Below are 144,179 nucleotides of genomic sequence, written 5' to 3' on the forward strand. Positions count from 1 at the left end.
GCTTCTTATAGATTTGATTTTGTGCACAATGAGATGTTACAAACACACCTTGCATATACATGAAAAAAAGGCTTACAAACAGAGATAACATAGATGCATGGGTAAATATATATGTGTCAATAAAATGCTCGAGCCTCTGTCTGCCTACAGAAAAAGAACTTATGTCTCCTCGAGGGCATGGCTGCTTGCACTAATGAATCTGCAAGCGAATGTTTTCTGTAATTCCTATTTTTGATATGTAAATGCTTATGAGCATGCACTAACTGCTTGCATCAATTTCTCATTGGGATCAGCTGTCTAAAATTTAATTTTGAGTAATAATTGCAATAAATAACTCATTTCACCTGTCTTCTAATGACTAAAATGCTATGCTTCTACCTTGACAAACTTTTTATGAAATTGGTTTGATGAAGCCCAATATACAGGGCTTTCTAAATTGAAGGTATCAGTACCTATTAAAGACTATGATAACTTTGAAAATGCTGCTTCTGTATGGGGTTTGTTCATTCTGTCAAACAAAATCTTTACATCCAAGTGCAGTCAGTAAATTGAAAACGGCATGTCTGCAAGGGGAAGTCAGAAAATTGTATTTGAAGACAATTGCATCTTGTTTGATATTTCTCGAACACTTGTGCATCACTAATCAAGCACAGCTTCGCCCAATACTCAATCAGGCTTGAAGTTTTCTATGTCTGCTAATCGCTAAAACAGCGCCATATCTCACTCTGTGTCAAGGGGTGGCACATATTTGCTTAGGTCTAGGCAGATGCACGTCTTTCTTTCACATTGAAGTTCCCAATACTTTCTAGTATTACGTGAAAGTACACAGCTCAGTCCAATGCATGTATGGTATACGTACGGCTGCTTTGCTCTTTAAACCGAATCAATGAGAAGCAGCAACTTCCGCTTTTGCAAACCTTGCCCTATTTCCTAACCATTCCTTGATCAAAAGTGTATAAAATGAATCTTTGCTTGTTCTATTGTTTCACAGGTAGACATCGGTGACGGTGTATATGTTGAAAAGGACTTGCTGAAGAGGCTGCTCCTGGATGCTAACAACTCAGGCTTGCAGATCGTGGGAGGCCTCCTTAAAGCTCCTTTTTTTCAAAAGAAGAGGTTGAAGGGGCGACCGTCAAATGCCTTCCACAGAAGGATCCGTTTTATTCCAAGAAGGTCAGGGCCACACTCGGTACGTGTGTAACAAAGAAGCATCTTAATATTCTTTGTGCAGTTTTCTACAAAACTCTTTTCAAGGCAATTTCAGTGCTATCTTAAGGTAGTCCTTTCTTTCCTGCTTAAATAGCTATTAACCTGATTATAACAGCGTATTATAATGCAAGCTTCGCAACCATAACTAGAAAATGGTCATTACTGTTGGCATATGTATTTTTGTAATAGAGACCCTGGTCATATGAATGCACTGATAATGTAATATCCTGTCTTGTGGAAAGTTAACATGTTTAGTAACAAGCTTACTTTGCCAATGTCTGCCTGCACAGCAAAGGCGTTTTAAAATCTTGCTGTAGAACGTCCATAATGCCTGTTCAACTGCTTACATGCTGCTTGTATCATTTATTGGTTCTTAAGTGACACACATAAGTCAACTCGTCTATGTACCGGTGCCCAAGCAAAGCTGCAGCACAGTTCCGACTGGCACCTTGCCTTTCCTAAGATAATTCACACATGAAACTTCCATGTACTGGTCACGCTACGAATATCGAAGTTCATTAAACTGAAATTGATTTACAGCTTTTGTTTGTAGATGACAGTTAGTACGATGGAGCTTATGTGGCGTGCATCTGTTGATGTTTCGCACATCCATCACGCTCCCAGCTCTAATGCACTAATTCAGCCATTTCATGCACTTTAGGACTTTGCAAAAAGCAGGCGGAGATTTTTAGAGCTCACAGGGTTAAAAACTTGTCTTGTGCACTTCCTTTTTAAGACAGATGCATGGTGTGTTGCAATGTCACAGTAGCAAAACCAATATATTGCCTTTTTTTCTTCTCTTTTCTAGATTACACAACTCAACACTTCAGCGTACTTCGAGGGCAGCTGGAGAACTCGTCCTCATTACTAGCTCGCGAATAATAAATGGATGTGTTCAAGCACAAATTTAAACCTGTTTTCTTCTGTTGCATGCCACACCTAGCCACCTGGCAACCACTATTCACCACAGACAGATAGTTGGCAGGATGTTACTAGCAAGTTGTTAGGATGTATAAAGGTGGTTAATAAATAGTTGCTGCACAGTTCTTAGGAATTGCATAAAAATTTTATTCAGACATATTCAAATGTTATTTTTGCAATATATAATTGCAAAAGTAATTATGTCTGAATAAAATTTTTATGTACTTCCTAAGAACTGTGTAGAGACTATTTATTAACCACCTGTATACATCCTAACGACTTCCTACTAACATCCTGATAACTATCTGTCTGTGGTGAATAGTCGACTGGATGTTACTAGCAAGTTATTAAAATGTGTAAAGGTGGTTAATATATAGTCGCTTCGCAGTTGACACTTTTTACCGACATAAGATAATAAGCAGTCGGTAAGAATTCTATCGACATTTTATATGTATATTTTCAATTCAATATCGGTGTCCAATAGTCGGTAGGAGGTTACTAGGAAGTTGTTACGGTGTCTAAAGACGGTTTACAGAATGTCGATAGGTTCTAGTAACATTTGTCTATAGACGGCTTATTCAATGTTACTAAAATTTATTGTAAGGGACTGCAGAATCGGGAGTTCGGTCGCGCTGCCGGAACAGCGAAATTAATCACAAAATTCATGGTTACCGGTAGCTCCTATGTGCGCGACCTCGTCCACTCAGGCGGTGCGTCATTTGCCGTTGATGCAATTTGCTCAAGACGGACAAACACCGCGTTATTGCGATACACCGCTTAAACCAAGTGCTCCGGGCGCCTTGAAATTGCAAAATGAAGCTGAAACATAGGGTTTACAGAGCTCCCATGTTTAGAGGGCCGATAACCAATGGTAAGTTTAGGTGAAAGAGAGGTGTATGTATCTTTCGCACGTGGCCTCCGAGAGTGCGTGCGCTGGCAGGTTTTGCTGCGGCAGTCCCATACGAGACGCGCGCCCGGCTTCACCGAGCACAGAGTTTCATACAATTACTAGGCGGAACTTTGGCGCTAGTGTCGACGGTAACTGCAAGCAAGGCACTTCCGCGAGCATGGGAATGATGGGGAACACATTGCCTACGATTCGGCCTTCTCGCTTTAAATAGATTGTTTATTATTAAAATAGGATTCGAACAGCTTCTCTAGCACAGATGCCCGACATTAAAGCCATTACGCCACAAACGCATGAACAAGCGCAGCCACTGTAATTTGCGGCGATTATGCGTGTTTGAAGAGTCTTATTCCTTCGTGCATTGAAGGCGATGGGCAAAACGAGACTAAAGCCAAACCAGGAGCCAATGTTTCGAGAAGTATACTTATCTTCTTCAAGGCAACATATGAGTTATGCCTATCGAGAAGACAAATACACTTGTCGAAACGTTGACTCCTGCTTTCACCTTGGTCTCGTTTTGCTCATCGTCTTGAATTTCCATCTCTCGCCTTGTGCTTTCCCTGGCTTCTGAATTAAGAAAAAAATATAAATAATTTTTAAATTGAGGACTAATTAGGCCCCGATAAAGCGCAATAAACGAAGCCACAAGAACGTCTGACTCCCCAAGCGAGAAGGTCAGACAAATCCATGTACAAACCATGATTCCCATAGTGGCTCAAAGATCGATTACTAGAGCCCAAGGGTCTGCTCTAGTAACTGTAGGATACTCTATAGCCCCGAGAAGGCGCTGTTATCCAAGGGCTCCAGCGCCGACGGGGGCCCCCGTGTAAGCCGGGCCGCTCTTTTTACGTGTTGCGGAATATTTTCCCGGGATATATATAAGGTCACATTTCAGTTATGGCTCGTACTATCCGTCTCTAGAACGCTCTCGCTGATAACATGACCATCGCAGTGAAGTCAATACACCCTTCACGGTTGACTGCTCGACCATTTTGTCATTTGAAATGTCTTACCCTATTGTGCGTTTATTTTCACTTGTACTTTTCTATGTCCTGCACATTCATTTCGTAGTATATATTTCGATTTTGTAGAACCATCCATATTTTTTTTAAACGAATTAAATGTGACCTTCCAAACCATTCATTGCCTGTTAACGTTACGCATTCACCCTATAAAGACTTGCACTATTCTTTATAGTGAAACGTCATAAACTTGACACTTTGAAGTAGAGCCTTTGGAAGACACGGTGCCGCTCAGTGGAAGTCGCACCGTCTCTGAAACCTTGATGACACTTCGCTTCTGCATCCACGAGAGTGCAGATCACAGAAGAAGGAAGTGATCATTGACCCTTACAGAATTGATTTTCCAGGCGCCAGGAGTTTTAAAGCGCACGATATGAAGTCATGTCCGTGCAACACACATAATTCTAGCGGCTTCTTTTGGTTGGGCGAGCGCGGCACGCGTTAAGCATATACATCTCGTATGTGTAATTGACATATCCGCAGAAGCAGGGCTTCTGTTCTTTTCACGCCGCGCGACCCGCCGTACATTGAACAGTCGTTTATTTTCACGTTGGGTTTATCAGTTACGCGACCGGCTGCTTTCAGGGACAATTGCTCGACCCGCTTGAAATTCAAATGACTGCCCAACGTACGTCACCTTTTTTGTTTTTTTGTGTGTTTTTGCGTACGGCTGTTACGCGAAATCGGCGAAACTTCGCGAAATCGGCGGCATGCTGTTCGGGTTCAGTGAAGCGAGAGTGTTGCATTTGCGTTATCGACAAATAAATAAGCGCTCGCTCGCCACGCACTTGTCCGCGAGTGCTGCAGCAACAAGTGATCACCGCGCTGCTGCGCTTCACGTTTATAGCGCATGATAAAACTTTATCCATGGATTAAGGAAAAAGCTGAGAAGGGGCCCCGACGTCGCTCTTTGCGAAGCTCTGGGAAGACGGAAGTTCGCGTTGCTGCGCCATCATGTCACGCCAGTTCTCCTCTCTCGTTTACATTTCTCGCTTGACCATGGCGCGCTTCGCGCAACCGGGCTGCTTGGACGCGCGCGCTCCGCAGCAATACTAAACAATCGCGATGTCTCATTGCATCACCGTTGCCGAAGTCATGTTGAATGGAGTCCATCATGACCTTCGCCAATTGGACAGTGAGGCCCAATAGGCTGCTTTTACCGGCTTTTAAGAAAACAAACATGCTTTAACATTCCAGCCAACTGAACTGTTCTCATCAACCGCATGCTGGTACCGGCCGCTACCCAGTACTTCGCTGTTTTTTTTAAAAAATGTACCCTTTATCACTCTCTTCATGCTTTCTCTGCTTGGGGAGAGAGAGAGAAAGGCAAAGGAAAGACAGGGAGGTTAACCAGAGATAATCTCCGGTTGGCTACCCTGTACTGGGGGAGGGGTAAGGGGATGCGAAGGTGAAAGAGAGAGTGATAAAAAAATTTTAAAAAGTTTAAACCTACACACACGCATGCACGTACACACGAACTGTTTCCCTGGGCACTGTCACGCAACCCGCAAAGGCGTTCCTATAGGGTTACGCAGTGTCACCGTGAAATCGTACGTCACACAGTGCACAGTCACAATTTGTCAGACAGTCCCGTGTCTTTTAAGTACAGCAGCAGCGCCTTCATAGCGGATCGCGCTGATGTTCGCGTAGGCCATTTGCCAAGGATCTTGTTTTCTGTCATTGGCACTGTCCAGTTTGTCTAGGGTGGCTGAGAGGACTGCTCTTTGCTCGTTGAAATGAGAGCACTAACAAAGAAGGTGCGCGATTGTTTCATTGCACCCGCAGAAGTCACCAAATGGGCTGTTGGCCATTCCGATTAGAAAAGAGTACGCATTTGAAAATGCTACTCCAAACCATAGACGGACTAGAAGGGTGCAGTCACGTCGTGGAAGCTCGGGCGGAATACGGAGCTGTATAGTAGGGTCCAGGGTATGAAGGCGTGCACTTGTAAACTCAGACGAATTCCATTGAGCTAATGTCAAGTCACACGGAAAGTTTTTTTTTCTGCTGCGTCAGCTCTCGATAGAGGAATGGCAACGCAGTCGACACCGTCATGGGCAGATCGGGCAGCTGCGTCTGCTCGATCATTGCCATGTGTGCCACACTGACTAGGCAACCACTGATATTTTATATCGTGGCCCTCGTCAACTATGTGATGGTGGACTTCTCTGATCTCTGCGACGAGCTGCTCATGTGATCCATGGCGCAGTGCTGACAGTACACTCTGTAGGGCTGCCTTGGAATCGCAGAAGACTGACCATGCATGGGGTAGCTCCTCCTGAATGAAGTTAAGAGCCGCACGCAGGGCTGCCAGTTCAGCAGCTGTCGTTGATGATACATGTGACGTCTTTAGCTGTATTCCGATGGATGTTGTTGGTATCAGGACAGCAGCAGTTGAACTTGCAGATGAGACTGAGCCATCGATGTAAACGTGTACGCGGCCACTGTGCACGTCATGTAAAAGTTCTGATGTGGCCTGCTCCAGGCCAAGCGACGGCATGTTGGCTTTCTTCATGATTCCTGGGATGGTGAGGCGTATTTCACGTCTGTGCAGGCACCATAAAGGTGAGGATGGTCTTGCTACAGGCATGTAGTTTGATGGCAATGAGGTACGATTGGCAACAGCTATACGACTAAAAGTTGCGTGTGGCCTTTCTGCGGGTCGAGCGGCAAGATGGTGCGAAGGTAGTCGGGCAACGTGCCGAATATGCGTCCTGAGAGCGGCGGTTGCCAGGTACGCTGATATTCTGTGATCTCGAGCTATGAAAATTGTTGCCGCTGTAGACGCACACCTCGGAAGACCGAGACACGTCCTTAGGGCTTGAGCTTGTAATCCCTGGAGTACACGCAGGTTTGTTTTGCAGGTGTTATCAAGCACAGGGAGGCTGTATCTTGCGAAGCCGAGAAACCGGGTGTCATAAAGCTGTAGCATTGATCGCACCGATGTGCCCCATGACTTTTTTCCGAGAAATTTGACAGGATGCGTTATTGTCATTAACCTCTTCTTTAGGTATGAAACCTGGGCCTCCATGATAGGTCGCGGTCGATAATTACCCCTAAAAAGCTGTGTTTCCGTGCATTTTGAACTGCTTGCCCATTGACACTTACATAGTAACGCTTCATTTCCTTCCGAGTGAATGTAATGAGGCAGCATTTCTCTGAAGACAGTAAGTTCTGTTTTCCCAAGTACAGTGATGTTAACGTAGCTGCCTTTTGTAGCCGTGCGCGCACCTGCAGTCGTGTTACAGCAGACGCCCAAATGCAGATGTCGTCGGCATAGATTGATACTTGAACTGTGTTGGGCAAGCATCTGACTAGGCCAACGAACACTAGGTTGAATAGCGTCGGGCTCTCCCCTGCCCCCCCCAACACTCCGCCTTGCGATACTCCACGGAACGTTTGGTGTTGAGTCGTGGCGCCATCCTCGGTCATCACGGTATTTGCCTGTCGGTCAAATAGCTGCAGAGCCACTGAAAAGTGCGGCCACCAATTCCTGCTTCAATCAGAGCCTCTATAATGGCATAATGTGCTTTATTATCATAGGCACCTTTTATGTCAAGAAATAATGCTGCAGTGATTCGTTTCAGACGTTTTTGATGTTGAACAAACGTGACCAAATCGATGACATTATCTATGGATAAGGGCCCACGCCGGAAGCCAGCCATCGTACCTGGGTACACGATGTAGTTTTCCAATACAATTCCAGGCGCGTCAAAATCATTCTTTGTATTATTTTCCCTATGCAACTGGCCAGAGCGATGGGGCGGTACGAGGACAAATCTAACGGTGATTTACCATGTTCGAGAAGTGGAATTAACCGGCTGCATTTCCATTCACGTAGAACGAAACCGTTGCGCCAAGACTCGTTGTAATGGTTTAGCAGCATGAGTCGTGCTTTCTGCCCAAGATTGGTGAGCGCCGCATAGGTAACGCCGTGCGGCCCAGGTGACGAAGAGCGCTTGCAAGTCGCCAGTGCCGCTTCAAGCTTCTCCATCGAGAACATTACATCCATGCGGGAAGCCTGTGGCACAGGAGTGGCACACGGACTTGCGAGCTAGAGATCTGGCGATACGAAAAAAAATGTGCGGATTTTCACTGCACTACAAGGTTGCACTGTAGACACATACAACACACCGGCCCATTTACGATCCATCTGGAGCTTATGAGCACAAACACGGGTTATCGCTGTGGCGTCAGGAATCGTCGTGCGTTATTGAACAAATTTTGGGTGGCCGCGTATCACTACCCAACGCGTATCTACGGGGGAGCCAAGGGGAGCACTTCCCCCCCCCCCCCCCCCGTCGTAAGTGGGGGCGGCGAAGTATGTCATTTGCCCCCCTCCCCCCACACATTCTTGAAAGCAGGCACTTTCGGCTGCACTCTGAAAAGTCCAACACAACTGCAGCTGAAACTGAATGTTGCTGTGAGAGCGGCCACATAAGTAATGCTTTTCTTTACTGCGCATCCCCTGCTTGGAGAGCGAGGATAGTCTTTTGTGCCTTCTCGGTACGCCCTGTAGCGGATGACGCCCTGGATTCACCATACACGCTTGCGTTGCGGAGTATGCCTGGCGCTGGGCAGTTTCCGCCCCAACAAAGTGCCTACTTGCGCAACTTGCACCATGTTCATTTTTGGTACCGTTATATCGCTATTCGAAAAGAGAATCGGCTTGCTGGTTCTAACCTGCGGGCGAGGTGGAGGTCCAGATAAAGTATTATCATCAGCCGCGCCTGAAGACTGGTGTGCCTTACGGCATGAAATCGTTGGATTATCAAAAGCTGGAACTATTTAATCTCTGTCCAGGGATCGCCTACATAACGTTACAGTCTCAGTATCTTATCACCATAAAAAATCTGATCAAACATTTCACATGTATAACTGTCGAATTTTATTGCGTAATGTTGACTTATCACAGATGAGCTCGTGAACATGACTTTGTTCGAACGTGCAGAGCCATTTCAATACCATCGGAACACTGATTTGACTTTGTTCTAAAGGCATGTGTCACTTCTGTTTTTGACTATATCATTTTCAGGTGGTTTATAAATAAAAGCTACACTATCACTTGTTTCCCGGCAGGAGCAAAAACAGCAGGTATTTTGTATTGTGAATAATTGAGGGCCACTTTTTGACGACGTGTACCGAAAATTTACAATGTACGCTCTGACAAGTTACTGCATAGTCGCTTTCTCGCTATTTGAAGGCGAAAACATTAAAGTGGCTCACACCTCCGATGTTCTGGAGAACGCAACGTGCGGTACAGAACGTCAGGTGAGCTCGCCTCGCGCCGACACGCGCTCGTGCCTCAGCTCGCCCATTCATCGTCGTCTTCTTCCACAGCTGGCTCCGATGCTCCTCGCCATGCTGAAGAAAAGGTAAAGTCAATTAGGATAGTGTTAATTCGGGCCCTCCAACCCATGACCTTCGGTGACAGTCGAGCCCTCCATCTTGCGCGGAAGTGGAACCCACGGCCTTTGGTGTTAAGGCGAAGTTAAGACGCAGTTAGTTAATATTCAGTTAATCAAGGCACTCGAACCCACGAGCTTTGGTGAAAGAAAAGAAGTAATAAGAAGTAACACGCATTTGAATGATACTATCGAGTAATTTAATTGTCTCCTGAGCGCGCAACTTCCGCGGTCACCCTCTTTGGCGTATGTTAGTGACTGGTATTTCTTTTATGCGTTATACAGGGCATTTACTTGTTTCCCCCCGGTATCCTCGGTAGGACATGCGGGTCACGGCGTTTATGTTTATTGGAAGTACGAAGAAATGTTCTCAGTGACCAGCGATAAATGTTTATTCAGTGTAGGCTCATTGTAGCCCTTGTAGAAAGTTACTCATTGAAGCGTTGCAGGGCGCCTTACTGCCGCTAATCGACATGTTTCCCAGACTCCTAAAACAACCACACTAGATGCGGCTGAAATCCCGTGAATTTTAAATGGAATGGATTCCGAAACATTTACTTTCCTGCTTTAAATGCAAGCGTTGCAGATAATTACTCAACGGCGTTTAGTCATGTGTTTTCGTGCATCATACGAGATTCGTAGTTAAAAAACCATGGGGTTTTACGCGCAAAACCACGATCTGATAATGAGGCATGCCGTAGTGAGGGACCCCGGATATTTGAACCACCTGCAGTTCTTTAAAGCGCACTTATATCTAACAGCACAGGTGTTTACGCATTCCGCCTCCATCTAAATGCGTCTACCGCGGCCGAGATTCGATCCCGCGACCTCGTGCGCAGTCCAACATCATAACCCCGGTGTATATAGGTGAGGTAAACAAGGCATCGTGTTTATATCTGGGGACAATTAGGGGCATGGCATGGTCAATGTCTAGGCAAAGTTCTAAATGGCTGGGTAAAATGCGCATTTTACACTAGAATACGTATGCAAGTGGTCCATGGCGTTGTTAGTCTGTTTTATGAGCGGTGTAAAAGTTAGACGGTTGCGCTGACATAATTACAAATACAACTGAGGTTAAATTTTGCGAACATAAGGGGAACAATACGCCAAGTTTATGTGCGATGATAAATGCGTGTTGATCAAATACAGCGTTAAAAAATTGTAAGCAAGTATTCGGAAATATCACGCTGCTGCGTTTAGCTACATTTCCCAATGTCCCTAGATAACTCTGCGTTTCAGTTATTTTATATTTTGCAGGAATAGGCAGCATTTCAACTGCAATGTACCGTGTAGTTTTAACGTTTCTGGCTCGTTTACGGGTGTTACGAAAAAATTTTCAGCCTTCATCCTTTTTTGTCCTGTTTTCACTTTCACATGCGTGATATATTAGTTTCCCTTTATGTTCTCACGGAAATAAAGGAGGCGGCTTCCTTGTGTGTGGCGACTGTAAGGACAAGTTAATAAGTGATGTGTAGGTAAAGTTCAAAATAGATATGAAATTGGGGCTTTCGCACTAAATTACGTATACAAGCACTCTAATCTGTCACGAGCGTGTCTAACGGGCGGGAAGAATTGAGCCGCTGCGCTGACAGAATAGTCTCGATCAATTACTGGCGCTCTTAAATTTTACAACCATAAATGTTCCAATGCATTACATACGGGCAAACTTTCATACGGAAGAGCCATACATATACGGGCAAGTTTTTAAAGTATGCGATATAATTACAAGAAACTGAAACATTTAATGCTGTAAACTGGGTTGTAAGTCTCCAAGGTCGCTCACATATGCTGTCTTCTTTTCCTTGTGGAGATTGCAAGTAATCTTTAGCGCGTGTTGTATGCGTTTGTCCCCTAAACATGCTGGCGTTGTGGAGTGCGGCCGAGTTTGTTTACGCTCCGCTGCTGAATGCCCGCGCGGTGAGGCAGTGGGCACGGATTTGGTGATCGCTGTGTCTGAAGGGGCCAGGTTCTGACCGGTGTTGTATAAGTCGCGGGTCGCTTTTTTCGTCAATACGATAGATTGGATTTTTTTACAAGCACTGCTCCCGGAGGGCACATGTAACAGCAAACGGAGGCCTCAGAAGAGCACCTGAGGTTATAATAAAGCAGGCGGCGCATGATCTCCAGGGCACCCAAGGGATAGCGGGTGGATCAGAGCTCGAAGCAGGGCGGCCCGTGGGTTGGGGCTGCGGAGGACAAAGCGTGCCAGGGGGAGTTCGCACACAAAATTGGCTGTCCGCTATCACGGACAGCCGATCTTTCCCACCCCTGGCACTAAGGCGCTTTGCCTTCTATATTATCAATATATGCGGCCCGGGCCCGGGCCTACGGTCGCTACTGCTCCCATAGAAACAACATGTGATTGTCGTAAGGCGCGACAAAGTTATGATTCACTGATATAGCGCGACCGCCGCAGGTGCGAGACGGTCTGCCCGACAAAGCGGTCGCCAAATCGGGCGTCAGTGCCCGTTGCTTCAACTATTTTACCGCGCCGGCAGCCAGCGTCCGAGCGTAAACAAACTCGGCCCTACTCAACAATACTGGCACGCCTAGGGACAAACGCTTGCAACACGCGCTCATAAACCTCCTCCGTAGTGCCTAGGCAGAGTCATATACTCAAGGGGTAAAAGCCCCCAGATTCGCGCCTGCGCCAGTAAGAGCGGGCGCTGCACGAGCACTGCGCACACGGTGCTGAGTGTGCATAAAATAACGGCCAGACAGGGCGGCCTGCGGCCGTGGTAAATATTCGCCCGGTTCGCTGTGGCGGCATTGGATTCCTGCATGGTTTGTCGCCGCAGCTTTACCACGGTCTCGTCGTCGTTCGTGACAAATGCAGCATGCGGTTCCTGCTCGTTTCTGGCGCTGTGTCAGGAAGGATTTCTTTCGTCTACTTCGAAGCGTCCGATGCAGAGACGCGCGAAGAACCTTGATGATGCGCTACCAGAATTGATCGATAGAGAATATCGCCCGTGAATGCAACTTACTTTTGAACGTTACCTTTGGTTTTGGTGCGCGATCGCGGCCCATGGTACTTCTAGTCAAGTCGAGAAAGCGCTTGATCTTGATGGCCAAGCGACTTTGTTGCTGAAGTGCAGCTTTGTCAACTACATGCAGTTCACATGGTTTCTGCGCGTTGGCTGGTCCGCGTCGCGCCTGCCTGCCGCGCCGCGGTTCACGCTTGCGCTCGGATAACTGGGACAGGACAGAAATGTTCTGCCTTCGTCGGCTCAGCTTTGTGTGTGCAGCATAGCCATTGCTCGTGCTCGAGTGCGTGTTCGAGCACCCGAGGGCCACGTGATACGTCAGCGTTCTTGCAGCAGCTGAAATCACGAGTGGCAAAGGGTGAACGCACGCCGAGAGAAACGTCCGTTGATTTACAAACGACGAGTGAGCAATGCGCCTGGCTGGCTCAACATGGCGCAACTGAGAGATCAACAGTTGCGTGCGGTTCTTTAATATGCTCCCTATCCGCCTGGCTACCTCTTCGCCGCCGGGCGCGCGCGTCGTCTGCATAGGCGCTACTTAATAGCTGCTAATAATAAACAAGGCGATTACCAGTCCTGGGGCTTTGCGAAGATAACTTTGAGAGTATACGCTAGGCATATACAGGCAATTTAGCCCAACTGAACATTCGTTGCAGTTAGCCTTTGATTTGAACCACTGGTTTCTGTTTCTCTACTACGTGCCCAAGACCGTCTTCGTACTCTCTCTGCGGCAGGCCTCACCCCAAGATACACTCTCGACCAAGAACAATGAAGTCGTGGACGCAATTCTACCGTTCTCTATGAAACTCGCTGCACCAAACAAGTTTGCTTGTTTACGTGTGAACACTTCATGCGTCTAAAGTGTAGTTTTAGAACTGAAAAGAAATTACTGTCGTTGCTCGGCGTCATCTATCCAGCTGCCATCATGCTTTCATTCGTGTGATTAGCTCCTGCTCTCACTATCGAAAAGAGCCGAAAAACACGAAGTTTTACCATCGCGCTATTCAGAGCCTATCACATCAACGCTCTGTTGAAAGCATGTTCACGAGAACTCCTTCCCCCCCCCCCATTTCTTTTGTGGAACGAGCATCAAGTGGCACTCTCCTTTCTAGCACAGCACTTCCCGTTGACCTCCTGAGAAGACCTACGAGGAAAGTAAATATACATCAGAAAAAAACAGACAAAATAGTACAGCATAAAACTCATGGATTTCATTACATATATGAAATCAGCGCATAAGATTAGTTACAGTTTGAGTTAATGAAGTGTCTAGAATAATTACTGTTTAATAAAAATCAACGATTACCGCACATCAAAGCACAAAATCATAGGCTTTAGACGCCCACCACGCGAGCCCAACTTTGGCCGAATTCCCGGAAGTAGAAAGCGGATATAATGACGTCACTAATGGCGTCGCGCACAAGAAGGTGGCGTGATATTTAACCAGCTGAATAATGGAAAAATTTTTCCACCTAGTTGGGTTCGTGCGATGCGTTCATGTAAAGTTAACCTAAAGAACACAAACGGCGATATGACAGTGCCAAGAAGAGATACCTGAGTCAATTATGGTAGTCTCCTTTTTATTTTATTTGCTTTCTATGAGCCATAAGTACAGAAAAGCTACGCATGTAAGGAGTTGCGACCTAGCGACAAAACTACAGCCTTGAAATTGTAGGGTTGAAACCCTGAAACCAATGTCCTGGTAGGTAGGTCCTGAAAGCAAATGTTAACTTACTATATATATATATATATATATATGAGGAATTCATGGCTATAAGTTTTTGGCCACATAATTGCCTTCTTCACAATTTCAATATTCCCATTTCTTTACTAATCATTGTTTTTTCTTTAATGTAAGGGCGGTCATTTGACCTGTCTGTAACCACGCTATTGGAAAGCTTCAGCTCGGTACCGCCGATTTAAGCACATGGGAACAAGGAAATCGGTTTTCTCGGCATTCATGGCTCCAGGTACATGAGAATGCTTTATTTAAAAAACAGAAACCTGTGGTTGCTGATGGAAGCAAATCTATGATTCGGCAGTTGATTGTACTATAAGAATAGTTTAAAATTACACAATTTAAGAAAACGAGACTATGAGGTTCACAAATCTGTAATTCAGCAATAAAAGTGAGATCACAATTCTGACAACTGCACCTGATAGTAGAATTAAAAGTGTCAGAGCTTGTGTAATATTCACACCAGCGATATGTGAGTACAACTTTGGCAAACCTTGGTAAATATCGTGGCGAAATCATGTAAGATAGATATTATTATAAGAAATTCGTTCACTTTAAAGGGGCCTCGAATCACTTTTTATCGAAGTGGCGAAAGGCATTTGAAGTGAAAAGAGACTATTTCAGAAATAACTTGAAGTAAAATATACTTCAATGCGTCCAGCAGAAGCGGAGTTACTGGCAATCACAAACGGCCTCCGCGATGCTTTCCACTCCTTCTTCAAACCTGTGCGAAGCGAAGGCTACGGTGGAGCGGGGCGTTCCCACAGCGCTAAACCTTCTAGACGGCATCGTGGCGCGCACTTCAAATTTGGTTTTGGTAGCTTGGTCTTGGATGTTAACGAAGATCCCGCTTCCAATTTTGGCGTCTGCGACGCGCCAAACGCGACTGCCCTCAGCGACCAGGGGTGCGCTTAACCAGTGTACTCGTCGTGGCAAACCGCGGGGGCCGTGGTATCTACGCTACGAGGAGACCGCAGCTACATGCGACCGTACTGCGCATGCGCAGCGTTATAACTTCATGCCCGACAAGGCTTGAGTGCGAAATGCGAAAACACCCGTGTGCTTAGATTTAGGTGCACGTTAAAGAACCCCAGGTGGTCAAAATTTCCGGAGTCCTCCACTACGGCGTGCCTCATAATCAGAAAGTGGTTTTGGCACGTAAAACCCCAAATATTATTAAGGCTTGAGTGCGTGCGTGCCCTCATGTGCAGCCGTCAGACCCTGCTACGTGCTGCGGGCCCGCTTTGTCCTGCGCCAGCCTGGCCAGCAGACATTGGCAACATCCGACACGCGCATTTTTCGGAGTGCTATCATTTAGTCTGCCAGGGCATGTACCCGGAGCCGCGAGCAGTGAGTGCACGCTGGCAAGCGTGAGCACGGTACCACCTTAAGTTTCGCGTGGATCAAGGCTAGTTGAGCGCCATAAACTAGTCAGAATTAACGAGACGACCAGACGGCTACGACACTCATAAGTAGGGTGGTCAAGGTTTATTTCCTATGCGGGCGGCCCACACCGCCTGCGAGCCGACGATAGATAGCCGGCTTCTTCCGGAAGTACCTAATTATTATCGAAATCCGAAAGTACATTTTTCGCTTACTTCAGCCTGTTTATTAAAGTTCGTCACTAAATACACGGAGTAACAGTAAAAAGAAGCGCAGTAATCCAAGCACATTTCTTCACTGAAGTCAGCTGCTGGCCAGCAGCAGCCGAGCATAGGAATCCACTTTATTACAAAATAAAGCGTCCAGAAACGAGCGAGGAGCGGGCTTGTGTTCAAATTAGAGCATTTTAGGGAAAGGCGACTTCGCGCTCCGCTTGTGATCTCCACGCGCGACGCACGACTGCAAAACTTGGCCGAGGTATTCAGAGCACAAGCGTATGCCATCCACGGACCGTGGTTACTCACCAAGCCCGAGGTGTTGTTCAAGGACCTTTGAAATGCTCCAATGGATGCAATTTAAAGAATTGTGAAATCTCCTTTTGATGAAAAGGTAATGAATTGTACAGATCATGCTATTTTTTCTGAAGCTAAGCAACTTCGGGAATTTCCACTAAAAAAAAAGTTGGAGGCATGAATACAATTTCAATTTCCTACAGTCGCCAGAATTTGTTTTTGTCTCCCAAGATTAATAACTTTCTTTCAAATGTATGCCAAAGGTGCCCTTTAAAACCATGCCGCCGTTTTTGATGTATTTGAATAGGTGAGTGAAGTGGTTCCTTAAAATGTTATGGTAGAAATTATGGTATTGTAAATTGAATTGTTTCCTTAAAACATTAAGGTAAACTATATTGTGTGCTTTTTACAACATGTGTCACTGCTAGCGAAGAGGCCTAATAATGGCATCTTTTTACAACGGCAGCAAAATTTAACGCTATTTTGGGGCATCAATATGCATAATGGGGGGTCGACGGACAGATTTCTTATTGAATTCGAGTGAATTCGATTCTGAAGTATCTTACTGCAACACAGCTGAGCCAATAGAAAGTTAGCACTTGATGTAGCGTCCCAAGTATAAACAAAAATTTTTAAATTGCCTTTAGTTGTAAGAACGAGGGGAATCCATGAACTGGATTCTGGACTCGGTGGTTGTTACTTCCATGACAAATCCCAATGCGTAATGCACTAAAAAACTAAATTTTAGTAATAAAGCGTTTTAGCAACTACTTTATTGTATTGCACATATTGAAGTTTACGAATTGTACCCGGTAAAGTTGCACGGTGTACCGACTTGGAACAAAATCTAAGTGTGGGACCGATTTCGAGATATGCGTCATCACATTCGCGATAGTAATGCACTGCGTTTCGTTGTGAAAGAGAAATAAAAGCGTCATTTCATACCTTTAAGTTCAAACGTAACTGGAATGGCCATCGTTCTTTCTATAGGCGACCAGCGACCAGTTTCGATGGGCCGCGACAATCGCATTTCGGTGTGGACAAAAGACAAGAACGTTCATGTGCTTAGATTTAGGTGCACGTTGAACAAGCCAAGATGGATTAAAAATATTCGGAGTCTCTCAATAAGTCGCGCCTCATATTCGGATCTCGGTTATGATTTTATTTATTTATTTTTCGATTTATTTGAACGATGCAGGAAAAGAATGAGGTGACTACGTTGTTAAATACGACTGTAGTGGTCACTGCAGCGGGATCTGGGAGCCACCACGCATGCATTAACATAGCTGAATATAAATACAACCGTGGTAGCGAAAATAAACACAATTCATGCATAACACGCATATTTCATTGCACATTCGGAAATATGCAATGTATATGCAATGTATATGCAATGTAGCAGTCACCTTCTACATAATACGCAACGAAACTTAATTGCATACACTATGTTATGACAGATAAGTAAATCTATAGAGCACTTTCCAAAGGGATGTTGTTTTATCAACAATTGTACTTTCATGCATTTTCTAAGAAACCCTACATATGTAGATTCATTTCTTATTTCTATAATACAACTGCTTTATAGGCGCCTTAAATTTGTCATTTCAGTAGTTATTTACAAAAATGAGTTTGAATTACCGAATTCCGAAAATTCATGTGTCTCAATCGGAAACGTCATATTCTGTTGAATATAAAAGAAATGATTCTCCGTTGCTCTTAAATTGCGAAAATATTACCTTTGATAAGCCTAGGCTAAATCAAGCTGAAACAGACAAAATTTCGTGGCCCTGAAACAATTATGATGTATGGACATACCTTGACAGATTTTCAGAAACATAAAGCCTTTCTCTTGTTATACGCGTGCAATGTGGAAAGTTGGGCCGGTAGCTGATTGATCATCATACCTTGCTGGTGAAGCACCGCGCTTACACGGACACAGAGAAGAGCAGCGAGTGTCGTCTTGTGTGCCTTCTCTGTGTCCGTGTCAGTGCGTTGCTTCACCAGCAAGGTACTCATGCAATTTATGCAGCTGCAGATAATAGGCAGCTGATTAATAAACAAATTTTTCGATACGGAACAAATGACATTGAAATAAAATTGTCGTTCTTGATGCCTTGGCACCGACGTCCCATATCTGTTCAACAAACCAATGAATTGTACTATTTTGTACTATGACTAGAACGTAAATCCCTAAAATTTGGTTGTTTTTTTTTCACCCGCGAAGAAGGTGCCGCGTCAGTGCGTAACGAGGCCGTAGTCTTGTTAAAACAGGAAAAAGTCGCCAGCCATCGGAATGGACGAGATAGGCGTTGCCTGTAATAGCATGCGTATGCCGCTCTTGTTTACTCTGCAAGCAGCAGCAGCAGCGGTACTCTCCGTTCTTTTGTCGCTTGAAGCAACAGTGCTGGCAGAGAAGCGTAGTTGTATTGGTGTTCGCATCCTTCCTGCCCTTACGCAAGCACTTTAGAGATGTTTGATAATAAAAAAAAAGATCTCCGACTCTAGCTGTAATACTGCAGTTCCGTGTGTCGATAAGAAATAGACCCGTGAAGCTTTTGTTCTTGCTGTCTTCAACAAAACCCGTAAAATGCCGACACTTTACAATGCGAGATGCGTGTCTCGGTAACCAAGAAGCAATCAATACGTTGTCGTTTGCTCTCTGGACTAGAAGCCCTCTTTGTTGGACGTTAACTAAAATAAGGAAACATACTTCCGGCTTGATCGCCAGGAAAGATCAATGAAAACAGAAAGTAGAAAACGGGATTGAAGGTGTATAGTACTCAGAGTTTCTTGCGCTATCGCCTGAGCTGAAAGCATACGGTTGTTCTATTTAGAAAAGCTACAGGCATCCACTGTCAAGCCAGACATTTCCTGTCAGATTTAGGGCCTTTATGGTCTTCGAGGAAATTGCCGGACGACGATATGAAGAAAGGCTTAGAAAATTGTGCAGTATCACTTCGAGTGGGGATGATTTTAGGCGTTTGGCAAAGACAAAAAGGGTGCATACGTCAAACCGATGTGACCGCAGTCTTTCGGTGTCAACCTTATGGAGAGGGGAGCTGTGTGAGAACCCATATAAACGCTGCGTAAGCCACCGTACCGAATACAGGCAGCTCCTGAGTCGCTGGCGAGACCACCTACCACAACCATGAATCCTCTGGTAAAACTTATTTGCTAGCCAGCTCACTCAGGCATTGTATTCTGTTGGCTTATGCTGACTAACATAGCTGTTTAAGCACTAAAAATTTAATAGCCTTTCATTCTTCTCTAATTCTTAACGTGTTCCTGATAGACTCTAACGGATGATGTGTGTGCTGTGCTATGTGCTCTCTCTCTCTCTCTCTCCTTTCCCCACCTTTCATCCCGCCCGTCCCGCTCCCATGTGTAGGGTAGCAAACCGGTTAAGCTTATGTAGTTAACCTCCCTGCCTTTCCTCCTCCACTTTTTCCTTCCTTCCTTAACGTGTTCCCTTTTCATGTCGCCAATAGCAGTTTTTCAGGCCATGTAAACTTGGAAGCAAGTGTCCACACGTCTGTACATTTCAATGTAAATTTAACTTGACGAGCTTTACGTAGTTGGTCAGAACCTTTCACGTAAAACTTAAAAACGGTGTAGTCGAACCTAAGCTCGCGGGATCCATGTGTTATCTTACGAATGCACTCGTTTTTTCATGGAAGTGTGCGCAGCTTTGAGAATACAGTTGCTCTCCACATCAGTACCTCGCGGGAGGAACGCATATATGGTTCGTCGAATCAGCTTAGGAAGTGTTAAAAAAAAGCAACAATTCCGAACTGCAGGTTGGTTGCTCGTTTCAAACGAGTAAAATATCATCAGTGCTCGAGTATATTTGCAATAGAGATTTAACATATGAAGTGTTTTAATTAAGCATTTACAGACGAACTGCACGTTAACTTGACGACGTGTACATTTTAATGGAAACGTTATTTGTAAGAAAAATAACAATACATGCTCGTTAGAACAAAGCTTTCCTTTTGTGCCAGAAGTTCCCGTTTATAGAAGGCTATTGTGCGAACAAAGCTGCGCAAAACAAGTAAAAGAGACTTCGAAAGCAGTTCACGTCTTGGTAATGTAATGGAGCATACAAGAACGGAGGCAATGCCTAAAAGCTTCCATTTTCTACAGAACTCGCTTTTACGAGAGGTGAGCAATGAGAGTGCCATTTATGCACAACATAGAAAATCGAGTTTTACTGTCAGCTGATTGAGCTCTTAAAGTGCAGTAAAAATGGTCACCTTTCTTTTCCAGTACTTTGCCGTGTTCTTTTGCGCGGCGACAGCGATAGCTTCTGCAGGCCGTCAATATCGTGGGGTTGCCAACCGTGGATCAGGGGGTGATCGTGGAGGAAACTACGGGGGCTACGGTGGGGGAAACCGCGGAGGCTATCGCCGAGTATACAGTGGCGGAGATGGTGGACGCAACCGTGGCGGATACGATGGAGGCAATGGCGGTGGATACGGTAGTGGCTACGGCAGGGGCTCCGGCGACGGTAACGGCGGTGATAATGGTGGTGGCGACGCAGCTGGAAGCGGAGGTTACAGCGGAAGATACGGTGACGGCAATGATGGACCCATCGATGGAGGCAATGGCGAAGGCTACCGAGGCGGAAACGCTGTAGGCTACGGAGGCGGCTACGGAGGCGGCTACGGCGGTGGCTATGGTAGAGGCTACGGAGGCGGCTATGGCGGTGGTTATGGTGGAGGCAACGGCGGAGGCAACAGCGGAGGCTATGGTAGAGGCTACGGAGGCGGCTATGGCGGTGGTTATGGCGGAGGCAACGGCGGAGGCAACGGCGGAGGCTATGGCAGAAGCTACAGCAGAAGCTACGGCGGAGGCTACGGTGGAGGCTATGGTGCAGGGTATTTTCCGTTCTACGAGGATCGTGCTTGAATGGACTGAATGTCCATCGCTTCTGCGATAACAACGGCTCTTCAGTACTGCGGTTTTGAACACTGCTGACACAACCCGCATTCGCTTGCAATAAGTATGGTACATGAATACACGCTGGAATCAGCGACCAATTGCTACACCTTTGCTTGTTTAGGTTGTACATATGAGAGACAATAAAACCTTCAAATGTCGATAGTGTTGTTTACAGTTGTGGCTGTGTATACGAGGTATGTTTCTCACTTAACAATGATTACGAGCGCGCGTTTTAGGCACGTTTTAATTACGTTGAAGGAAGGTCGCTTCTTTAGTTCCAGACTGAATACTTTACTTGCGATTAGTGTAAATAGATATGCGCAGAAACGACAAGTTTAAGTTGTCTATGCGTGTGATGCCGACAGTGATACAGGGTACGTCTTATGACACTACAAGGCAATTTTAAGGGTATTGATAATACGGTGCTCGAAGTTAGATGTATGCGCGAACAGTAGGTATCACCTATTCGATAAACGCTGACAAGTTCTAGCGCACCTAATTTGCAATATTGTTTTAAATTTGCCAGTATATGTGAAAGGGGCTGCACCTTATTCCTCAGCATTCTGTCACCTTTGAGTATATTGATGAAATAAGCGATGACCATGCTGTGGAAACCTTGGTACATTAGTTACAGTTTCAGTTTAATATTCTTTATATTCAATGAATGTGGAAGAGACAATACACAGGCCAGGGTCCCAAAGTCAAAGACTGCAACGGCACCCTCGATTAATAATAACAATGGATAGATGTATTAAACATGAGCAAGCTAAGTGAGAAAAAACAAACACAATCGCAAAAAGTACAACATGGAAAACTTAAATTAACGAAAACAAATTGTTTGTATACAAGTTGTTTGTATTGTTTGTGTCTTCGAATAAGGACAAACTGTCAATACACGCAAATGGCAAATGTAGTGTAATGAATGACGTAAACTTAGTTATACATATGAAGAGCTGAAGGGCATAACTAAATGCATGAAAGGATGAAGATTTATTTGCGTTGGGTAAACCATTCCACAGTTTTATAGCAGCGAATGATGTCATTTTTCCACAGTTAGAATTAACCATAGGCAGTATAAAATTGGGGTTATGTACAAACCTGGTATTACTATTATTGATGAAGTACCTGGAATCAATGAATTGGTATGCAAGCTGTTTAGTAAGTAATTTATAAAACATAAATATGACATTATAGTTGAACAATAAAATTTTCACGAAGTAATAGAGCAGCACTGATGAAAAACCCGCTGTTAGTGATAATGCGTAATGCTTGATTTTGTAAGTGCTGGATAGACGAGATATGACATTGATATGTGTTTCCTGAGGAAACGATGTCGTAATTAAGTGACTGTGAATGAAGGCAAAGTATAATGCTAATAATGCGTCTTTGCGGAAGTATGTTCTTGATTTAATTAATGATCAAATACCGAAGGAACAGTTTTGCTTAATGAAGGCAATTTGTTTAAAAAAAACTTGAAGTTAGGATCTAATTTGATGCCCAAAAAGGATTCACAGTCGGAGACGGGAATGTGATATCCACCTAGAGTTATCTCAGGCATGCCAGGTAGTATTCTTTGGCTAGAATGAAAAATCATGAATTGAGTTTTTAAGGATTCATAATTAAATGATTGGAAGAATACCACGCAACAATACGGTGAAGCTCATTGTTTAGTTTAGGATTAAGGTTAAAGAATTGTCACGCAACGAGATAGTAGTATCGTCTGCGTATAGTACACAATGTGCCGATTTAAGACACGTAGGTAAATTATTATTATAAATGGAGAATAGTAAGGGACCTAGTATTGGGGGGGGGGGAGCCTTGTGGTACACATTGGATATCACTTTAGTATAAGAATAAGAAGTATAAGAATAAGCACCTCCAGAAAACGTTTGTTGTCTATCATGCAGGTCACTTTTTAGGAGTTTTAGTACTGGACCAGTAATTGCCATGGCTTCTAGCTTAGTAAAAAGTATGCTATGATTAATCGTATCAAAAGCTTTAGTGAAGTCCAAAAATACTAAACCAACCAAGTTACGGTCTGAATCGAATGACAAATGTAGTTGGTTAGGTATATTAAAGCTAAACTTGTCTAACTCCTAGCGCGAAAACCAAATTAAGAAGATGGCAACAAATTAAGTTTTGAATGTAAATATTTAGGTACTTACAGAATAACTTGTGAACAACTTTACTAATCGACGAGAGCATAGAAATTGGACGATATTTATACACCTCCGTTTGATCAACTTTCTTATGTACAGGAATAATCTTAGCCCTTTTAAGTGAAGTAGGAAAAATACCATATTGAAAATATTATTAATTCAAATATAAAGTACATCATAAATAGGTGGTGCACCAACTTTTAGATGAAATATGGAAATGTTATCTAAGCCAGAGCTAGTATTCTTTATAGCTAATACTATGGAACATGCCTGATCTGCAGTTGCGGGAAAGAGGAAAAAAGAATAACTGCAGCGATAAATAGGATAAGTAGTAGTCATATGACGACTGCTCTATATGTTATAGAAGTAGTCACTGAAACTATTTGCTATGCTAGAAGAAGCAGTATGAGTTTTATTGTAATTTATTTTATCAGCACTATCACCGGACTTAGGCAAGTTCATTTATTTATTTATTTAAACCTACTGTTAACCCTAATGTGAAGGTCATTACAGAGAGGGAATACATCACAAATACAAAACTGATATGGAAGGAACTTTGACGTATTATAAAACTTCAACAAAACATCGTCGAAAAATATCAAGATCATCGAACAAGTGGCATAGAATGATTGACAGGAATGCAGGACATCAAGAAAACATTGAAATAATTTCAAGGAACAAAAACTCTCAAGAAGAGTTTCAAACGCTTTTACATCAGTACATTCAGCAATATGTGCAGGTAGTCCATTCCATTTTTCAATGACATCAGGAAAGAACTAATAACGAAAGACGTTTGTGCGGCTGGCATAAGGACGGATGGTTGCACCATGATTCATTCTGTTGCTAAGTCTACCAGGTGCACGTATGTACCTGTTTTTATCAATCTTTACATGACCCTGGAGAATCTGAAATAATCTTATCCTGTTCCTCTGTCGCCTAATTCCTAATAATTTCAAATTACATGAACTTAGCATTTCGATAATCGAATCTGTTTTTTTGTACCTAGAACATATAAATCGGACTGCAAATCTTTGAATTCCTACCAGTTTAGAGTTTAGACCTTTCTGGTGGGGCTCCAAACTACGGCAGCGTACTCTAGAACAGGTAGAATAAAAGTTTTGTATGCCATTAGCTTGACGTCTTTGGTTGCGTTTCGTAGCTTTGCTCGAAGAAAACACAGCTTTTTGTACGATGCAGAGCACACATTTTCAATCTGGCTGTGCCAGTTTAGGTCATCTGCAATCAATACACCAAGATATCTGAAACTAGAAACATAATGTTTCTAGTTTCAGATAATGTTTCCAATGTGATACTGGAAGGAAACAACGTTTTTATTTCGGGTAATGTTCGCGAAGGTGGTTTTGGCATAATTTCCATGTCCCATTTACGGCACCAAGTATGAAGACCTTTGAGGCACTGATTAAGTTTTGCCTGATCGTTTTTACAGGTAACTGATGGATAAAGTAAGCAGTCATCTGCAAAAAGCTGAGTGCAATGAACGCATTATGAAGTTGCCACTGTTTTTCGCAATTGTTCTGGTGTTTTGCAAATTAATTTTCGTAATACTGTCATTTAGACTTCTTTAGCAAGTAATTCAGAATATCTTTTCATAGTGCAAGTAAGGTTTTGTGAGTCAGTGAATGTTTGTAAAGCATGGTTGTAGTTAAAAATACGGTACCTATACACGACAAATACCTAATATACTGAAGTACTAGATCTTAAAGGACCAAATACGTACTTCAAAACATTCGAGCTGTTACACTTCTCAATAAAACTAGGGGATCGCACAAGTTGAAGGTCGCGATCTCTGCAGGAACAATGACAGTAACCCAAAAGTACGTAGTTAACGATTGTCCCCATCCACGCAATTACTCGTCTTCTGGCGGTGACACCTGAGGTATTTGCCGTGTATGTAACTTTGTCACGACGGATGAATGACGGGTTCTTGCGAAGCACCGCTTGAGCTAGGTGCCTATGTGTGCCTTGAAATCGGTAAAGGAAAGTGAAACATATGGTTTCTGGATTTCCCACTTCTCAGGGTCGATCGCCAAGGGTGCGTTTAGGAGTCCTAGGAGTCGAGATAGGCGTATGTACCGTTAACAGCAGTTAGCTTGTGGAGCCTGAAAGCAATGGCGCTACTGGCCACATACGGAGTAATTACGATGCCTTCTGGGTGAGGCGAGTGCCGTCAGAATGCAGCCGAGTTGCGGCAATCACCGCCCTAAACGGGATGGCTTCATTGAATGTACAGCATAATGTAGTAAAATATAAAGCAAAGCTAGGCGTGGCACACAAGAAAAAGCATCCTCTGACACTATGCGACATAAGCATATAGTGCCAATAAGGGAAAATGCGAGTACAGTGCGAATACCAAGTTTTCTCTAATAGTTGAATCACTATGTTAAGTGAACGAGGGATAATTTATTAGAGAAACAGACAGGTCGGCCGGACTAGCATGATCTAGCCTTTTACATTGCACAGGGAAAAAGGAAAAACGGACAAAAAATAATGATGAAAGATGATGATGCGGATAGGGGGAAAGGAAGCCCATATACAACAACCTAGCAGATCTCTTGCCGTGTGTGATAGGTTTTGTAATCACGCGAGGGATGGATGTGTAGCACAAGAGAGCAGGCAGAGTTTGTGTTCGCTTTGTTTTACCATCAAACGTGCTGAAACTCCCCACCACCGAAGCTATTTAATGTGTGGCATTCGAGAAATAAACGCTTTTTTGCTCAGCTGTGGTTGCAGCTCACGTGTAAGTTTGTTAAATTGGCGACGAGACACATTCCAACGCATGCGTGGGCTAGTTTTTTTCAGAAACTCGGCCTTCAGGTTCGCATTAGAGAGTTCAAGCTTAATGAAAATCCGTCGTGGGTAGCGTATTTCGAGCGTGTTGAGTTATCTTGCACGGCTAACAACCTTACAACGGCTGAGGAAAAGCCAGCTGTGTTGCTCAGTTGCTGTGGGCCAGAAACGTACTCCCAAATGGCAACCCTCGTCAGGCCTCTGCGACCGCCGAATGTGGAGTACCAAGTCATCGTCAACGGAGTGAGGAAGCACATCAACCTGAAGCCGCAAGGCAATACGTGAGGCAAGTGTTTTCGAAGCGAGGCCGTGGAGGGTGTGGCTATGTCACCGTTTTGCGCAAGTTGTCCGAGAGCTGTGGATTAGATGGTACAAAGTTTCCACAAGAGGAAATGTTACGTGATAGTTTGTTTTTGAGAATTGTTTGTCAATGTTGTCCTACAACGATTGTTAGCTGAAAATAACCCAACGTTCGAGACATCATACGAGATGGCAGTCACAGTGGAAACGGCTACCAAGCAGCAATGTGTAATGAGGAGCAAGGTGCTGGATCACGAATTGTAACGAGAGTTGACCTCAAAAGTCAAGCCAGCAAGAAGCAAGCAGAAAGGCAGTGGCGTTGTTTTGCTGTCTGGGAACGCATGCAGCATGACAATGCCGATTCAGGGTTCTCTCTCTCGCTCTTTCACTCCCCATTCCCCTCCCCACGTGTAGGGTAGCAAACTGGACTCAGTCTGGTCAACCTCCCTGCCTTTCCGTCTTCCCTTCTCTCTCTCTCTCTCTCTCTCTCTCTATCTCTCTTATGTGCTTGAGCTACGGAGAAAAGGGGCACCTAGCCAAGGCATTCCAAAGAAAGCGAGCAGAATTGGAACATCAGCTAGGTGACATGACAAACCCTATGACGATGGCTTGTTCAGTATTACCCAAATATTAAGCGGGATTCCAAAGTACGTTATCGTTGTAGAGACTGGCGATGAAATCGTGCCTAAGGAAGATTCTGTAGCTGCCAGATTGATAATCAGTGTCGACTTTCAAAAACTGCATGTGGTGAAACGGTTCCAGCTAGTAGATAGCGACACGCAACTAGTGACCAGGAAAAGGAAATGTTTGGACGTGCTGCGAAAAGCATTCCTGTCCGCGAAGTTCAAAGGTAATCAATTTCAATTGCCACTACTTGTGTAGAAGAACGGTCGGAACGCTCTGCTGTGTTGGAATTGGTTCCAGCCGTTAGAGATTAGCATAACCGGTCTTCGTTGCGTCCATGTGACACCGCAAGCAATTTTGAAAATGTTTCCAGATGTGCTCGGCGAGACATTTCCAGGTGGTACCCTGTCACCTTTCCACATCGAACTAAAGATGCGCGCAACCAAGGTTCCCGAACATCCGCAGCGTCCCCTTTACCATGAAGGATGAAGTCATGCCTAAGGTAAATGAACTAGCAAAAATGGAAATCCGGCAACCCACGCAGCATTCGGACTGGGCAACGCCAATTGACGTGATGTGGAAAAAGGACGGCTACCTAAGGATATGCGATGATCACAGAAGCACTGTGAACCACTATATCAAGGGTGACGTATACCCGCTACCAAGAAATTAATACTTCTTTCCTAAATTGGCAAAGGGGCGTGTTTTCTCTAAGTTGGGTTTGACGCAGTCGTATGAGAAACTATTGGTCGATGAAGAAACCATGGAGTTGCTCAAGATAAAGTGCAACAGCTGTACAGGGTTTGTCTGTTACCGTTCGGTGTGTTTGTTACGGACAGACTATTTTGCAGAACCATGGATATGGTACGGGCCGGGATGCCGCAATTAGCTGTATACCTGGACGACATGTTGATTACGAAGAACTATGTCGAGGAACATTAATGGATGCTCGCTGAAGTCCTTACTTCGAATTGTGAGCCGAGGAAGGTTGAGATATTGCTGTCTTTCGCTTATACCGGCCTTGCCACGGTAGTTACACGAGGTGAAACATGCGGAGAGGTTTTCTGTCTTCTAATTCGTTGATTACAGTGATGTCGCCAGGATCGTATATAGATGACGCACAATTGGGGCAAACCTTAACTGCGCACAACTGTTTTTTTTAATGAAACTGGCCCTCAGAAAATAATTCTGCGTAAGTGCCCCAGCGGGCGGTTATGTTATGAAGTAATGCCCTCGAAATAAAGTTTCTATGACGAGTTACTAGTAATGTTATTACAGTGGAATCTCGGTAATTTGAAATCTCTCAAGTGAAATTGATGTTTAATTCGGACTCTATGTTGATCCCGACAAAGTCCTATGTGAATACAGAAATCGCACGGAAATTCGAGCTCCAAAATCCGAGCAAAGGCTGCTTCGAACAAAATTTTTTCCCATGGAACATTTTTTCCGCTAACAGGAGTAAAAGGATAATGTTTGGTGTGTCTGTGGTAACTGTAATGCAGACTTGTACGGAACAAATTACACGTAAGTAATTACTTGCAAGTAATCACGTGTTAGGTAATTGTTGGGAAAGTTTCTGCATACTTTGCTTACTTGGTAACGCTCATTGTAATTCAATTACGTTTTTCGCCACTAATTGACAGTCCGCGAAAACGCTTGAACACTGTGCATCATTCGACGCAGTTTGTTGCGGGGATCAAGCCGATACCGGATTTATATCGGTAGGTGCTTTTCTGGAACTTTTATACGACCTTGAACTTTTCGCCACGCCGGGCGGAGCTAACACTAACGGGTTAACGCCGGTTAACGCCAAGGCCTAGCCGGTACGGGCTAGGCCTTGGCCTAACTCCGGGATGGTGGGGCATCATGCCCGAAGTCGAGATGGTGGAGGGGGTAGAAATCACCCCCGAAGAAGCAAGGTGCCCCGGCTGGACCACGGCAACGGGCAAGACTAAGAAGGCAAGGCAAGAAACTTCCAAGTCGACGCCGAGCCCGGTAAAGCAGGGAGGCGGCAGGGGCGGCCGCCGCACGGCAGCCCAGCGAAACGCGCTGAAGAAGCTAGCCGCAGCCTGAAGGCTCCCGAGACTGCCACGGGACCATATTAGAGTCGTCGTTAGGCCAAGGGGTGGCCTCGACGTGAAAGAGATCAGCACTATTAGAGTGGCACAGGCGCTGGCTATGGTGGCGGCGCTTTCACTTGATGAGGTTGGCGAAGACATCGTCTGCCCAAATAACGTGTAAAACATCTACGTCGTCTCAACACCAGAAGAAAAGAACGCGCGTGCTTACGCGATGGTTCAACAGATACACCTGCGCGAAGGGGTCTTTGAAGTGGCCGCGTACATGGCCGCCTCGGACAATACATGCAAGGGTGTTGTGAGGGGAGTCGACATCGAGTTCATCGACGCTCAGCTCCGCGCAATGATCGTACACCGGCGGAACCCCACCGCGTTGGAGGTGAGTCGCATCAAGACCACCACTACGGTTATCGTCCTGTTCGACGGACTGAGGGAACTTTGTCATGTGTGGAGCAGGCATGCTGCCCTGCTCTCTATACAGAAAGCAAGTTTATGTGTGCTACGGTTGTGGGGAACTGGGCCACAGGGTCGATGTATGTCCGACCCCGAGTGTGAAGAAGTGCAGGGGATGCGGAGCCGCGTCCCCCACTGAAGGCCACCAGTGTGAGGCGAAATGTGGCATATGCGGAGGCCCTCACCCAACGGCTGATCGTAAGTGCGAGCAACGCTTCCAAACGCCGAAGCAGAGACGCCGAAGGCGCCGGCGGAAGAAAACTGGCGACGCCAAGAAGGGCGGCAACGCGGCACGCGAGATGAGCCAGGCACTGACGTCAGCGCTACGGAAGAGGAGCTCTTCGAGGAGACGCTCCTGCTCGCGCACTCTTTCCCGCTCTAGAACGCGCTCCCGCTCACAGGAGCGCTCCGTGCAACGAGGGCGCTCTCTATCTAGGGGCCGCTCCAAGTCCAACGTGCGCATCGCAGGAGGTCCCACCTGGGCCGACAAAGTGAAACAGACGAAGCAGACGGGCCGGACGCAACACGCCGCCGCACAGGAGAGCGAGCGGGCGCATGATCCCAGGATCGCACAGTTGATGAACGAAAACGCCAGTCTCAAGGAGGAAATCCGGAGAATGAAGGCCGACTTTGAGGCCTTCCGAAACGCCAGCGCCGTTCAAGCGGCCGCGCCAAGGCAAACGTCTACGGAAGAAGGGGCCACAGCAAGAGCGGTGAAGCGCAGAGCCACCTCCTGCCCGGGTGCTGTTGAGGACGTGAGCACGGCGGAGGCTGCCATGCAGAGGTCCTTGGACCGCATGCGAAAATTCTTTGACGAGCTGGTACGGAGTAACCAGGCACTTCTACTCAGAGTGCAACTGCTTGAGAACGAGCTTGCCAAGCGATGTGACGTACACTACGGCGACGCCGCCAGGCCGGAGGGGGTGTCCAGTGAAATGCTACAAGACAACCAGCAGTCGTGGGCTGACGAGCAAGATGGCATCTCAGCCCAGCTCTGGTCCAACATGCCCAACCATGGCCAGACCGGATAGTAAGCTGATCGTGTGGCAGTGGAACTGCGCCAGCTTTCGGAGGCGCAGGCCTCAACTGGTACATTTCATCAAGGCCCGGGAGCCGCAAGAGAGGCGCCACGTCATTTTGCTACAGGAAACGGGAATGGAAACGATTTCCCTCCAGGGGTACCGAGCTCTCTCCTCGTTGGCGGAGAACGGGCTCGGCATCGCGATACTTATTGCAAATAAGTGCGCCTTCCAGGAGCACGATCTCCGTCTTGGCAACACCAAGCTGGAAGCGTTGCTCGTTGAGATCATACCAAACAGTTGGCTCAAGAACAGCGTCTACGTTATCAATGTGTACTGCTCGCCTAGGGACAACCGGCAGACCTTCTACAGCCTAACAACCAAGGCATCGTCCAAGGCGAGGGAGGCGCCTCTCGTTATGGCTGGAGATTTCAACGCGCCGCACGAAGCCTGGGGCTACGTGAGAAACATTCCCAAAGGCTGCAGACTCCTGCAGGCAGCGACTGACAGCTCCCTAGAACTGATAACCGACCCCCATTACCCCACACGCATGGGAAACTCGGTCTCGAGAGACACCACCCCAGATCTGGCCTTCGTCAAGAACGCGCCGGGAGCGGAGTGGCACAACTTACAAGAGAACCTGTGAAGTGACCACTACATCGTGGAAATCTACCTACCGGTCAGCGCGGCCCCGCAAAGGGCCTTCGAAATAGTCGACTGGGACGCTTTCCGAAAGAGAAGGAAGGACGACCACGAAAAATACGAGTGGTTTACGGACCTCGTAGCGCAGCTCAAGAAGGATGTAGCTGCGGTCACCAGGACCGTCGAAACGGACCTCAAGCTCGATCGCATGGACGCTCGATTGGCGCACCTGCTCGAAGCCAAGAATTCCCTCACGGCCAGATGGAAGACGCAGAAGCTGAATCGCAACCTCCAGAGGAGGATTGCGGCCCTCAACCGCGAGATCGAATAGCACTGCAAGGAGCTCGGCCAGCAGCAATGGAACGAAGTATGCGTTTCCGTCGACGGCCAGATGCGTGCGGGAGGCAAGTGGAACCTCCTCAAGCAGTTATTGGACGACACCCAGTCTAAGAGAAATTACACTCTGGCTATCGATAGGCTGGTCCACACGCTTAATAGCGAAGGCGCATCTATCAACGAAGTGATGGACAAAGTCCCGCGTCGCTACCTCCCCATCGGGCAGTCCGGCCCAGAAGATTACCCGGCCTATGGCGGCAAGGCGGACGAGGAGCTCGACGCCCCCTTCTCCGTCTCGGAAGTCAGAGCGGCCCTTCAAGGCCTCAACGGAAGATCGGCGCCCGGGCCGAATGGAATCTCGAAGAGACTTTTTCGAAATTTAGACGAAGGCTCGATCGAACTGCTCACCAAAGAAATAAACGATGTCTGGGAGGCCGACATCGTACCGGATGCCTGGAAGGAAGCCTCGGTGATCGTAATTCCGAAGCCGGGCAAGACACCAGCCATAGACAGCCTGCGACCCATTTCTCTCACGTCTTGCGTGGGCAAGGTGGCGGAGCATGTCATCCACAACAGAATATCGAGGCATGTCGAGGAACGACACCTCCTCCCGCCGAATATGGTCGGCTTCAGACCCTCGCTGTCCACTGAAGAGGTCATGCTGCTGTTGAAGAGTCAGATAGTCGACGCGGTCACGAGAGACGTCCGAGGCATCTTGGCGCTGGACATCGCCAAGGCCTTCGACACGGTCAAGCACAAGCACGTCCTCGACTCTGTGACGAGATTGAACCTCGGCGAACGCTTTCACGCGTACGTGAGCTCTTTCCTAAGGGATCGCAAGGCCACGATCAAATTGGGCCAGATCAAGTCGGACAGATACGCGCTGGGAGCCTGCGGCACGCCGCAGGGTGCGGGGTTATCTCCACTGCTCTTCAACATCTCCATGAGAGACCTATCAGTCCGACTCGACCGAATCGGGGCCGTCAATCTCAATCACACTATCTACGCGGACGACATCACCGTCTGGTGCGGCGGTGGGTCGGACGCAGCGGTGGAGCGGGCCCTGCAAGAGGCCTTGCAAGTCACGGAAGAATTCCTCGAGGCCACGGGACTGGTGCTCTCGCCGACTAAGTCGGAACTCTTGCTGTATCGACCCGACAGAAAAGGCCGCAAGTTCGACACGACGCTGGACCAAGTACCGATCGAACTCAGAACGAAGACGGGTCAGCGCATCCAGAGGGTGGATTCTCTCAGAGTGCTCGGACTGATCCTCAATGCAAAGGGCAGCAACGCGCAAACGATCGCGCGCCTGAGTGCGAAGACAGAGAACATGCTCAGACTGGTTTCGCGAGTGACGAGCAGGAGGGGGGGCATCAACGAAGCCAACCTCATAAGGATCTACCACGCCTTCCTTATGAGCCATATCAACTACGTGGCTTCTGCGCTAAACTGGTCACGTTCGGAGGAGAACAAGATCGACGCACTCATGAGGAAGAGTATTAAACGAGTCCTCGGCATCCCCATGACGGCCAGCACGGAGAAGTTGATACAACTCGGGGTCCACAACACCCTGAGCGAAGTCATCGAAGCGCAGAAAACGACACAGATCGTTCGCCTCTCTACCACCAAGGCCGGCCGCCGAATACACGAGATGGCGGGTCTGGCAGCCATGGCCGAGGAGTCGTGCGCCGTCCCGCTTTGCCAGAGCGAAAGGAAAACCTTTCGGGTCTCCCCCTTCCCGAGGAATGTTCATCCACAACACAACGAGGCCCGGCGCGCAGCCAGAGCCCGAGCACTCAAGACTGCCCTGCAAACCCCAGAGCTCGCGTCCTTTGTCGACGCGGCGCGGTATCCCGGATCAAACTCGTACGTGGACACGTTGGTTGACCCCCAGGGCAAGATCCCGAATGCGGCGTCTATACAACGCTCGACCGCGTCCGTTGCAGAGCAAGTCGCAGTGGCGCTGGCTCTGTGCGACCCTGGCCGCCCGCAGATCTTCACGGACTCCAGGTCGGCGGCGATGGCCTTTCTCGCCGGCTCGGTCTCGATCAAGGCTGCGGCGGTGCTGAGGACCAGCAAGACTGGCACGGCCCGTCATGTCATCACTTGGTTCCCGGCTCACATGGGCCGGAACGTCTCCGCCGGCTCGATCAACCCTAATGAGCTGGCCCACGACCAGGCGCGAGGTCTCATCAACCGCGCCAGTCCGAGGGGCCCGGCTTCGCAGGGGATCGATCGAACCACGGACCCGCTGTTTACTTTCAACGAGATCACTACTCATTACCAGCTGGGACGCAGACAGTATCTGGCTCCTCACCCGAAGCTGGGCACACCCCAGGCCTCGGTGCTGAGAATGCTGCAGACGGGCTCCTTTCCGTCTCGCTCGAGGCTAAGCCGCTACACTCCGGGTGTGGATCCCCGCTTCCCAGACTGCGGCGAGGAGCGGTCGACCTTGAACCACATGCTGTGGCAATGTTCTGCGTTGCGCCACTCGCCTTTAAACCGGCAAGAAGACTGGGATGAAGCCGTCAAGAGCAACGACCTTCAAGTCCAGCTTCGGGCTGTCCAAAGGGCCTGCGACAGGGCTGAAGATCATGGTCTTCCGCCCCCAGCGCAGGTGCGGCCCGCGACTACGACAACGTAGTCCCTTAGGACCAATTAAAGTTTCTTGTCTGTCTGTCTGTCTGTCGCCACTAATTATGTGTAACCATGCGACCTTCTGCACGAACTGGCTATACGAGGCGGCGCAGCTTTCAGCCCTTAAGGTTGACAGGAACTATCTTGTTCTAAGGGGTCAAAGCCTGTAGGTGAGCTACATCCCTATCGCAATCAATTCACTGCACCTACGTCTCGATCACCTGAGCACGGCAGGCTTGCAGATTTGCACACATCTCTTGAAGACCGGTTTCTCAGCTTTTATAATAAATTTCTCACGTTCTCTATCTTGGAAGTACTTGAAGGTGCCCTTCACAGGGGCTAATAGCTGCTGCCTAGTTCTTATTCGCTTAGCGCAGTTTATGACTTCTTGAAAACAGAGGTTTTTAGCAGTCAAACCCTTGTGTTGCTGTCTGTTTAATGTATCCTGACTCCTATACCACCTATTTTCGCGATTGTAACACACGTACAGAATTATTAGGGCTGAATAACATGCAGCTTTATATTTCTTTACATTGCAGATATGGTGACCTTTTCAAGAAAGGAAAAACTTTGCTGGCGTCCTCTACCTTTCATTGTTTAAGTCGAAGTGGCGCATGAATGAAAGGAGGCGGGTAGAGGTTCACGAGTTGTTAGTGGACAAATTCAAACAGAACTTATTGCCTCAACATCGACTGCCACTTTGCAAGTCGCCTCCAGCGAATCACATGTGGACGACATTTTCGTTTACCACTGGCCTCATCAGGAGCATTTACTCCTCGCTCCAGCAACAATAATGGGCTGCGATTCACGGATCAACCAGATTCGAGCTCCGCAGCGTTGAGTAGCCATGCGCAATCTTGTCAGTGAGGTGCTTGTACGTTACAACATAGCCCTTCTCTCTAGTGCATATACGGAGCGAGTTTCCGCTGTGGCTACGATATATGTTCAGAATAAAAGAAAGGAACATTATAAAAGAAAATTTAGAAAGGCAATCTCAGTGAAGATAAACAGCGTGGCAATTGCCGACAAGGACGCATTCAAAAAAGCAGGTCAGCTTGGTGCATTTCCTCTTTTTGTGCGAGGTTAATAATAGGATTGAGGAAGGTAATGTTCATGTAACCGATTAGTTTTAAGTATTTATTCAAATATTTTCTTGTGGCAATAATTCGGTCGTTACAGTAATCAATCCCATTCTTAAAGAAGTAATTGTAATCGTAGTTGTTAACTTTTGTTCTGTAACGTGTACAAGCTTGCTGTAATTCCGCATACCGTGCCATAAAAGTGACGAGGAAAGACGCGCAGGAAGCCGACACCGAACCCCAGCAAGCAGAGACCGAATGGGAGCAAGAAGAGTGGCGCGCGTCCTCCTTCCTCATCCACTTTAAGGTTGTTTCACATGGCGCGATTGGGGCGAGAAAAACAAATCGTTGTGCCGCGCACGTCGCAGAGCGATTTTCGCTGACAGCTTTCACATGCGTTTGCGGCAGTGCGATATCCGTCGCAGCTATGTGCAACGTTGCCTCCTGCTCGCGAAGTATCCATACCTCCATCGTTAAATAAAAACAACACGGAAACTAGTCAAACATTCGAATTTTAGCATTTTTATTCGATCATAGAATAGGTATACCATTTTTAACGTTCAATAGCGTTGAGACTTTACGACAGCTTACAGATACGGTGAGTGAGGAGCTGCACAACACTGCAAGTATGAGCGTGCTGATTGTGCGGCGTCAGTGGGGTGGTTCCGTTTGGTACACTCTAGGGCCGCTATCTTGTACACGTTCGAAAAGCCGACGTTCGATTTCGCCTCGCGCGATTGTCCAGGCTGCGCCGATATCGCGGCCTAGGCCAATCTAGTCCAATCGTGTGAGGCGAAATCTAACGTCGGCTTTTCGAACGTGTACAAGATAGCCGCCTAGGTTTCGTTGTTACTATGGAAGCTACAACTTTTTTCCTGGATGAGTATTTGCTTTTGCATAAGAACAAGTTACTATTGAGTGTGCATGTATAAGCAGCTGGCGCAATTTGTAGCGATGAAGAGGTTGACAACGGTGGCGACCTAGTGGATACGTGCCTTATGTTGAAGCGGCGTCCTTCTCCCGAGCTGGATAGAGTGCAGCTTCTCCTTTCAAACGAATTGTGCAAGTTGGAGAAAAGAAAAACGTTTACGAGGCTCCTAAGCCGCACACGCTGGTGGGTACGCCCTAAACAAAGCCAAAACTGGCGCGCGACAATGCTCCACAGAGCTACAGACGCGCGGTAAAACAGGATAACTCCTATTTTTACGGCGTTTTGTTTCGTCTCACACACATTGCCCCTCCCACATCGCGCCGATCGCTGCGGCTGAGTGACGGCGAGACCAACTTGTTTGAATTCAGTCGCAGAGAGCCCAAGGAGTCGTGGCGGTCGCTGAGCGACGGAGTTCGCTGTGTCGCTGACTGAAAATCGCGCCATGTGAAGCAGCCTTTAGGAGGACCAAGAAGGAGACCTTAGCTCTCGCCTTATCACGTCACCGTGCACGCTCTCCTGCTATCCCTCTCCCTCTCTCCTGATCACATTACTGCGAACTTGATCACACCATCTCGAACATTGGGCACGGGGGTCCATGGCGCCCATCATGCCACCATCCTTCACCGCTCACCCTCGCACGTTTACCCTCGCGCCAACAGAAAATGGCGCCCGAGGGGCAATCTTATTGCACTTAAGACTTTAGACGGGAACGTAGCTGTTTTCAGGCGGAAGTTGTCGTGCGCTAATGGTGGAAAAATTAATTCTCGATGCGAGCCCCATGACGGTTTTCTTTTAATGCGTTATACGGCACAATTTTTAGGTCACATATTTAAAGGGTATACCCTGAGTTGAGCTCCGTTTCATTCGAATAAATTTTCGGTGCCCTTTCAGACTTAATTAACGAAATTCTAATGTACCAATGCATAACTATAAAGAAACAGGTTCTAGAGTCGTTTCTATGAGCAAGTATTCTGTTCTTGATTATGAGGTGTGAGTAACACGCAGTGCCTCGTACTTTCAAATTCTAACTCCATTTTACATGTTTTGCACCACCTATCAAGGCTATTGGGATGAGGGGCCCTGTAATGTAAATGTATTCCCAAATGTTTTTATTCCAAATCTCCTAACATCAAAATTGCGTAACTACCGACACAAGCACCGCGCGGTGACCAACAACGTTGTTTGAACAGACCATTCGAACCCTATCCTAGATTATAGGACGTAATTTTTCTTTCTTTAAAAACGAATAACATTGCTTACATTAAGCGGTTTTTCTTATCTAATTGGCTGAGAAGAAGCGATAACCACGCTCAAATGAAGAGGCTTTCGATGGGACAGAGCCGGCGCAATGAAGATAGACAACCATATGAAGAGAGTGGTGCCGGTGTCGTGATTGGTCAGGTTCCCCATACCTAGCTTGTGGTGAGTGGTCAAAAATCGCGCCGGCGTGCAGCGGTTGACTAAAAATGCCACTGAAACGAATCATCGTCAAAGAAGAGTGGGCATAGTGACGTCGTTTATGTGTGCCGAAGAGGTTCGAGAACGTTACACGGCACGCAGGGAATCAAGTTTTAACCTTCTGGTTTTTTAGAGCGTTCCGCGTCGCCACTGCAACTAAGCCAAATTGACCACTCGTTCTTATCTTTAGCATAAATACACAAATACTATGCATGTAACCAGTGGCGACCACATAGTAAAACCATAGCCCTGAAATACTTCGCTTACAGTTACCGAACTTTTAAAACTTGAAAATAATTTATCAACACAACCATGGTGGTATTGCTTGGGGTGACCGAGGCCGTTTTACCGTCCCCGTGTGCGGTTACGACATCAAAAGCAACGCCTTTGCTTCAGATATTCTCAGGCTAAACCGCTCCGTTGGCCACTACATTACTCATTTGTTTGCTAGTAATTGTTGCTTAGAACATGACGATGGTTGCTGGACTGGTTTCTAACTTCTGTGTCATACATTTCTTGTAAAATTTATCGTGATCAAAGAGTCCTTGAGGATTAAAAATAAAATCATGGGGTTTTACGTTCCAATACTTTCTGATTATGAGGCACGCCGTAGGAGGACTACGGAAATTTCTACGACCTGGGGTTCTTTAACGTGCACCTAAACCTAAGTACACGGGTGTTTTCGCACTTCGCCTCCATCGAAATGCGGTCGCCGTGGCTGGCATTTGATCCCGCGACCTCGTGCTCAGCAGCCCAACACCACAGCCTCTGAGCAAACACATCGGGTGAGTCCTGGGAGAGCCATTCATGGGAGAATCACCTTTGATATGAGCCAACTATTATGTGATTATCTAAATTACATTGTCTACTTTATGCGACGCATATCGGTGCAATAGAAGAAGCCCGACAATGAGTTTTTGTTACAAAGGCAGCCAATCTTAACGCCATTTCTAGGTATGAATGTGCGAAACACAGCCCATCCGGACGACTCCTTTTTATATTCAGGTGATGTTAATCTTAAAGCGTGGGTTTCAATGCAGCTGCGCCACCGTATGAAACGAGAGGACATGAACACACGCTCTGCTATCGCATTGAGGGTGCGCTTTTTGGAATATACCCATATTTTTAAGTTCCCTATAGCAAGAACAACAATTCCAATCTAGGACCTGGATGATTGGAATCAGCGAACATCACTTCCACGAGTAATTAAAACACGTAATCAACTAGTCAGCAAAACTTTATCCTTTAGGTTTTTTACCAATTTCTTTTGAGGAGAGATTGCAATTTGTGAATTGGAACCGGTGACTTTGGCATATCGACTTGTAACGAATTCCGGAGATTGCATCGGTTTGGATATGCGAGCTAGGACAGTTCAGGTAAAAAATTCATTGTTGTCGTGCTTATGTCTTGACAAAAAATGATGTTTTAACGATTCAAGTACAAATGTGTACGCACTCTGTAGATTAATATCTCGAAACTGGTTGCAGCTTACGGGTATTTTAACTCGGGTGGAGTACAACAACGTTCGTGTACTTACATTTAGGTGAACGGTAAACAAGCCCAGGGAGTCCAATTTATTCTCCAATCTCGCACAAAGTCATGCCTTATAATGAGGTCGTTGTTTTGGTATGTAAAACTACAGAAATAACTTTTTCTCATTACACCCGTGCAAGGTGGCGCGACAGAGGCTAGTGAGACCATAATCTTGTCTCAATAGGAAACAGTCGACAGCAGTTGGAAAAGAGTACTTAGACAAGACTTGAAAGAGCATGCGTATACTGGTCTTGCTCAGTCTGTCAGAAGAAGCAACGGTACTCTTTGATCGTTTGAGCGAAAGTGTAGCGAAAGTCTTTGAGCGAAAGTGTAGGTGAGAGGCGAGGTTGGATTGTGTTGTTATTCTTCATTCACTTACGCAAGCACTTTAGACAAGTTGACAATAAACAGAACGAACATCTCCGTCCCTAGCTATAAGATTGCGTGTATTTTCAGTGGCAGTTCCGCGTATCGATAATAGGCACGTCACGCTGTTGCTCTTGCTGTGCCCGACTAAAAGCGTGCAATGCCGTTCCTTTTCAGCGGGGGACGTATTGTTCCTTAACCAAGAAGGCATCAGTACATTCTCGTTTGCTCTCTCCGACAGAGAGAGTATTTTGCCTGACAGCCTCTAAGTTAAAAAGGTAGATTTCCGGCTCGGTCGCCGGAAAATAGTGGAAGAAGCAAAAACAAGAGCGCGATCTCGAAGGCGGTATAAAGTAGCCAAAGTTATCGTGCTATCGTGTGCGCAGAGAGCATACGGTTGTCCATTCTAGACACAAAGAGTAGGCCTCCATTCTCAAACAAAAGTTTGTTTCACCTTTCTGGCTTTTATGGCTTTCGCAGGCATTCCCGGACTATCTCATGAATGACGAGGAAAGTAGTGCGATATCACTTCTAGTGAGGGTGGTTTGTGGCATTCTGCACAGCAAGAAAAATAAAGTAAGGCATAAGACAAACTGACATTACTACAGCCTTCCGTTCGTGGTTACTTAGGCGTATTGCCCCGAATCATCCTCATGGAAAGGGGAGCCATGCAAGCTGCTATATCAGCGATGTGTAAACTCCTTCAACGAAGACAGGCAGCTCCCGAGTCGCCAGCGCACCCACCTCCACAACCATGAACCCTCTGGTAAAGGTTTTCTGCATTGTCTGCCAAATCAGGCATCGTAATTGATCACGTTATGAGGACTAAGCTGGATGTTTTAGCACTAAAATATCATTAACGTATGAGTGCTTTCTATTACCACACGCGTCACCTTCTCATTTCGTCACTAGCAATTATTTTTTGCAGGCCAACCTGACATAATTGGAAATAAACGCCCGCACGTCGATACGGCAATATTGAAGTACAAATTAAACATGCTGACTTTTTTTATGGTGAGAAGCGCTAGCGTAACGCTTAGGTCGGGTGCAGTTGAACCCAAGCTCACCGCTTGTCTTTTTCGATCCTACGAATGTGCTGCATCTTAAAGAAAGGGTGTATACATAATATAAAATGAGCTTGCCTCCTGCATGGGCGCCTCGTGGTATGGACGCATGAAGGATTCCTCACTTAAGCTTAGGAATCGTTGAAAGGACAGGACTGTTTCAGAATTTGGGGTTAGGTGCACGTATCGAAACCATAACGAATGATTAGATCTCGGGCACCTTTGCAATAAAGTTGGAATTTGAAACTACGAACTTCTCATATGATTGCTTCAAAATATTCTTATGTATCTTATGTTCTTATTGGAGGTTTCACATACACAGCTTGTTTATTTCAAGTTTTACGAACAAACTGGACATTAACTGCTCAACATTTTTACTTTAAGACCTCGATGCGAATGCTTTCTGTAAATGAAAAAAAAATCCACAATTTTTCGCAAGGCCGAAGAGGGACAACGCATACAGTGTTATTGGTTTTAATGGCTTTCGAATTTGTTATTAGACAGTTTTAGAAAAGCGTTTGTCACTTTTCGTACGTGAAACGCAAGCACCTTTGTGGAACGTCCACAATGCGCTTACCTTCAAGACATTTAAGTTGACGTCCGGCAACACAAGTGTAAGAAGGACGTTAGAAGACAGAATGCCGTCTGGAGGCGTGTGCCAAGCGTATCGAAGCCGAGGCAATCCATTAGAAACCCTTCTGTTGTTGCTATGGCGACGAGTCCCCTTTAGGCATACAGCTGCCAGAATCGCTGAACGATCTCAGAAATGGGATGCGCTATGTACTGATAACAAACGTTTCAGGTCAGCTTAGAGGAAGCGAAAACTCATTTCAATACTTACTGGCGATCAACGACAGCGAGAGCCTAGCTATGACGGGAATTTCCATTCAGGCAGGAGAAATGGTTGCCGCCCATGTTGGACAACGGTATTTCTTAGCGCGGATAAATATTAGGAACGTTAAACTGGCAAAATAACGTAAGTTATCATACCGCACATAAACCACAGATACCCCGTAATCTTCAGACCAGGCACAGAGACAACAAAGCTATTGTTTTACGTACGTAATGCTTTTACGTTTGATTGCAAACACTGTTATAAAACTGTAGATTGTTACACAACGTCCAACAACGGAAAATATGCGTAAGAGCTTCGAATTTCTGCTAAACTCACTATTACGAGATGTTATCGATGAGTGCGTCATGTGTGTGCCATATAGAACAAAGAATCTTATTCTCCACTTTTTCATCTCTAAAATTTTGTGAAACTTGCCCTGTCTTTTCTTTTTGTAGGTCTTCGTTGTGTTCCTTTGCGCTGCAACAGCGATAGCGTCTGCTGGCCGTCGATATGGCGGTGGTGGAAATGCTGGAGGAGGGGGCGATCGCGGAGAAAACTATGGAGGCTACGGAGGAGGTCGGGGCACTGGTGGATACGGTGGAGGTAACAGCGGACGCTCTCGCCGAGGATACGGCGGTGGAGACGGTGGAGGCTACCGCGGCGGATACGGAGGAGGAAACGCCGGCCGATATGCCGGCGGATACGGCAGAAGCTACGGCGGTGGAAATGGTGGTGCCTATGGTGGAGGTTACGGTGGTGATGATGGTTATGGCGACGGAGGTGGAAATGGCGGACGGGATGGGGCAGGGAATAACAGAGGCTACGGTGGAAGATACGGTGGCAGCTACGCCAAAGACAATGGCGGTGGCTACGCTGATGGCTACGGCCGAGGCGACGGCGGAGGAGACGGCCGAGGTGACGGCCGAGGTGACGACGGAGGCAACGGCGGAGGCAACGGCAGAAGGTACAGAGGAGGCGATGGCGAAGGCAACGGTGGAAACTACGGGACACAGTATCCGCCATTATACAAGGATCGACGCTGAATGAACTGAGAACCCATCGGTCGTGCAATGACAGAGGCTCGTTCCTTTAACGAACATGTTGAACTGTCCTATAGTCTGTAATAAAGCCCCTTCTTTCAGAGTAAATACGGTAGGGTACGTGAACAGCCACCGGAATATAGCGACCTTTTTGCTGCACCCTTCCTTGCATAGCTTGAACATAGGAGAGGTAATAAAACCATGTAATCCAGAAATTGTCAGTTACAGTGGTGGCTGTGTCTACAACTAGGGACATACAATTTAAAACAAATTACGAGGTGAACAGTGGCAAATGTTTATTGCGATGGGGTAAGTTGCCTTCATCACATCGAGAACAATAGCCTAACCAGCAATTATTGGAAACCAAAGTGCGCTGGAATGACTACCTTAGCTTAGCTATATAAAGGATGCTTACAGTGATAAAGGAAAGAGTTAAGGCGGCTACCAGCCAATTCTAAGTGTGTTTCTATTTATTTGCTTGAAATCATAAGTCTAATAGCAAATCCTGGGTGCAAAGGCCTTGACAGACGCAAAATAATTCTACCAGGCGTCAATTGAAATTGCGTTCCTAAAATTCCAGTACACAAAGCATTTACAATTTGATCATATTAACGATTTCATTTGCACAATTATTGTAATATCGTACAATTTCGTGAGGGGAGTAAACACGCAATCCCAATATCAGCAAGTTACTGCCTCGAACAGGTGTTATTAAGATGACGCTTCGATGTAGTACCACTTTATTCTTCGTTGTTGTGTCCGCGTTTGAATACGTTTAAATAAACCATCACCGTATTCTATAAACCATTGTCTATTCCTTATATAGTAAGCGTACTGAAGGACAAACAATGAGTGTTTGCACAGCGAAGTCGCAAAGAGAAACCACAGAACTTGGGCGAAAAATATTGCGAGCACAAAAGTAAGAAACGTCAAATGCAGTTAATAATTTCGGGATAGTACATTCATCAACCAATTTCATTTACCGAAGAACCGGTATCCCACGAGCGCCGCAGGAACAATGAAAGTAATCACAAGGTACCTGGTTGCCCACAGGTCCTACCTGTCCAACTTCGCTTTTTCTGGCCGTGCCACGGGACGTATTTTCCATAGATGAAGTTTCCTCACGACGCATCAACGGTTAGTTGCTCCAAAGCACATTTGAACCAGGTGACGCCATACGGCTTAGCAATCACGGACCCAAATTGAAACCTAATGTTGCTAGAATTCCCACGAGATCAGGGCAGAAGGGCACGTGTGCATTTAGAAGTGGTGAGAGTCGAGAAAGGTGTACAAACGCGTTCTCATGCGTTTCAATATGTTAAGACGCCATTCCAATTGTTTCAGGACGCGATGTTTCTCCAATAAACCAGAACCGAAAGGCTCAGAACGGTCCTTGCGTTTCATGATGCCGCCTTTCAGTTGTTCGGAATAGTGCTGACGTGTTTAGCCTGCACTATTTTGTGTAATAAAATTAGGGATTGTGACGCGTTCCGGCGTTAGTGTACGTCGCTGAGTATTTGAATCGTTTCAAGGCAATAGGAATACCACGAAAGCTGCACCTTTATGAAAGGCCTTCAAGCCCTGATTTCGAGAAGCAGTTACAAATGTACCGCCTAGATAAAGCGCGAACTACGGCGCAGGATCGGACAAAGCGTACTTGAAGTCTAGAACACTACTCAGTTTACGTGAAGTGGCCAAAATGGTGATATGTGGCTACACGTTTGGCCTGAAGTTGGAAGGCTTGGCGCGACCATGTCGCGCGATGAAGTTTTCGTGGAACGGGCCGAGGTCAGCGGTTGACCTCGAAATAAAATTATCGGGAGAACCCACCTCGAAAATGAATGTCAATGTTAGCGAGATTAGAATTGAAGGAATGCATCGGCACACCGTATTGCAATCCCCGGTCATGTATAAGGCCTATATGCAGTCGGACTATTTTGTCGTGCGCCCCACCGGACACGCTGCATCAATTAGCAGCGCCGCAGCGAAGCCCCTGCATAGAGCGTGTGCGAATATATGTTCAAACAAGATTGCCTGAATATGTTCGATTCGGTTTCGACTCCAGCCAGCACAGGAGAAATTATTTGTTCATTTGTGAACTTAGAGCGGCACCTATGCAGTCACTATTATCCAGTGACCCAAGTCGCCGTAAAATACGTTCGTAGAAAAGTGGCACACTCCTTGTGGCAGATACCATGTTAACTAAATTCCTTCAAAGACTTTCAGTAAAGAAAGCACATGCCGATTTGCGCATATCCAGTGGCCCAAGTGCACATCAAAGTGGCAAAATATGAAGTGAGGTACATGGCCAGTTCTAGATACGCAGTGGCCAACGTTGGCACGATACGAGTCAATCGATGGTCTGGAAGTGCTCCAGTAACGCAGCGACACGAACTCGATTACTAAAGTTCGTCGGAAAGAAATTTATTAGAGAACGACGTGTACCTAATGTCACATACCAAGTTGCCCAACTTGGCTTCAGGCTCATTGAAGAAGAGCGCCAACCACATAGCCTACTAGTGCTCTAAATCGGCATCAAATAGTTTCATGGAACGGTGGCACATCTCCAGTGCCACGCATCAAGATACGTAAGTTGGCGGGAACATCTTAGCAACATAGATCCTCGTTTAGCCTGAAAATACAGGCAGTGCCGTGCGAATAATAATCGCATAAAACCCGGTTCTGTGATGATATGCTTTTACACGAAAGGAGCAGAGCCCTCTTATTCTACGCACTGATTTTCTCAGTGCGTACTTTGTAGGTAGTGCCTACATTTCTAAGGCTGACGTAGACACGCGTTTTCATACTTCAATAAACACAGAGAATTTCTCTGCGCAAGTATTTTCGTACCCAGAAGCTTACAGCAGTGTGTCGGGTAGCGAACTCATGAATGAACAGCAAACGACTGCATGAACTAGAAGGGAGTTAACCGAGGGGCCCGATTTTTATTAATCATATCATCAGAAGCCAACACTGACACCAACGACAACCTAGGGGAAATTACTTGTGCTTAATAAATGAAATAAAGAAATGATAAATTAGTGGAAGTCAAAATGCATGAAAAACACAGCTTGCCGCAGGTGGGGAACGATCCTACATCACGGCATTACCCATGCGATGCTCTAACCGATAGAGCTACCGCGGCGCCGTTTCTCCATCCACTTTCTTGGGTATTTGTTTTCTAGTAGAACCCTGGGAGCATTAGCCAGCTCACAAACCTTGGCGGGTGGATGTGCCACATCCACCCGCCAAGACTTTCGGCCGTAGGCGTCCCGGGAACCTGATCTTTTTGGGTGAGGGCATGTGGTCAATCAACCGACCCATGCTACCTGAAGACATCAATGTTGCCGTATTTGAGACCCTCGTTATGTGATAAACGAGAAGGGGGTGAACCGAGGGGCGCGATTTTTATTAATGACATCCTAAGAAGCCAACAAACACTGACACCAAGGATAACATTGGGGGAATTACTTGTGCTTAGCAAATTGAATAAAGAAATGATAAATTAATGGAAAGTGGATGGGGAAACGGCACCGCGGTCGCTCAATTGGTTAGAGCATCGCACGCGTAATATGCGAAGACGTGGGATCGTTCTCCACCTGCGGAAAGTAGTTTCTGAATCCACTTTCATTTCCATTAATTTATCGTTTCTTTATTTCATGTATTAGTTGTGGTCAATGTACAGTTGTCGTCATGCCACCATGCGCATGAGCAACGTTGGCAAGCGAGTGAAAAAGCAAAGTGGGACGGCACAGGAGTATGTCGCATACAGCAGAATCAACGAAAGTCTCAAAACGATCACTGCAGATAGCTAATAAATATTACTTCAGAAATACAGTGCGTCTCTGCATTGCTGGAATCCTACTCGCATTACCATGGACATCCACGTTGTGATTATGTGGCCTTTGAATGAACTTATTACTTAGGTGCAACCGCTGAATATGTCCGTGGTGGTGTTACCCTTAGTGATCATTGAAGTGAACTCGCACCGAAAATTCTTGCGTAAGTGCAGCAGGTGCATCACCCGCTCATATCGGAACTGGTTGTGCTGGTCATCTGATCTCGTTGCGCCCGGCACCTACGCCCATGTTGTAAGCGAGGAGCCTTAATTTACCATCCGTACATGACCCCTGGATTCAAACAAAACAGTAAATGGCGTCCCTGTCTTTTTCTTTCTCAGCGCCTTCGAATCGTGCACTTTCATTCCTAGATGCTTTTTCACCCCTGTGAATTACTCAGGTATAACTACAGGATGTCTTATTTTTCATGAGAAGCCGCTTCTCCGAGTAAAGTAATTACAGTTTTGAGTAAAGTGAAGCAAGATAACGTACAGCTAATATGCAGTAATCTTGTAAGGAAATATAGTGATATTTCATATAATATATATTCTACTATGCTTTGAAATCTTACAATTGGCGCCGGCCAACGTACTAATTTCCGCATTACTATGGTGTTCTATTTGAACGTTTAACAACCCTCACATAGCCAGAATGTTTGGTCTTGAATACAACATGAGCCGAATGACCAAATATTGAGTGCCCTGGGTATCTGCTTGAATGCCAGTCTCTCCTGTGTGATGCTTGCAACGTTAGAGTTTATAGATGAATCCTTTTCAAAAGCAGAATCTTAGAAAAGCGCTGTAGACATGGAATCTATATTGCAAACTACGTGGAAACTACATCGTGCATTAAATATTGCGGAACTTCCTACTTTTCTACTGTCCTACTTTTTTTCCCTTTTTCTACACCGCAGTAAAGCAGCGCCCCTTGTAAAAAACAGATAACGAACAACTTAGGAAGACTAGGAATAACCCATATTTTCAACTGGCCTGTCGGTCATCGCGTTCGGTAATGGACTCCATTCATCTAAACGGGTTATGTTTCTTTCAAACTCTTGCAAGATACATTTTGGAGTTGGGCATGCGAACCACTACGCTATCGCCTCCCCGGCATCCTCGATTGACTTGCTTCTCTGCCTCCCGATTTCCTCGCAGACGCAGGCAAAATGGACGGATATATGTAAGAAGCAAAGACAGTTTGAGCGGCTGGCTGACACGTGGTCATCGCTTACAAAACTACTTTCATTCGAACGAATGAAGGCTTGCGCTTGACTTTCGATTGTCGCCGTTAGCTGTTTCGTAAATGTTCTTTCACTGACTCTTTTGAAGCGAAGCTTGTATTGTCTCACTCCTCTCGGCATCGGTGTTGCTGTACGAAAAAACTCAAGCCGCGCAAAATAAATATTGCTTGTAGGGCTGCGAGACCACCGTGGTAACGGATCCAGCCACTGTCGCTTCATCGTAGGCGCACTTTAAAGCGGGGTTTTATATGCATGAAGCAGTAGACGCAGCGCAAGGCGCGAGCCCATCACAGGCATGCCTTCCCTCCGGAGGAGAGAAAGAGTGTGATCACGTGTTCGTTCGCCTCGCACCCGCCGTTTCCCCCCAGTTACGGCCCGGCAGTCAGATGGGGAGGCGGCGTTCGGTTCGTGCTCTCGAAGAGCAGGCCGCATTGAAGGGAGCGGGCCGCGCGTCGTGCGTTCGGCGCAAGAGCGGGCGGCGTTTGATGAACGCCGCCGAGAACTCGCCCGAGAAAGTGCTCGTCGTCAACGTGCAGACCTCGCCGTGAGGGAGCGCGATGCGGAGGATGGATGGATGGATAAAACTTTATTGGATCTATTTAAATGTGGTTGGGCCCCTAGACGTCCGGTAGCCCCCTGCCCGACATCTCTAGGCAAGCACGGTCCACTAGCCAGAGCTGGTCATCCGAGCAAGTGGCCCGAAGAGCGGCCTCCCACGAGGAAAAGGAAGGGATGGGAATAGGCTCTACCGCCGTGGGCGTGGGGCAGCTCCACAAACAGTGGGAAAGATCTGCCCGGGGCGCACGCCAGGTGGTACAATGTGGAATATGGAGACCAGGGTAAAATAAATGTGCAAGATAGGGAGAAATAAATACTTTGGTCTGGATCTGGCGCCAGATTGAACTCTGATGGGCGGTAAGGGAATGATGAGGGGGAGGTAAATCTCGTCTACCATCCCTGTAATACGTGGTAATCTGGTGGTAGGTGCAGATTCCCTCTCCTGGTTTTTTCATGGGTTCAGGTGAGTGGTCGTCCAGGGTCCGGAGGGAAAGACCTCGGACATGCGCATTAACGCACTCGTTAACTCCCGGTGACACACTCATGCCCTGGTACCCACGTGATAGTCAACTGGTGGGGAAGCGAAGGAATGTTTTGCAAAATGTGTGTGGCCGTCTTAGGTGCTACACCGTGAAGGAAATCACGGTATGCACTTTGGGAATCGGTGCAGATTTCTGTAATGGTAGAATCCGCAGCCGCAAGCGCCACTGCTAGGGCTAATGCGACCCCCTCAGCCACATCGGTGCGCACTGTTTTAATCGAGGCAAAGATGTTAATGCGTCCGTCCTCCGTCATGGCAGCGGCCGTGACCGTTCCTTTGAGCGGACCGACCGCGGCGTCGACATATAGGACATCTTCGCGATTTTGGTAACGTCGGGCGTAGTAATCAGCCTGCGCCTTACGTCGACCCGGATAGCGGTGCGAATTCATGTTTCGTGGCAGCGGTTTGAGTTGCATGTTAGCTGCGAGTCTTACAGGAATGGGGAACTACGGCTCTTCTATCGGGATCGTGCCGCTTGGCTCACACCCCAGAATTCGGAGAAGGCTTCGCCCAGCGGGTGTTCGGGTGAGGCGCAGAAGCTGATTACTCCTCTGTGCCTCTATGATTTCCTGGACGGTATTATAAAGACCAGTCTGTAGGAGACGGGTAGTGCTAGCGCGCATCGGCCGCCTCAGTGCGGTCTTAACCGCCCGCCTGATTAGACGATTAGCCTGATCCATTTGTTTTTGAGTGAGGTGATGGTACGGGAGGTGGTAGGCAAAGCGACTGACCACTAAAGATTCAATCATTTGCATGGCGTCCTTTTCAGACAGGCCGTGCTTGCATGACGCAATCCTGCGAACCAGTCCTGAGATTTGTTTTATTTGCTTATCGAGGAGGTTCAGTGTAAAACCCGCATCTAGGCTAGATTGGATGTGCAGATCCAGGATCCTGATTCTATGTACCTTAGGCACTTGTTGACCGTGTATTAACAGGTGTATGCCTGGGTCGCCTTCGTGGGGTTCGGACTTTTCTGGCGAGCAGACGAGCCCCATTATGCGAACATGCCGATTGGCAGCGTTCATAGCTGTTTATCGGACATCTTGGGCCGCCCCAATAGAGCCTTGTGACACCCGTAGAGTCATATCATCAGCATAGAATGCGTGGTGCAATTTAGTGATACCTGCGAGCTCTCTGGTAAGTGGGGCCATGGCTACGTGAAATAATAGTGGTGATAGGACTGATCCCTGGGATCTGCCCCTGTTTGCGAGGGTAAAAGCGGCCGATGTGAGGGGACCTAATCTAATCTCGGCGGTAGGATTTTCGAAAAAAGCTTTGACATAATGCGAGATCCTATGGCCGCAACCTGTGGTGGAAAGGGTCCTGAGGGTAAGGTCGTGTCCTACGTTGTCAAAGGCCTTTTCTATGTCTAATGCTAGGATGGCTCTGGTGCGGGCTGTCCGTCGTTTGGGATTTAATAAGGTATCTTCAACATGCAAGAGGACATCCTGCACAGATAGGTTGGGGCGGAAGTCGAACTGAGTGTTGCGGAAGAAATGCTCAGCTTCTATGTGCGTTTGTAGTCGCCGGACAATCACGTGCTCAAAACGTTTGCCTACACAACTCGTGAGCGATATAGGTCGTAAATTCTGATGCAGTAAAGATATACTCTGTTTCCTAGTAAGATTAATCTGGGCGTGTTTCCAATCGTCAGGCAGTATGTCCTTTCGCCAGTGTTCGTTAAAGAGATCCGAGAGCTCCTGCAAAGATTTGTCATCTAAGTTTCGGAAGACTTTGCACTTTATCCGGTCGCGCCCTGGTTCAGAGTCCCTGGTAACATAGCGAAGGGCCCGTTTCACCTCCGGCAGTGTGACATCTGCATCCAAATTTTCGTGTGGATCAGGGGGTGTTTAAGGGACTGCGTTCGTATGTGTCGGTATAGGCTGCGGATTATATAGATTTTTGACGTGTGCCATAATATTTGTGCCTTTTTGCTCCTCTAAGTAAATCAGCTTTTAGTACTAGTGTCCGCGTGGGTTTTCGTGGAAGTGGGATCGAGAAGAGCCCTCAAGAGGTTCCAAGTGCGTTTTGTGTCCAGCGTTCCTTTCAGAGTGCCGCAAAAGTTGGGCCAGTTTGTTTGAGCAAGCTGGGTGGCATATTGTGCAGACTCCTCCGAGACTGCAGCGATACGAAGGCGAAGTTTGCGGTTTAATCTCTGGCGCTTCCATCGTTTGGAAAGGCTTCGACTAGCCTCCCACAGATGGAGGAGGTGAGGGCCTACTTGGGGGGCAGTCTTGGTGTTCTTATTCTTTCTTCCAGATCTGTCGAGGACATGTTGTATCTTTTGAGTCCAAGACTCCAAGGTCTGCGGTGTGGTATCCTCCACGGCGACGTACGAGCTGAGTTTATCCCAGTCAACAAGGGTCTGAATTTCGGGCCGAAAAATTTTGGAATTTTGCATTAGGATTGTTTGTATCACGTGGTTATCGCTGCCTAATGTATCCGGCAGGACCTCGTGTGCTTTCACTATCAGATGTGTGCTTGTCATCGTGAATTCTGGCGTAGTGTCTCTTCCCGTACTGGTGCCCACTCTCGTTGGTATATTAGGATCTGTGATTAAAGTGCGTGGTGCATCATAGTGGTATGCATAAGGTTGCCCTTCGGCGTGTTATTCATATAACCCCATGCCGTATGGCCGGCGTTAAAGTCGCCCACTATGATTCGATATGTATAACGTGTTTGAGCAAGAATTTCTGGTATCCTTCTGCCCTTATCTTTAGGGGACTGTATATGTTGACAACCAACAGTCCTTTTCCCGATATGGGGTTGGACGGGATAATCTCGAGAGCGGTGTACTCGGTTCCTCCTTCTGAAGGACCTCCGGTAGGGGTTCGGTCTATGAAGGGGAGGGTTTTATTAATAAGAATAGCGTTATGCGATGTTACAGATGCCACATGATATCCCGGCAAGGATAGGGACCTGGACCCTGTTTCCTGCAGGGCCAGTACGTCTGGCGGCTTAGGGAAGTATTGAATGTATGCGGTCAATTGGGCGAGTTTCTTTTTGATGCTTCTACAATTCCATTGCCATATGATTAGGTCAGATAAAATTTGGTTTCCGGGTGGAGGAGTTCAGCCCGCTCTACCGGAATTCTGTCGCTTATTGGAGTTGGCCATGCTGAGTCGTTGCGGGGGTCGAAACCCCCATCTGTGGGCTGGTCACCTCCTCTATGGGCTGAGGGGAGTGAGCAGCGGCGGCAGGTTCGGGCTGTTTATGCTTACGGGTGGGTGATGATTGGGCATGGAAATCAAAGAGGTGATTAATTGCAGATTCTATTTTGTCGATGCGTTGATTAAACGCGGTCTCCACTCTTTGTAGTGCCTGCTCTTGTTTCTTAACCATTTGTGTTTTGACAACCTCGAGGCTGTCGCTTACAAATTTTAGAACTAGTGCCGTGAGGCCTTGTGTGAATTCTGGCGTTGTAGATATAGTGCACACGTATGTTGTCAGAGGACTGGTGAATAGGGCGGCGCTGGGTGGGGAGGTACTGGGGAGGCCTGCTCAGCGGGTGACTTACCAGTGTCGGCCAGGGGCTCGTGCCGTTGTTGCGGCGGTGGGTCTGGATCCAGGTGCCCTTCAGTTGCCAAACCAGATGAAATCTTCAGACCGCCTCTTGCCACCGAGCCAGGCGCATGGGTGGGCAATCGTTCAGGGAGTGCCGGCCACGTGGCGTCGCTTCTCGTGCCGCACTGCACGGGAGGGCGTGGCGGTTTGTTCGTGAGTGGTGTCGCAGGGGTCCGTATGGCAGGAGGTACTCGGGGTTGAACATGTGCTTGTTTTGTTTTCTTTTCGTGGTATGATATTTTCGGTTCCTTGGGTCGGGCGGTGCTGTGAGGTGTTTGGCTGCAGGCATTCTTAGGAATGTCGTCAGGTTGTTGGTTTTTCGTTGATACCTCGGTACTCCACCTCAGTGGCATCGTATCGGGTCCCTTTAGGTGCTTGCGCCGCTCTTTCACCCCTCGTGGCCCGAGTCTCCTCTGACGAGCCGGGCAACTCAAGTCGATGGTGGGATGTTCATCGGATCCGCAAGTAAGGCAGCGTGGAAGGCAACCTTCGTGGTGTTCATCTGGGTTAAGCAAGCCACAGTTCCCGCACCACCGTTCTTGTGGGTATGGGCAGATGTCATGTCTATGTCCGGTTAGGATGCAGCAGTAGCACACTTGGATAACTGGGCGGAACGGTCTGCATCGAAATTCTACGCCTTCAAAATACACGTAGCTGGGAACTCGCCTGCCCTCGAAGGTGTGGAGGCATGCTCCGTTCGTTCCGAAGGTTCTGGCTTGGATTATGTTGATAACATAGGGGTAGGTGACCGTATCGTTCATGAGGACTTCCTCGGTAGGTATAGGTAGGGCGCCTGTGATTATCCCCTTGCAGGAGTTGTCCGGGGAGCCACATACGCAGAGACTTTATATGATTTGTTGCCGAGGAGGAGCGTCTTAATGTGGCAAAGCTGTTCCGCCAGGTCAGGGTCCAGGGTGCTGACGAGTGCGATGTTCTGTTCCTTGCGTACTCCTATGCGCGCCGCCGGAGGCGTTTGTATCGCGTCTCGCAGCGGTAAGACCGCTTCTTGGTTTAGTGATATACCTCCTCTTATTCGGAGAAGTACCTTGTGGTCCCCTGCGGGGAGGCGCAGCAGTCGAGGCCAGACGGGTCCATGTCGACGTTTGCGTCAGTCGACTGGGGCGGGTGGAGTTTGAAGGACTCCTCGGCGACAACACTCCGTCGGCGAGAGTCGACCTCCCGGTACCATGGTGTGTGAGGCACGGGTGGCTGAGGATATGTATCATAGGACATGTCGCCTGCTCCGCTCCGGCCGGGGCGGTAGTCGCAATACTCGATGTCGCGCTCGGGCTCCAAGTCGTCTGCATGCATGCAGTCCAATTGGCCTGCCGGGACGGAATTGCTGGCGGACATCACCGCGGCTCGGGCCCCTACGGTGGGAGCCGCGTTGCTAGTTGCGTCGGATGCCGACGCGGCGTCCGCATCTGCCGTGCCGCTGACGCGATGGCGCGTTTAGGCTTAACGTGGTGACGGCTCCTTAGGGATTTTAAACGACCGTCTCGTGATAAGAAGAGTCCAGCCCGGAGATATTGGTGTCAAGTAAAAGCTGGTGACTTGCCGGTGACGATGGTTGTACGCTTTTGTGCCGATGGTGAAAGATTCCGGGTGGTATAGGTTGAGTTAGCAGAGCCAGCTGCAAGGCGATGTGCATCCGCCGGTGCCCTGGTAGAAAATCCACCGAAGCGGAGGCGTTACGACTACGAAGAGCCCTTGATCACAAGCTACACTTGCACGTCTCTTCACAGTAGTGGAAGGGAGGTAGTTTTATTCGTAAAACTGATTCTTCGGACAACAATGATAATAGCGTTTTATATTCAGTTTTTTTTTTCGTAGAACAACGACGCCCCACTTAAACTTTAAATTAACAACTGCGTCGTCAACGGCGTTCACCTTTCACTAAAAAATTTAATTGTGCCGTTTTACGTGCCAAAACCACTGTCTGATTATGAGGCACGCCGTAGTGCAGGACTCTCGAAATTTCGACCACATTTAACGTGCACCTAAATCTAAGTACACGGGTGTTTTCGCATTTCGCCCCAATCGAAATGCGGCCCCCGCGTCCGGGATTCGATCCCGCGACCTCGCGCTCAGCAACCCAACACCATAGCCACTGAGCAACCACGGCGGGTACCTGCACAACTAGTGAACGAAAATAAATGCCATGAACAACCTATCTTTCGAGGTCATCCTGCTGCCAATATGTGCAGAAGGTTACTGATTGATGAAAAGCGAATATAAGACAGTTCCACAGTTCTGGCAACTTATTGCACTCAACACAAGGCAACCGCACAATGACACAAACCATAGGCGCCGACTGGGGGGGGGGGGGGGGGGTGTCAGTGGGGTCCGAGCCCGTTCGGGATTTTCCGCAGCGGTAGAGCCGCCCACGCCCCGGCGATGCCGACGCATACCACAGACACCTAATGTAACATTACCGCAGTTTTGTCACCCACATCATTCGAGGTTTCTTTTGACTTGCCTCGAACTTCTCACTTCAAGTATTATTGTGGCTAATAGATGACTGAATCACTGGTGGCGCGTACGTGCATGACTTTTCATTCATACTTTCGCGTTATTTGTGCAAATCCTGACAATAGCAGGACAAGCGCATAGTAGGCAATAGCGGCGGCTGCCTTATCCGTAATTTCTCACTTTAACATTGGCTTAAAGTTTCACTGTATAGGCCATGCACATACAAAAGATCTTTAAATAAACAAACAGGACAAAGTTTATTATGGTTTTGAAAGAGAACGAGGTAGCCAATTAAATATTATTTCTCAATTCTGCAGGTCTTGTTATGATCGGCCTGCAGGGGTACTACTCGCTGCAGTTGTTACGATCGACCCGCGGGGCCGGCCTCCTTCAGAGAACCGATGACGACGACAGCGCTAACCGACCATGCCCTTCATTCGGAGAACTGGAGACCACGGTAGCGTTAATCCACCATGCGCCTCCTTCGGAGAGTCGGCGACGGCAGCAGGGCTGGCCACATTTGGTGGACCGTGTATTGTTCGTTGATTTGCCGTGGCCTTCATGGTCTATTTGCAGAAAGAAAGCTTCTCTAACAAAGGTTGTTCTGCGGTGCGTTTTCTCGGGCCCCAGGATTCGTCAGAGTCTGCTTACACTCGTGGCGGTTACCATAGAAGTCGGCTCTGGAATTAAGAGGCGCCGGCTGGGTTTAAGCGTGATAATCTGGCTACGAGGACCCGCTCAATTCGGGTTCTGGGAACCCATAGCTCGTATGTGAGGCTGTGAGCCCTCCCTCTCAAAGGCGGGTCGACTACGCCCCAACGACTGTGGACAGTCCGATTGGACGAAGGTAGGACAGCAGTTTTCCCTCCCATAGGGATCTTGGGAGGACAGAGTGTTTTTAAGGAGCAGTTTGTCGGCTGCTAGTGAACTTGAAGTGCTAGCAGCTAACGATGGCTTAGTGGCAACAAAGGCCGTCAAAGGTCGTAGTGAGAGCGACGAGGTGCTGAGCCAACAGAGCACTGTAGAGACAGCTAGGCCAACTGTGAATGAATTGGCACAGTCACCGCGCGTGCGCATCTAGTGTAAGGTTAACGAGGTCGTTAACGAAGCACAGAGTACTGCTGATCCGACAAAAACGAGCAACCATGTCGCAGTGAGCGCGCCAAGATGGCGCGCTCACTGCGACATCGCCCCCTCATCAGCACTCGGACACTGCGGAACTCGTCCAGGCTTCGTCTACTCCGGGTGCTCAGCGCAGACGACGCTCACGCTCCAGGGGCCGCTCGAGAGTCCGTTCCGTATCCAGGGGCCACTCCGCCTCCAGGGCACGTTCCGGCTCCCGCCGTGGGTCCAGAGGACGGGCCTGTTCACGGGGACTCTCCGGTTCTCGGCCTCGCTCCAGCTCCAGGCCGGGGCTCGACACGTCGAGGTGGACCAGGTCCCGCTCCCGCACGCCCACCAACCTTAGAAGCAAGTTCACGCTCTCCTGGGCCGACAAGGTTCGATGGGAACGTGAGGGTCCAAGAGGTGACGACCCGCCTCGCGATTCGCACCACGCACACGAGCTCGAGGAGTTGCGACGAGTGAACGAGCAGTTGAGGAAAGAAAACGCGCAGGTTAAACAAGAAATACGCAGGCTAGCTGCGGAGATGGCGGAGATTAGGGAGCTCGCGCTTTCACCCTCCTCGCCGCAACCCCCTTTGGCCCCGGTCGCCATGGATAGATCCGAGACATCCCACGCGGCGCGCGCACCCAAGCGTCGAGCGGTAGAGAACAGAGAGGAAGACGAGACTACGAAATTGCTCTCAGAACTCAAGAATGCCTTCGTCAGCATGCAGGCTAGCTTAGCAAAGGTCCAGGAAGCTATATCGCACCCAAAAATGGGCTTAGGTGCACTCAGTGAACGGATAAGCAAATTAGAGGAGGTCGATGCCAGGAGAGAACTCAGCCCCGCTCCTTCGCAGGTCGCAGCACGACGTCATGTACTAGCACCACCGACGGAGGGCGCGATTCTCAGGGCCCTTCAAGCCTCTTCTCAGCCTAGCCATGGATAGTGCGGACGAGAACTTTAGTATTTGGCAGTGGAACTGCGGTGGGGGGTTTCCTAACAAGAAGCCGATTCTGCGGCAATATTTAAGAACGCTAACGGTTAAGCCACAAATCATCGCTATTCAGGAAGTTGCAACTAGTACTCCTATCAAACTCGCAGGTTATCTGGTAGTAGCCTCACATTCAGCAGGTAGGGGAGTTGCTACCCTTGTCAACAAAAGGTACAATTGCCTCTCTCGCGACCTCGGCACAGTTGGTGATGGCATCGAGTACATCATGACTGAAATCCTCATGAACCCACCCAGAAAGGGCCTGAGAAGAAACAGCCTTTATATCCTCAACGTATACTGCAGCCCCAGCTACCGCAGGGCAAGGGCGAACTCTCTCCTCAAGAGGGCCGTCAGCCTGGCCGGTGGGCACCCCCTTGTCGTCGTCGTCGGGGATTTCAACGCTCCACATAGGGTGTGGGGGTACACCCATGACACGCCCAAGGGACGCGAACTGTGGCACACTGCGATGGAACTGGGCTTGACCCTTATCACCGATAAGGACTTCCCCACTAGGAGCGGCAGCGCCGCATGCCGGGACACTACCCAGACCTCTCTTTTGTCAAGAACGTAGGGGAGGTCAAGTGGGTCAACACGGCTCTAGACCTCGGAAGTGACCACTACGTCATCGAAGTCTCCCTCCCTATAGCCCGCTATAGGACGTGGAAATTCAAGCTGATCGACTGGGACGTTTTCCGCAAGATCAGAGCCGAGCGCGCACCGATGGCGGAGACAGATTTTGAAGGTTGGTGCAAAGGGATAAGGGATGACGCCGTGGCGGCAACCAAGGAGGTCGTCACTGAGCTCGACGTTGACAAGATGGATAGCAGATTGGCGCACCTGCTGGAAGCCAAGCAAGCCCTCCTCACGAGATGGAAGGGGCGGAAGCATAACAGGAGGCTGCGCAAGAAGGTTTCGGAAGTTAACAGAGAGATCGAACAGCACTGCAAGAACCTCTGTAAGCAACAATGGCATGAGCTCTGCGAATCTGTCGAGGGTCAGCTCAGATCAGGCAAGAGCTGGTGTCTGCTCAAACACCTTCTCGATGAGGGCAGCACCAGATCCAGCCAGAGACGATCCCTCGCGCGAGCCATCCACCTCGCTACGGACTCAATCCCGGACGAGTTGATTGTCGACAGGCTCACAGACAAGTACCTGCCGGTCGCGGATAACCCAGTTCCCGGACTACGCGGGGTGTGCGGTGCCGGAGTTGGACCAGGACTTTACCGCGGCCGAGATCCGAGATGTCCTCTTCTCACTCAACGTCAAATCTGCCCCTGGTCCAGATGGCGTTACTAACAGGATGCTGAGGAATCTTGATGATGAGTCGATCGACTTCGTCACTGAAAGGATTAATGAAGTCTGGCGCAGTGGACAGGTCCCCACACAGTGGAAGGCGGCCTGCACGGTGCTCATCCCCAAACCCGGTAAAGCACCAGGAATAGAGAATCTAAGACCAATTTCCCTGACGTCCTGTGTTGGTAAGGTTGCAGAGCATGCCCTGCTCAACCGGCTCAAGGTGCACATCGAGGCCAATGACATTTACACCCACAATATGATTAGTTTCAGAGCCGCCCTCTCGACACAGGACGCCATGAAGCTGATAAAGCATCAGATCATCGAGCGGAGCACGGGAGATACCAGAGCCATCCTTGGATTAGACCTGCAGAAGGCATTCCACAATATCTCACACGAGTTCATTCTCCCGTCTATTGCCGGCCTCGGCCTCGAGAAGAGGGCCTACGACTTCGTCCGACCCTTCCTTAGCCAGAGAACTGCCAAGCTCAAGATCGAAGGATACCTTTCGCAAGAGATCACCCTCGGTTCACACGGCACGCCTCAGGGCTCAGTCATCTCGCCAACATTATTTAACATCGCAATGATCGGGCTTTCTAAGGAGCTCGCGAAGATTCAAGGAATCAACCATACTATCTACGCAGATAACATCACCATCTGGTGCGTCGGCGGGAGCGACGGCCAAGTTGAAGCCGCCATGCAGAGCGCCATCGCTGCGACCAAGCGCTTCCTCCGCCCACTGGGCACAGATGTTCTCCATCAAAATCTGAGCTACTTCTCTAAAAGAAAACACCCAGAGGTGGCGGCCATCGTGATTGGAAACCGTCGTCCGAAAGCGAAATACGGCTTTTCACTGGTTACGGGTCTCCGGTGTCTAGAGTGGACTCGCTCCGAATATTGGGGATGTATATCGAGTCTAACGGTTCCAATGGAACCGCACCCAGAAAGATCACCGCCAAGACGGAGAGTGCTCTCGGCCTCATTCGGAGGATCGCCAACAGGCACCGGGGAATCAAGGAAGAGAATCTCATCCGCATTATACATGCTTTTGTTCTCTGCCAGCTTTCATACTCGGCGGCCATGCATAATTGGCATGTGGCTCAGAGGAACAAGCTCAATTCACTCATCAGAAAGGTTTTTAAGCTTGCCCTCGGCTTGCCTGCAAGCACCCACACTGAAAACCTGTTGAAGCTTGGAGTCCACAACACGCTCGAAGAGATTATAGAGGCACAAGAGCACTCACAGCTGCGCAGGCTCTGCGGCACCCCGATGGGCCGCAAGATACTCGACGATATGGGCCTCAATCCTGTCGACCAATGCCCTGACGCCGTGCGGATTCCCAGCGACATCAGGTCTCAACTGCACATCGCGCACCTGCCCCGCAATATGCACCCCGCAAACAACGTCGGCAGACGTCGGGCCAGGGGTAGAGCTCTACTCGAGCATGTCCGCAATAACCTCATTGAAGCAAGCTTCGTGGATGCCGCGGCATATGTCCAACAAGAGGCATTCGCCGTCTCCATCGTAGACTCCAATTCAAGGCTTACTTGCTGCGCTACGGTACGCACTTCGAGGCCCGTGGTTGCCGAACAGGTTGCAATCGCGCTGGCTGTGTTCGATGGTCGCAGAGAGACAATATGTAGTGATTCCAAGGCAGCCATTAAGGCCTACCAACGGGTATGGTCTCTCCCCAGGCCCTCCGCATTCCCCAAAGCGCCAAAAGTATCTCTCCGCATTCTCTATTTTGGTTTCCCGCTCACTTGGGGTCGATTGAGGGTTCTCCCTCTAACCCTAACGAGGGCGCACACAAGGCCGCGCGAGGACTCACTGACCGCGCCGCCTCAGCAGTCCCTCAGCCCCGCGGGGAACCCTTGCTTACGTTTAATGAGATCACCACGCACTACTATCTGTCAAGACGGGTCTTTCCCCTCCCGCACCCCGTCTTATGTAGGGCGCAGGCGGTTACCCTTCGACTTTTACAAGCCCGTGCGTACCCTAACCTCGCGCTTTTCATGCCATATGCCCCGAAAGATATCCCAGTGCGGTCTGCCCTGCCTGTGGACGAAGGGCAACGTTGGACCATGTGTTGTGGGAGTGTGAAGCCATCGGCTCCTCCTTCAGCGAGGATAGGTGGGCTGCGCTCTTGGGCAGCCCCGATTTCAATGACCAAACCCTGGCCGTCCTCACCCGCGATCGGGCCGTCAAGCTCGGCTTGGCGGTCCCTACGTGGGACTAGCCGGGTGGCGCGGGGTCTCCCCTGCGTCTTTTCTGGACCTAATAAAGTTATTACTTCACTCACTCACCCATGTCGAGTCAGATATGCGTGCCGAAGTGAAGTGCCAGCTGGACGATGCATGCATTTGAGGGCAGTTCACAGGATTGCGAGCTGCGGAGCTCAAGGCAAGACAACTGCGTTGTTCAAAGATCGGCGCAGCTGTCCGCCAGCCTAGGTAGCCAAGTTAGGGATGATTTAGTTGTCATACATTCCGACTGTGTGGGTGAGACAGCGATCAAGACAGACAAACTATGTGCCGATGCACAGCAGGAACTGGGCAGTGAGGTAGAGGGCACTTCGCAGGAGTGCGAGCTGCATAGCTCGCATAAAGACTGCTGCACTGTTCCAAAGTAGGTTGAGTTTTCCGCTAGTCGAGGCAAAGAGAGAGTTCATTTAAATGAAAATGACTCGCGCTGTGCGGGTAGGAAACCGATCCGGGCCGACGAGATGTGTACCGGCCAGCTTGAGGCGCGAGAAGGCGGCATGAAAGGGAATTCAAAAAGAAAGCGCCGAAGAAGCGCGGTGAAGGTCGGAAAGCGGTAAATAATGTAGTGCAGCCAAAGATGGCGACAGACGCAAAAAACCAGGGCGCAAGGAAAAGAAAGGCGCGGTCGTCGTTGGCGACGTTGGCGCATAAAGCACCTTCGAGCCACCGGTCAAAAAGAAACCGAGAAGCATGTTCTGCGCGGAAAGAGGGCACAGGGCAGTTATGATCCTCGTCGTTCCGTCGTTCTTTTCGGGGGGCACCATGTAGTGCGAGGAGCGCAAGGTGGCAAGACGAGACGAGGTGATCGGGAGTCGCGACGCGGTCGGTCGAGTTCGTGATGAAAGTCTGACACCAGGACGCAATTGGCCAGAAAATAACGTCTTGGGGGAGCTGATAGGGTATCGGTCCTATTGTTGTTCCTCGGTAGCCAGAATAGCTTTCCAACCGTTACCACCTCGAGTACGGCTCAAAAGTAAACGTTTGGAACGGGAGACGAAGACAACTTCCGCAGAAGTGAAAGGTTTTGTTTTATTTTTGAGCATTTGAAAATTTTCGCGATTTAAGGCTAAAGTTTCTTTTAATATGTGAGGTAAGAGCTCTATTTATGTTTTGTTTGAGAAGCTCCGATATTTAAAAGGTGCGTTTTACGTAAACATTTACTTTCGCGAGGTGTTAGTTATTCAGTAAATAGGCTTTTTTCTTGTGAGTAAGCTGAAGGTCAAGGTTATCGGTGAGAGGCGTATTGTAACGCGCGCGAGTTTTAGTTAACCTTCTTTATTTTTGGAAGAAATTTCGAAGTTTCTAAGTTGAAGCGCGTAGGTTTTCAGCAAGTGCATAATTTGCACTCAAAAGCGCTCTTAGTTCCATGAGCGTGTGTCGTGTGCGAACGGAAGGAAGCAGCATGTTTATGACTGGGTTGCTCGTGTGTGTTGAGGGCGGCCGCGTTCTGACTTCTCTAGTAAGCGTGCATGGAGATAGTCATTAGAAGACGCATTTGTTTAAGGGTTCGGCGGAGTGCGTAAGTTACGCAAGCTTAGTTGTTCGTTTAAGGTACGTGTCCTGTAGGGACTAGAGAAAGAAACGTGAGTAAGCGTGTTTAAACGTGCGTACGACGCAAGTACGCATTCTGAATAGGGAGAACAAACCTAGCGCGATTGCGATTACGTACCAGACTGTTCAGTGGCACCAGTACGTGCGATAAGTACGCCTCTGTGATAGGGTAAGAACAGGCTCTTCACGAAGTTAGGCTGCTTAAGTTATGTTCGGGTATTGGTGGTTGAGACCCTTCGGTTTAGTTCCGCGTAAACCTTTACTCTTGTGCAGCGCAATGGTGAGGTTTGGTTGAACACAGGGGAAATGTGAACGCCCACTTCGGCGGCACAAAATTTAGGGGCCCAAATTTGGGGATGCCAGTTGAGTGGCTAGCATTGAAATTTTGAGAGGAAGCCTGGTGGGTTAACAGCAGATTCCGGGCGTTTTCACGCTAAGTGGAATTGTGTTGCCGGAATCGACTCTTCTATGCCGGTTGTTGCGAGAGAGTTTAAGGCATTCTAAAGGCGCAGTTGTTGTGCAGAGCTAAGCCGTATTCTTGCTCGCCAGCATTCTCTTCCTGCCCAGCGGTTGTCAACACTGGCCAGTCGAGATTTTCCGGGCCATAGAGGAGCTGTTACGATCGGCCTGCAGGGGTACTTCTCTGCAAACATGTCTCAGCCCGCTGCAGTTGTTTCGATCTACCCTCGGGGGTGGCGTCCTTCAGAGAACTGGCAATGACGACAGCGCTAACCCACCTCGCACTTCCTTCGGAGAACTAGAGACCACGGCAGCGTTAATCCACCATGCGCCTCCTTCGGAGAGTTGGCGACGGCAGCAGCGCTGGCCACATTTGGCGGGCCGTGTATTGTTGGTTGATTTGCCGTGGCCTTCATGTTCTATTTGCAGCAAGAAAGCTTCTCTAACAAAGGGTGTTTTGCGGTGCGTTTTCTCGGGCCCCAGGATTCGTCACAGTCTGCTGACACTCGTGGCGGCTACCGGAGAGGTCGGCTCTGGAATTAAGAGGCGCCGGCTGGGGTCAAGCATGACAATCCGGATACGAGGATTCGCTAAACTCGGGTTCTTGGAATCCAAAGCGCGTATGTGAGGGTGTGAGCCCTCCTTCTCAAAGGCGGGACGACTACGCCCCAACGACTGTGGACGGTCGGATTGGACGAATGTTGGACAGCAGTTTTCCCTCCCCTAGGGATCTAGGGAGCACATAGTGTTTTTAAGGATCAGTTTGTCCTCTGCTAGTTGTGTGCTCGACAAGCGGTGTGCTTGGTGCTGGGAGTTCGTGTGCTTCGTCTTGCGTGTTCCATTTGGGAGTCATTCTAGACTGTTGAAATGTATCTGATGTTTTAATGTAAATATGTAAATAAATCCTGAACTCCTAGTTCCTGACGAAAAGCCAGGCCCTCCCTACAACCCCGACCACAACTCTGGCAACTGGATGCCAGCGGTGAGATCGTCCTACAACTCGGACAGCCTAGAGAAGGAATGTGTTGCTATATGTTCACGTCAGTTCAAATAGCTTGACGTGTTTTCTTGACCCTGGAAAAGAAACTGCAGACTTCAGCGACCCCTTCGGCAGACACTTTTATCAATGGTGTGTGAAACGCACGCGAATGATATCTGTCTAAGTATTGCTTCTCTTTCCAGTAAGCAATGCTAACGACAACATTTATTAGAAATGGAAACGTCGTCACTGTCAAAAGTGGTGCAAGCGAACCACGGCATCCGCGGCTCTTCGTTGTCCTAAGCCCGTGGCTTCGCGCTCCCTCACGGCGAGGTGAAGCCCCCTCACGCTCTCTAACCAAGAACATCGACAATCATGAGAAATTATGAAAACTCTAATCCTAGCACGAGGGAGGTGGCCACCGGGTTACCAATTTCAATGTCATAAGTTTGGAGGATTCTAGATGGCTCAGCCTTTCACCCGTAGCATGCACCAAAGCTTGGATTATAAGGACATGTAGAATCGTCGAAATTTCTCTAATTCGGTCTTCACAAAAGAAGATGCGTCACTGAGCTTTTAAAGCAACATCGTGCGGACAGATGAAGCCAATTTTTGCAGAAGCGCCCAGATAAATTTGCGCAATGCCCACTCTTGGAGTGTATCCAATCCATCCTGGGTAAAGCACACTATGCACTAGTACCACTGGTCGTTCAGTGCGTGCTGCTGACTTTACGCAGGTGTTACAATTGGTTCCATCTTCAATCACACACAGACCGCACAGCGTTTCTCAGTGAAGGACCACTGTCACGTCTCCCACTTTGATGGTATCGGTAAGGTAGGGCGCCAGCACACAGCCGCAGTCGTGCACGGAACTGGCTGGATGCGATTTTAATGCGCCTTGGATTAAATTGCATGGACCTATACATTGGCTGACTAAGTCTACAGACCTCCTTCCACTCGATTTCTTTCTTTGCCGTTATGTGAAAGACCGTGTTTACGTGATTGAGGCGACAACTTCAGGCAAGCTCAAGGCAAGAATAACGGATGTCTGCCTTTGAATTCCAGCGTCGGTCATCAAGAAAGCCACTGAAGATGTGATAAAGCGGACCCAGCGCTGCGTAGCTGCTGAAGGAGACCTGTTCGAAAACGTCCCCTCGGCGGCAGCTAGATTTTAACAGAGCTTACGAATACGCAGATAATAAGGGCACAGTGAAATCTGATGGCTTTTTTTCATATTATTTTATTTTTTTGCAGACTTCCCTATTGGTTATTTGGCAGATTGGGAAGTAGTACGTTTACTTTCATCAACCTATCCGTTTCGTCTTTTCTCTATTCGTAGGTCACTTCACGTACTATAAAAGTAGCTACAATGGCAATTAGGGCATTAAGACTTATGTACCCTCAGCGTGACTTATGACCAACAAAGACCAGGCCTTTGTTTTATCATTCTTATATTATATCTCGCATTGAATACTCTTCTCGTATTGGAAACCACTACTTTCACAAACAATGGGAAATTTGAATGACTTCAGAACAGAGTGATAAAGGTAGTTCCCAATACTGCTCCTTATTATCCGACAGGGCCGTTACTTAAGAAGCATGACTTAATTATTTAAAATTCATGCTTATTTACCAAAGAATATGCTGGAATGTCCGCTGGGATAAATGCCGTGAAAACGGCTTGAGGGGGCCCAGATGACCGTTACATGGCAGCAGTTATATAAGGTGAGCAGGTAGAGACTAAGATAAGCCGTGATAAAGGCAAAAATTTAAACATGCTGATTATAAATCTATATACTACATATTCATAAATCATACGAATCAATTTGAAATACCATGCACATAGAAATGCATATGCAAATGACAGCACGAAGTACAACATATTTCTCACCCACACAAATACACTAGAAAGAATGAAAAAGATTTAACGATTTTAATGAATTATTTGCAGGCATTATAGTAAATATCATATCATCATCATCATCAGCCTAGTTACGCCCACTGCAGGGGAAAGGCCTCTCCCATACTTCTCCAACTACCCCGGTCATGTACTAATTGTGGCCATGTTGTCCCTGCAAATGTCTTATTGTCATCCACCCACCTAACTTTCTGCCGCCCCCTGCTACGCTTCCCTACCCTTGGAATCCAGTCCGTAGCCCTTAATGACCATCGGTTATCTTTCCTCCTCATTACATGTCCGGCCCATGCCCATTTCTTTTTCTTGATTTCAACTAAGATGCCATTTACCCGCGTTTGTTCCCTCACCCAATCTGCTCTTTTCTTATCCCTTAACGGTACACCCATCATTCTTCTTTCCATAGCTCGTTGCGTCGTCCTCAATTTCAGCTGAACCCTTTTCGTAAGCCTCAAGGTTTCTGCCCCATATGTGAGTACTGGTAACACACAGCTGGTATACACTTTCCTTTTGAAGGATAGTGGCAACCTGCTGTTCATGATTTGAGAATGCCTGCCAAACGCACCACAGCCCACTCTTATTCTTTTGGTTATTTCAGTCTCATGATCCGGATCCGTGGTCACTACCTGCCCTAAGTAGATGTATTCCCTTACCACTTCCAGTGCCTCACTAACTATCGTAAACTGCTGTTCTCTTCCGAGACTGTTAAACAATACTTCAGTTTTCTGCAGATTAATTTTCAGACCCACCCCTCTGATTTGCCTCTCCAGGTCAGTGAGCATGCATTGCAATTGGTCTCCTGAGTTACTAAGCAAGGCAATATCATCAGCGAATCGCAAGTTGCTAAGGTATTCTCCATCAACTTTTATCCCCAATTCTTTCCACTCCAGGCCTCTGAATACCTCCTGTAAACATGCTGTGAATTGCATTCGAGATATCGTATCTCCCTGTCTGACACCTTTCTTTATAGGGATTTTGTTGCTTTCTTTGTGGAGGACTACGGTGGCTGTGGAGCCCCTATAGATATCTTCCAGTATCTTTACATATGGCTCATCTACACCCTGATTCCGTAATGCCTCCATGACTGCTGAGGTTTGGACTGAATCAAACGCTTTCTCGTAATCAATGAAAGCTATATATAAGGGTTGGTTATATTCTGCACATTTCTCTATTACTTGATTGATAGTGTGAATATGGTCTATTGTTCAGTAGCCTTTACGGAATACTGCCTGGTCATTTGGTTGATAGAACTCTAAGGTGTTCCTGATTCTATTTGCGATTACCTTAGTAAATACTTTATGGGCGTCCTGCGCTGGAGTTTGAGGTATAGTAGCGGCGCCTGGTGCAGGCGCGAGAAACGACATCTGGTCGTACCAGCTTGGGTCGTATTGAGCCCTGGCTGTGGCGAAGCAGGTTTCTAGGCCGAGTTTTGCGTCGATTCGCACTTTTTTCTGCCCTGTTGCGAGTGCGAAAAAGTTCGTCACTTCTCACAGATCACGCCAACCACGCTGCGAGCTCGCCGCAGCCTATAGTTTAACGAAAACGGACTCTCCGTGTGCCGTGGGACGTAATGCTGGGAGCAGAAGGAATCGGTGACGCCTATCAAGAGAGACCTAGCCCAGCCTCGAAAAGGGGTCACCGTCATTACTTCTGCGTCGTGGGCTGCCATGAACAAGAAGGCCTGAATCCCAACATCTACGGTTTTCCCTCAAAGCCTCACGAAGTGGAGCGTCGGACGCGCTGCATAGCTGCAGTTCGTCGCGCTGAGTAAGCGAAACTTCGCGCCATGTGGACTGCTTCGCCTGTCTTGAAGCTTGCTTGCTTATCTGCCTTATAAATTTCGGTCCTTTGCACCTACAGTCCCGATAGCAGACCGACATAGCAGCAGACAGGGCTGGTAATTCACGATTCGAGAATCTGTCACAGCGACAATTAACAATTCGACCGGTGCGAAGTTGTGAAGTGACCAGTCTGCAAATGACCACAAATGACCCGGCTGATTCGGTGACAATTGACTACCCCACTGCGAGGAGCACAGGTTAGAGAGTTAAATGTGCTCATACTTGACCTAAAGCGAGCTTGTTTAGACAGCGCAGCAAGGTAGTATTGATTACAGCAGATCGATGTTTGAGCGCTGTCATTAAAAGCTACATCAAGCGAGCAGCGCACGAGCTTGCGGTGCAGCGCGATTCGCACGTACGTGCGAGCTCACATGCATTGCACGAGTTATTATTACTAAAAGGGACAGATGACCGCTACTACAACGCAGGCATAACTACTTGTTTAGCGGCATGCAGTCAACAAAGACTGCAGGAGGCCCGCCGTTTCGGGGCATGTCAAAAGACCGCTGCCGTCGCGGCGCGTACGATCGTGCGCTCGAGCAGTTCCGTACACATGATGCCTGCTTGTCGCTGCTGTGGATCCATTTATAGCAAGCATTTCCTCGTGTTTGTGCGCCTGAATCTAGCAGCGTGCAAACCTTACCTGAAGTTCCACTTCGTACGCGACTCGCTTCACTTGCCATTGACACCGCGCTAAGACTTCGCCGCTTAATTCTTGAACGGCGTACACGTATTCGGCACCGCATAATTTCTTGCCTTTACGCAGCGTGCCACCCGTGAAAATATCTTCGGCGCCCTAAATTCGCCGCAGGCCATGATACAACACAACCGAAAGTGGCGGGTCCGTACTGTAAACGTGCTTTCCGAAGCAGACGACCGAGCATCGTACGACCCATTTTAGGACAGAGGGCGCTTTTTAGCACCTTTTTCGAAGCGCTCCCGGGACAATGCAAGAGCCCCAGAGGCAACGGACAGTAAGCCGATCGGTTTATAATTTTTCAAGTCTTTGGCGTCTCCTTTCTTATGTATTAGGATTATTTTAGCGTTCTTCCAAGATTCCGGTACGTTCGAGGTCATCAGGCATTGTGTATATAGGGCGGCCAATCTTTCTAGGACAGTGTTCCCACCATCCTTCAACAAATCTGCTGTTACCTGATCCTCCCCAGCTGTCTTCCCCGTTCGCATAGCTCCTAAGGCTTTCTTTAGTTCTTCTGGCGTTACCTGTGGGATTTCGAATTCCTCTAGGCTATTCTCTCTTCCACTATCGTCGTGGGTGCCACTGGTACTGTATAAATCTCTATAGAACTCCTCAGCCACTTGAACTATCTCATCAATATTAGTAACGATATTGCCGGCTTTCTCTTTAACGCACACATCTGATTCTTGCCTATTCCTAGTTTCTTCTTCACTGCTTTTAGGCTTCCTCCGTTCCTGAGATCCTGTTCAATTCTATCCATGTTATAGTTGCTTATGTCCGCTATCTTACGCTTGATGATTAACTTAGAAAGTTCTGCCAGTTCTATTCTAGCTCTAGGCTTAGAGGCTTTCATACATTGGCGTTTCTTGATCAAATCTTTCGTCTCCTGCGATAGTTTACTGGTTTCCTGTCTGAAGGCGTTACCACCGACTTCTATTGCGCACTCCTTAATGATGCCCATAAGATTGTCGTTCATTGCTTCAACACTAAGGTCCTCTTCCTGAGTTAAAGCCGAATACCTGTTCCGTAGCTTGATCCGGAATTCCTCTAGTTTTCCTCTTACCGCTAACTCATTGATTGGCTTCTTGTGTACCAGTTTCTTCCATTCCCTCCTCAAGTCAAGGCTAATTCGAGTTCTTACCATCCTGTGGTCACTGCAGCGTAGCTTGCCGAGCACGTCTACATCTTGTATGATGCCAGGGATCGCGCAGAGTATGAAGTCGATTTCATTTCTAGTCTCATCATTCGGGCTCCTCCACGTCCATTTTCGGCTAACCCGCTTGCGGAAAAAGGTATTCATTATCCGCATATTATTCTGTTCTGCAAACTCTACTAATAACTCTCCTCTGCTATTCCCAGAGCCTATGCCATATTCCCCCACTTACTTGTCTCCAGCCTGCTTCTTGCCTACCCTGACATTGAAGTCGCCCATAAGTATAGTGTATTATGTTTTGACTTTACCCATCGCTGATTCCACGTCTTCATAAAAGCTTTCGACTTCATGGTCATCATGGCTGCAAGTAGGGGCATAGACGTGTACTAGCTTCAATTTATACCTCTTATTAGTTTCCCCAACAAGACCTGCCACCCTCTCGGTAATGCTATAGAATTCATGTATGTTACCAGCTATTTCCTTATTAATCAGAAATCCGACTCCTAGTTCTCGTCTCTACGCTAAGCCCCGGTAGCACAGTACGTGCCCGCTTTTTAGCACTGTATATGCTTCTTTTGTCCTCCTAAGCTCACTGAGCCCTATTATATCCCATTTACTACCCTCTAATACCTCCAATAACACTGCTAGACTCGCCTCACTAGATAACGTTCTAACGTTAAACGGTGCCAGGTTCAGATTCCAATGGCGGCCTGTCCAGAGCAAGGTATTCTTAGCACCCTCTGCTGCGTCACAGATCTGACCACCGCCGTGGTCAGTTGCTTCGCGGCTGCTGGGGACTGAGGGCCGGGGTTTGATGGCTGTATTCATATAGGAGGTTCTGGCCAAGTACTGCACCAGGGTGGCCAATCATGCTCTGGTGAGAGAGTGCGTTACCGGTTCTGGTCACCGGGATCACGCCGCACTCCAGGCCTGTTTGTGCAATTTTCTCAACACACGGTTTTTGTTTTATTTTCCAGTGGAGAACTGCGCGGCACCGGGATTTGAACCACGGTCCTCTTGCACGGGAGGGGGATACTCGACCGTCCCCACAGGACTTAAGTTTAAAAAATAAATTATGGGGTGTTACGTGACAAATCCACTTTCTGATTATGAGGCACGCCGTAGTGGAGGACTCCGGAAATTTCGACCACCTGGGATTCTTTAACGTGCACCTAAATCTAAGTACACGGGTGTTTTAGCATTTCGCCCCCATCGAAATGCGGCCGCCGTGGCCGGGATCTGATCTCGCGACCTCGTGCTCAGTAGTCTAACACCATAGCCACTGAGCAACCACGACGGGTCCCGCAGGAGTTGTACGCCTCATTTAACCTATAGTGGTGCTTTATTTGATCAGTCAAGGTGGACCAATCTGAGCTCGGTTATACCGTACGGATGGCACTCGGCTAGAGAACCTGGTATTTATGACCTGCACATGTGTGGACATCCATAATTGAGGATATATATAATTTTTTAGGAGGGTTCCCATACAGTGATTAAATAAAAAAGAAGACATTAAAGAAGAAAGAAAAGGGGAAAAAAAGGAAGACAACAGGTGATTTGAACTTGTGACCCTTGGATGTTGCCCGGAAAGATAGATCAGTCGGTTGGTTCGTCAGGCCCCAGGTTACTTTGAAGCGCCATACCTCCTGCTCCGAGCCTCATACTTACGTCGAAAGGGACTGATGTTGCCCGCGATAGTCGATTGGAAGGCATAGTTTCTTGGAAAAATGGCCGCCCGTGGAGAAGAGCGAACTCGAGCGGCTTTAGAGACAACGAAAAGCTTGATCACGTGCTCGGCGAGCGCGTGATCGAATGTGCGCGCTGTTGCTTTGTCTCTGCGTGCAGTAGTTAAGAGAGCTAGTTCAAGGGAGGAGAAGAAGGAAGGAAAGGAAAGTCTCTGAAGCAAAATTGCAGCGCCGTGGTTTTAAAGCGCTCCCGTGGTACAGAAACGGAAGGCGATATAACCGTACGGGGCCATTATACGCACACGACAAACTGCCTTGAAATATTTAGACTTGAGGGAAAGCTTCGTTAACAAACGATAACACGGCAATCAGCACTCGTATACGACGAGAGAAATTATTGAGACGTGGAAAATTCTCTTGAAATAAGTATGGTTTGCGAGACAAATGCTTGTAAGTATTGCACCTTTTAAAAGATGAGGGGAAATATGCGCTCACCGAGAGGGCACCGTCCGCATGAGACCACCATCAGGCACCTTAGTGAGACGTGGAGGGATCTGCGGCCGGAACAAAGCCTCCCTTCTCCATCGGCCAAGAGCAGAAAACGTGGTTTCCGATCACTCAAGGTTGCGCGTACATAGTATAACTCTAGCGTCTAGGAAAAGCTTAAACAGGGGCGAGGGCGGCACATATATCGTGGGAAGCTAGCCGCCAGAGTAACGATCTCAAGGGCTGGTGCTGACGAGGGCGAAATACCTTCGTGTAAATATAATAACCCTAATAGTACTACTTTCGAAAAAAAAAAACAGAAAGGGCCCAGAGGGCTATACTACGAGAGCTATGACTGATAATTTTCTCTCTCTCTCTCTCTCTCTCTATATATATATATATATTTATATATATATATATATATATATATAGAGAGAGAGAGAGAGAGAGAGAGAAAATTATCAGTCAGCTCTCGTAGATACCATATATAGATACTGAATTTTATGCTAGCGAACAATAGAACAAAAGAAAGGAAGTAACTGTTGTTACTACAACTGGTTGTGTTTTCATACTTATTTAGTATTGTGGGACGTTGTATGCCAAAGTTTGATACTTATAAGTTGTACCAAATAGAGGTACAGGCCATATATAGGTGTTTCTTGTGGGTGCTGTAATAACATAACGCTCTAAACATAATAAGACTGTAATGAAGTTCAAGAGTTCTGTGTTCGAAAGTTGAGTGTGTTAAACAATTGATAGGAGTAAATGTTGTCTACCCGTACTATACTGAAACCTTCAAACGCTTTGCAAGTGCTTCCAGGACGCTCAATGTTTCCAATGCAGGGAACTATCCTTTTTTTAGAACAAGGATTTTACTTATGTCTGTTTTTGTGGTTGCGCCCCATATAAACGTACAATAATTTATATGTGAGGTAAACAACGCGCAGTATATTTGAAGTTTGCCCCTGAGTGGCAGCAGAATACGGCAGCGAGACACGACTCCTGTAACAGAGCAGATTTTCTTACAGAGGTCGTTAACATGAGCATCCCAACTTAAGTTCGATGTAAAGTAAACCCCAAGTGGTTTATGCGTATCACCAATATCTACTCGCTGTGAATCACGAGTTAACGGTTGGTTATTACAGTCACTATTTTATTTTTAGCATGAAATCTAACAACTTTAGTTTTATTTGCATTGATGTTAAGCCGATTCTTTTTAAAGCAAGAGGAAATTTCCGAAAGCACGTCGTTAGTTTTGGATAATAAATGATGCAGATTAATATCACAGATAAGTATCGGTGAATCATATGCGTATATTACCTACTTAAGAGTTGTGCCCATGTTCATGATATTGTTGATATAAACATCGAAGATCAGGGGACCCAGAATACTCCATTGCGGTACATCGCAACTATACGCAAAAAAAAACGACGAGATACATTTGTTGATCTGCACACTCTTGAGTGTATTTTCAAGCTAATATTTAAGTAGAGAAAAGCAATTACCACGAAAGCCACTTGATTCTAGTTTGTGCAAAACACTGCTGTAGTCAAGGAAATCACAGGCCTTGCTGAAATATAAAAGATACCGAGTGTGAATCCGTGTTTTTCTTTTTTTTCATTGAGATAAGCTATAGTTTCTGTTAATTTAAGCAGTGCAGTTTCAGTAGACCAGCGTCTTCGAAAGCCACACTGTGCATCGGTTAGAACATTAAATTTATTGACAAACCGCGTAATTCGAACAAAGATAATTTTTTTCTCCACCCTTAGGGAAGACAGGAAGTACGGAAATAGGTCTGTAATTACTTTCCCCCTTTACAATGACTGACACTCTAGCACATTTTATAGCTTCTGAAGAAACTCCAGATTCGATAATTAGGTCAAAGATATATGCAAGAACTTCAGCGGTAAACCGTGCTTTATTGGAGAGATCTGCAAATTATTGGCATCGAGTGATTTAGTATTATTTAGGCACACAAAAGTGTGATGCACCTCATTTTTATTTGTTGGATCAGGAAGGATGCTCTGCTTCATATTAACACGTCCGGCTACCAATTCCACATATTCATTACATATATTTAATGTCTTTAAGAAGTAGTTATTCAAGTGATTTGCGAGCGATGTGCCAGTTAAAACGCGACCGCCAAGTGTTAAGGACAGAGGCAGAGTATTTTTATTTTCGCCTCCAAGTATATTATTGATGAGCTTCCAAGTGGCGTTAGATCCTTGTCGACTAGAATTTTTAAACAGACGACCATAATAGGCTTCTTTAGCGCATTTAAGCTCAGGAATTATTTGATTTTGAAGTTTCTTAAGTTCTTTCAACACTTCCATGAGCGCGTGAGCAAGAATGAATGATAATAGGTATTTTATTTTATCATTTTCAGATATTCACGAGTGACTCAAGGTTTTTTAGCCTTTTTTACAGGTTCGAAAGTTTTAAAAAGAAATTTTTTCCGTAGATACAATAAATATTTTAATGGGTCATCATAAGCATCATTTTCAGTTTTCTTCTCGTTTACGGGTGACCAGCTTCGATTCTTTATTTCGTTTTTGAATGAGTCAGTACGGCGAGCCGTAATTTGTTGAATAACGAGCTGTTCCTGTCGTGAATTTCTATCTAGTGGTTTTTATGGCAATTTAAAAAGACAGGACAGTGGTAACTAGTAAGAGATAGGACTTCCGATGTAGACTATGTTGTCAATATTTGTAACAAAAGGATCTAAAACCGATGCTGTGGAGCATGTAATACGAGTGGGTGTCTGAATTAAGTTAGTAAATCTAGTGGGATGTAACAGGTTGTTTAGATCATGGGTGAGATTGCTTTCTTCCATCACATTAATAATAAAATATCCCGCAAAAGCCACATGTAAGCTGTTATTGCAAACATATTCCAAACAAGTTTCAAATAACAGCAAGAAACTGGCAATATTTGCGCCTCGATGTCGATACAGTACAGAAAACAGCTCAAGTTTACATTGAATTGTTAGTATTACATAGTCATCTGTTACTACATAAATTCAGGGACAATATAATTTTCTTTATCGTAACAAGCAAAGCCACAACCCCGCCTCGTTTGTTTGGATGATTAAGGGAAAATAAATTGTAACCGTCCAAATTGAATGCCTGATCATCATTTATTCGCGAAGTTTCCGTCAACATAAAAGCGCTAAAGGTTAACTGAAAATTTTCAAGAAGAATTGCGACATGGTTTTTCTTGTGGTTCAGTGATCTTCTATTAATATGTAGCACTGGGTCACTTGTATCGTCAAAGGATCTGGAGAGCTCACGCACCGGGGGGCGGGGGGGAGGGAATACGAGCTCCAGATACTCCATATCAAAAAGAAGAAAGTAAGGCGACTATAAATACAGACACGCGCCATCCTCTTACTCAACTAACGTAGCCGACGAACCACCCTGCCTTACAAAAATCTTATCGATATCGCGCTCGCTTGTTACGTGCACAACAGGTATTACGTGGGACTGCCTAGCATAAAACACGTCACTGCCTAGCATAAAACACGTCACCCCCTCGCTCTCATCAGTGGGCTTGGCAGCAGTCCGACAATGCGGTTCACTGACGCCGGACGCCTTTTCGCATTACAGGTAACAACCAATTAGGCTATTTATGCGCGTCGTTCCCGCTATGCCGCTTTGCTAGTGCTGCCAAGCCCAGGCTGCTGCATTACCATTGTTCGCGACTGCACGTCTGTCATCTTACAACTTCTTGCTCTCTCTGGCGACATAGAATTAAATCCCGGCCCTAACACCCGTTCCACTTCAACGCAGGCATCCTGTGACATAATGGCTGCATTGGAGGAAATAAACTCAGGTCAGGCATCTCTTCTAAGTGAAATGAGATCAATTCGAAATAAACTATCTCAGAACGACAAAATTTTTGACGACATTAAAAGGCGACTAACAAAAATTGAAGGTGATGTTTCCGCCATAACTGCACTAAAAACCGAAGTTAATTGCATCAGGACAGTGGTCGATACAAACACTAAAGCCATTTCCGACATTTCATCAAGACTAAACGATTCAGAAGATAGAGCTCGTCGTTTTAACCTTGTGTTTTTTGGAGTATCTGATACTGAGCGTGAAACGTGGCAAGAATCGGAGAAGAAAATTGTGGAACTTTGTGCTTCTAACCTTAATATCAAGTTGGATCCCTTCGGTATTGAGCGCGCTCATAGAATTGGCAGATACAGCTCTAATAGAAACAGACCCATAATTATCAAATTAGCTCATTTCAAAGTAAAACAACACATTCTTTCAAATGCTAAACAACTTAGAGGGTCCAGCTACAGCATATCGGAAGACTACTCAGCTAACACTCGTCATGCACGTAAACAACTAATCGAGTTCGGCAAGTCGCAACAGAAACCTTTCAAACTCCGGTACGACAAACTAATCGTGAATAACAGAAGTTACAAGTATGATAACACTACAAACAGAGTTATATCAACTTCATAGCTACCATCACGCACTATCGCAAAACCATATAGCATCCCTGTATTATTCGTTTATACTAACATTAGAAGCTTATTGCCCAAACGCGAAGCACTCTGTAGCCTTATCGATTCTGCTGATTGTAAGCTTCTTGTACTAACAGAAACGTGGCTGAATCCTACCGTCGATAACACAGAGCTTAATTCTTTCCTTCCTGATTTTGACATATTTAGGCGGGATCGTGTAGGCAAACGCGGAGGAGGTGTTCTGATAGCTGCCCATCGCAGCCTTTGTTGCTCCATTATCAATATCACTTCACCTCTCGAAATCTTATTCGTATTCGTATCATACCTACAAACTATTATCGGTGTATGCTATCTACCCCCCGATGCAGATGCTTCCTTCACTATTCACTTCCACGAGGCACTGCAAACTGTTACGAAGTCATTTAATCATGCGCAACTACTCCTCTTAGGTGACTTTAACTTTCCTGATATAACATGGTCCGAACCAGCCATAACACTGTCTAAAAATAACCTTGAATGTAATTTTCTTAACACATGCCTCACCTTTGGTTTGACGCAGCTAGTGTCTACCCCAACGCGGAAAAACGAACAGTGCTCTAACATACTCGACCTTATCTTAACATCTCATCCCGACAGTGTTTCTTCTATAACACATCTACCAGAACTAAGTGATCACTCGGTACTACATGCAGAATTATCCTGGAAGCTACCTCATTGCAAAAAATCAAAAAAGAAAATAACACTCTACGATAAAGGCGATTACATCAGCATCAACAATGCACTAACCGAGTTTTACAACTGGTTCATTATAGATTTCCCGAAGCGCACAGTAGACGCCAACTGGACGCTTTTTAAAAATAAAATGATCGAACTCACTACGACTTACATACCAACCATCATTTTAACAGAGCGACCTTCGTCCCCATGGTTCAACAACACATTAAAACGACTAAACAATAAAAAGAAAAGTTTGTTTCGTAAAGCCAAGCGTTCCAATACCGCTCCGGCCTGGGAAAAATATTACGTCACTGAAAAGGAGTTTGATTCCTTAGCCGCAACAGCTAAACGAACCTTCTACTCAACTACACTCCCTAACATGCTGCAAAACAATCCGAAACAATTCTGGAAATACATTAACCCAAATAACCGTAAACCATTACTATTATATGATAACGATAATAACCGTGTTCCAGACCATAAAGTATCTGAAGTACTAAACTCTGTCTTCTCTTCCGTGTTCACTTCTGAACCTAACACTGACCTCCCAGACTGTCCTTACCTCAACAACCCAACGATGCCTGACATAACAATCGAAGCACATGGTATCACCAAGCTAATTGAGTCCCTCAAATTAACATCCTCAGCCGGCATTGACGGCATCAATTCCAAAATGCTTAAGAACACCGCGCACATCTCTAGTGTATTTTTGTGTCATATCTTTCAGCAATCATTATCATCTGGAGTGGTGCCGCAAGACTGGAAAATAGGTAAGATAATTCCAGTATCAAAAAAAGGATCATCATCATCGTGCCACAATTACCGTCCAATTTCCCTCATCAGTGTTTGTTCTAAACTAATGGAGCATATAATTTATTCTCATATTGTAAACTTCCTAACATCCGCTAATTTCTTTAATCCAAATCAACACGGTTTTCAGAAAGGCATGTCCTGCGAGACTCAACTAGCCCTATTCGTTAATGACATCAGCTCGCATCTTGATGAAAACATACCCATAGACGCCCTCTTCCTAGATTTCCAAAAAGCTTTCGACAAGGTTCCTCATGAACGGCTCTTTCTAAAACTATCATGTCTTAATCTTAACCCTCGTGTTCTCCAATGGATACGCAACTTTCTCACTAACCGTGAACAGTTCGTTTACGCTAACCAATGCTCGTCTACCTTATCACCCGTTATCTCTGGCGTGCCACAAGGCACAGTCCTGGGACCACTACTCTTCTTAATATACATTAACGACTTACCTATAGGCTGTTCATCCAAAATTCGTTTATTTGCTGATGACTGTGTAATCTATCGTCCTATTACTAACGACGCTGATTCTCGCGCCCTCCAGTCCGACCTTAACGTCATTGAAACTTGGTGTAACAATTGGCTAATGTCCCTCAACGTCAAAAAGACATCACTACTTACTTTCCATCGTCGCCAATCATTTATGTCAGCTAATTACACTATCGCCGGTTCGGAAATATGTGCTGTGACTTCATATAAATACCAAGGCGTTAACTTGTCCAATAACCTCAGTTGGTCCTCACACATTTGCAACATTAGCAATGATGCCAATCGTGTACTAAGCTACCTGCGCCGTAATCTACGTCTTGTCCCGCACTCAGTAAAACTACTCGCATACTTAACAATCGTTCGACCCAAACTAGAATACGCATGCTCAGTATGGGACCCACACCAATCTAACCTGGCAACAGCACTAGAATCCATACAGAATCGTGCAGCAAGGTTCATTCATTCTGACTACTCTTACCACACTAGCGTTACTAAACTTAAAACATCTCTGAAACTTCCAACCCTCGAGCAGTGCCGCAAAACAGCAAGACTGTGCCTCTTCTACAAATTTTATCACTCACTACTTCATCAGACCGACATCACGCCTGCGCATCGCACTTCATCCCGTCATGGCCATTCAAAGGCTGTTTATCCCCCTCCAGCTCGCACCTCCGCTCATCTTAACTCTTTCTTCATTCAAACAGCGAAAGACTGGAATCATCTACCTTCTGAAGCGGTGCACCACTCCAGTCATTCATCGTTCAAGGCATTTATTGAAAATATTATGTAAATAGGCCCACCCCTCATGTAAAACCCCAAATGGGGTATTTGAGGTACCAATAAATAAATATATCTTTCCGTTAAATGAGCACACTTATTTCCACGTCATTTCTTATTTCTTTTTCAACGCAGGTGCCAGCAACCTGTTCGGCGTCAGGAAAATGTGCTAATTGACGTGCACAGGCGCTGAAAATGATGTTGAGCTGCTTATGCCTATGTCCGCATTAATGAGGAGTACCTTTTTGGATTTCTTCACTATATCATCCCGCTTTACGCGAGACTTGAACTGAAGAACAATGTACCTTTTGTTCTTTATTCTCCTTGGTACATGGTGACATGCTTCCACGTCCGTTCTAGCAATCGGCTCACCGATGTCTGCACCATGTTTGCACAGCAGGTCATGGACGTATTCATATCCTTTCTTAATGGCACCCTGTAGCGCCAAGTACACATTTCTAGATTATTACTCACTGCTAGTTACTCGATGCCGAAGATCGTTCAAAGAGCTTTTTAGTGTCGCGTTTCGTTGGCACAGAGAAGCATTTACAGTTTCGAGCTGAACGTTTCTTCGACAGCTTCGTTAATTTTTTTTTAGGTCCTGCATTTGTTCTGAGCATAGCCTATACTTTTCGTAATGTTCCTTTGCTCAGTTTTCAATTCTCGTATTTCATTTCTGAAATCTCTTTCTGCAGTATTTCTTCCTTAAGTTCCAAGAATTCAGTCTTCCTCTTTGATTTTTCCCATAACAAGTCAGTTACTGACTGTTTAACCGAGGTATGCGAATGAGAGACAGAAGTAGCAAAATACAGGAATATTACGGACAACTTGAAAGCAGCGGTGGAACACGACAGAAAAATTCGCTAGTAAGAAATGTGATGCACCCATACACTGACCTGTACAGAACCAGGCAACTTAGCACGACGTTCACAGTTTTGTCGCTGCTGCCAAGTTTGGACCATGTTTATATTTTTAATTGATTATGTGCTACGAAATGTTATGGAAAAAATTGCCCGTTACTTACGAAATCTGGTTAACTTAAAAGCGCGAACATATAGCACTAGACGTCTCGAATACTGCAAAATCCGTCCCAGAAGAACTAAATATGATGAAGAGGGGTCATATTGAATCATTCCCAGAATATTAAATATTTTAAGGAAGAAGATTTGAATATATGTGTACAGTATTTCACACTCGGCCAACTTAGGTAGTATTAGACTTACCGCTTATTTTATAGTGTATTCTATTTTTCGTGTTCTTTGTGTGTACACAGTTTGTTATGCTGAGATTAAATAAAAATTTCATATTTGCGTTTCCAGAAATTAATCAAGTGAAAGTATATGCCAGATTTTAGAGCAACTTCCTTGTTTCATTTTGTAGTTTTTAATGTGATTATGGCTTGCACACTTGTTTAGTTCAATGAATCTGTGCAGTTCACCACCTGATGTGTTATTCGATAAGTGTGCACCCTAATGCTGACCCATGTCCAAGATACAGGGGGTGAAAGTTTTGTCAAGCTGCCCAAAAGCACCTTTTCCTCTATATCCTCATATATTTAATTGAACATGAAATAAATTTCTTCTAGTAATTATGCATCTGCATCACGTTTGTTTGTTTACTCATGTAAACCATACCTGCGAGAAAGGGCAAAAGCTCGGGCTTCGTAGATTCGAAATAGGTTTTAGTGTGATTAGCATTCCTAGGGTACACCAAGAAGTTTTCAGGGTTATGACTGCCTGTCTATCTGTCTGCATGTCTATCTATGCTTCCAATCGTTTTCCCGCCGACTTTGGTCGCTGAGTAGTCCGTGGTGCAATAGTAAGCGCATCGGTCTGCAATGCTTCCAAAACAGCGTTCAAAAGCAACTGTTGCATCAAATTGCTTCGCTGGCATTGTAGCACCGTGTATTTGGACGTGGCTCTTTAACGAGCCTAGTTTGGCGCCTACATAGGCCACTGAGAAGACGGCTCTGGGCATGTGGCACTGGGTAAGTCCTATTCTTCAATAAACCCCTCTGATGCATATATATATATATATATATATATATATATATATATATATATATATATATATATATATATATATATATATATATATATATATATATATATATATATATATATATGTGTGTGTGTGTGTGTGTGTGTGTGTGTATGTGTCTGTGTGTGTGACTTTACCGTACTTTCAAGTGTTTATCGCTGTGCATGTGCACGCGAATTTTCATTAATCTGACTTCGAGAAAGTGTCTGTAACGCCCTTTTTTATTGTGCACAATATTTCGCATTGTTAACACGTACAAAACGATGTTTAAAGCCAGTGCCATTGTTGTATTTGTGTCGCGAGCTTCCTACAGCCTTACGTATATGGTAAGCAATAAGTAATAAATAAATAAATAGGTAAATAAATATCCTGATCATCACCCAGCACGTGGAGTAGCATGTCAGTCGAACAGCCAGACTAGCACCTCCAGTATATCATTCAAACTTGTTCCTCTCTCTCGCAGATCACTAGGGAGAGCATGTTCGCTGCTACAAGTTTCTACTCACACACACACTCTGGAATCAAAGGCGCGACTGATAGCCAAGCTTACCGCTGACTTTCGCATATCAACCAGTTGTTTGTAAGAGTGAGAGCGCGCCATTTTCTCCCATTTATCCCTTCTTGCTGCTAGCGCTTCGAGACGCTCAGTTAGACTGGATCGCCTTCGGGATTGGCCCAAGTCGCAACGAAGCAATATGTAAGGTTTACTCACCGGATTACAAAAACCTGTCTTCATGTTATTACGGCGATAGAAGCGCCATCGCCGCCTCATTTGCGCTGTCGTGAGACGTACACGCCCTTGACACAAATGCAACAAATGCTTGATGTACGCAAAAACTTTAATATATCTGCCAGCGGTTCGCAGAACCCCAAGTGGTGCAGGGTAGCTTGTTGCCTGTAAAATCCTTCGCAGAAAGTTGCTTGCCACAGTGCGTGAGAAAGTATTATAGTTTTTAACTGATTTTAACGCAGGAAAAAAAAATAGGCATCTAAATAGTCCATGGCCGGTGTTATTCAAGAAGGAATAGGGTAACAAGGAGGCGCACAACACCGAGCAAGAAAACTTACATTAGGTGGCGTGGAAAGTGGCGGGCTTTCATGTCTCTTCTACCTAGGAAAATTTAACGTGCACTTAGAGTGATAACTTTCCGTCGTTTTGTTAAAAGAGAAAACTTGTTTACTGCGCTAGGACACGCAGGCTTTCGTCTCACCAACGACTTTCAGTAACCAGCGCAGCGGAGAGACATTATAAAGTCAAAGGGCGCCAATGGGTTTCCCGGGCTAGGCTTAAATATCTCCTTTAGGGTCGTTGCGGCTGGGTGCAAGGAAAACAATAAGAAACCATTTGACGACACTAAGAACTAGATCCAGCTGACATTATACGAGAAAGTAAACAGAAAAGGGAAGTACGCTATGGGAAGCGATAGAATTTTCGCCCTGTTCCGAGTTCATCCATTACATATGCATTCCAACGTGTCCGATATTTATCTAAGTGACTCCTTGTGTGTTTGAAGAATGCTCCGTGGCGCTAAAGTAGACGTCGCCTTCTACGGCTGTTCTTTTGTTTGCGTAACGAAAGCCTTTAATTACCGGCACGCCATTTGTGTTGCATTCAGGTTGACTGCGAAAGTAAGGAAATTCGATGTGATACAGACGGGATCTACTTGGAGTGATGGAGTTGCGTAGGTGATGGACCAGAAGCGAATGGTGCGAGCCAACAGAGGCCACGGCGAGCAGAGAGCAGAGCACTTTGAGCAGCCTATCTCGCAAAGCTGTCCATTAAGTTTAAAAGATCTCCTTGTAGGCCTGTCGTAATGTTTTAGTACGTCCTCTCATCTCTCCATCAAAAAACGGGTCCATGGGTAGGAACACAAGTGGCATCAAGAACACTTAAAAAAACATATCTTGTTCATCAACTACCATAACTTAACTATGTAGTATAGTGAGTTAAGAAACGTACGTCCTCCAGCTCAGCTGCTCTTGTAGCCAACAACCGAAATTTGCAAAGAAATGAGATAGTACTTCCTGTATTTGGCTCATTTGTGCAGGTCTTCATCTTTCTTGCATCCATAACACGATTCCGAAATGCCCTGCATATTACTGCCGTGCTCTTTTCAAGGTTATGCATTGACAGGTAACTTCACCGAGACGAAAAGTGCGTTAATTTCTTGTGACGCCAAAGGTCATGTTTTTTATCCCCGCCTTAGCTTACGGCGTTTTAAAAAAACGTCGATTGAAGATGCGAAACTGCGAAATGTCTCCAATCGACAATGCGAAATATCTCCAAGTGACGGCAAACATTACCTTGGTTCTCTGTAGCTACATGGCAATTACATATCTCTAAATTATGGCGCGTTATAGTTGGGACACCAAGTAGATCAAAAACAATATTACGATTCTCTTAATCATGTCATGCGTTTTATTGGTGGTTATGGCTGCTTCAAGTGATTTTTCAGTAAACTGCAAGCACTTTTGAGCTCAAATTGGTTGGCAGCCAGGGCGTGCAGTCTAGAAAATCAAGCAAAATGGTCAAGTTGCATTCACTTCTCAGATGTTTAGCTATGAAGCTGTAGAGAAAGAAACTAGGACGCAACACCTAATAAACAATGTAGATGTTAAAATAGCAACTGAATGCAGAAAAAGCACCAAAATGCACAAAAAATGCAGCAAAAAGCCAGCTACTCATGTAAGATATACCATTGCTATGTACTCCAAGTGAAGAAGTTGTTACCGCAATGCTTGCGCACCAGATGAACGTAAAGATCAATAACTTTCAGCAGATTATTAACACCAGTAAATGAATTCGGCTTTGAAGATTCTCGATCTTAGATCCCCAACAACCTGTTCTGGCGTTTATACTGTTGAGCTCATTCTGCAATCTCAAAGGCTGCCCTAATTTATCTAAACGCAACATCAGCTTAATTCTCAAGATAGGGTTGGCCTGCAGATAAAGTGGATAGGGCATGGCAAACATCATGAGCACTCTTCCATGTTAACCAGTGGGTTCTCTCATGTAGCCATAAAATTATGTGATGCACACACATGATATATTGAAGCTAGTTTCGTGAAGTGTTTCATGCTTCAAGGCTTTTTCTGCAGTCGTGAAAGCTGTCTCCCTTACACAAATAAGCGATGATAATAAAAGAACTTCAACATGCTAACAATGCGTCGGCCATTTGCAGGCAACCAGCAGTCTTTTTGGCTCCTAGGTTACCTGGTGCAAATCTACTATGCCACAGCACTTGCTTTGCCCAGAACTAGCCGCTTTAAAGTGCTATGTGTTCAGAGTCCTTTCCCTCTGTTTTTCTGCTTTGGGAACAGTTTACCATGTGTTCAGTTGGCGTCCAGAAAGGGGACAGAAAACACTGTGCACTACTGATTTCTAATATATTTTACTAGATGCCGCCCGCCGTGCTCGACGCAGGTGAAGCCAGTGCAAATGCGGCATTGTGCAGCGACTTGTCTTGGAAGCGGTCCGTAGGCTGCTCTAACTAGTGTGTCTGGTCACACAATAGAGCTGCCGTAAAATTTTTTCTTGGTGGTTATTCACATTTTAGGAGATGTCTGTACATGTCTGCTAAGAGCTTTTGCGACAATCGTAACCCATATACGATAGTGTTTTCCTACATAAAGTGTTTTCTAATTTATCAGTGCTTTCAGTGCGCACCACTTATGTTAGCGACGCTATGGGCGCTGCAATGTGTAAATTCTGAGTAAATTCACAAAACACAGCTCTTAGCCTGCTTGGGTAACTTATGACCCAACAGAGACAGGTATTTCAGGGGAGGAAACGCCACACACCCGTAAATCCGAAGTGCCAATGGAAAGTCGTTAAGTGCGAAATTCCGTGACAAAGTTGGCTTTAGTCGAGGGTGCTTGATGCGCTATCCACCCCCTTCAGTAGAGATCAGTGATGTGCAAATTTTCATACTGGCTTTCCTTTTTCGCCGGAACCTTGGCAACAGCCCAAGCCTTACTTTTCTGAATCTGCAACATGTGCCGAGAAAGTCGCATCACGGTGCGTTGACTCCAATGCTTTAGTTTTGTAAGCCAACTGCCTACTATTGTAGCAAATCATTAGGCAAACACTGTTGGCCAGTTCCCTTCGAGATCATTTGTTGTTAAATGCAAGCGCAGTTACGGTTATTATAGCACTCCCTGCGTTTCGGTACAGATATATAGTGCGCACCATCTTTTTTTTTAGTGTGGAGCACCAATGTCATTCCCAGTGCACCAGCACCTGAGTGCTCAGAGTTTGCTTATAAAGGCACGTACGCCCACAGCTCTTCGTTCCCTTAAACGTATATGCTCTCTTATTACCTGCATAAGGCTCAATTTCAGAACATTACCAACACACACTTATATTTGCTTATATGATCATTGTTACAAGGCCCGTATGCGCGGCCAACTGCGTCCAGAACAGAGGATGCGTATATATATTTACACGATCTGTTCTTGCAGCTTTTGGTAGAACATTGTTTCAAGCATCACTTACAGCGCATACAGGGACAAGGGACCAAATGAACGTCGAAGACAAGCGCTGTGGCGTATACCAACTAGCCCGTACCCAAGCCTTGCTTTGGTAGAACGCTAGTTCTCATATTTTAATAATAATATTTGGGGTTTTACGTGCCAAAACCACTTTCTGATTATGAGGCACGCCATAGTGGAGGACTCCGGAAATTTTGACCACCTGGGGTTCTTTAACGTGCGCCTAAATCTAAGCACACGGGTGTTTTCGCATTTCGCCTCCATCGAAATGCGGCCGCCGTGACCAGGATTCGATCCCGCGACCTCGTGCTCAGCAGCCCAACACCATAGCCACTGAGCAACCACGGTGGGTTCTCATATTTTGTACGTATCTTCATAATGCGTACAGTTTGCGCGTTCAATAAAATATCGTTAGATGAAACTTTGCAACTACAAGCGCTCATTCAGACAGCGTGTATAGTTTTCCTCGTGAGGCTTATAGCGCGTGAAAAGACAAGGACGAAAGGAAGACGTGACACACACACGCGCTATAAGCCTCACGATGTCTTACCAACAAGCCCAAATAACTGCATTACAGTTTTCCTCGCAAACGCATCACGAAAATATGGAATTCTGTCTGTTTCGTGTAAAACTGCGTATCCATTCTATTACTACCACGAAATGTACATAAAGCTTAAAATTGGGAGAAATTTCTCTATAGTAAAGGAAGCTTTTGTCGTATTTTAAGATTACGACATGCTTTCCTGTATTTTTACCTGCAATGCCTTCGTATGATGACGGAAATGTTTGACAGTGTGGTCAAAATTATTCCGCTGTCCTCCCAGAAACTAGACCTTCAGGTTCGCATTAGAGAGTTCAAGCTTACTGAAAATCCGTCGTGGGTAGCGTATGTCGAGCGCGTTGAGTTATCTTGCACGGCTAACAACCTTACAACGGCTCAGGAAAAGCGAGCTGTGTTGCTCAGTTGCTGTGGGACAGAAAAGTCCTCCCAAATAGCAACTCTCGTCAGGCCTTTCCGACCGCCGAATGTGGAGTACCAAGTCATCGTCAACGGAGTGAAGAACCACATCAACCTGAAACCGCGAGGCAATACGTGAGGCAAGTGTTTTCGAAGCGAGGCCGTGGAGGGTGTGGCTATGTCACCGCTTTGCGCAAGTTGTCCGAGAGCTGTGGATTAGATGGTACAAAGTTTCCACTAGAGGAAAGGTTACGTGATAGTTTGTTTTTGAGAATTGTTTGACAATGTTTTCCTACAACGATTGTTAGCTGAAAATAACCCAACGTTCGAGACATCACACGAGATGGCAGTCACAGTGGAAACGGCTACCAAGCAGCAATGTGTAATGAGTAGCAAGGTGCTGGATCACGAATTGTAACGAGAGTTGACCTCAAAAGTCAAGCCAGCAAGAAGCAAGCAGAAAAGCAGTGGCGTTGTTTTGCTGTCTGGGAACGCATGCTGCATGACAATGCCGATTCAGAGATTTTATGTGCTTGAACTACGGAGAAAAGGGGCACCTAGCCATGGCATTCCAAAGAAAGCGAGCAGAATTGAAACATCAGCTGGGTGACATGACAAACTCTGTGACGATGGCTTGTTCAGTATTACCCAAATAATAAGCGAGATTCCAAAGTACGTTATCGCTGTAGAGACTGGCGATGAAATCGTGCCTATGGAAGATTCTGTAGCTGCCAGATTGATCATTAGTGTCGACTTTCAAAAACTGCATGTGGCGAAGCGGTTCAAGCTAGTCGATAGCGACACGCAACTAGTGACCAGGAAAAGCAAATGTTTGGATGTGCTGCGAAAAGCATTCCTGTCCGCGAAGTTCAAAGGTAATTAATTACAATTGCCACTACTTGTGTAGAAGAACGGTCGGAACGCTCTGCTGGGTTGGAATTGGTTCCAGCCGTAAGAGATTAGCATAACGGGTCTTCATTGCGTTCATGTGATACTGCAAGCAATTTTGAAAATGTTTCCAGATGTGTTCGGCGAGACATTTCCAGGTGGTACCCTGCCATCTTTCCACATCGAACTAAAGATGGGCGCGCAACCAAGGTTACCGAACATCCGCAGCGTCCCCTTTACCATGAAGGATGAAATCATGCCTAAGGTAAATGAACTGGTGAAAATGGAAATCCGGCAACCCACGCAGCATTCGGACTGGGCAACGCCAATTGACGTGATGTGGAAAAAGGACGGCTACCTAAGGATATGCGATGATCGCAGAAGCACTGTGAACCACTATTTCAAGGGTGACGTATACCCGCTACCAAGAAATTAATACTTTTTTTCCTAAATTAGCAAAGGGTACGTGTTTTCTCTAAGTTGGATTTGACGCAGTCGTATGAGAAACTATTGGTCGATGAAGAAACCATGGAGTGGCTCAAGATAAAGTGCAACAGCTGTACAGGGTTTGTCTGTTACCGTTCGGTGTGTTTGTTACGGACAGACTATTTTGCAGAACCATGAATATGGTACGGGCCGGGATGCCGCACTTAGCTGTATACCTGGACGACATGTTGATTACGAAGGACTATGTCGAGGAACATTAATGGATGCTCGCCGAAGTCCTTACTTCGAATTGTGAGCCGAGGAAGGTTTATATATTGCTCTCTTTCGCTTATACCGGCCTTGCCACGGTAGTTACACGAGGTGAAACGCGCGGAGAGGTTTTATCTGTCTTCTAATTCGTTGATTACAATGATGTCGCCAGGATCGTATATAGATGACGCACAATTGGGGCAAACATTAACTGCGCACAACTGTTTTTTTTTTAGTGAAACTGGCGCTCAGAAAATAATTATGCGTAAGTGCCCCAGCGGGCGGTTGTGTTACGAAGTAATGCCCTCGAAATAAAGTTTCTTTGATGAGTTACTAGTAATGTTAATACAGTGGAATCTCGGTAATTTGAAATCTCTCAAGTTAAATTGATGTTTAATTCGGACTCTATGTTGATCCCGGCAATTCGAGCTCCAGAATCCGAGCAAAGCCTGCTTCGAACAAAATTTCTTTCCATGGAACATTTTTTCGGCTAATAGGAGTGAAAGGATAATGTTTGGTGTGTCTGTAGCAACTATAATGCAGACTTGCACGTAACGAGTTACACGTAAGTAATTACTTGCAAGAAATCACGTGTTAGGTATTTGTTGGGTAAGTTTCTACGTACTTTGTTTCCTTGGTAACGCTCACTTAATCCAATTACGTTTTTCGCCACTAATTATGTGTAACCATGTGACCTTTTGCACGAACTGGCTTACGAGGCGGCGCAGCTTTCAGCCCTTAAGGTTGACAGGAACTATCTTGTTCTAAGGGGTGAAAGCCTGTAGGTGAGCTACATCCTTATCGCAATCAATTCACTGCACCTACGTCTCGATCACCTGAGCACGGCAGGCTTGCAGATTTGCACACATCTCTTGAAGCCCGGTTTCTCACCTTTTATTATAAATTTCTCACGTTCTCTATCTTGGAAGTACTTGAAGGTGCCGTTCACAGGGGCTAATAGCTGCTGCCAAGTTTTTATTCGCTTAGTGCAGTTTATGACTTCTTTAAAACAGAGGTTTTTAGCAGTCAAACCATTGTGTTCCTGTCTGTTTAATGTATACTGACTCCTATACCACCTATTTTCGCGATTGTAACACACGTACAGAATTATTAGGGCTGAATAACATGCAGCTTTATATTTCTTTACATTGCAGATATGGTGACCTTCTCAAGAAAGGAAAAATTTTTCTGGCGTCCTCTGCCATTCATTGTTTAAGTCGAAGTCGCGCACGAATGAAAGGAGGCGGGTAGAGGTTTAGGAGTGTTTGGTGGACAAATTCAAACAGAACTTATATGTCTCAACATCGATTGCCATTTTGCAAGTCGCCTCCAGCGAATCACATGTGGACGACATTTCCGTTTACCACTGGCCTCATCAGGAGCACTTACTCCTCGCTCCAGCAACAATATTGTGCTGCGCTTCATTGATCAACCAGATTCGAGCTCCGTAGCTTTGAGTAGCCATGCGCAACCTTGTCAGTGAGGTGCTTGTACGTTACAACATAGACCTTCTCTCTAGTGCATATACGGAGCGAGTTTCCGCTGTGGCTACGATATATGTTCAGAAGAAAAGAAAGGAACATTATAAAAGGAAATTTTGAAAGGCAATCTCAGTGAAGATAAACAACGTGACAATTGCCGAAAAGGACGCATTGAAAAAAGCAGGTCAGCTTGGTGCATTTCCTCTATTTGTGCGAGGTTAATAATAGGATCGAGGAAGGTAATGTTCATGTAATCGATTACTTTTAAGTATTTATTCAAATATTTTCTTGTGGCAATAATTCGGTCGCAACAGTAATCAATCCCATTTTTAAAGAAGTAATTGTAATCGTAGTTGTTAAAATTTGTACTGTAACGTGTACAAGTTTGCTGTAATTCCGCGTACCGTGCCATAAAAGTGACGAGGAAAGACGCGCAGGAAGCCGACACCGAACCCCAGCAAGCAGAGACCGAATGGGAGCAAGAAGAGTGGCGCGCGTCCTCCTTCCTCATCCACTTTAAGGTTGTTTCACATGGCGTGATTGGGGCGAGAAAAAAATCGTTCTGCCGCGCACGTCGCAGAGCGATTTTCGCTGACAGTTTTCACATACGTTTGCGGCAATGCGATATCCGTCGCAGCTATGCGCAAGGTTGCCTCCTGCTCGCGAAGTATCCATGCCTGCATCGTTAAATAAAAACATCATGGAAACTAGTCAAATATTCGAGTTTTAGCATTTTTATTCGATCATAGAATAGGTACACCATTTTTAACGTTCGGAAGCGTTGAGACTTTACGACAGCTTACAGATACGGTGAGTGAGGCGCTGCACAACACTGCAAGTATGAGCGTGGGGATTGTGCGGCGTCAGTGAGGTGGTTCCGTTTATTACACTCTAGGCCCGCTATCTTGTACACGTTCGAAAAGCCGACGTTCGATTTCGCCTCGCGCGATTGTCCAGGTGGCGCCGATATCGCGGCCTAGGCCAATCTAGTCCAATCGGGTGAGGCAAAATCTAACGTTGGCTTTTCGAACGTGTACAAGATAGCCGCGTAGGTTTCGTTGTTACTATGCAAGCTACAACTTATTTCCTGGATGAGTATTTGCTTTTGCAGAAGAACAAGTTACTATTGAGTGTGCATGTATAAGCAGCTGGCGCAATTTGTAGCGATGAAGAGGTTGACGAAGGTGGCGACCAAGTGGATACGTGCCTTATGTGGAAGCGGCGTCCTTCTCCCGACCTGGATAGAGTGCAGCTTCTCCTTTCAAACGAATTGTGCAAGTTGAAGAAAAGAAAAACGTTTACGAGGCTCCTAAGCCGCACACGCTGGTGGGTACGCCCTAAACAAAGCTAAATCTGGCGCGCGACATTGCTCCACAGAGCTACAAACGCGCGGTAAAACAGGAAAGCTCCTATTTTTACGGCGCTTTGTTTCGTCTCACACACATTGCCCCTCCCACATCGCGCCGATCGCTGCGGCTGAGTGACGGCGCGATCAACTTGTTTGAATTCAGTCGCAGAGAGCCCAAGAAGTCGCGGCGGTCGCTGAGCGACGGAGTTCGCTCTGTCGCTGACTGAAAATCGCGCCATGTGAAACAACCTTTAGGAGGACCAAGAAGGAGACCTTAGCTCTCGCCTTATCACGTCACGGTGCACGCTCTCCTGCTGTCCCTCTCCCTTTCTCCTGGCGGCGACCTGATCACATTACTGCGAACTTGATCACACCATCTCGAACATCGGGCACGGCGGACCATGGCGCCTATCAGGCCACCATCCTTCACCGCTCACCCTCGCACGTTTACCCTCGCGCCAACAGAAAATGGCGCCCGAGGCGCGATCTTATTGCACTTAAGAATTTAGACGGGAACGTAGTTGTTTTCAGGCGCAAGTTGTCGTGCGCTGATGGTGGAAAAATTAAGACTCAGTGTGAGCCCCATGACGGTTTTCTTTTAATGCGTTATACGGCTCAATTTATAGATCACATATTTAAAGGGTATACCCTGAGTTGAGCTCCGTTTCATTCCAATAAATTTTCGGTGCCCTTTCAGACTTAATTAACGAAATTCTAATGTACCAATGCATAAGTATAAAGAAACAGGTTCTAGAGTCGTTTCTATGAGCAAGTATTCTGTTCTTGATTATAAGGTGTGAGTTACACGCAGTGGCTCGTACTTTCAAGTTCTAGCTCCATTTTCCATGTTTTGCACCACCTATGAACGCTATTGGGATGAGGGGCCCTGTAATGTATATGTATTCCTATATGTTTTTATTCCAAATCTCCTAACATCAAAATTGCCTAACCACCGACGCAAGCACCGCGCGATGACCAACAACGTTGTTTGAACAGACCATTCAAACCCTATCCTCGTTTATAGGACGTAATTTTTTTTTCTTTAAAAACGAATAACATTGCTTAAATTCCGCGGTTTCTCTTATCTAATTGGCTGACAAGAGGCGATAACCACGCTCAAATGGAGAGGCTTTCGATAGGACAGAGCCAGCGAAATGAAGATAGACAACCGTATGAAGAGAGTGGTGCCGGCGTCGTGATTGGTCAGGTTCCCCATACCTAGCTTGTGGTGAGTGGTCAAAAATCGCGCCGGCGTGCAGCGGAAGACAAAGAATGCCACTGAAACGAATCATCGTCAAAGAAGAGTGGGCATAGTGACGTCGTTTATGTGTGCCGAAGAGGTTCGAGAACGTTACACGGCACGCAGGGTATCAAGTTTTAACCTTCTGTTTTTCAGAGCGTTCCGCGTTGCCACTGCAACTAAGCCAAATTGATCACTCGTTCTTATCTTTAGCACAAATACACGAATACTATGCATGTAACCAGTGGTAACCACATAGTAAAACCACAGCCCTGAAATACTTCGCTTACAGTTACTGAACTTTTAAAACTTGAAAATAATTTATCAACACAACCATGGTGGTATTGCTTGGGGTGACCGAGGCTGTTTTACCCTCCGCGTGTGCGGTTACGACATCAAAAGCGACGCCTTTGCTTCAGATATTCTCACGCTAAACCGCTCTAGTAGCCACTATATTACTGATTTGTTTGCTAGTAATTGTTGCTTAGAACATGACGATGGTTGCTGGACTGGTTTCTAACTTCTGTGTCATACATTTCTTGTAAAATTTATCGCGATCAAAGAGTCCTTGGGGATTAAAAATTAAGTCATGGGGTTTTATGTTCCAATACTTTCTGATTATGAGGCACGCCGTAGGAGGACTACGGAAATTTCTACGACCTGGGTTTCTTTAACGTGCACCTAAATCTAAGTACAGGGGTGTTTTCGCATTTCGCCTCCATCGAAATCCGGACGCCGTGGCTGGCATTTGATGCCGCGACCTCGTGCTCAGCAGCCCAACACCACAGCCTCTGAGCAAACACATCGGGTGAGTCCTGGGAGAGCCATTCATTGGAGAATCACCTTTGATATGAGCCAACTATTATGTGATTATCTAAATTACATTGTCTACTTTATACGACGCATATCGGTGCAATAGCAGAAGCCCGACAATGAGTTTTTGTTACAAAGGCAGCCAATCTTAACGCCATTCCTAGGTATGAAAGTGCAAAACACAGCGCGTCCGGACGACTTCTTTTTATACTCAGGTGATGTTAACCTTAAAGCTTGGGTTTCAATGCAGCTGCGCCACCGTATGAAACGAGAGGACATGAACACACGCTCTACTATCGCTTTGAGGGTGTGCTTTTTGGAATACACACATATCTTTAAGTTCCCTATTGCAACAACAACAATTCCAATCCAGGATCTGGATGATTGGAATCAGCGGACATCACTTCCACGAGTAATTAAAATGCGTAATCAACTAGTCAGCAAAATTTTATCACTTAGGTGTTTTACCAATTATATTTGAGGAGAGATTGCAATTTGTGAATTGAAACCGGTGACTTTGGCATATCGACTTGTAACGAATTCCGAAGATCGCATCGGTTTGGATATGCGAGCTGGGACAGTTGAGGTAAAAAATTCATTGTTGTCGTGCTTATGTCTTGACAAAAAATGATGTTTTCACGATTCAAATACAAATGTGTACGCACTCTGTAGATTAATATCTCTAAACTGGTTGCAGCTTCGATCACGGCCGCGGCACGGGTATTTTAAGTCGAGTGGAGTACAACAACGTTCGCGTACTTACATTTAGGTGAACGGCAAACAAGCCCAGGGCGTCCAATTTATTCTCCAATCTACCACAAAGTCATGCCTTATAATGAGGTCGTTGTTTTGGTATGTAAAACCACAGAAATAACTTTTTCTTATTACACACGTGCAAGGTGGCGCGACAGAGGCTAGTGAGACCATAATCTTGTCTCAATAGGAAACAGTCGACAGCAGTTGGAAAAGAGTACTTAGACAAGACTTGAAAGAGCATGCGTATACTGGTCTTGCTCAATCTGTCAGAAGAAGCAACGGTACTCTTTGATCGTTTGTCGCTTCAAGCGAAAGTGTAGGTGAGAGGCGAGGTTCGATTGTGTTGTTATTCTTTATTCACTTACGCAAGCACTCTAGACAACCTGACAATAAACAGAACGAACATCTCCGTCCCTAGCTATAAGATTGCGTGTATTTTCAGTGGCAGTTCCGCGTATCGATAATAGGCACGTCACGCTGTTGCTCTTGCTGTGCCCGACTAAAAGCGTGCAATGCCGTTCCTTTTCAGCGGGGGACGTATTGTTCCTTAACCAAGAAGGCATCAGTACATTCTCGTTTGCTCTCTCCGACAGAGAGAGTATTTTGCCTGACAGCCTCTAAGTTAAAAAGGTAGATTTCCGGCTCGGTCGCCGGAAAATAGCGGAAGAAGCAAAAACAAGAGCGCGATCTCGAAGGCGGTATAAAGTAGCCAAAGTTATCGTGCTATCGTGTGCGCAGAGAGCATACGGTTGTCCATTCTAGACACAAAGAGTAGGCCTCCATTCTCAAACAAAAGTTTGTTTCACCTTTCTGGCTTTTATGGCTTTCGCAGGCATTCCCGGACTATCTCATGAATGACGAGGAAAGTAGTGCGATATCACTTCTAGTGAGGGTGGTTTGTGGCATTCTGCACAGCAAGAAAAATAAAGTAAGGCATAAGACAAACTGACATTACTACAGCCTTCCGTTCGTGGTTACTTAGGCGTATTGCCCCGAATCATCCTCATGGAAAGGGGAGCCATGCAAGCTGCTATATAAGCGCTGTGTAAACCCCTTCAACGAAGACAGGCAGCTCCCGAGTCGCCAGCGCACCCACCTCCACAACCATGAACCCTCTGGTAAAGGTTTTCTGCATTGTATGCCAAGTCAGGCATCGTAATTGATCACGTTATGAGGACTAAGCTGGATGTTTTAGCACTAAAATATCATTAACGTATGAGTGCTTTCTATTACCACACGCGTCGCCTTCTCATTTCGTCACTAGCAATTATTTTTTGCAGGCCAACCTGACATAAGTGGAAATAAACGCCCGCACGTCGATACGGCAATATTGAAGTACAAATTAAACATGCTGACTTTTTTTATGGTGAGAAGCGCTAGCGTAACGCTTAGGTCGGGTGCAGTTGAACCCAAGCTCACCGCTTGTCTTTTTCGATCCTACGAATGTGCTGCATCTTAAAGAAAGGGTGTATATACATAATATAAAATGAGCTTGCCTCCTGCATGGGCGCCTCGTGGTATGGACGCATGAAGGATTCCTCACTTAAGCTTAGGAATCGTTGAAAGGACAGGACTGTTTCAGAATTTGGGGTTAGGTGCTCGTATCGAAACCATAACGAATGATTAGATCTCGGGCACCTTTGCAATAAAGTTGGAATTTGAAACTACGAACTTCTCATATGATTGCTTCAAAATATTCTTATGTATCTTATGTTCTTAGTGGAGGTTTCACATACACAGTTTGTTTATTTCAAGTTTTACGAACAAACTGGACATTAACTGCTCAACATATTTACTTTAAGACCTCGATGTGAATGCTTTCTGTAAATGAAAAAAAATCCACAATTTTTCTCAAGGCCGAAGAGGGACAACGCATACAGCGTTATTGGTTTTAATGGCTTTTGAATTGGTTATTAGACAGTTTGAGAACAGCGTTTGTCACTTTTCGTACGTGAAACGCAAGCACCTTTGTGGAACGTCCACAATGCGCTTACCTTCAAGACATTTAAGTTGACGTCCGGCAACACAAGTGTAAGAAGGACGTTAGAAGACAGAACGCCGTGTGGAGGATTGTGCCAAGCGTATCGAAGCCAAGGCAGTTTATTAGAAACCCTCCTGTTGTTGTTATGGCGACGAGTCCCCTTTAGGCATACGGCCGCCAGAATTGCAGAACGATCTCGGAAATTGGATGCACTATGCACTCATAACAAACGTTTCAAGTCAGCTTAGAGGAAGCGAAAGCTCATTTCAATAGTTACTGGCGATCAGCGACAGCGAGAGCCTAGCTATGACGGGAATTCCCATTCAGGCAGGAGAAATGGTTGCCGCCCATGTTGGACAACGGTATTTCTTAGCGCGGATAAATATTAGGAACGTTAAACTAGCAAAATAGCGTACGTTATCATAGCGCACATAAAACACAGATACCCCATAATCTTCAGAGCATGCATAGAGATAACAAAGCTATTGTTTTACGTACGTAATGCTTTTACGTTTGATTGCAAACACTGTTATAAAACTGTATATTGTTATACAACGTCCAACAACGGAAAATATGCGTAAGAGCTTCCAATTTCTGCTAAACTCACTATTACGAGACGTTATCGATGAGTGCGTCATGTGTGTGCCATACAGAACAAAGACTCTTATTCTCCACTTTTTCATCTCTAAAATTTTGTGAAACTTGGCGTCTCTTTTCGTTTTGTAGGTCTTTGTTGTGTTCCTTTGCGCTGTAACAGCGATAGCGTCTGCTGGCCGTCGATATGGCGGTGGTGGAAATGCTGGAGGAGGTGGCGATCGCGGAGAAAACTATGGAGGCTACGGAGGAGGTCGGGGCACTGGTGGATACGGTGGAGGTAACAGCGGACGCTCTCGCCGAGGATACGGCGGTGGAGACGGTGGAGGCTACCGCGGCGGATACGAAGGAGGAAACGCCGGCCGATATGCTGGCGGATACGGCAGAAGCTACGGCAGTGGAAATGGTGGTGCCTATGGTGGAGGTTACGGTGGTGATGATGGTTATGGCGACGGAGGTGGAAATGGCGGACGGGATGGGGCAGGGAATAACAGAGGCTACGGTGGAAGATACGGTGGCAGCTACGCCAAAGACAATGGCGGTGGCTACGCTGATGGCTACGGCCGAGGCGACGGCGGAGGAGACGGCCGAGGTGACGGCCGAGGTGACGACGGAGGTGACGACGGAGGCAACGGCGGAGGCAACGGCAGGAGGTACAGTGGAGGCGATGGCGAAGGCAACGGTGGAAACTACGGGGCAGAGTATCCGTCATTATACAAGGATCGACGCTGAATGAACTGAGAACCCATCGGTCGTGCAATGACAGAGGCTCGTTCCTTTAACGAACATGTTGAACTGTCCTATAGGCTGTAATAAAGCCCCTTCTTTCAGAGGAAATACGGTAGAATACGTGAACAGCCACCGGAATATAGCGACCTTTTTGCTGCACCCTTCCTTGCATAGGTTGAACATAGGAGAGGTAATAAAACCATGTAATCCAGAAATTGTCAGTTACAGTGGTGGCTGTGTCTACAACTAGGGGCATACAATTGAAAACAAATTACGAGGTGAACAGTGGCAAATGTTTATTGCAATTAGGTAAATTGCCTTCATCACATCCAGAACGAAAGCCTAACCAGCAATTATTGGAAACCAAAGTGCGCAGTAATGACTACTTAGCTTAGTTATATAAAGGATGCTTACAGTGATAAAGGAAAGAGTTAAGGTGGCTACCAGCCAATTATAAGCAAATCCTGGGTACAACGGCCTTGATAGACGCAAAATAATTCTACCAAGCGTAAATTGAAATTGCGTTCCTAAAATGCCAGTACACAAAGCATTTACAATTTGATTATTATACGATTTCATTTGCACAAATATTGCACTATCGTACAATTTCATGAGGGGAGTAAACATGCAATTCCAATATCAGCAAGCTACTGCATCGAACAGGTGGTATTAAGATGACGTTTCGATGTAGTACCACTTTATTCTTCGTTGTTGTGTCCGCGTTTGAATACGTTTAAATAAACAATCACCGTATTCTACAAACCATAGTCTATTCCTTTTATATAGCAAGCGTACTGAAGGACAAACAATGAGTGTTTGCACAGCGAAGTCGCAAAGAGAAACCACAGAACTTAGGCGAAAAATATTGCGAGCACAAAAGTAAGAAACGTCAAATCCAGTTAATAATTTTGAGATAGTACATTCATCAACCAATTTCATTTACCGAAGAACCGGAATCCCACGAGCGCCGCAGGAACAATGAAAGTAATCACAAGGTACCTGGTTGCCCACCGGTCCTACCTGTCCAACTTCGCTTTTTGTGGCCGTGCCACGGGAGGTACTTTCCATAGATGAAGTTTTCTCACGACGCATCAACGGTTAGTTGCTCCAAAGCACATTTAAACCAGGTGACGCCATACGGCTTAGCAATCACGGACCGAAATTGAAACCTAATGTTGCTAGAATTCCCACGAGATCTGTGCAGAAGGGCACGTGCGCATTTAGAGGTGGTGAGAGCCGAGAAAGGTGTGCAAACGCGTTCTCATGCGTTTCAATATGTTAATGAGCCATTCTAATTGTTTCAGGACGCGATCTTTCTCCATTAAACCAGAGCCGAAAGGCTCAGAATGGTCCTTGCGTTTCATGTTGCCGCCTTTCAGTTGTTCTGAATAGTGCTGACGTTTTTAGCCTGCACTATTTTGTGTAATAAAACTAAAGATTTTGAGGCCTTCCGGCGTTAGTGTACGTCGCTGAGTATTTGAATCGTTTCAAGGCAATGGGAATACCGCGAACGCTGCACCTTTATGAAAGGCCTTCAAGCCCTGATTTCGAGAAGCAGTTACAAATGTACCGCCTAGATAAAGCCCGAACTACGGTGTAGGATCGGACAAAGGGTACCTGAAGTGTAGAACACTACTCAGTTTACGTGAAGTGGCCAAAATGGTGATATGTGGCTACACGTTTGGCCTGAAGTTTGAAGGCTTGGCGCGACCGTGTCGCGCGATTAGCTTTCCGTGGAACGGAGGTCAGCGGTTGACCCCGAGAAAAAAAGAATCGGGCAGAGCCCACCTCAAAAATGAATGTCAATGTTAGTGAGATTAGAATTGAAGCAACGCATCGGCACACCGTATTGCAATCCCCGGTCATGTATAAGGCGTATATGCAGTCGGACTACGTTTTAGTGCGCCCCACCGGACACGCTGCATCAATTAGCACCGCCGCAGCGAAGCCCCTGCATAGAACGCGTGCGAATATACGTTCAAACAAAATTGCCTGAATATGTTCGACTGGGTTTCGACTCCAGCCAGCACAGGAGAAATTATTTGTTCATTTGCGAACGTAGAGCGGCACCTATGCAGTCACTATTATCCAGTGACCGAAGTCGCCGTAAAATACGTTCGTAGAAAAGCGGCACACGCCTTGTGGCAGATACCATGTTACCTAAATTCCTGTAAAGACTTTCGGTAAAGAAAGCACATGCCGATTTGCACATATCCAGGGGCCCAAGCGCACATCAAAGTGGCAAACATGAAGTGAGGTACATGGCCAGTTCCAGATACGCAGTGACCAACGTTGGCACGGAACGAGTCAATGGATGGTGTGGAAGTGCTCCACTAACGCAGCGTCACAAGCTCGATTACCAAAGTTTGTCTGAAAGAAATTTATTAGAGAGCGACGTGTACCTAATATCACATTCCAAGTTGCCCAACTTGGCTTCAGGCTCATTGAAGAAGAGCGCAAACCACATATCCAACTAGTGCTCTAAATTGGCATCAAATAGTTTCATGGAGCAGTGGCACATCCCCAGTGCCACATATCAAGATGCCTAAGTTAGCGGGAACATCTTAGCAACATAGATCCTCGTTCAGCCTGAAAATTCAGGCAGTGCCGTGCGAATAATAATCGCATAAAACTCGATTCTCTGATGACATGCCTTTACACGAAACGAGCAGAGCCCTCTTATTCTACGCACTGATTTTCTCAGTGCGTACTTTGTAGGTAGTGCCTACATTTCTAACGCTGACGTAGAGCGTTGCACATTCTAGAGTTGTGCCTACGCGGTGATGGACCTTAAAATATTGTTCGTATCACAAAGGCCGTGTTGACAGTTTGTGCGAGAGAAATTTAGCGTTCTCCGCGCAGAAACACTCTCTTGCTTCACTGAAGTGGATTTTTTAGAAAGACTTCTCTGCATGTGCACCTAAGTGGTTCCCGCTTGATGGATTATGGCGCCTTTGATTTTTAGAAAGTCTGGAATAAATTTACGTTATAGCGCCCATGGCCTACCGCGCAAAGAGGAGCGCAGAGAATTTTTTTTTGTTTCCTGACAAAAATCAGAACTACAGCAATGTACTCGCCACTTATTATGGTGTGCGATGAATAAAGCTCGGTTTTATGTGTATCAGTTCTCTAAGCCTGAATATTTACTCCACTAGTCTTATCGCCTTTCCGGAGAACTGTCAACTTCTATGAATTGACAGAATGTTGATTTGAAAACGTTCTGCAATGCCGAGCTTTGCGTTGCATCTTCAAAACGCATGGTTCGACACCATTTCCGTCACGGCTCATTCTCTTATGCAGAGCTACCGGCAGCGGACCCCCTAATTCGTTGGAATGTGCGAATACAATTTTTTGACACTCGAAGAGACCACATGCTCTGATCACTGGCTAGACATTGCCGTTGTATTGACGAAAGGCTAAATAGGTCTAAGAGGAAATGCACAAGAGACGAGAACATAAAAGATGATATGACACGTGGTTGCATACTTCAATAAACACAGAGAATTTCCCTGCGCAAGTATTTTCCTACCCAGAAGCTTACAGCAGTGTGTCGGGTAGCCAACTCATGAATGAACAGCAAACGACTGCATGAACTAGAAGGGAGTTAACCGAGGGGCCCGATTTTTATTAATCATATCATCAGAAGCCAACACTGACACCAACGACAACCTAGGGGAAATTACTTGTGCTTAATAAATAAATAAAGAAATGATAAACTAGTGGAAGTGAAAATGCATGAAAAAAAGAGCTTGCCGGATGTGGGGAACGATCCTACATCACCGCATTACCCATGCGATGCTCTAACCGATAGAGCTACCGCGGCGCCGTTTCTCCATCCACTTTCTTGGGCATTTGTTTTCTAGTAGAACCCTGGGAGCATTAGCCAGCTCACAAACCTTGGCGGGTGGATGTGCCACATCCACCTGCCAAGACTTTCGGCCGTAGGCGTCCCGAGAACCTGATCTTTTTGGGTGAAGGCATGTGGTCAATCAACCGACCCATGCAACCTGAGGACATCAATGTTGCCGGATTTGAGACCCTCGTTATGTGATAAACGAGAAGGGGGTTAACCGAGGGGCGCGATTTTTATTAATGACATCCTAAGAAGCCAACAAACACTGACACCAAGGATAACATTGGAGGAATTACTTGTGCTTAGCAAATTGAATAAAGAAATGATAAATTAACGGAGAGTGGATAGGGAAACGGGACCGCGGTAGCTCAATTGGTTAGAGCATCGCACGCGTAATATGCGAAGACGTGGGATCGTTCTCCACCTGCGGCAAGTAGTTTCTGAATCCACTTTCATTTCCATTAATTTATCGTTTCTTTATTTCATGTATTAGTTGTCGTCAATGTACAGTTGTCGTCATGCCACCATGCGCATGAGCAACGTTGGCAAGCGAGTGAAAAAGCAAAGTGGGACGGCACAGGAGTATGTCGCATACAGCAGAATCAACGGAAGTCTCAAAATGACCACTGCAGACAGCTAATAAATATTACTTCAGAAATACAGTGCGTCTCTGCATTGCTGGAATCCTACTCGCATTACCATGGACATCCACGTTGTGATTATGTGGCCTTTGAATGAACATATTACTTAGGTGCAACCGCTGAATATGTCCGTGGTGGTGTTACCCTTAGTGATCATAGAAGTGAACTCGCACCGAAAATTCTTGCGTAAGTGACGCAGGTGCATCACCCGCTCATATCGGAACTGGTTGTGCTGGTCATCTGATCTCGTTGCCCCGGCACCTACGCCCATGTTGTAAGCGAGGAGCCTTAATTTACCATCCGTACATGACTCCTGAATTCAAACAAGACAGTAAATGGCGTCCCTGTCTTTTTCTTTCTTAGCGCCTTTGAATCGTGCACTTTCATTCCTTGATGCTTTTTCACCCCTGTGAATTACTCAAGTATAACTACAGGATGTCTTATTTTTCATGACAAGCCGCTTCTCCGAGTACAGTAATTACAGTTTTGAGTAAAGTGAAGCAAGATAATGTACAGCTAATATGCAGTAATCTTGTAAGGAAATATAGTGATATTTCATACAATATATATTCTACTATGCTTTGAAATCTTACTATTGGCGACCGGCCAACGTACTAATTTCCGCATTACTATGGTGTTCCATTTAAACGTTTAACAACCATCATATAGCCAGAATGTTTGGTCTTGAATACAACATGAGCCGAATGCACAAATATGGAGTGCCCTTAGTCTCTGCTTGAATGCCAGTCTCTCCTGTGTGATGCTTGCAACGTTAGAGTTTATAGATGAATCCTTTTCAAAAGCAGAAACTTAGAAAAGCGCTGTAGACATGGAATCTATATTGCAAACTACGGGGAAACTACATCGTGCATTCAATATTGCGGAAATTCCTACTTTTCTACTTTCCTACTTTCTTTCCCTTTTTATACACCGCAGTAAAGCAGCCCTCCTTGTAAAAAAACAAATAACAAACAGCGTAGGAAGACTAGGAATAACCCATATTTTCAACTGGCCTGTCGGTCATCGTGTTCGGTAATGGACTCCATTCATCTAAACGGGTTATGTTTCTTTGAAACTCTTGCAAGATACATATTGGAGTTGGGCATGCGAACCACTACGCTATCGCCTCCCCGGCATCCTCGATTGACTTGCTTCTCTGCCTCCCGATTTCCTCGCAGACGCAGGCAAAATGGACGGATATATGTAAGAAGCAAAGACAGTTTGAGCGGCTGGCTGACACGTGGTCATCACTTGCAAAACTACATTCATTCAAACGAATGAAGGCTTGCGCTTGCCTTTCGATTGTCGCCGTTAGCTGTTTCGTAAGTGTTCTTTCACTGACTCTTTTGAAGCGAAGCTTGTATTGTCTCACTCCTCTCGGCATCGGTGTTGCTGTGCGAAAAATCTCAAGCCGCGCGCAATAAATATTGCTTGTAGGGTTGCGAGACCACCGTGGTAACGTATCTAGGCACTGTCGCTTCTTCGTAGGCGCAATTTAAAGCGGGGTTTTATATGCATGAAGCACTAGACGCAGAGCAAGGCGCGAGCCCATCACAGGCATGCCTTCCCTCCGGAGGAGAGAAAGAGTTTGATCACGTGTTCGTTCGCCTCGCACCCGCCGTTTCCCCCCAGTTATGGCCCGGCAGTCAGATGGGGAGGCGGCGTTCGGTTCGTGCTCTCGAAGAGCAGGCCGCATTGAAGGGAGCGGGCCGCGCGTCGTGCGTTCGGCGCAAGAGCGGGCGGCGTTTGATGAACGCCGCCGAGAACTCGCCCGAGAAAGTGCTCGTCGTCAACGTGCCGACCTCGTCGTGAGCGTGCCCGAAGCGGAGGATGGATGGATTGATAAAACTTTATTGGATCTATTTAAATGTGGTCGGGCCCCTAGACGTCCGGGAGCCCCCCTGCCCGACATCTCTAGGCAAGCACGGTCCACCAGCCAGAGCTGGTCATCCGAGCAAGTAGCCCGAAGAGCGGCCTCCTACGAGGAAAAGGAAGGGATGAAAATAGGCTCTACCGCCGTGTGCGTGGGGCAGCTCCACAAACAGTGGAAAAGATCTGCCCGGGGCGCACGCCAGGTGGTACAATGTGGAATATGGAGACCAGGGTAAAATAAATGCGCAAGCTAGGGAGAAATAAATATTTTGGTCTGGATCTGGCGCCAGATTGAACTCTGATGGGCGGTAAGGGAATGGTGAGGGGGAGGTAAATCTCGTCTACCATCCCTGTAATACGTGGTGATCTGGTGGTAGGTGCAGGTTCCCTCTCCTGGTTTTTCCATGGCTTCGGGTGATTGGTCGTCCAGGGTCCGGAGGGAAAGACCTCGGACATGCGCATTAACGCGCTCGTTAACTCCCGGGGACATACTCATGCCCAGGTACCCACGTGATAGTCAACTGGTGGGGAAGCGAAGGAATGTTTTGCAAAATGTGTGTGCTAGGTGTTAGGTGTGTTAGGTGCTACACCGTGAAGGAAATAACGTTATGCACTTTGGGGATCGGTCCAGATTTCTGTAATGGTAGAATCCGCAGCCGCAAGCGCCACTGCTAGGGCTAATGCGACCCCCTCAGCCACATCGGTGCGCACTGTTTTAATCGAGGGAAAAATGTTAATGCGTCCGTCCTCCTTCATGGCAGCGGCCGTGACCGTTCCTTTGAGCGGACCGACCGCGGCGTCGACATATAGGACATCTCCGCGATTTTGGTAACGTCGGGCGTAGTAATCAGCCTGCGCCTTACGTCGACCCGGATAGCGGTGCGAATTCATGTTTCGTGGCAGCGGTTTGAGTTGCATGTTAGCTGCGAGTCTTACAGGAATGGGGAACCACGGCTCTTCTATCGGGATCGTGCCGCTTGGCTCACACCCCAGAGTTCGGAGAAGGCTTCGCCCAGTGGGTGTTCGGGGGAGGCGCAGAAGCTGATTACTCCTCTGTGCCTCTATGATTTCCTGGACGGCATTATAGAGACCAGTCTGTAGGAGGCGGGTAGTGCTAGCACGCATCGGCCGCCTCAGTGCGGTCTTAACCGCCCGCCTGATTAGACGATTAGCCTGATCCTTTTGTTTTTGAGTGAGGTGGTGATACGGGAGGTGGTAGGCAAGGCGACTGACCACTAAAGCTTCAATCATTTGCATGGCGTCCTTTTCAGACAGGCCGTGCTTGCATGACGCAATCCTGCGAACCAGTCCTGAGATTTGTTTTATTTGCTTATCGAGGAGGTTCAGTGTAAAACCCGCATCTAGGCTAGATTGGATGTGCAGACCCAGGATCCTGATTCTATGTACCTTAGGCACTTGTTGACCGTGCATTAACAGGTGTATGCCTGGGTCGCCTTCGCGGGGTTCGGACTTTTCTGGCGAGCAGACGAGCCCCATTATGCGAACATGCCGATTGACAGCGTTCATAGCTGTTTGTAGGATATCTTGGGCCTCCCCAATAGAGCCTTGTGACACCCATAGAGTCATATCATCAGCATAGAATGTTTGGTGCAATTTAGTGATACCTGTGAGCTCTCTGGTGAGTGGGGCCATGGCTACGTTAAATAATATTGGTGATAAGACTGCTCCCTGGGATGTGCCCCTGTTTGCGAGGGTAAAAGCGGCCGATGTGAGGGGACCTAATATAATCTCGGCGGTACGATTTTCCAAAAAAGCTTTGACATAATGCCAGATCCTACGACCGCAACCTGTGGTGGCAAGGGTCCTGAGGGTAAGGTCGTGTCCTACGTTGTCAAAGGCCTTTTCTATGTCTAGTGCTAGGATGGCTCTGGTGCGGGCTGTCCGTCGTTTGGGATTTAATAAGGTATCATTAATATGCAAGAGGACATCCCGCACAGATAGGTTGTGGCGGAAGTCGAACTGAGTGTTGCGGAAGAAATGCTCAGCTTCTATGTGCGTTTGTAGTCGCCGGACAATCACGTGCTCAAAAAGTTTGCGTACACAACTCGTGAGCGATATAGGTCGTAAATTCTGAAGCAGTAAAGATATACTCTGTTTCGGAATAAGATTAATCTGGGCGTGTTTCCAGTTGTCAGGCAGTGTGCCCTTTCGCCAGTGTTCGTTAAAGAGATCCGAGAGCTCCTGCAAAGATTTGTCATCTAAGTTTCGGAGGACTTTGTACTTTATCCTGTCGCGCCCTGGTTCAGAATCCCTGGTAATATAGCGAAGGGCCCGTTTCACCTCCGGCAGTGTGACATCTGCATCCAAGTTTTCGTGTGGATCAGGGTGTGTTAAAGGGGCTGCGGAATATATAGATTTTTGACGTGTGCCATAATATTTGTGCCTTTTTGCTCCTCTAAGTAAATCAGCTTTTAGTACTAGTGTCCGCGTGGGTTTTCGTGGAAGTGGGATCGAGAAGTGCCCTCAAGAGGTTCCAAGTGCGTTTTGTGCCCAGCGTTCCTTTCAGTGCGCCGCAAACGTTGGCCCAGTTTGTTTGAGCAAGCTGGGTAGCATATTGTGCAGACTCCTCCGTGACTGCAGCGATACGAAGGCGAAGTTTGCGGTTTAATCTCTGGCGCTTCCATCGTTTGGAAAGGCTTCGACTAGCCTCCCCCAGATGGAGGAGGTGAGGGTCTACTTGGGGGGAATTCTTGGTGTTCTAAATCTTTCTTCCAGCTCCGTCGAGAACATGTTGTATCTTTTGAGTCCAAGGCTCCAAGGTCTGTGGTGTGGTATCCTCCACGGCGACGTACGAGCGGAGTTTATCCCAGTCAACGAGGGTCTGAATTTTGGGCCGAAAAATTTTGGAATTTTGCATTGGGATTGTTTGTATCACGTGTTGATCACTGCCTAATGTGTCCGGCAGGACCTCATGTGCTTTCACTATCACATGTGTGCTTGTCATCGTGAGGTCTGGCGTGGTGTCTCTTGCCGCACTTGTGCCCACTCTCGTTGGTATAGTAGGATCTGTGATTAAAGTGCGTGGTGCATCATAGTGTTATGCATAAGGTTGCCCTTCGGCGTGTTATTCATATTACCCCATGCCGTATGGCGGGCGTTAAAGTCGCCCACTATGATTCGATATGTATAACGTGTTTGAGCAAGAATTTCTGGTATCCTTCTGCCCTTATCTTTAGGGGACTCTATATGTTGACAACCAACAGTCCTTTTGCCGATATGGGCTTGGACGGGATAATCTCGAGAGCGGTGTACTCGGTTCCTCCTTCTGAAGGACCTCCGGTAGGGGTTCGGTCTATGAAGGGGAGGGTTTTATTATTAAGAATAGCGGTACGCGATGTTACAGATGCCACAGGATATCCCTGCAAGGATAGGGACCTGGACCCTGTTTCCTGTAGGGCGAGTATATCTGGCGGCTTCGGGAAGTATTGAATGTATGCGGTCAATTGGGCGAGTTTCTTTTTGATGCTTCTACAATTCCATTGCCATATGATTAGGTCAGATAAAATTTGGTTTCCGGGTGGAGGAGTTCAGCCCGCTCTACCCAAATTCTGTCGCTTATTGGAGTTGGTCATGTTGAGTCATTGCGGGGGTCGAAACCCCCAACTGTGGGCTGGTCACCTCCTCCATGGGCTGAGGGGAGTGAGCAGTGGCGGCAGGTTTGGGCTGTTTATGCTTACGGGTGCGTGATGATTGGGCATGCAAATCAAAGAAGTGATTAACTGCAGATTCTATTTTGTCGATGCGTTGATTAAACGCGGTCTCCACTCTTTGCAGGGCCTGCTCTTGTTTCTTAACCATTTGTGTTTTGACAACCTCGAGGCTGTCGCTTACAAATTAACTAGTTACGTGAGGCCTTGTGTGAATTCTGGGGTGGTAAATATTGTGCACACGTATGTTGTCAGAGGACTGGTGCATAGGGCGGCGCTGGGTGGGGAAGTACTGGGGAGGCCTGCTCAACGGGTGACTTACCAGTGTCGGCCAGGGGCTCCTGCCATTGTTGCAGCTGTGGGTCTGGATCCAGGTGCCCTCCGGTTGCCAAACCAGATGAAATCTTCAGACCGCCTCTTGCCACCGAGCCAGGCGCATGGGTGGGCAATCGTTAAGGGAGTGCCGGCCACGTGGCGTCGCTTCTCGTGCCGCACTGCACGGGAGGGCGTGGCGGTTGGTTCGTGAGTGGTGTCGCAGGGGTCCGTATGGCAGGACGTACTCGGAGTTGAGCATGTGCTTGTTTTGTTTTCTTTTCGTGGTATGATATTTTCGGTTCCTTGGGTCGGGCGGTGCGGTGAGGTGTTTGGCTGCAGGCATTCTTAGGAATGTCGTCAGGTTGTTGGCTTTTCGTTGATACCTCGGTACTCCGTCTCGGTGGAGTCGTATCGGGTCCCTTTCGGTGCTTGCGCCGCTCTTTCACCCCTCGAGGCCCGAGTCCCCTCTGACGAGCCGGGCAACTCAAGTCGATGGTGGGATGTTCATCCGATCCGCAAGTAAGGCAGCGTGGAAGGCAACCATCGTGGTGTTCATCTGGGTTAAGCAAGCCACACTTCCCGCACCACCGTTTTTGTGGGTATGGGCAGATGTCATGTCTATGTCCGGTTCGGAGGCAGCAGTAGCACACTTGGTTGACTGGGCGGAACGGTCTGCATCGAAATTCTACGCCTTGAAAGTACACGTAGCTGGGAACTCGCCTGCCCTCGAAGGTGTAGAGGCTAGCTCCGTTCGTTCGGAAGGTTCTGGCTTGGATTATGTTGATATCATGGGGGTAGGTGACCGTATCGTTCATGAGGACTTCCTCGGTAGGTATAGGGAGGGCGCCTGTGATTATCCCCTTGCAGGAGTTATCCGGGGAAGCCACATACGCAGAGACTTGATACGATTTGTTGCCGAGCAGGAGCGTCTTAATGTGGCAAAGCTGTACCGCCAGGTCAGGGTCCGGGATGCTGACGAGTGCGATGTTCTGTTCCTTGCGTACGCCTATGCGCGCAGCCGGAGGTAGCGGGGCGCGGAGTGCGGTTTGTATCGCGTCTCGCAGCGGTAAGACCGCTTCTTGTTTTAGTGATATACCTCCTCTTATTCGGAGAAGTACCTTGTGGTCCCGGACTGCGGGGAGGCGCAGCAGTCCAGGCCAGACTGGTCCATGTCGTCGTTCGCGTCAGTCGAATGGGGCGGGTGGAGTTTGAAGGACTCCTCGGCGACAACCCTCAGTCGGCGAGAGTCGACCACCCGGTACCATGGAGTGTGAGGCACGGGTGGCTGAGGATGTGTATCATAGGACATGTCGCCTGCTCCGCTCCGGCCGGGGCTTGTAGTCGCAAAACTCGATGTCGCGCTCGGGCTCTAAGTCGTCTGCATGCATGCAGTCCAGTTGGCCTGCCGGGTCGGAATTGCTGGCTGACATCACCGCGGCTCGGGCCCCTACGCTGGGAGCCGCTTTGCTGGGTGCGTCGGATGCCGACGTGGCCTCCGCATCTGCCGTGCCGCTGTCGCGATGGCGCGTTTAGGCTTAACGTGGTGACGGCTGCTTAGGGATTTTAAACGACCGTCTCTGGATAAGAAAAGAGTCCAGCCCGGAAATATTGGTGTCAAGTAAAAGCTGGTGACTTGCCGTTGACGATGGTTGTACGATTTTGTGCCGATGGTGAAAGATTCCGGGTGGTTGAGGTTGGGTTAGCAGAGCCAGCTGCAACGCAATGTGCATCCGCCGGTGCCCTCGTAGAAAATCCCCCGAAGCGGAGGCGTTACGACTACGAAGAGCCCTTGATCACAAGCTGCACTTGCAAGCCTCTTCACAGTAGTGGAAGGGAGGTAGTTTTATTGCTAAAACTGAATCTTCGGGCAACAATGATAATAGCGTTTTATATTCAGTTTTTTTTTCGTAGAACAACGACGCCCCACTTAAACTTTAAATTAACAACTGCGTCGTCATCGGCGTTCAACTTTCTCAAAAAGTAAATTCTGCCGTTTTACGTGCCAAAACCACTGTCTGATTATGAGGCACGCCGTAGTGCAGGACTCTCGAAATTTCGACCACCTGGGGTTCTTTAACCTGCACGGGTGTTGTGGTATTTCGCCCCAATCAAAATGCGGCCCCCGCGTCCGGGATTCGATCCCGTGACCTCGTGCTCAGCAACCCAACACCACAGCCACTCAGCAACCACGGCGGGTACCTGTACAAATAGTGAATGAAAATAAATGCCATGAACAACCAATCTTTCGAGGTCATCCTGCTGCCAATATGTGCAGCAGGTTACTGATTGATGAAAAGAGAATATATGACAGTTCCACAGTTCTGGCAACTTATTACACTCAACACAAGGCAACCGCACAATGACACAAACCATAGGCCCCGACTACGGGGGGGGGAGATTTCAGTGGGGTCCGAGCCCGCTCAGTGGGGTCCGAGCCGCCCACGCCGCGGCGATGCCGACGCATACCACAGACACCTAATGCAACATTACCACAGTTTTGTCACCCACATCATTCGAGGTTTCTTTTTACTTGCCTCAAACTTCTCACTTCAAATAATATTGTGGCTAATAGATTACTGCATCACTGGTGGCGCGTACGTGCATGGCTTTTCATTCATACTTTCGTGTTATTTCTGAAAATACTGACAATAGCAGGACAAGCGCATAGTAAGCACTAGCGAAGCTGCCTCATCCGTAATTTCTCACTTTAACATTGGCTTAAATTTTCACTGCAAAGGTCATGCACATACAAAAGATCTTTAAATAAACAAACAGGACAAAGTTTATTATGGTTTTGAAAGAGAACGAGGTAGCCAATTAAAAATTATTTCTCAATTCTGCAGGCCTTGTTACGATCGGCCTGCAGGGGTACTACTCTGCAAAACTATCGCAGCCCGCTGCAGTTGTTACGATCGACCCGCGGGGCTGGCCTCCTTCAGAGAACTGACGACGACGACAGCGCTAACCGACCACGCACTTCATTCGGGGAACTGGAGACCACGGCAGCGTTAATCCACCATGCGCCTCCTTCGGAGAGTAGGCGACTGCAGCAGGGCTGGCCACATTTGGCGGACCGTGTATTGTTCGTTGATTTGCCGTGCCCTTCATGGTCTATTTGCAGAAAGAAAGCTTCTCTAACAAAGGGTGTTCTGCGGTGTGTTTTCTCGGGCCCCTGGATTCGAAGAGTCTGCTTACACATGTGGCGGTTACCGTAGAAGTCGGCTCTGGAATTAAGAGGCGCCGGCTGGGTTCAAGCGTGATATTCTGGCTACGATGACCCGCTCAATTCGGGTTCTGGGAACCCATAGCACGTAGGTGAAGGTGTGAGCCCTCCCTCTCAAAGGCGGGTCGACTACGCCCCAACGACTGTGGACAGTCCGATTTGACGAAGGTAGGACAGCAGTTTTCCCTCCCATAGGGATCTAGGGAGGACGGAGTGTTTTTAAGGGGCAGTTTGTCGGCTGCTAGTGAACTCGAAGTGCTAGCAGCTAACGATGGCTTAGTGGCAACAAAGGCCGTTAAAGGCCGTAGTGAGAGCGACGAGGCGCTGAGCCAATAGAGCACTGTAGAGACAGCTAGGCCAGCTGTGAATGGATTGGCACAGTCACCGCGCGTGCGCATCTAATGTAAGGTTAACGAGGTCGTTAACAAAGCACAGAGTACTGCTGATCCGACAAACGAGAGCACCCATGTCGAGTCAGATATGTGTGCCGAAGTGAAGTGCCAGCTGGACGAGGCAATTGAGGGCTGTTCACAGGATTGCGGGCTGCGGAGCTCAAGGGAAGACAACTGCTTCGTTCAAAGATCGACGCAGCTGTCCGTCAGTCTAGGTAGCCAAGTTAGGGATGATTTAGTTGTCATACATTCCGACTGTGTGGGTGAGACAGCGATCAAGACAGACGAACTATGTGCCGATGCACAGCATGAACTGGGCAGTGCAGTAGAGGGCAGTTCGCAGGAGTGTGAGTTGCATAGCTCGCATAAAGGCTGCTGCACTGTTCCAAAGTAGGTTGAGTTGTCCGCTAGTCGAGGCAAAGAGAGAGTTGATTTAAATTAAAATCACTCGAGCTGTGCGGGTAGGAGACCGATCCGGGCCAACGAGATGTGTACCGGCCAGCTTGAGGCGCGAGAAGGCGGCATGAAAGGGAATTCAAAAAGAAAGCGCCGAAGAAGCGTCGTGAAGATCGGAAAGCGGTAAAAGGTGTAGTGCAGCCAAAGATGGCGACAGACGCAAAAAGCCAGGGCGCAAGGAAAAGAAAGGTGCGGTCGTCGTTGACGACGTTGGCGCATAAAGCACCTTCGAGCCACCGCTCAATAAGAAACCGAGAAGCATGTTCTGCGCGGAAAAAGGGCACGGGGCAGTTATGTTCCGCGTCGTTCCGTCGTTCTTTTCGGGGGGCACCATGTAGTGCGTGGAGCGCAAGTGTGACAAGACGAGACGAGGTGATCGGGAGTCGCGACGCGGTCGGTCGAGTTCGTGATGAAAGCCTGACACCAGGACGCAATTGGCCAGAAACTGAGGTCTTGGGGGAGCTGATAGGGTATCGGTCCTATTGTTGTTCCTCGGTAGCCAGAAAAGCTTTCCAACCGTGACCACCTCTAGTACGGCTCAAAAGGAAACGTTTGGAACGGGAGACGAAGACAACTTCCGCAGAAGTGAAATGTTTTGTTTTATTTTTGAGCATTTAAAAATTTTCGCGATTTAAGGCTAAAGTTTCTTTTAATATGTGAGGTAAGAGCTCTATTTATGTTTTGTTTGAGAAGCTCCGATATTTAAAAGATGCGTTTTAAGTAAACATTTACTTTCGCGAGGTGTTAGTTATTCAGTAAATAGGCTTTTTCCTTGTGAGTAAGCTGAAGGGCAAGGTTATAGGTGAGAGGCGTATGGTAACGCGCGCGAGTTTTAGTTAACCTTCTTTATTTTTGGAAGAGATTTCGAAGTTTCTAAGTTGAAGCACGTAGGTTTTCAGCAAGTGCATAATTTGCACTCAGAAGCGTTCTTAGTTCCATTAGCGTGTGTCGTGTGCGGACGTAAGGGAGCAGCATGTTAATGACTGGGTTGCCCGTATGTGTTGAGGGCGGCCGGGTTCTGACTTCTCTAGTAAGCGTGCATCGAGCTAGTCATTAGAAGACGCATTTTCTTAAGTGTTTGGCGGAGTGCGTAAGTTACGCAAGCTTTGTTGTTCGTTTAAGGTACGTGTCCTGTAGGGTCTAGAGAAAGAAACGTGAGTAAGCGTGTTTAAACTTGCGTACGACGCAAGTACGCATTCTGAATAGGGAGAACAAACCTAGCGCGATTGCGATTACGTACCAGACTTTTCAGTGGCACCAGTACGTGCGATAAGTACGCCTCTGTGATAGGGTAAGAACAGGCTGTTCACGAAGTTAGGCTGCTTAAGTTATGTTCGGGTATTGGTGGTTGAGACCCTTCCGTTTAGTTCACGTAAACCTTTACTCTTGCGCAGCGCAACGGTGAGGTTTGGTTGTACTCAGGGGGAATGTGAACGCTCACTTCGGCTGCACAAAATTATGTGGCCAAAATTTGGTGATGCCAGTTGAGCGGCTAGCATTGAAATTTTGAGAGGAAGCCTGGTGGGTTAACAGCAGATTCCGGCCGTTTTCACGCTAAGTGGAATTGTGTTGCCGGGATCGACTCTTCTGTGCCGGTTGTTGAGAGATAGATTAAGGCATTCTAAAGGCGCAGTCGTTGTGCACAGCTAAGCCGTATTCTTGCTCTCGAGCATTCTCTTCCTGCCCAGCGGTTGTCAGCACTGGCCAGTCGAGATTTCCCGGGCCATAGAGGAGCTGTTACGATCGGCCTGCAGGGGTATTTCTCTGCAAACGTATCTCAGCCCGCTGCAGTTGTTTCGATCTACCCTCGGGGGTGGCGTCCTTCAGAGAACTGGCGACGACGACAGTGCTAACCCACCACGCACTTCCTTCGGAGAACTAGAGACCACGGCAGCGTAAATCCACCATGCGACTCCTTCGGAGAGGCGGCGACGGCAGCAGCGCTGGCCACATTTGGCGGACCGTGTATTGTTGGTTGATTTGCCGTGGCCTTCATGGTCAATTTGCAGCAAGAAAGCTTCTCTAACAAAGGGTGTTTTGCGGTGCGTTTTATCGGGCCCCAGGATTCGTCACAGTCTGCTGACACTCGTGGCGGATACCGGAGAAGGCGGCTCTGGATTTAAGACGCGCTGGCTGGGGTCAAGCATGACAATCCGGCTACGAGGATTCGCTAAATACGGGTTCTGGGAATCCAAAGCGCGTATGTGAGGGTGTGAGCCCTCCCTCTCAAAGGCGGGTCGACTACGCCCCAACGACTGTGGACGGTCGGATTGGACGAATGTTGGACAGCAGTTTTCCCTCCCCTAGGGATCTAGGGAGGACATATTGTTTTTAAGGATCAGTTTGTCGTCTGCTAGTTGTGTGCTCGACAAGCGGTGTGCTTGGTGCTGGGAGTTCGTGTGCTTCGTCTTGCGTGTTCCATTTGGGAGTCATTCTAGAATGTTGAAATGTATCTGATGTTCTAATGCAAATATGTAAATAAATCCTGAACTCCTAGTTCCTGACGAAAAGCCAGGCCCTCCATACAACCCGGACCACAACTCTGGCAACAAGGATGCCAGTGGTGAGATCGTCCTACAACTCGGACAGCCTAGAGAAGGACTGTGTTGTTATATGTTCACGTCAGTTCAAATAGCTTGACGTGTTTTCTTGACACTGGAAAAGAAACTGCAGACTGCAGCGACCCCTTCGGCAGACACTTTTATCAGTGGTGTGTGAAACGCACGCGAATTATATCTGTCTCAGTATTGCTTCTTTTTCCAGTAAGCAATGCTAACGACAACATTTATTAGTAATGGAAACGTCGTCACTGTCAAAAGTGGTGCAAGCGAACCACGGCATCCGCGGCTCTTCGTTGTCCTAAGGCCGCGGCTTCGCACTCCCTCACGGCGAGGTGACGCTCCCTAACCAAGAGCATCGACGATCATGAGAAATTATGAAAACTCTAATGCTAGCGTGAGGGACGTGGCCACCGGGGTACCAATTTCGATGTCATAAGTTTGGAGGATTCTAAATGGCTCAGCCTTTCACCCGTAGCATGCACCAAACCTTGGAGTATAAGGGCCTGTAGAATCGTAGAAATTTCTCTAAGTCGGTCTGAACAAAAGACGATGTGTCACTGAGCTTTTAAAGCAACATCGTGCGGACAGATGAAGCCAATTTTTTCTGAAGCGCCCAGGTAAATTTGCGCAATGCCCACTCTTGGAGTGTATCCAATCCACCCTGGGAAAAGCACACTATGCACTAGTACCACTGGTCGTTCAGTGCGTGCTGCTGACTTTACGCAGGTGTTATAATTGGTTACATCTTCAATCACACACAGACCGCACAGCGTTTCTCAGTGAAGGACCACTGTCACGACTCCCACTTTGATGGTATCGGTAAGGTAGGGCGCCAGCACACAGGCGCAGTCGTGCACGGAACTGGCTGGATGCGATTTTAATGCGCCATGGATTAAATTGCATCGACCTAAACATTGGCTGACTAGGTCTCCAGATCTCTTTCCACTCGTTTTCTTTCTTTGCCGTTATGTGAAAGACCGTGTTTACATGATTGAGGCGACAACTTCAGGCAAGCTCAAGGCAAGAATTACGGATGTCTGCCTTTGAATTCCAGCGTCGGTCATCAAGAAAGCCACTGAAGATGTGATAAAGCGGACCCAGCGCTGCGTAGCTGCTGAAGGAGACCTGTTCGAAAACGTCCCCTCGGCGGCAGCTAGATTTTAACAGCGCTTACGAATACGCAGATAATAAGGGCACAATGAAATCTGATGGCTTTTTTTCATATTATTTTATTTTTTTGCAGACTTCCCTATTGGTTATTTGGCAGATTGGGAAGTAGCACGTTTACTTTCATCAACCTATCCGTTTCGTCTTTTCTCCATTCGTAGGTCACTTCACGTACTATAAAAGCAGCTAAAATGGCAATTAGGGCATTAAGACTTATGTACCCTCAGCGTGACTTATGACCAACAAAGACCAGGCCTTTGTTTTATCATTCTTATATTATATCTCGCATTGAATACTCTTCTCGTATTGGGAACCACTACTTTCACAAACAATTGGGAATTTGAATGACTTCAGAACAGAGTGATAAAGGTAGTTCCCAATACTGCTCCTTATCATCCGACAGGGCCGTTACTTGAGAAGTATGACTTAATTAATTAAAATTCAAGTTTATTTAGCAAAGAAAATGCTGGAATGTCCACTGGGATAAAAGCCGTGAAAACGGCTTGAGGGGGCCCAGATGACCGTTACATGGCAGCAGTTATATAAGGTGCGCAGCTAGAGACTAAGATAAGCCGTGATAAAGGCAAAAATTTAAACATGCAGATTACAAATCAATATACTACATATTCATAAATCATACGAATAAATTTGAAATACCATGCACATAGAAGGAAGAAGAAGCCGAGGTGCGGACGTCCCTCACATCGGCTCCGTCGTTTTTGAATGTTTGTGCCGCCTTCTTTGCCACCATCACGGATTCAAGCACATCACTGGATTTGGGAAGTCACCGGGAATTTGCGGACACCTTTCTTTAAGGTGGGACTTTCATTTTTGGACTGTTACTGGCCTTTCTTGGTGCAAGACCCAAGTAGGCCTACTGGCCCCGCCGTGCCGCGATGGCGGACACGCGCATGGAAGATGAAGACGCTACCGGATTAGAAGAGAATGAGGAAGATCTAGGCTGGCAAATAGTGACAAGCCGAAAATTTCGCTCCACCACAAGGATTACTGGCGATGGGAAAACAACGCCGCAGAGCCAGCGAGAGCAAGGCAACAGCAGCAAGAACAAGGGACCTACAGCCACTATGTTCAAAAACCAGATTGTCAAGGCATCAAGGATGCCCCAATTGCCCGAGGAGCACAGCAAAATCATCATCCGCCCACGAGCAGGTCTCAACTTGAGCAAAGTGAGCACCACAGCGATAGGCGTGGCGGTTATTGAAGCATCGGGCCTGACTCCGCAACAAGCCCGAGAGGATGTCGTTTGCCCTAACTTCACGCAAAACATCCTGGTGGTTAGTACACCAGATCCCAGCCATGCTGCCAGGTATGTGCGAATCAGGTCAATCATTATAGTGGAAACCGAATACGAAGTGAACGCCTACGAGACAGCTCCGCATACCACGTGTAAAGGAGTAATTCGGAGAGTTGACCTCAGAGACAATCAGGCCACGATAACGAAGAACATTGTGCATGACTTTAACCCACTGGCATTGGCAGCCAAACGTATTAAATCCACGGGTTCGGTTATTGTTCTGTTTGATGGGCTCAAGGTACCCAATTATGTAAGATACGGGTCGACCCTCGTCAAGTGCTACCTGTATAGGAAGCAGTTTGATGTCTGCTATGCCTGCGGAAAGATTGGACATCGATCAGATGTATGTCCAACACCGGACGTGGTACAGTGCAGAGGATGTGGAACTCAAAACCCGGAGGACAATCACATGTGTGTGCCTAAGTGCAAATTCTGTGGAGGGGACCACCCAACTGGGGACAAGACTTGCCGACAGCGGTACCAAATTCCATACGTGGTACGAGTTCGACGACGAGAACGCAACAGATCTGCATCGGAGGCGACATCAGCACAGCTGCAATGGGATGCCCAAACGGGCACCAGGGGGCGCACGTGCTCAAGGAGCCCCACACGGTCAAGATGCCGCTCGCCGTCGAAGGGCAGAAGCCGCTCCAGATCACGCGAAGTGCAGGTGCGCTTCGAAGGAGGAGGGCAGACGCCTGGCGACAAGACGACATCTGGAACAACCTGGGCCGACAAAGTGAAAGGTACTGTGAGGGCTGGGGAGAGCGGTGCGGAGCGGCTGGTCGGAGATAATGATGCCAGGGTAGAACAGCTAATTAAAGAAGTAACGTATCTGAGAAAGGCAAATGAAGAACTTACTAAGCAGGTTGTAGAACTTCGCAAGAACTCGCAGACTAACTCCACAAAAGTAGCAATAGCCAAACCGGTGAATAATGACAACAGCCAGGATGAAGAAAACACACCAGCTCCAAAGAAGCGGGCAATAAGCCCAGTAGAAACGACAGTGTGCTCTGCTTTGGAAGAGATCAAGGAGGCGATTAAACAACTTAGAGATGCCATAGATAAAACTACCTTCAAAGTTGATGAGTTATGGAAATGGAGACTGACGGCTGAAAAGAGGCTCACCAAAGTAGAAGCACAGGGCGATGACGACGAATACCTACCCTCAGAAGCAGAAAGCGTCACATCGCTCCCTGGCGTGTCGGGGGGTTCTACGAAGCGTACTCTAGCGGGTAGCAGTAAGGCAGGTTCTATAAGCAATGGCTAGCAGGGGGAGCTTTACCGTGTGGCAATGGAATTGCCGAGGATTTTATCACAAAAAAGCACCTCTTATGCAGTTAATAAAAACCTCTCCAGACAAACCGAAAATAATTATGCTGCAGGAAACCTTGGCGGATGAGATCAGCCTATCCGGATACAAAGCGACATGCAGGGGCAAAGAGCCGGGTAGGGGGCTAGCCACGCTCGTAGATAAGAAAATACCTTACATAGAACATGATTTGCGCCTTGGACTAAACAAATTAGAATACTTACTAGTGGAAATAATTTTGAAAAGGAATAGAAGCAAACCGCAAAGCCTCTTTTGTCTTAATGTTTATAGCAGCCCTAGCGACATGAAACAGAGTTTCAGGGCACTTCTTAATAAGACTATGGCTGTTACTAAGCACGCTCCACTCATTATTGGAGGGGATTTCAACGCCCCACATCAAACCTGGGGATATCGCTGGAATACTAAGAAAGGGGATGGACTCTGGCACCTAGCTACAGATCTTAATCTCTCCCTCATCACAGACCCAGCTTATCCCACTAGGTGTGGTACATCTACATGCAGGGACTCCACCCCAGACCTTACTTTCTTATCAAACTTAGCGAACGCTGGCTGGAATAACTCCAATATTGACCTGGGTAGTGATCATTACATATTACAAATACTATTGGAAACACCAAGTAATGAGATAAAGCAGTTTAACTACATTGACTGGGATCTTTTTCGGAAAGTAAGGAAAAGCAGAGCTGAGACAGAGGAAGGACAAAAGAAAACACTCCAAACTTGGACCACTCAGCTCAGGGAAGATGTAAAGGCGGCAACGAAGGATATTACCACAGAGGAGGATATTGATATCATGGACAGTAGGCTGGCGCACTTGATTGAAGCGAAACAATCTATGTTAAATAGATGAAAAGCGCAACGGCTGAACAGGAGACTCAGGAAGCGCATAGCATTGTTGAATAGGGAGATTGAAGAACACTCCAGAAATTTACAGAAACAACAATGGGATGAGCTTTGTAATTCCATAGATGGTCGAATCAGACGTGGTGGGAATTGGAACTTACTTAGACATTTGCTTCATGAGAACGACACGAAATCTAATAGGAGAACAGCAGTAGCACGACTCGTCCATCGTGAGAGTCAGGACACAACGGAGGAGGCCATTCTGGATCGGCTCGCAGCTAGGTATTCACCACTTAAGGATAGCGATGAGAGTACAGACCTGCCTGAATATACAGGGGAAGACTGTGAGCCTATGGATCAAGACTTCACAGAAAGCGAAGTTCGTGCAGCCCTGTACGACCTCAACAGTAGATCTGCTGCCGGTCCAGATGGCATTTCCAATAGGCTGTTAAAAAATTTGGACGATCATTCCATAAAATATTTAACAGAGTATTTCAACGAACTCTGGAAAAACGGTGATTATCCGAAGGAATGGAGAATTGCTAACACAATTCTTATTCCCAAACCAGGCAAGCAACTCAATCTAGATAACCTAAGACCCATATCATTAACATCATGTCTGGGCAAAACCATGGAGCATGTCATACTCAATAGACTGACTAAGTATGTAGAAAACAGAAATGTTCTTCCGCATAACCTGATCGGTTTCCGTCCTGGACTTTCGACTCAAGATGCAATGCTTTTAATCAAGCATCACCTTATTCTTGCTAGCCCGCTACATGCGAGAGCTCTTCTAGGCCTAGATGTAGAAAAGGCCTTTGATCACATCAAGCACAGGGCCATATTGGATATCCTCTCGGAGATGGGATTGGGTAAGCGATTGCACAATATAGTCAAAGCCTTTCTCGGTGGCCGTTCTGCTTGTCTCAGGTTAGGCGAACTCCAATCGACAACCCTGGAACTTGGGAATCGTGGGAGACCACAAGGGTCTGTCCTATCTCCCATGTTATTTAATTTGGCAATGTCAAAAGTGGCTCGAGGTCTCGCGCAGACTGAGGGTATCCACTTTGCTATATATGCAGATGATGTAACAATCTGGAGTGCCGAAGGTAATATGGGACAAACAGAGATCAAACTACAGGAAAGCATTTATGTGGTAGAAACAACACTTGAGGGTATGGGACTGAACTGCTCTGCTAAAAAATCAGAACTATTGGTATTACGGAGCAGTAAGCGTGGGCGCAGGCCGAACGGATATATCCCAGAGGAAGAACCCCGCATTGACATATGCGCCAAGAATGGAGAACCAATCAGGCAGGTGGAGACTATTAGAGTGTTAGGACTTCTCCTGCAAGCGAACGGATCTAATTGCAAGATGATAGAATACATCTCTAACAAGTCAGAAGAAGTCATTAGGCTTCTGCGTAGAGTTACCAACAAGCATAAGGGGCTAGGAGAAGACAGTGCCATAAGATTGGTACATGCATTCGCCTTTTGCCACTTCTCGTACGTGGCTGGCATGCTACAATGGACACAGGCTGATAAGAACAAGCTAAACGCTTTAATCAGACGACTTATAAAGACTGCACTAGGACTTCCCATCAGCACGGCCAATGATAGCTTATTGCGCCTAGGGCTGCATAACACACTAGAGGAGATAGCTGAGGCTCAACAGGTGGCCCACCAGGAGAGACTAATGGGGACACGCCCTGGGAGGGCGCTACTTGAAGAAATTGGCGTAGAAATTAACAACCACACCAACGAAGGAGAATTATTAACACGATTGCAAGCGGGACTACGAGAAACAATAAAGACGACCCCGTTCCCTAGGAACATGCACCCGACACATAACCTCGAGAGACGGAAGGCAAGGGCGAAGGCACTCCTTCAAGACATAGATCAACATAAGCAGCAGGCGGTGTTCGTTGACGCTGCCTGGGTTAAAAATAAGGATGCGTATACCTCCGTTGTCGTAGACACTCAAGGTAACATACAGGATGCCATCACCGTCTATACCAAGGACCCCACAGTAGCAGAACAAGTAGCAATCGCCTTAGCCATCCGGGCTAATCGGTGGACACATATTTACAGCGACTCTAGAACAGCCATACGCAACTTTACCAACGGATATGTGACACGGATAGCAACAAAATTATTAGAGAAGGTCAAGAGTGAGAGGATCGAAATCCGCTGGTTTCCTGCACATCTGGGGGTGGTGGACGGAGCTGGGAGAAACCTCAATGAGGTGGCAAATGAAGCAGCACGAGGACTTTCTAGCCGTGCTCTTCAAGACCGAGCAACTTACACTTCACCCGGGGAACACAGGGATCGATTATTAACATATAACGAAATCACGAAGCATTATTATTTAAGCAGAAGGGAATACCCATTGCCACACGGTAAGCTTTGCAGAGCCCAAGCGGTCACATTACGTTTGCTACAGACAAGAACATACCCAAGTCCATATTTTATTAACAGGATCTATCCGGAGAGGGAAATTCAAACCAACTGTAATAAGTGCAATGGCATCATTACTCTTGACCACATGCTTTGGCAGTGCCCCGCGGTCTTCACAGACCGTGACAAGGAACAAGATTGGTGGCGGCAAATGCTACACAGTGAATCACTCTCTGACCAATTACGGGCAGTCCAGAAGGCCCGCGATGTGGCTGAAGGGCTCGGCCTGACAGTCCCAACGTGGGAGCGGCCCGCGTCAACGTATGGTTGACCTTCAGGACCCAATAAAGTTCTCCATACCATACCATACCATGCACATAGAAATGCACATGCAAATCACAGCACGAAGTACAACATATTTCTCACCCGCACAAATACACTAGAAAGGATAAAAAAAATTTAACGATTTTAATGAATGATTTGCAGGCACTATAGTAGATATCATATCATCCTCATCATCAGCCTAGTTACGCCCACTGCAGGGCAAATGCCTCTCCCATGCTTCTCCATCTACCCCGGTCATGTACTAATTGTGGCCATGTTGTCCCTGCAAACGTCTTAATGTCATCCGCCCACCTAACTTTCTGCCACCCCTGCTACGCTTCCCTTCCCTTGGAATCCAGTCCGTAACCCTTAATGACCATCGGCTATCTTCCCTCCTGATTACATGTCCGGCCCATGCCCATTTCTTTTTCTTGATTTCAACTTAGATGCCATTTACCCGCGTTTATTCCCTCACCCAATCTGCTCTTTTCTTATCCCTTAACGGTACACCCATCATTCTTCTTTCCATAGCTCGTTGCGTCGTCCTCAATTTCAGCTGAACCCTTTTCGCAAGCCTCCAGGTTTCTGCCCCATATGTGAGTACTGGTAACACACAGCTGTTATACACTTTCCTTTTGAGGGATAGTGGCAACCTGCTGTTCATGATTTGAGAATGCCTGACAAACGCACCCCAGCCCATTCTTATTCTTCTGGTTATTTCAGTCTCATGATCCGGATCCGTGGTCACTACCTGCCCTAAATAGATGTATTCCCTTACCACTTCCAGTGCCTCGCTACCTATCGTAAACTGCTGTTCTCTTCCGAGACTGTTAAACATTACTTTAGTTTTCCGCAGATTAATTTTCAGACCCACCCTTCTGCTTTGCCTCTCCAGGTCAGTGAGCATGCATTGCAATTGGGCTCCTGAGTTACTAAGCAAGGTAATATCATCAGCGAATCGCAAGTTGCTAAGGTATTCTCCATCAACTTCTATCCCCAATTCTTCCCACTCCAGGTTTCTGAATACCTCCTGTAAACATGCTGTGAATAGCAATGGAAAGATCGTATCTCCCTGTCTGACGCATTTCTTTATTGGGATTTTGTTGCATTCTTTGTGGAGGACTACGGTTGCTGTGGAGCCGCTATAGATATCTTCCAGTATATTTACATATGGCTCACCTACACCCTGATTCCGTAACGCCTCCATGACTGCTGAGGTTTCGACTGAATCAAACTCTTTCTCGTAATCAACGAACGCTATATATAAGGGTTGGTTATATTCTGCACATTTCTCTATTACTTGATTGATAGTGTGAATATGGTCTATTGTTGAGTAGCCTTTACGGAATCCTGCCTGGCCATTTGGTTGACAGCAGTCTAAGGTGTTCCTGATTTTATTTGCAATTACCTTAGTAAATACTTTGTAGGCAACGGACAGTAAGCTGATCGGTGTATAATTTTTCAAGTCTTTGGCGTCCCCTTTCTTATGGATTAGGATTATGTTAGCGTTCTTCCAAGATTCCGGTACGTTCGAGGTCTTGAGGCATTGTGTATATAGGGCGGCCAATCTTTCTAGGACAGTATTCCCATCATACTTCAACAAGTCTGCTGTTGCCTGATCCTCCCCAGGTGCCTTCCACCTTTGCATAGCTCCTAAGGCTTTCTTTACTTCTTCTGGCGTTACCTGTGGGATTTCGAATTCCTCTAGGCTATTCTCTCTTCCACTATCGTCGTGGGTGCCACTGTTACTGTATAAATCTCTATAGAACTCCTCAGCCACTTGAACTATCTCATCCATATTAGTAACGATATTGCCGGCTTTCTCTCTTAACGCATACATCTGATTCTTGCCTATTCCTAGTTTCTTCTTCGCTGCTTTTAGGATTCCTCCGTTCCTGAGAGCGTGTTCAATTCTATCCAAATTATAGTTCCTTATGTCCGCTGTCTTACGCTTGTTGATTAACTTCGAAAGTTCTGCCAGTTCTATTTTAGGTGTAGGGTTAGAGGCTTTCATACATTGGCGTTTCTTGATCAGATCGTTTGTCTCCTAAGATAGCTTACTGGTATCCTGTCTAACGAAGTTACCACCGTCTTCTATTGCCTTAATAATGCCCATAAGATTGTCGTTCATTACTTCAACACTAAGGCCGTCGTCCTGAGTTAAAGCCGAATACCTGTTCTGTAGCTTGATCCGAAATTCCTCTAGTTTTCCTCTTACCGCTAACTCATTGATTGGCTTCTTGTATACCAGTTTCTTCCGTTCCCTCCTCAAGCCAAGGCTAATTCGAGTTCTTACCATCCTATGGTCACTGCAGCGCACCTTGCCGAGCACGTCTACATCTTGTATGATGCCACGGTTCGCGCAGAGTATGAAGTCGATTTCATTTCTAGTCTCACCATTCGGGCTCCTCCACGTCCACTTCCGGCTAACCAGCTTGCGGAAGAAGGTATTCATTATCCGCTTATTATTCTGTTCTGGAAACTGTACTAATAACTCTCCTCTGCTATTCCTAGAGCCTATACCATATTCCCCCACTGACTTGTCTCCAGCCTGCTTCCTGCCTACCCTGGCATTGAAGTCGCCCATCAGTATAGTGTATTTTGTTTTGACTTTACCCATCGCCGATTCCACGTCTTCATAAAAGCTTTCGACTTCCTCGTCATCATGACTGCATGTAGGGGCATAGACTTGTACTACCTTCAATTTGTACCTCTTATTAGGTTCACAACAGGACCTGCCACCCTCTCGTTAATGCTATAGAATTCCTGTATGTTACCAGCTATTTCCTTATTAATCAGGAATCCGACTCCTTGTTTTCGTCTCTCCGCTAAGCCTCGGTAGCACAGTACGTTCCCGCTTTTTAGCACTGTATATGCTTCTTTTGTCCTCCTAAGCTCACTGAGCTCTATTATATCCCATTTACTACCCTCTAATTCCTCCAATAACACTGCTAGACTCGCCTCACTAGATAACGTTCTAACGTTTAACGTTGCCAGGTTTAGATTCCAATGGCGGCCTGTCCGGAGCTATGTATTCTTGGCACCCTCTGCTGCGTCACAGATCTGACCACCGCCGTGGTCAGTTGCTTCGCGGCTGCTGGGGACTGAGGGCCGGGGTTTGATTGTTGTATTCATATAGGAGGTTCTGGCCAAGTACTGCACCAGGGTGGCCAATCCTGCACTGGAGAGAGAGTGCGTTACCGGTTCTGGTCACCGGCATCAGGCCGCACTCCAGGCCTGTTTGTGCAATTTTCTCAACACACGGTTTTTGTTTTATTTTCCAGTGGAGAACTGCGCGGCACCGGGATTTGAACCACGGTCCTCTTGCACGGGAGGTGGATACTCTACCGTCCCCGCAGAACTTAAGTTAAAAAATTAAATTATGGGGCTTTACGTGACAAAAGCACTTTCTGATTATGAGGCACGTCGTAGGGGAGGACTCCGGAAATTTCGACCACCTGCGGTTCTTTAACGTGCGCTTAAATCTAAGTACACGGGTGTTTTCGCATTTCGCCCCCATCGATATGCGGCCACCGTGGCCAGGATCAGATCCCGCGACCTCATGCTCCGTAGTCTAACACCATAGCCACTGAGCAACCACGGCGGGTCCCGCAGGAGTTGTACGCCTCATTTAACCTATAGTGGTGCCTTATTTGATCAGTGAAGGTGGAGAAATCTGAGCTCGGTTATACCGCACGGATGGCACTCGGCTAGAGAACCTGGTATTTATGACCTGCACATGTGTGGCCATACATAATTAAGGATATATATAATTTTATTAGGAGGGTTCCCGTACAGTGATAAAATAAAAAAGAAGACATTAAAGAAGAAAGAAAAGGGGAGAAAGAAAAGGAAGACAACAGGTGATTTGAACTCGTGACCCTTGGATGTTGCCCGGAAAGATAGATCAGTCGGTTGGTTCGTCAGGCCCTAGGTTATTTTGAAGCGCCATACCTCCTGCTCCGATCCTTAAACTTACGTGGAAAGGGACTGATGATATCCGCGATAGTCGATTGGAAGGCATAGTTTCTTGGGAAAATGGCTGCCCGTGGAGAAGAGCGAACTCGAACGGCTTTAGAGACAACGAAAAGCTTGATCACGTGCTCGGCGAGCGCGTGATCGAATGCGCGCGCTAATGCTTTGTCTCTGCGTGTAGTAGTTAAGAGAGTTAGTTTAAGGGAGGAGAAAAAGGAAGGAAAGGAAAGTCTCTAAAGCAAAATTGCAGCGCCGTGGTTTTAAAGCGCACCCGTGGTAGAGAAACGTAAGGCGATATAAGCGTACGTGGCCATGATACGCACACGACAAACTGCCTTAAAATATTTAGACTTGAGGGAAAGCTTCGTTAACAAACGATAACACGGCAATCAGCGTTCGAATACGACGAGAGAAATTATTGACACGTGGAAAATTCCCTTGGAATAAGTATGGTTTTGCGAGACAAATGCTGGTAAGTATTGAACCTCTTAAAAGATGAGGGGAAATATGCGCTCACCGAGAGGGCACCGTCCGCATGAGACCACCATCAGGCACCTTACTGAGACGTGGAGGGATCTGCGGCCGGAACAAAGCCTCCCTTCTCCGTCGGCCAAGAGCAGAAAACGTGGTTTCCGATCACTCAAGGTTGCGCGTACATAGTATAACTCTAGCGTCTAGGAAAAGCTTAAACAGGGGCGAGGGCGGCACATATATCGTGGGAAGCTAGCCGCCAGAGTAACGATCTCAAGGGCTGGTGCTGACGAGGGCGAAATACCTTCGTGTAAATATAATAACCCTAATAGTACTACTTTCGAAAAAAAAAACAGAAAGGGCCCAGAGGGCTATACTAGGAGAGCTATGACTGATAATTTTCTCTCTCTCTCTCTCTCTCTCTCTCTCTCTCTCTCTCTCTATATATATATATATATATATATATATATATATATATATATATATATATATATATATATATATATATATATATATATACATATATATATATATATAAAGAGAGAGAGAGAGAAAATTATCAGTCAGCTCTCGTAGATACCTTATATAGATACTGAATTTTATGCTAGCGAACAATAGAACAAAAGAAAGGAAGTAACTGTTGTTACTACAACTGGTTGTGTTTTCATACTTATTTAGTATTGTGGGACGTTGTATGCCAAAGTTTGATACTTATAAGTTGTACCAAATAGAGGTACAGGCCATATATAGGTGTTTCTTGTGGGTGCTGTAATAACATAACGCTCTAAACATAATAAGACTGTAATGAAGTTCAAGAGTTCTGTGTTCGAAAATTGAGTGTGTTAAACAATTGATAGGAGTAAATGTTGTCCACCCGTACTATACTGAAACCTTCAAACGCTTTGCAAGTGCTTCCAGGACGCTCAATGTTTCCAATGCAGGGAACTATCCTTTTTTTAGAACAAGGATTTTACTTATGTCTGTTTTTGTGGTTGCGCCCCATATAAACGTACAATAATTTATATGTGAGGTAAACAACGCGCAGTATATTTGAAGTTTGCCCCTGAGTGGCAGCAGAATACGGCAGCGAGACACGACTCCTGTAACAGAGCAGATTTTCTTACAGAGGTAGTTAACATGAGCATCCGAAATTAAGTTCGATGTAAAGTAAACCCCAAGTGCTTTATGCGTATCACCAATATCTATTCGATGTGAATCACGAATTAACGGTTGGTTATTACAGTCACTATTTTATTTTTAGCATTATATCTAACAACTTTAGTTTTATTTGCATTGATCTTAAGCCGATTCTTTTTAAAGGACGAGGAAATTTCTGAAAGCACGTCGTTAGTTTTGGATATTGAATGATGCAGATTAATGTCACAGATAAGTATCGGTGAATCATATGCGTATATTACCTACTTAAGAGTTGTGCCCATGTTCATGATATTGTTGATATAAACATCGAAGATCAGGGGACCCAGAATACTCCATTGCGGTACACCGCAACTATACGCAAAAAACGACGAGGTACATTTGTTGATCTGCACACTCTTGAGTCTATTTTCAAGATAAGATTTAAGTAGAGACAGGCAATTACCACGAAAGTCACTCGATTCTAGTTTGTGAAAAACACTGCTGTAGTCAAGGAAATGAAAGGCCTTGCTGAAATCTAAAAGATACCGAGTGTGAATCCTTCTTTTTTTTTTCATTGAGATGAGCTATAGTTTCTGTCAATTTAAGTAGTGCAGTTTCAGTAGACCTGCCTCTTCGAAAGCCCAACTGTGCATAGGTTAGAACATTAAATTTATTGACAAACCTCGTAATTCGGACAAAGATAATTTTTTCTCCTCCCTTAGGGAAGACAGGAAGTACGGAAATAGGTCTGTACTTACTTTCCGCCTTTACAATGACTGACAGTGTAGCACATTTTATAGCTTCTGAAAAAACTCCAGATTCGATAATTAGGTCAAAGATATATGTAAGAACTTCGGCGATATACCGTGCTTTATTGGAGAGATCTGCAAGTTATTGGCATCGAGTGATTTAGTATTATTTAGGCACACAAAAGTGTGATGCACCTCATTTTTATTTGTTGGATCAGGAAGGATGCTCTGCTTCATATTAACACGTCCGGCTACCAATTCCACATATTCATTACATATATTTAATGTCTTTAAGAAGTAGTTATTCAAGTGATTTGCGAGCGATGTGCCAGTTAAAACGCGACCGCCAAGTGTTAAGGACAGAGGCAGAGTATTTTTATTTTCGCCTCCAAGTATATTATTGATGAGCTTCCAAGTGGCGTTAGATCCTTGTCGACTAGAATTTTTAAACAGACGACCATAATAGGCTTCTTTAGCGCATTTAAGCTCAGGAATTATTTGATTTTGAAGTTTCTTAAGTTCTTTCAACACTTCCATGAGCGCGTGAGCAAGAATGAATGATAATAGATATTTTATTTTATCATTTTCAGATATTCACGAGTGACTCAAGGTTTTTTAGCCTTTTTTACAGGTTCGAAAGTGTTGAAAAGAATTTAAGAAAAGAAAGTAAGCTGTTATTGCAAACATATTTCAAAAAAGTTTCAAATAACCGCAAGATACTGGCAACACTTGTGCCTCGATTTCGATATAGTGCAGAAAACAGCTCAAGTTTAAACTGTATTGTTAGTATTACATAGTCATCTGTTAATACATAAATTGAGGGACAATATAATTTTTCTTTATCGTAACAAGCAAAGCCACAACCCCGCCTCGTTTGTTTGGATGATTAAGGGAAAATAAATTGTAACCGTCGAAATTGAATGCCTGATCATCATTTATTCGCCAAGTTTCCGTCAACATAATAGCGCTAAAGGTTAACTGAAAATTTTCAAGAAGAATAGCGACATGGTTTTTCTTGTGGTTCAGTGATCTTCTATTAATGTGTAGCACTGAGTCACTTGTTTCGTGAAATGATCTGGGGAGCTAACGCACCGGGGGGGAAAGACAAGCTCCAGATACTTCATATCAAAAAGAAGAAAGTAAGGCGACTATCTATACAGGCACGCGCAGACCTCTTACTCGACTAACGTAGCCGGCGAACCACCCTGCCTTACGAAAGTCTTATCTATGTGCACAAAAGGTGTTGCGTGGGACTGACTAGCACATATTTTTCCGTTAAATGACCCCACTTATTTCCACGTCATTTCATATTTCTTTTTCAACCCAGGTGCCAGCAACCTGTTCGGCGTCAGGCAAATATGCTTAGTGACGTGCACAGGCGCTGAAAATGATGTTGAGCTGCTTATGCCTATGTCTGCATTAATGAGGAGTACCTTTTTGGCTTCGTCAGTATATTATTCCGCTTTACACGAGACTTGAACTGAAGAAACGCGTACCTTTCGTTCTTTATTCTCCTTGATACATGGTGACATGCTTCCACGTCCGTTCTAGCAATCGGCTCACCAATGTCTGCACCATGTTTGCACAGCAGGTCATGGACGTATTCATTTCCTTTCATAATGGCACCCTGTAGCTCCAAGTACACATTTCTAGATTATTGCTCACTGCTAGTTACTCTGTGCTGAAGATCATTCAAAGAGCTTGTTAGTGTCGCGTTTCGTTGGCGGAGAGAAGTATTTACAGTTTCGAGCTGAACGTTTTTTGCGACAGCTTCGTTAAGTTTTTTTTATTAAGTCCTGCATTTGTTCTGTGCATAGCCTACACTTTTCGTAATGTTCCGTTGCTCGCTTTTCAATTCTCGTATTTCATTTCTGAAATCTCTTTCTGCAGTATTTCTTCCTTAAGTTCCAAGAATTCAGTCTTCCCCTTTGATTTTTGCCATAACAAGTCAGTTACTGACAGTTTAACCGAGGTATGCGAATGGGAGACAGAAGTAGCAAAACACAGGAATATTACGGACAACATGAAAGCAGCAGCGGAACACGACAGAAAAATTCGCTAGTAAGAAATGCAATGCACCCATACATTGACCTGTACAGAAGCAGATAACTTAGTACGGCGTTCACAGTTTCTTCGTTGCTTCCAAGTTTCGACCATCTTTATATCTTTAATTGATTATGTGCGACGAAATGCAATGAAAAAAAAATACCCGTTCCTTACGAAATCTGGCTAACCCAAAAGCGCGAACATATAACACTAGACGTCTCGAATACTGGAAAATCCGTCCCAGCAGAACTAAATATGATGAAGAGGGATCATATTGAATCATTCCCAGAATATTAAAAATTTTAAGGAAGAAGATGTGAATATACGTGTAGAGTATTTCACACTCGGCCAACTTAGGTAGTATTAGACTTAGCGCTCATTCTATAGTGTATGCTATTTTTTCGTGTTCTTTGTGTGTTCACAGTTTGTTATGCTGAGATTAAATAAAAATTTTCATATTTACGTTTCAAGAAATTAATCATGTGAAAGTATATGCCAGATTTTAGAGCAACTTCCTTGTTTTATTTTGTAGTTTTTAATGTGCAGTTCACCCCCTGATGTGTTATTCGATAAATGTGCGCCCTAATGCTGACCCATGTCCAAAACGCAGTGGGTGAAAGCTTTGTAAAGCTGCTTAAAAGCACCTTTTCCTCTATATCCTCATATATTTTATTGAACATGAAATAAATTTCATCCACTAATTATCCATCTGCATCACGTTTGTTTGTTTACTCATGTAAACCATACCTGCGATAAAGGGCAAAAGCTCGGCCTTCGTAGATTCTAAATAGGTCTTAGTGTGATTAGCATTCCTAGGGTACGCCACGAAGTTTTCAGGGTTATGTCTGCCTGTCTATCTATCTGCATGTCTATCTATGCTTCCAATCGTTTTCCCGCCGATTTGGGTCGCTGAGTAGTCCGTGGTGCAATAGTAAGCGCATCGGGCTGCAATGCTGACAGAACAGCGTTCAAAACCAACTGTTGCATCAACTCGCTTCGCTGGCATTGTGGCACCGTGTATTTGGATGTGGCGCTTCAACGAGCCTAGTTTGGCGCCTACATAGGCCACTGAGAAGACGGCTCTGGGCATGTGGCACTGGGTAAGTCCTATTCTTCAATAAACCCCTCTAATATGTATATATATATATATATATATATATATATATATGTTTGTGTGACTTTACCGTGCTTTTAAGTGTTTGTCACTGTGCATGTGCATGCGAGCTTTCATTTATCTGACTTCGAGAAAGTGTCTGTAACACCCTTTTTTATTGTTCACAATATCTCGCATTGTTTGCACGAACACAACAATGTTTGAAGCCAGTGCCATTGTTGTATTTGTGTCGCGAGCCTCCTACAGCCTTACGTATAAGGTAAACAGTAAGTAATAAATAAATAAATAGGTAAATAAATATCATAATCATCACCCAGCACGTGGAGTAGCATGTCAGGCGAACAACCAGACTAGCACCTCCAGTATATCACTCAAACTTGTTCCTCTCTCTCGCAGATCACTAGGGAGAGCATGTTCGCTGCTACAAGTTTCTACTCACACACAGACTCTGGAATCAAAGGCGCGACTGATAGCGAAGCTTACCACTGACTTTCGCATATCAACCAGTTGTTTGTAAGAGTGAGAGCGCGCCATTTTCTCCCATTTATCCCTTCTTGCTGCTAGCACTTCGAGACGCTCAGTTAGACTGCACTGCCTTCGGGATCTGCCAAGTCGCAACGAAGCGATATGTAAGGTTTACTCACCGGGTTTCAAAACCAGTCTTCATGCTATTACGGCGATAGAAGCGCCATCGCCGCCTCATTTGCGCGGTCGTGAGACGTACACGTCCTTGACACATATACAACAAATGCTTGATGTAAGCAAAAACGTTAATATATCTGCCAGTGGTTCGTAGAACCCCAAGTGGTGCAGGATAGCTAGTTCCTTGTAAAATCCTTCGCAGAAAGTTGCTTGGCACAGTGCGTGAGAAAGTATTATTGTTTTTAACTGATTATAACGCAGGAAGAAAAAAATAGGATCTAAATAGTCCACTGCCGGTGTTATTCAAGAAGTAATATGGTAACAAGGAGGCGCACAACACCGAGCAAGAAAATTTACATTAGGTGGCGTGGAAACTGGCGTGCTTTCTTGTCTCTACTACCTAGGAAAATCTAACGTGCACTTAGAGTGATAAGTTTCCGTGGTTTTGTTAAAAGAGGAAACTTGTTTACTGCGCTAGGACACGCAAGCTTTCGTCTCACCAACGACTTTCAGTAACCAGCGCAGCGGAGAGACATTATAAAGTGAAAGGGCGCCAATGGGTTTCCCGGGCTAGGTTTAAATATCTCCTTTAGGGTCGTTGCGGCTGGGTGCAAGGAAAAGAATAAGAAACCATTTGACGACACTAACAACTTCATCCAGTTGACTGTATACGAGAAAGTAAACAGAAAAGTGAAGTACGCTATGGGACGCGATAGATTTTTCGCCCTGTTGCGAGTACATCCATTACATATGCATTCCAACGTGTCCGATATTTATCTAAGTGACTCCTTGTGTGTGTTGAGAATGCTCCGTGGGGCTAAAATAGATGCCGCCTTCTACGGCTGTTCTTTTGTTTGCGTAACAAAAGCCTTTAATTACCGGCACGCCATTTGTGTTGCATTCAGGTTGACTGCGAAAGTAAGGAAATTCGATGTGATACAGACGGGATCTACTTGGAGTGATGGAGTTGCGTAGGTGATGGACCAGAAGCGAATGGTGCGAGCCAACAGAGGCCACGGCGAGCAGAGAGCAGAGCACTTTGAGCAGCCTATCTCGCGAAGCTGTCCATTAAGTTTAAAAGATCTCCTTGTAGGCCTGTCGTAATGTTTTAGTGCGTCCTCTCATCCCTCCATCAAAAAACGTGTCCATGGTTAGGAACACAAGGCGCATAAAGAACACTAAAGAAAAATATCTTGTTCATCAACTACCATAACTGAACTATGTAGTATAGTGAGTTAAGAAACGGACGCCCTCCAGCTCACCTGTTCTTGTAGCCAACAACCGAAATTTACCAAGAAATGAGGCAGTACTTCCTGTATTTGGCTCATTTGTGCAAGTCTTCATCTTTCTTGCATCCATATCACGATTCCGAAATGCCCTGCATATTACTTCCGTGCTCTTTTCAAGGTTATGCATTGACAGGTAACTTTGCCGAGACGAAAAGCGCGGTAATTTCTTGTGATGCCAAAGGTCATTTTTTTTATCCCCGCCTTAGCCTACGGCGTTTTAAAAAAAGACGTCGACAGGAGACGCGAAACTGCGAAATGTCTCCAAGCGACGATGCGAAATATCTTCAAGTGACGGCAAACATTACCTTGGTTTTCTGTTGCTACATGACACTTACAAATCTGTAAATTATGGCGCGTTAAAGTTGGGACACCAAGTAGATCAAAAACAATATTACGATTCTCTTAATCATGTCATGCGTTTTATTGGTGGTTATGGCTGCTTCAAGTGATTTTTTCAGTAAACTGCAAGCACTTTTGAGCTCAAATTGGTTGGCAGCCAGGGCGTGCAGTCTAGAAAATCAAGCAAAATGGTCAAGTTGCATTCACTTTTCAGATGTTTAGCTATGAAGCTGTAGAGAAAGAAACTAGGACGCAACACCTAATAAACAATGTAGATGTTAAAATATCAACTGAATGCAGAAAAAGCACCAAAATGCACCAAAAATGCAGCAAAAAGCCAGCTACTCATGTAAGATATACCCTTGCTATGTACTCCAAGTGAAGAAGTTGTTACCGCAATGCTTGCGCACCAGATGAACGTAAAGATCAATAACTTTCAGCAGAATATTAACACCAGTAAATGAATTCGGCTTTGAAGATTCTCGATCTTAGATCCCCAACAACCTGTTCTGGCGTTTATACTGTTGAGCTCATTCTGCAATCTCAAAGGCTGCCCTAATTTATCTAAACGCAACATCAGCTTAATTCTCAAGATAGGGTTGACCTGCAGATAAAGTGGATAGTGCATGGCAAACATCATGAGCACTCTTCCATGTTAACCAGTGGGTTCTCTCATGTAGCCATAAAATTATGTAATGCACACACATGATATATTGAAGCTAGTTTCGTGAAGTGTTTCATGCTTCAAGGCTTTTTCTGCAGTCGTGAAAGCTGTCTCCCTCACACAAATAAGCGATGATAATAAAAGAACTTCAACATGCTAACAATGCGTCTGCCATTTGCAGGCAACCAGCAGTCTTTTTGGCTCCTAGGTTACCTGGTGCAAATCTACTATGCCACAGCACTTGCTTTGCCCAGAACTAGCCGCTTTAAAGTGCTATGTGTTCAGAGTCCTTTCCCTCTGTTTTTCTGCTTTGGGAACAGTTTACCATGTGTTCAGTTGGCGTCCAGAAAGGGGACAGAAAACACTGTGCACTACTGATTTCTAATATATTTTACTAGATGCCGCCCGCCGTGCTCGACGCAGGTGAAGCCAGTGCAAATGCGGTATTGTGCAGCGACTTGTCTTGGAAGCGGTCCGTAGGCTGCTCTAACTAGTGTGTCTGGTCACACAATAGAGCTGCCGTAAAATTTTTTCTTGGTGGTTATTCACATTTTAGGAGATGTCTCTACATGTCTGCTAAGAGCTTTTGCGACAATCGTAACCCATATACGATAGTGTTTTCCTACATAAAGTGTTTTCTAATTTATCAGTGCGTTCAGTGCCCACCACTTATGTTAGCGACGCTATGGGCGCTGCAATGGGAAAATTCTGAGTATATTCACGAAACACAGCTCTTAGCCTGCTGGGCTAACTTATGACCCAACAGAGACAGGTATTTCAGGGGAGGAAACGCCACTCACCCGTAAATCTGAAGTGCCAATGCAAAGCCGTGAAGTGCGAACTTCCGTGACAAAGTTGGCTTTAGTCGAGGGTGCTTGATGCGCTATCCACCCCCTTCAGTAGAGATCAGTGATATGCAAATTTTCATACTGGCTTTACTTTTTGGCCGGAACCTTGGCAACAGCCCAAGCCTTACTTTTCTGAACCTGCAACATGTGCCGAGAAAGTCGCATCACGATGCGCTGACTCCGATGCTTTATTTTTGTAAGCGAACTGCCTACTATTGTAGCAAATCATTAGGCAAACAATGTTGGCACATTTTTACTACTGTTTCTAGACAGGCTACTTGCTAGACGTGTGAAACATGTTTCCAGCCTTCTGATGGAATGCAACAGTAGAAGCACATACTGCAAAGCTACTATACAATATAAAATTACGTAACACGGGGTTACAGCAGGCAAGTATGGTCACTGTATGCTTGAGCCCTGCGTCAAGTAAAAGTTTGGTCAAGTGCATATAATGTATTTCTACCTATTCTGAGTCATCAAGCTGCGCAATCAGTGTTCCAAGTTCACACATTGTTGGCTTTTTATTGCGTACGTGATTTGTTTTCTTTTTACACATGCAGTAATCCCATTGCAATAAGAAAAATGAGTTAGAAAAAGAAATGCCTTGACAATCTTCCACCATGGCTGAGGGCAGGAGCAATGGCCAATTCCACACGGTTGAAGCTACATAAATATTCCGTTTTCACACAGCTTAAATGTTCAGCAAGTAATAAAGAGGTACGCTCTGCACTTCTACATAACGAATGTAATCTGTCTACTTGAGGCTGCACAGAGGTTGCTGCTTGGTAATGTTTGACAGTTCCACTTTGGTTTTCTGCTATGCCGACTTGTTTAGGTATTAGTAGCTTTTCTTGCGATAAATGGGACTTGGAGCATTGATCATTTGCTCCTAAATAATACAACCGCAAATATAACGCAACGGGAGAGCTATGGGTCCCTTAGAAAAAGAACGAACATAAGTATTACGATTGTAATGTGATGTGATGCCACAACGAAACAGAAAGCAAGACATCAAAGTAGACGGCGCTTCCATGCCATTAAGGATACTGGACAGGCAGTACTTCAGAAGTGCTCGCGACACAGTCAAACAAGGCAAAGCCATGTTTCCTCCTGTGTGTTTGAACATAGCGCCATATGCTGTAGCGCTTCCCGTATTTATGCCCAGTGGTTTAGCTCGCCGCAGTTCGAAGTGCCAGAAAATTGAAAGAGAGAAAACTGCATTACATTCTTGTCATAAGCAATATAATGTGAAGTGCATTATTAGGCCAGAAACTATTGAAAAAAATCTTGTTTTACATTCATGCGAATTGGTGAGCTGCATGACATGTTTGACATGATTATTTTCATGATGCACCAGTGTACAGGCTTTTATATATAAAGTTAAATACATTTAGTGCAAATAAAAGACAATGGTGGTACGCAATAATGGTAATCTCTCATAATATAAAAGGTGTTGCCTTAATGTTACAACAAAAGTGGACGTTATTCAATCAGAGCCCTGTAAATTTTATCATGTAGGGGCACCACTTGGTTAAACAATATCGATGTACTGTCTGTGTATACAAATATTGCACATGCACTTCGGCCATTGTCCAAAAGAAATCAATTTTGCCATCTAAGTCCACCTCATACAACATTAGAACTACAGCATAAATTTTATAGTCACCCTAATGAGAACACCTCATTTGAACTTCACACTAAATCGACTTATGTTGTTGCCAGCCTCCCACAACGTTAAACCGTGCTCCATGATTTACGGAGAAATTGTAGTGGGATCGCTTACCTCGGAAGCTATTGAGGACTGCAGCAATGGAGAACACATCTACAAATGTCCCATTTCATGTGTAACAGCTTGATTTGCTTGCACAACTTACCAAGTGCAAATCAAAAGTCCTTCCGCCGCTATAAATTCAACAGAATTTCTCTGAACGATGCTTCAGTTCGACAATCAGCAATTTCCTGCGGTACCTGATTCCACTGTGATATTCCGTGTGGAAAAAACGAGTGCATGAAGGACGTTCCTTCTATAAATAAAATCTCTTATTTTCGAGCAGTGGTCACTTCGGTGAAATAAGAAATGTGGAGGTAAAAAGTAAGTTTTCTTATCTAATTTAATCATACCGAAATAAATTTGAGGAAGCATTTATAATCTAATGTTTGTTTGCATGTGTCTAATAATTCCCACCGGAAGCCATCCATAAGTGCAATAATACTAGAAGTCAAGTCATAATTACTACAGACAAAACGGGCTGCGTGGTTTTGTACGTGCTCGAGCATATTAGGCAGAGTTTTGTTTTGCGGGTCCCATGCCATACAGGCATACTCTCATATGGATCTTACGTTAGACGATTGAAATCGGTCTGAAAACATAGGTAATTTTTGCGCTAAGACGCTGTTTGTTGGCCTAGTGAAACAATATTTCTGTTCGCAACGCCAGCTTACCACACATTATTTTAACACCCCCATGTTATGCAAGCGAAACAAAAGTACAACGGGCTTACGTCATGAGCGAGGTACGAGCGCGCCTAGATTGTTGAACATCCGGTGAGAACAGGCTATCGCGTGTCAAATTGCATCCGTGACACCCGAACGCAGGGCAAATTCTTCGATGCGTGCAGTTTTGTTGACGAACTGAAACACATTCAGCGCAAATATTCCCGCGCTATGGTGGCACATGACGAGCACACAAGCGTGCACCACAGAGCGCAAAAAAAGGAACTTTTCCAATTCTAACATGCCGAGACTCAAGCAGCGTAACCATCCGTCGCTTTTCCTTTTCGCTCACAATCCGTCAATCTCTTTTCCTTGGGGCCTTGCTCAGGACATATCTGATCGCATATATCCTTTATCAGGACATATGTATGGTAACTAATCATTTTTACAACATGAAACAATAAATGCCGGCTTACTGCACTTGCCCAGCTTTGTCTACCGCTGCTTAGGTCAGAAGCACAACGCGCGCTGCCCACTGGTGGCGCCTTCTGTGAGTGCGGAGAACAAAACAGAATCGGTTGCGTTTTCGCATTTGCGCTCTAGTTGCTGGAACATAAAATAATTGCTTCACAAATAAATGAATTCTGAAAGAGTAGAACGCTTTCCGTTCCGTAAGGTAGCGGGTTTTGTACAAATAGGCCGAGAGTGCAGGTGAGGTAGAGAGGTCAAGCAGGCGGCTTGTTATTGGGGATAGGAAACCCCAGTGTTGCAATGCAGTGAAATCAGTGCATTGCGATGCGTCGCTAAGCTCTAGTATAGTGATAATTTAGGCTGGTTGGTGCATGTAATGAACGAGTTAATAATGAGTTGGTGCCATAACCTTTCCCCATGCATAAACGCATCGAACAAATGGTGTTTCATTCTGGGTCAAGAAGAAATAAAGCTTGAATCGTTACGTCCACTCTGGCCGGGCCTTCTTACTTTCTTTCCTTTTTCTATTTTGTGACAGTGCACACAGTACTAGCGCTGTACTAGGTCCCTCATCTTTAGTGAATTTCTCGTAGTTCGCACACATTTCGGCGCACGTTCGCGATTTTTATTCTGCGTACAAGAACGTGCGCGCTCCCCCTTCTTGTTTCAAGATGACGTGCCAAATGTTTGTGATTACCTATTTCACCTCAAGCCTTGACAACATATGAACTGTGAAAATTATGTGTAATCGTTGTGAGTCAATGAATGGACACTTATAGACAGATACGAGATGTTTTGCAAATAATATGGGAATGGGGTAAACCAAACACATTACAGTGCAGCAAACCATTTAACTCTTGGGTTAGTTACTTGGCGCATTCAAAAATTTCATCCGGCCGTTGTACTTGGTTCTATAGGTGGCCAGTTCCCTTCGAGATCATTTGTTGTTAAATGCAAGCGCAGTTACGGTTATTATAGCACTCCCTGCGTTTTGGTACAGATATATAGTGCGCACCATTATTTTTTTTGTGTGTGTAGAGCACCAATGTCATTCCCAGTGCACCAGCGCCTGAGTGCTCAGGGTTTGTTTATAAAGGCACGTACGCCCACGGCTCTTCGTTCACTTAAACATATATGTTCTCTTATTACCAGCATAGCGCTCAATTTCAGAACATTACTAACACACGCTTATATTTGCGCATATGATTATTGTTACAAGGCCCGTATGCGCGGCCAAGTGCGTCCAGAACAGAGGACGCGTATATATATTTACATGATCTGTTATCGTAGCTTTTGGTAGAACATTGTTTAAAACATCACTTACAGCGCATACAGGGACAGGGGCCCAAGTGAACGTCGAAGACAAGGGCTGTGGCGTATACCAACTAGCGCGTACACAAACCTTGCTTTGGTAGAACGCTAGTTCTCATACTTTGTACGTATCTTCATAATGCGTACAATTTGCGCGTTCAATAAAATATCGTTAGATGAAACTTTGTAACTACAAGCGCACATTCAGACAGCGTGTATAGTTTTCCTCGTGAGGCTTATAGCGAGTGAAAAGACAAGGACGACAGGAAGACGTGACACACACACACGCTATAAGCCTCACGATGTCTTACGAACAAGCCCAAATAACTGCATTATAGTTTTCCTCGCAAACGCATAACGAAAATATGGAATTCTGTCTGTTTCGTGTAAAACAGTGTATCCATTCTATTACTACCCCGAAATGTACATAAAGCTTAATATTGGGAGAAATTTCTCTATAATACAGGAAGCTTTTGTCGTATTTTTAGATTACGACATGCTTTCCGTATTTTTACCTGCAATGCCTTCGTATGATTACGGGAATTTTTGACAGTGTGGCCAAAATTATTCCGCTGTCCTCCCTTACGACGTACTACAAAGTCAGCTAATGAGTTCAGCACGCAAAACATCAGAGTTTATTTAAACTTTTTAGTCTCATAAGAGCGGAGAATTCTGCAATCGGTAGTGAGCCTTTAGTATTAGCACGATGAATGGAATTCATAAGGAAAAAGCTATTTATATTGCATGTTCACCGTTAAGTAGACAATCTATCATGCGACTTGATACAAATTGTTACAAAAATAAACAATGTATTTGCAACATGTTATAACTATTTAGTGGCAACGGATCTTTAGCGCTTGTTGTAGCCTTCAAGGGCTGATTCATTAGCCAGTCCAAGCAGCTACGCGTGCTTAATGACGTAAATCGCAAAACAAACTTAAATAAGAAATGAGATTGATGCGCCCACGAAAAGTTCATGTGTGGTTTCTGAAACGTTTCATTCCGAATGTAGGACCTATGCTTATTGCACTTTCTTTTCTACGCTCCATCACTTAGCTTCTAAAGATCTACAGATAATTCATGGTGCTGAGGCCCTTTTGAGGAATTACGTTTTTGAATAATCCATTTCTTCTCGGCGCTCTAACTGCTTTATCGAAGGGCTGTCTGGATTTATAGTTCAAAGTTCGTGCGAGATTGCGCGCGCGTCGTGCAAATAAAGATATATGTATATGTAAAGCTGAAAACTTGTCCCACAGCCGACCTTGAACCGCTGACGAAGTATCCAGCACTACTGTCAGCCTCCTTGACTTGTGTGTATGTGAGGCACGAAAAAGTGCTTGTCCTTGTATAAAAAACAACGAATAGATCCCCAACGCCCGAGTATGTCACGTTCCTCAGCGGCAAATTAATGTCGAAGTGTCTGTGGCGAATCCAACTGCTTGGTGACGGAAAAAAAGTCAGCGTCAAGAACAGAGCAGGCCTTACACATGGAGTCGACAACCGGTCTGAAAGTGGGCCTCCTATACAAGTGTTGCCTAACACATTAAAGCTGATCTACGCAAAAGTAACTTAGCGAGGTTGCTGTTTTCTACATAATACAGTGTGAGTCCTGAATGAATAGTCAGGGCTCACCACGGAACCGAATCCAGAAAAACAAGACCGCCTTTGCGTTTGTGGCAATGCATTGGCAGACAAAAGAGAATTAGGTTCATTCGAGCTGTCAGCATTTAAAAAAGGAAATTTGGCTTATACATTTCTATTCAGCACAGAAGAAGGAAAAGACGCGATATTTCAACATCCCGACTTCGTCCAATCGGGACTCGGGATTTTTACGCAAAAGTAGGGACTATCGTGCTCAATTCGGGATGGTAGGCAACCTTAACCCTTGGGTCGGGAAAGTGTACCCGTCCCGCACCTAGAGGCCCGGGTATGATTTCCACACAGACCGAAATGTAAAAAACTTACTTCTCAAAGTCAACCATTTAATTTGTTCACAGGAGCCTTTTTGACAAATCTGACTGCAATGCGAGCATTTTGGCGGGCTTTTGCTATTTGCGCCGTCGCCCATTTTCGGTACCATCTCGTGGTCACGCCGACGGATTTTCTCGTAATGGGGCGCATAATGGTTTTGCATTTACAAGTATTTAAAGCGTGCTTTATATTGTGCAGTGTAAAGAGATAAACTTCACATTGTTGTGAGCAACAGAATGTGAAAAATCCTGGTAAAATAATCCTGCGATGGCTCTAAATAAGTGTGCCCTATGTGTAAATTAAGAAAGTTAAATAAAATGAATTATCAACTCCAGCCTTTGTATGGCAATTGCCTGCCGAGAGAAATATAACATTAAAAATGATTTGCGTAGTATGAGTAAATGAGGTACATAGAAGTGATTTGCACCTAATTTGACTCCTGTACAAAGAGCTGGTCATATTTAAAATGGGGGACGTATTTGTCGCGCTAACATTAAATGGCTCTTTCGATAATGATGCTCGATTCTCACTTTGACCCTGTACGGTTTTAATAACAATATTTATTAAAAGCAGGTTGGACAAAGTGGCTCAGTCTTAAACCTTGATGATTATGGGGTTTTGCGTGCCAAAACTACGATCTGATTATAAGGCACGCCGTAGTGGCGAACGCCGGAAATTTTCGACCACCTGTGGTTCTTTAACGTGCACCTAAATCTAAGTACACTGGCGTTTTGGCATTTCGCCCGCAACAAAATGCAGCCGCCAAGGCCGGAATTCGGCCCCGCCACCTTGTGCTTAGCAGCCCAAGCCCATATCCACTAAGCACCCACGGCGGGTCAGTCTTAAACATTAAACGTACGCTAAAAGTTTGAGCGCACTTCTCGCCCACGTGCCGAACCTCTTTGCACGTGCATTCATACAGGCAAATTATGCGCATTAGTTATTGCCAAAGATATCAAAATAAGCACCTATTGTGAGCTCAAGGTGTAAATGTAAATACAGGGCAAGGACATGACATATCGGGAACCTTGGAAACTATCTTCTCGCAAGCAGTAAGCAAATATCAGCAAAATTTAGGAAGTGCTGCAATAATGAAAAAGAGGAGGAGGAAAAACTTTATTTGCTCTAATTGGTGAGAAATTAGCGGCGGCAAATGTGATCGGCCGTCTTCACGATCTTCTTCCCCATCTGCGCAGGGTCGACGCCCCTATTCGAGGGCACCACTGTGGGTGGCTACTCGATGAGCGTGCCTTACTAGCCTATACTGGACTTTCGGGTCGCTGCTGGAGAGCACCCTATCCCACGGCTCCGCACTCGAGTCTTTTATTTGACGGAACTGTTGATTGTGAACGCATACCAATGTAATGTGATATAAGGTGGGCTTGGCGCCGCACCAAGGGCAAATGTCTCTATTGGGTGGGAAACATCTTGCTTAGTGTGTTTATATTTGGGTGTGTTCCTGTTTGCAACCTCCTCAAAGAGGTTGCTTCATGCTGATTTAGGCTGTTTGTGGGGTGGAGGGTATTTGATTCGGACCCCCTTATAGTAATTCAGAATTTCAGTGTAGCTTGGGTTGACTGGTATGGGTTTCTCAGGGTCGGTGCTTGTGGCTGCTCGGTTTGTGTGTTCTCGAGATGCCTTGTCCGCCCTTAGGTTCCTTCTATTCCAGCGTGTCCCGGTACCCAGAAGATTGTATGCCTGACTTTGTTGTTAGCCCTGCAGGAGCGGAGGATGTGAAGCGCCCTGCGTCCTATTCTGCCGTTCATGTATTCCGACACGTCGCTTGTGAGTCGGTGAGTATTGTTAAGGAGCTTTCGGATCGGTAGCCGCTCCACTGCCGCTACAGCTACGGCTATTTCCTCAGCTTCCGTTACTGAGCAGCCCATCAATGACGCACTGCTTATCTCTTCGTAGTCCGGGCTTATTACTCTCGCAACTGTCTTTACTATGTTTGTTCCTCTTTGCTTGGCCTATACTGCAGCATCTATGTATACTGTTGTGCTTTTTGCGGCCAGGTACTTTTCGACGTATTTCGCCCTTGCGTCCCTTCGCGCCGTGTGGAGGTTTGGGTCCATGTTTTTGGGTAGGGGGCTAACAGTAAGTGTTTTCCGATATTCATCAGGGATTGCCTCCGTTCTTTGGGTTTCTTTGATTGATTCCGCGAAGCCTAGCCTTATTAGCAGTTCCCTTCCCGTTTTGGTCTGCTGGAGTCTCGTGAGCTGTGCGGTACCTTGGGCTTCTTTTAGTTCTTCAAAGGTGCTGCGTAAACCAAGTGCCATTAGTCTCTTTGTCGATGTATTGTTCGGCAGGTGAAGTGCTGTTTTCTAGGCTTTGCGTAAAACGGTGCCTGCTTCTTGTATTTCCTGTTTTGTGCAGTTGAGATACGGGAGTGAGTATGCGACCCTGGTGACCACCAGGTTACCAACCAGCTTAATTGTGCCTCCTTCTATCATCCCATGTCTCTTTTGTGACACCCGCGCCATCATGCGCGCTATTTGGGTGGTTGACTGCTTGAGTGTTTCCAGCGTGTGGGTGCAGCGCTGGTTGGATTGCACCCCTCTTCCAAGAATCCTGCTTTGTTGGCTTTCCGGTATCGGCTACCCCTTTAGCCGCATGTTAAGGCTTTTTTTTGCTTTTCTTGCCCCTTGTAATTCAAAGGAGTTTGGATTTCTCCGTTGAGCAGTCAAGGCCTTTTTCCCCGACGTATTCTTCCACGCAAGTGGCTGCTTCTTGCAGATAACTTTCTTTTTGGAACAGCCAGCCTTTAGTGGCCCATATGGTGATGCCATCTGCATATATCGCGTGTTGTATGCCTTCGATTTTGCTTAGTTTATGCCCTAGGCCAATCATTGCGATGTTAAGGAGTATCGGGGCAATTATTGAACCTTGGGGTGTCTGCTTGTTTGGTGTGGGGAATTTTTGTGATCGGATCTCTCCCAAATCTATTGTTGGTGTTCTATTGGAGAGGAAAGCTTTGACGTATCCGTGTACTTTCTTCCCGCAGTCTACGCTGTTAAGGCCTTCCAGGATTGCCGCGTGGCTGACATTGTCAAAAGCTCCTTTTATGTCTAGTGACATTAAAACGTGTTCTCCGTTGTATGGGATGTTGCTGAGAACCTCATGTTTAATTTGTAGAAGGACATCCTGTGTCGATAGCTTGGTTCGGAAACCGAACATACTACGGGGGTATAGCTTGTTTTCCTCCATGTAATGTTATAGTCTTCTCGTTACTATCCTCTCATATAGTTTGCCTAAGCATGATGTGAGGGAGATTGGTCTTAGGTTGGTTACCTGTAGCTTTTTGCCTGGTTTAGGGATCATTACAATATCGGCGTGTTTCCATTCCTCTGGTACCGTTTCTGCAGCCCAGTGTTGGTTGAGGAAGTTGGTGAATTTTTCCACCAGTTCGTCCCCTAGATTTCGTATAAGTGAATTTCTGATTTTGTCCGCGCCAGCTGCTGTATTCTTTTTTAGGCTTCTATTATTCCTACGGCTGCTGTCCCTGTCACAGATCTGAAGCCTCTCTTACGGAAGAATCTGCGAAGCCACTGGCAACGCTTGTGGAACATGGAAGCTACGAATAAGCTTCACTTGATTAAGCCAAAGTTAGGTTTCTGGCCCCCGAAAACGAAAACACGACGAACTGATGTCCTGTTCTGCCGATTCAGGATAGGACAAACCTATGACGCCCACAATTTTTTACTGACCGGAAATGAACCTCCAACGTGTGGTAGATGTGGTGAGAGGCTGACCGTTCTCCACGTCCTTCTGGGGTGTCGGGAAGCCGAAGCTGAGAGAAAGAGGCATTTCCCCTTGTATATCGCCAGCACACCCCTCTCCATCCAGCAACGTTTCTTGGTGAAGAACCTTTCTTTGACACCAAAGCAGTTCTGGATTTCTTGAACGATGTCGACTTGCAAGTTTTTAGCTCCAGAAATTCATAGCACATCTTCTTTCTAGAGGACGCCGCTGTGATCGTAGTCTTGCATAGCACATGCCTATAGGCCCTTGCATCCCAAGGACTCTGTTAAGGCGGTTGTGCTCATTGGAAAAATTA

Source organism: Dermacentor variabilis, chromosome 3 (assembly GCF_050947875.1).
Source record: "Dermacentor variabilis isolate Ectoservices chromosome 3, ASM5094787v1, whole genome shotgun sequence".
Classification (NCBI taxonomy): domain Eukaryota; kingdom Metazoa; phylum Arthropoda; class Arachnida; order Ixodida; family Ixodidae; genus Dermacentor; species Dermacentor variabilis.